The following is a 126,407-nucleotide window of genomic DNA, read 5'->3' as shown; positions in this document are numbered from 1 at the left end:
TGCCTTATTCCCCCTCTCTGAATTCCTCAGTCTGTGAAACTCTCTGCTACACAGTCTATACTGAGTATTGTCATAGAAGAAAATGGGTCTTTGTCATTTTAATATATACAGAATTTATAATCTACTATACTGCAACCTGGTCTCTCATTTCCTCCAAAAGCTCTGTGCTTTGTCAAAAATTCAATACGCTAACCAGGATGTTCACTCCAAACTTTCACATTACCTATATTTCCAAACTGAGGCTTTTCACCAAAGTGAAACATTGCACTGTCATAAACCCAAGGAAACCATTACGACTTCTGATATCTTTCTCATATATTTCTTCACTATTAGAAAATTATAAGAAAAAAATAGTTTTCTTCACTATAAGAAAAGTATAAGAAATTTCTCATATTTTTCTTCACTATAAGAAAAAAAGCTCTGTCGTCCTCACAGTAAAGAACACCATGCGCACACACACAAAATCTTACTGGGCTAAGGTCTGGTCGTCAACATTAGCCACAGAGGTCACTTGCCTTCTCACATCTTAAAGCAAATTTCCCACCTGCACTTACAAGTTTGCTGAAGCAGCCTGTGTTCTTGCTGTGTTTGCACAGGATCAAGCACAGTGAAGGTCTGATCCGTGAGAGGAATCTTAGACTTTAAGAAAATGTTGTGTACAGTGAAGTGTTCACTTAGGGTCATGAGCTTTGAATGATGATGTGTCAGACCCTAATGTCACTCTCCACCATTGAGCAGCATGTCCCTCTCTGAATGACCATCGCAGCATGTGTCAAGCAAGATGAATACAGGGTCCGATTCAGCAAGAAAGCACCTGGTCATCATTCAGTGAGACATCCAGATATGCTCAGAAGCACTGAATGATTCCTTACCTAGTTGAAAATTTCCAAAAGCTCAGAGACAGATTTTGAAGGAAATCAAGGCCTTGCATGCTGCATGCTCAGGAGCTGACTAAGAATTTTGTGCAATAGCAACATGGGCTTAGCAAATCCCCTTGGTCCCAATGAAGCCTGTTGGTGGGCCCTTGTATCTCCTAGAGAGATGTGGTCTAAGATTTGAACACTGCAGAGGCGTGCTGCAAAAACTGGTCATCACTTCCTCATTTTCTGATACAAGTAACACTTTGCTGGTCCTGCACGCAACAAAAATCTGTTGTTTCCACACTTTTCTCCAGTGATTCCAGTACAGGCTTTTCAAGCTACTTCTCATGACTGTCCTAGACCTGTTCTCATGCTTCTTGACTCATGGGGAGTTTTGACATGGTTTTCAGTGAGGGTAAGATTAGATAAAGAATCTAATGTTAGGCTACAAACACAAAAGTCCATTATACCATTATATATGTCACCTATAGAATCCGTACATTAAATATAACAGAGCACTCGAGCCAAGTCTTATAAAATTTGGTGTACGTCTAGTGAATGCCGAGCTCGTACAGAGGTTGATTCCTTGCTGTATCAAGTATTTTTAAATATGTGTAATTAACAATACTTTTATTTATTTATTTATTTTTAACTTTGATGTGTAAATGTGAAAGATTGAGCGTGCCCCAGAGCCACAAAATTGCTGCTGTGATGAGAGACTTATGTGCCTCACCTTATGGCATGTGCCTGTGAATGACTCATTTTGAACATATTGGGATAAGATTCTTCCAAGAAAAGCAATTTAGAAAACACAACTGCACATATTGCTGCAGTTGAGCTGTAAAGCAAAGGTTTGCAGTAACTTCAGAAGATTTTTGGTTACTTGATCTGTTAGTCTTCCTGCCTGGCTAGAAGCTATTTTAGTTTGTTGCTCTGGACATGCACATTTGTAGCACTGAGTGGCAAGAAATATGCTCTACCTCCTTGAAAATGTGTAGAGAAACATGGCAAAAATGTATCCTGGAAACACTTTGTTTCCTTTAATCACCCTGTTTTGAATGACAGAAACAATTTATACCTGTTTTCTCTGTTCAGCGGCCAAAATGCCCTTCATTATAAAACTGCAAGGAAGGAAATAAATGTTATCGTTATCTACAGTATGCTAAGTGCATTGAACTGGGTTTCCCTGACCCACGCTGGTATTTCTGCTTGCACGTGCATGGGTTCTGTGAGTGTTCACTTGCAAATGTGCCCATGCAAAGGCTGGGGCCAAAGCAGAGCCTGATCTGAGTCCTGTCCATGCTGGCGGCCCGGGGCCACCGCCTCGGGCACACAGGGAAGAGCAGCTGGTTGCTGCTGTTTCACCCTGCTGAGGAGCAGGGTTTCTGCTGGGTTCAGAGCTTGGTGGGAGCCGTAAGACCCTAGGCAGGACCCTGGGGCTGCAGGACTTGGACAGACGTAGACAGGAGAGTTTCCTGCTGCCACAAGAGACAACTATGACCAACGTTCCCCAGTGACCTCTCCCATTAGAGCAGCCAGGGCCTTGCTGGAGGAGCAAGCAAGCAAGGGAATATGAGGAATGTGGTCCCAGCTGCCTGTCCACAGATGCTTTTCCAGTGCCCTCTTCTGGAAAGCATCTTTGGCCCGTGCAACTGCATCATGAGAGGTAGGCAAAGCTCAGAGGCGCTTGCAAGGGAGGTTTGGAGCCTGCTCCTTGCCCCTGGGACGTGCGCTAGTGCTATTGCTTCTCCTCCGCCTCCAGCAGGCACCAGGTCTTCGGAGCCCTGGTACTGGCAGGGGGGTATGTGCCTCCATCCGCAAGAACATCTGGGTGGCCCAGGAGAGAGCACCCGTCCATCCAGCCCCACACAGCAAGTCCCCTCCGCTGGCACCCGCATAAAGGCTGGTGGCTCTGCGGGTGACACTCGGCCCTCGCTGAAGCGAGTGGCCCCCCGGCGCTCCCGCCCGCGCAGACACGAGTTTTTGTTTGGAGCTGCCTGTGCTTTCTTTCGGCCGTGTTTTCGAGGAGCCGCGCGGGGCGCTCAGCGAGGGAGCAGAGGCCCGACGCGCTCAGCGCACCCGCGCGGGGCGGGGCGGGGCGGGGCGGGGCCGCCGCTGGGGGGCGGGGCCGCCGCCGGGGGTGGGGGCGGGGCGAGGCGCGTGCCCGCCGCCGACGTCACAATAGCGGCGGCACCGCCCCCCCCGCCCGGCCGCAGCCGATCGGGGCTGGTTTGAGCTGGTGCGTTGCCATGGCGACGCCCGGGCCCTATATGAGGGCGCGCGGCGGCGGTGGCGCCGCTCTGTGAGGCGCGGCGGCCGCTCGCTCCGATCCCGCACCGCGTCGGACCGGACCGGCACCTCCCGCGCCCGGCCCGGAGGAGGAGGAGGAAGCGCCGCCCGAGGTGAGGCGCGCGGCGGGAAGCGGCGCGGCGGAAGCGCGGCCACGTGTGCGCGGCGGCGCTGCCGGCCGGCTCCGGCCCCGGGAGCCCTCGGAGGCGCCTCTGGGAGCGGTGGGGGAAGGGCGGCCCCGCCGTGACCCCGGGCCCTGCCAGGTGTGTAGCGGGAACGTGGCCTCCGGCGCTTCCCTGCGGGAGCCCCGAGCGGAGGCCGCGGCCTCCTGCGGGTGACCCCGGGGGGTCTCTGTGCGGGAAGGACGGGGGCGGCGGGATGCGACGGTCTCTTGTAAAGCGACAGCCCCCGTCCCGTCCCCCGCTTCCATGGGGGTCTGCAAGCCGAGCTGAAGTGGCCCCCGAGGGGCTGGGGGGCTCGTTGCGGCAGAGCGCCCGGGTGGGCCGGGAAGCGGCGTTTCCCAACGGGCCCTCGCGGGGGAAGCAGCCGCAGCGAGCGCAGAGCGGCGGGAGGTTTCCTGGCCCGCCGCAGGGAGCGGGGATCGGCCAGCTCCGGGCCGGGAGAGCCCCGGGCTCCCTTTCTAGGCACCCGCTGTGGAATTTAGTTACAGAGCCGCGGGCGTGACTCAGCTGTGGCTAAATAGGGCTCCTCAATACGGGAATGTTCTGGAGAACAGCCGCTAAGTGAGCACCAAGTGCCGCTTTCTGGGAGGCTGGAGACACTTGGCACACGATCCAGATGGGAATATAAGCTGAAAGGCTGTACTTTGCCTGTACCTGCTGGCGATCTGCCCGTTGTCTGTACACGGGTAGCTGAAGTCATGCAGTAAGATGGAGATGGTCAGCTCGGAAAGGAAGCCCTGTAAGAGCTTCTTAGCAGTTACAGCTAGAGCAGATCTGCTGTAACCAGTAAAAGCACCTCCCCTTTCAGAGGAAAAGAGCGTTTCCTGCAGTCCTGTGCAGCAGGGAAGCAAATGAGGGTGAACTGAAGCCTTCTTGGTGGTGTTCAGTTTCTTTAACCACAGGCAGAAGTGCCTGGACTGCCTCCTGCATGACTGCATCTTGGTGAAATCATTCTGGAGCAAGATGTAGGCTCCTCGTGGGAGCAGCCTGCTGAGGGATGTTAAGATTTGTTGCCTCTCAGGACTCTTTGAAAGAGGCTTTCAAGAGAAGTCTTTAATCCAGCTTCTGGGAGAATTAATACTGCATGTGAATGAGAGCAGGGGGAGAACAAGTCTTGATGGGTTGTTGGGCTTTATTTCATTGGGGCAAAGCTTAATCTTCCTTGAATCTTAAATCTGGTTTGCCTGATAAGGGAGAAATGATCTTGTTCTCATTAGTTCTTGTCATTTGTTCCTGCTCATGTGCCGTGTTTTCTGTCCTCGGTGCCATATGTTTCTGAAGGCTGAGATGAAGTGATGTAGTTACTGTTTTTATTGTTTGTTTTATTTATTTTTAATCCTTCAAATGAGTGCCTGTTTTATACATGGTATGTGAACTGCATGATGCTTTTGATCTTAAAACCTTTTTAACCTGTAAAAGGTATAAAAATTATGAAAGTTAATCAATGTTTTCTTACATAAACAGCCTTTTTCAAAACAGTGACGTAGCTAAAAATGTTAGTGAATAGCTTATGCGTGGCATAATTCTTCAGTCCTAATCTATATGACTCAATTCGTGTTTAAAAAAGCTGAGGGAAGGCAGAGGGCTGCTGGATGGAGTTACATGAAACCCTATCTTCACTGTGAGTCACTTACAGTGCTGATATCTTGAAGCTGTAGCACACACTGAGCTGCCTAAATAAGCATTCTGTATTTGGACTTGCCTATTAAATGAATGACCCATCCACACTGACATGGACTTTGTGGGTTTGGGGTGACAGAGGAGTTTTAGTTCAGGTTCTTGGACTCTTTTATTGGCCAGCAGACTTGTTAAATGTGGAAAATTTAGGAACTACTGTAAGGTGCTGTTATCAGCTGTTAGTTGCAGTCATGGAGAAGGCACTGTCTGCAGACCACAACTGAGAAAGAACCCTTGTCCCAGCCTGTAGCCAAGGTTTTCCCTTTGTGTAGCCAGGGGATTGGTAAGAGCAGAGAGCTCACAGAGGAACTGATCTCTTGGCACATTTATGCTTAATCTTACTGTAGTGATCCAGGTCCTAACATCTGGCCTAGTGGCTGTTACTGTACAGAAGTCTATAACATATCTAAATGTTGTTTGTGACAGGGTGTAAACATCTTTTCCAGGGGCTGGGGCTCTGCTGTGTTAGATTGAGATATCAGAGAAGTGGTAAAGCATTTTGACACCAGCACCAGTTGTAGCATTGGAGGCAAAACTAATATAGGTGTGAAAAGATGGAGAACTTCCAGGGGCTTATGTAAATATCTGAAAATATTTGACTTTTTTCTTTGAGTGGGTTCAGTGCAATATCATATGGTTGCTGAACAGAGCACAACCTGCCTTGATTTTTTTATTCTCTGGTGTGCTTCCTTGGTTATAAATAAGTCTGATCTGTCATCCATAAGAGTTTCCACTCTTTGCTGCTGTCAAAATGATTATTGTAATGGTCACAGTTTATGACTATATAATTACTACATGAATTAGAATGCACTAATGAATACTTTTTGAATCAACAGTTTTTACTTATATTCTTTGACGTAAACCTGAAATAATCAGAAATCATGAGCAGCTTCAGCAATGAAGAGTTTGAGTTCACCTTCCTTGATGAAGGTTTTACAGCCAAGGATATCCTCGACCAGAAAATAAATGAAGTGTCATCTTCTGTAAGTACGAAATGATGCTACAAGTTATGTTAAATGAAACAGTTGCCTTTATAGATTTTCTGCAAGACTCTATTGCTCTATTATTCACTGTTTGTGTATCCGTTTGCTCTAGGATGATAAAGATGCCTTCTATGTTGCTGATCTTGGGGATATAGTAAAGAAGCACATGCGGTGGCATAAAGCTCTTCCTCGGGTAACCCCTTTCTATGCTGTAAAATGCAATGATAGCAAAGCTGTAGTGAAGACACTTGCTGCTCTTGGCGCAGGATTCGATTGTGCCAGTAAGGTGAGGCCTTATGCATTGCAGTGCATACACATATGAAGGCATCTTGTAAAGCTGAACACTTCTGCATAACCAAGCCCTGTCAACTTTGTTCTACTGATGAATTTAATCAACTGTCCCAAAATAAGGAATCTGTTACGAGTGTAGCCTGTTTTCTCTTCAGACAGAAATACAGCTGGTGCAGAGCATTGGTGTTCCTCCTGAGCGGATTATTTATGCAAATCCCTGCAAACAAGTCTCTCAGATCAAGCATGCTGCCAGCAGTGGTGTTCAGATGATGACTTTTGATAGTGAAGTAGAACTAATGAAAGTTGCAAGGGCCCATCCAAAAGCCAAGTAAGTTAATTGCTCTGTACTTTATTATTTGAGTTCCCAAGCTGCTAAAATGTCTGCTGTTCTCTTACTTGAAACTTGTCGCTTATTAGTCAGGACATGATGAAAAACTTAAGAGAAAACAAACCTGCTTTTAGTCTTTGAAGTCTAATCCTATATAGCTTACTGGCACATTAGGAAGGAACAGGCAAGAAAGTTTGCTTCTGAATTAAGATCTAACTTAGAATAAGGTCCTGCCTGGCTCTTAAACGATGCTTTATATACTAGAGCTTACGAATTGCCTTTTTTTCTATTTATAGGTTAGTCCTGCGCATCACAACTGATGATTCAAAAGCAGTTTGTCGCCTGAGCGTTAAATTTGGAGCTACCCTTAAGACCAGCAGGCTGCTTTTGGAGCGTGCAAAAGAACTTGACCTTGCCATTGTTGGAGTTAGGTGAGTCAAGTGTATGAAAGCACACAATCACATTAAATGAGCTTTCTTTAGATGGGCTACCTGGTGGTAGAGATGCATTTTGAGACTTGAGGGGTGTATAAGCTTTGCTCAGGGGTCCTGAATTGCAACTGATGTGGTGTTTCTTTATCTCAGCTTTCATGTTGGGAGTGGATGTACAGACCCAGAGACCTTTGTTCAGGCCATTTCTGATGCTCGCTGTGTGTTTGATATGGGGGTAAGTACAGTCTTACTATTCTGCACTGCTACCAAACTGTTGTGACAGGACTGAAGCAAAAATAGAATAGCTAAGTCACCAGCTTCATGTTGAAATTGTTTAGAAATCTAAGTGGCTTTTCTTTCAGTAGCAGTTCTGCAGAACTCACCTCTAGGTGCATTAAAACCAGCATCTGAAATCCACTTAACTGTTAACTTGAACCTTAACAGTTAGCTTTTGTTCCCAAAGTGTTGATGAAGTGACTTGACTTTTTTAAGCTAAAATCATAGATAAAGATTTCCATTTAACACTCATTCATTTAATCTCATTCTATAATATATACTATTCCATTTAATCTCTTCCAGGCTGAACTTGGCTTCAATATGTATCTGCTTGATATTGGTGGTGGCTTCCCTGGTTCTGAAGATGTCAAGCTTAAATTTGAAGAGGTGCAGCTTTGTTAACTTGTCGTGTTCTGGAATATTTTTGAATTTTTGTATGGATTAAATATAAAATCTTTTTTTGCATATTGGCATACAGGCACATGCTGGAGAGAATCTGTCTGGCCAAACTTAGAGCAGGAGAAAGTATCATAAAACTGAAAGATGAGCCCAATAGGTGCTGAACTAAATGATTAGATAGGTTCTGATCTGTTTTAAATTAGTTCTTGGATTTTTAACTGATGACTTCTCCAGCCTGTCTCACAAATGCTTCCTCTTTTGGAAGAGGAGAGGCTACTGAGGTTTTATAGGACTTCTGCTTACAGCACTGCTGGAACACCTGCAAATATAAAGTAATGCTAAATGACAAAATATATCTGCAAGGAGGCAGCAAGTGGAGTTCTACAAAGTGAGGCTTTTATTAATGTGTGGGCTATTGTTGCCTGCCCTGGTAATACCTCTTAGTAAAGACTGGTTTCTAGTGTTGTGTTAGCTAACACCAAATCAAGAACAAATGGAGCCAAATGCAATAATGCTTCTGTTGGAGCCAGCTTAATAGTTCCTGATAACTTCAGAACTTGAAAATAATTACATCTTCATAAAGTCATAATTTCAAAGAAATTCAAATGGAGAATTTGAAAGGGAATGACAAAACTTTTCGGGTGCTTAGATACTGTGAGGATAGCGTGAACAGGGGAATATTATGTGATAAGCAAAAGTTCAGATGAACCAGGAGGCAGCTGTTGAAGTGTGAGGACTTGCAGGAGGCTAATGCTTGTCTGATGATGCTGGAGGGGTGACTTTAGACTGGGAATGTGAGCTGTTTGGTCACTTAATGTAATCTCTAAGCCTTGTCTGCTGTCAGTGTCTTGTATAAGCTTGATCCCATACCAACAAAACTGAATATTGAAATAAAACAATCAACAGAGATAAGTGACCCTGCATATTGTTATGAGCTTGTAAGTCTCACTTTCTAGACTTTTAAAATACTATATGATTAGTTAGTAATTTACTAATAAATGTAACTTGTTTCTTCCTAGATCACAAGTGTAATCAATCCAGCACTGGATAAATATTTTCCTTTGGATTCTGGAATAAATATTATTGCAGAGCCAGGAAGATACTATGTTGCATCAGCTTTCACGTTGGCGGTCAACATCATTGCAAAAAAAGTTGTATTAAAGGAGCAAACAGCTTCTGATGGTATGTAAATCCAGAGCTAATCTTGCTTGGCTGCAGTATACACTTTCCAAGTATTCTTACTGATGTCCTAACTCTTCCAGATGAAGAGGATGCAAATGACAAAACTCTCATGTACTATGTGAATGATGGAGTGTACGGATCATTCAACTGCATTTTGTATGATCATGCACATGTTAAACCAGTCCTGCAAAAGGTATGTGGATTCAGATTTCAGAAGTGTTGCAAACTAAACATGGATACAATAATCTTTATGCCAGCTGCTGCTTTCTCTGTTCACTGCTTCCTCTAAATAGCCAAGATTTGGCATTTGGCTGATTAAAACATACATTAAAGCTAGTTGAAGGTTTTTCTTGGTTTTCAAGCAGCTTTTCCCTGGTGGGAAGAGGGAGTGCTGTGCTTCTCAGACTAATCAGGATATTACTTTCTGAAGCTCTGTTTTGGTTGTCATCCTAACCATACTCGACCTACTTTTCTTTAGAGACCCAAGCCAGATGACAGTTGCTATTTCTGCAGCATATGGGGACCGACGTGTGATGGCCTGGATCGTATTGTGGAGCGTTTCCATTTGCCAGAACTGCAAGTTGGTGACTGGATTCTGTTTGAAAACATGGGTGCCTATACTGTTGCAGCAGCTTCTACTTTCAATGGATTCCAGAGGCCAGCAATATACTATGTGATGTCGAGACCAGCATGGTTAGTAACTTGAGCTTTTAATTTGGCAATATTTTCATCTGCTGAGACCTTTTGACTTCAGCTATCTGTATGAGTAGCTCATATCAATTGGATGTCCGTTCCCAAAGAACCTGCAGGCAGCTTTTTCCTGTGGCATGAAGAAAGGCAATGCCTCTGTAAAGTAGCACTAAACAATTATGACATTACTAATTGGTTCATGTTGTATTGCTTCTCAGGAAAGGTAACTTAAAGGGCTCATGGGCAATATGGCACCACAACTTCTTGTGTTGCCTGCAGCATAAACTGGCTGGATCTGATCAAATTGTTTGCTTTGAGCTTGTTTCTTTGGTACAACTCATACCTGACTGTGTGAAGGAAGTTGCATGGTTCTCCCTGGTCATCTCCCTTATACTGCTAGTCCCTTATGTTTTTGCTTTATTCAAGTCAGATATGAATGTGGAGAGATAGAGTAAGGGGCAGTCAGTGATGTGATCTGGACTTTTGAGCATTTAATGCATACATAGTACATAGTATGCAACAGCATTTCAAATACATGTAGGTGCTTGAGTAAATGATTGTCCTTTTTTTCCTCTTTCCCCTCCAACTCACTGACATTGACTAAAGCAGTTGGCCTGATTTCTTGATAGCCTGTTGTAGTGAAAAAATTCTGACTTCTATTTTTTTCCTTTTTCTAGGCAATTAATGCAACAGATTAAGGAGCAAGGGTTCCTAGCTGGAGTGGAAGAGCAGGATGTTGCTACTTTGCCACTGTCTTGTGCCTGGGAAAGCGGAATTGAATATCCAGCAACTTGTGCTTCGGCTAGTATTAATGTATAGATAATGTTTAGTAGCTAACTGCAAGTTTAGTCATTGAATTTAGGACATTTGGGGGACCATTAACTTAATTTTTGCTAGAATTTTTACTTTTTTTTAAAGTTTAGGCTTGGCATAAATGGAACAAAAAAGACTAGGAGATGGGGGTCACATTTATCTGTGTTCCTATGGAAACTATTTGAATATTGTTTTATATGGATTTTTATTCACTTTTCACATATGCTACTAAAGACTGACCCTCAACTGTCAAACAAGTATTTGTAGCTTGTGTATGGCAGAATGGGCTAAGCTTAGTGTTTGTGACCTACCTGTTTTAAAATAAAGTATATTGAAATAACTGGTCCTGGGTTCTGTTCATGTGTAGAACAGATTTAGTCATCGTGACTCCTGCTGTCATGTGCTGGAAGCTGCTCTGAGTGACCTGTTAATGCTCGGGTGGTGAGAGCCTTTTAATGGAATAACACAACTTCCCTTAAGTATTTTCTAGTGAGGGATCTTGAGGGGAAGGGGGAATAACTTGTCTTTAACTGTGTGTTACTGGAAAAACTTGACTAAGAGCAAATCTAAGTTTGTACAAATCTTTGCAGGATCACATTAATCTGACTATTAAACAAGAGAGTAATGCAGTTGCATTCTGTAAACAGCTCAGTATAGTGTGTAATGAGCTGCTTATAAACCATGGGCTGTTTGAAAACAACTAGTCTTTAACATAAGAAAGCAACACAGGTGGCCTCTTGGCTACTACCCAAACATAACTTAAACTCTGCAAGATAAAAAATATATAATGGGAAAGACTGAAGCATTGTGGCTGCCTATACTATACTAGTATTTGGTTGCTGCCTGCGGAGAGTAGGATTAAATGACACTTGAAAGGGTAAAAAGGAAACAGCATCCTTTGCATGTATTACAATTAAAAGCTTTTTATTAGACTTTTAGAAATATAGCCAGTTGAGCTCCACTCTCTGGATTAAATGTGATCTTAACTGGCACTAAGCAGTGTGAGCTGAATATTAGCACAGGATCTCTTGATGATGAAATTAGTAAATCTAATGCTAATTCTTAATGCTAATTTGCTGCCAATATTTGTACTAAAATTGTAAAATGTTTTGGATGAACAAAATGTACAGATCCTTGCTCCAGATCAAGTGCCTTTGCCTGGTGATTCTTAACAAATACCTGACCTGTAAATTGTAGGTAAGGGATGAGAGGAAAGCATTGACTTATCCAGTAAGTATGTAAAGCCCTTTTCTATTGTAAATTATCATATACCTAAAAGGCCATCCAAAAGTAATATTGCTCATGGAAGTAGTAGTGTTTGCACTACTACTTTCTCAGGAAACTGAGAGGAAACAAGCAGCTGTGATCTCATTCCTACTTCTTGAAGCAGCTGCATTGATCACTTTTTTACAGGTTTTGATGTTGCTGCACTACTACTTTGAAGGTTGTGATTGAAGTAGCATGTGCCTTTGTTCTCACCCAGACAAGCCTATAGCTTGCCAGGTGTTTGGCACTTCAGTTACACTGGAGCAAACTTTAGGACATGAACATCATGGGCTTGGAGCCTGTGTCTCGTTTCAAGGAAATTCCCTCCAAATAAAGGAGGGTGTGTGGTTGTTTTTTTTTTTTTTTTTTTTTTTTTTTTTTTTTTTCTCTCCTCCAAGTTCATAGGGTTGCTTACACATGACAAGTAACTACAGAGGAAAATTCAACAGCTTTATAGGAAAAAGTCCTGGAAAGTGCAAGAGCTGGGTTGTTCTTGCAGTGTTGGTGTGAGGCCAGGGAGGGCTGAGGCAGAAGGGAAGGGAGCCTGACACACACCTGGCCCTATCAGCCTCCCTTGACCCACAGCAGTGGGGAGGGTGTCCAGGGGGCAGCCTGAACAGGATCCCCTGTAGAGACTGATTTGGAAGCTGCCTGAGAGGAACTTGGCAGGCAGCCAGTTTGGCTTCTTGATTTATAGTTATCTCAGTTCATTTTAGGTATTTGAATGTTTTATCTGAGACAAATACATCGATTTGTCTCAGCAGCAGGCTGGAGCAGTGGCTACTTGCAAAGTCATTTTGATTAACTTCCCTCTCTTCCAGGGAGCCTAATTATCTGCCCACCATTCTTTCCTAACTTTTGTCTTCTGTGTCATAGTCTCAGCCTGGTGCTCTGTAAACCCTCACTAAATGAGGAAAATCCTACTGCTTTAAAAGAACTGTTAACATACAAAAAGTAATTTTTCACTTTCACAGTCTTGAGCTAGGTAGTTGGTTGCTACTGCTGTGGGAGAGAGCTGACTGGCTGCTACTTGTAATAAGTCCTTGCAATAATGCAGTTTTCAAGCATGCTCTAACTTTCTCCTTTGAACTTTGAATAATGGTGAGCAGATGTTCTGAGCTTTAGGGTGTTTGATTATAACGTATATGCATTTTTATACTTTTTACTGAGGTTAAAATACTCCAAGTGCAAGAATGGGTCATACAGTAAAGCCTGGCCTGACTTGGGGGGGCTCCTTAGCTTACTAGTGTGAGCTCGATCACTGTGTAGCCCAGCAGAGATGCAATAAAGCAAGCACCAAACTGCTCACCAAACCCAGTTTGTTTTTGTATCCCTTTCTTTCTCACAGAGGTTGGGCTATCAAAGTCTACACTCTCTTTTGCCACGTTTATTGATCAAATCCAGGTGTTCTAACTGAAAAATCTTAATTATTCCTCTCTGGAGCAAGCTTGTCTGATATGGGATGAGCTCTATAACAGAGAAATTAAGATGGGCTGCATCTTCTGCGCATACTTCAGCAAGTAAGAAAGTTGAGGCTGGAACAGACTGTGTCCTTGGGCTCATTTCTTGATAGAAATGATCTCTGCAGTGTTGAGTGTTGTGGAAAAATGGCCTTTTCCAGCCCCTTTGTAAGGCTGTGTCATTCCTGTGGCTGGTGTCCCCAGAGGAAGCTCCTTGGCACCCCTGAGACTAGTGGCTCGTTACTTGGGATCCCTCTTGGGAAAAAAAAGACAGGAGTGTTTCAGGCGAAAGCCCAGGCATGACTCTGAGAGAAGATGCTTTCCCCCTGCTGAGAGGCGAAGCCACCTGGGGACTGCAGTTAGTCTGGTTGAGGCTCTTTCCCCAAGTCCCTGTCTGGCTCAGCTGGGTCAAGTGCATGTAATGGTACAAAAGTATTTTTATATACATCACAAAAGTTGAGTAATACTAGTCCTCAGAAACCACCTTCCCCTCTGAGCTGCTGGCAAATCACAGGCAGGAGGGTGATAGCAAGAGAGGAGCCTGCAACATTCAAGGGTGCAGACCAGGAGAGCAGGAGAGGGGACGGGGAGTCCCCAGGAGCAGAGCGTGCCCCAGGGCTGCCTTCCCTCCCTCTTCCTGCAGCAGCACGTGCCTCCCAGGCAGCTTCTGTTCGCTCTCCAGACTGCTGGCTCCTAGGCTGCGCGTATTCAAACACACACCCTGCGGGCAGACGGTTTCAGCAAGCAAGTGAATGGGTCCAAGGGAGAAGAGGGGGCTCCAGAGCTGCACACAGAGCAGCAGGGCAGGCTGTCAACGGGCTGATCCTGCGCGTAGCACCAAGCTCCCGGCCGGAGGGAGAGCTCTCCTCGCTGCACCTCGGCCCTCCGAGCCGATCTCCCATAGCTACTTGTGGGCTTCCCTCCCGGATCAAAGGATGATCGCACTGCAAAGGATCCTCATCTAAAAATGTTACATGACAATTTCCCATGATTACCTGTTATTTGATTGTCACCCCCGCCAAAATCAAGAGTTTCCATAATTCACTTTTCTATTTCCTTCTGGAGGAAATTAATGAGTATCAAAACAGGTTTACAAAAATGCTCCCAATTCTGGCTTGCATTACCCAATACTTTTTTAGTCTGAAAGCAGTCAGTGTTTCGGTGGCATGGGCTGGTTTCAATACCCATGTTACAAATGCCCTCAGTTCAAGTTCATCCTTAGCTGGTTAAAAAACACTCTATTTGACTATATTAAAACATATATTTAGATCAGGAGGCATTTGGGGGCTGAGACTTATTTTTGTCGGGTTTTGCTGTTGCTCTCGAGGGGAACATGGGCCTGTCAGTGTGGCACAGGAGGAGCTGACTGCATCCAAGCTGTCAAAGCCATTCTGGAAAAGTGTCTGTGGGCATGAAGAGAGTCGGCCACAAAGAGCATCCTCTGCCCTCTGCAAGGGCTTCGAGCTTCGACACAAGCCTTGATGGCCCCGGGATGGAGACACGAAGCCACCCGCATTGCAGCCAAACACTTGGGTGTCAGCGAGCAAAGGGACCAACCTCAGTCAGACATCTGCAGCCCTGCAAATACCCATATTCTTGCAACACTCGTCTTGAAGGTGTTGCTATGGCCCAACTGGTATTAGACCCTTCCTGCATGACTCCTCATGCCAGGCTGGAAGTTGGTGCAGAGGTGGCCAGGCCAGAGGCAGCAGCTGGGGGAGGGACACGGGGGCAGAGCCGCCCTTGGGGCAGCAATGCAAAGCATGGGTGCTCCCATAGATGCCATAGTAGGGTCAGTCTGTTTACCTTGGGCATGTGAATAGTGCTGGGTGGGAGCTGAGGAAGTGCAACTGAGGCAGCTCTGTGCAAAGGACTCCCAAAGTCCTCACAGTCACAGATATTATTTGAGAGGGTCCAGCATAGGGCCACGAAGATGATTAAGGGACTGGAGCATCTGTCTTATGAGGAAAGACTAAGTGAGCTGGGCCTATTTAGTCTGGAGAAGAGAAGACTGAGAGAGGATCTGATCAACATGTACAAGTACCTGAGGGGTGACTGCAGGGAGGATGGGGTCAAACTCTTCTCAGTGGTGGCCAGTGACAGGACAAAGGGTAATGGGTACAAGTTGAAACACAGGAAGTTCCATCTCCATGTGAGGAAGAACTTCTTTCCTGCGAAGGTGACAGAGCCCAGAGAAGTTGTGGAGCCTCCTTCTCTGGAGATCTTCCAAACCCGCCTGGATGCCACCCTGTGCCACGTGCTCTAGGTGTCCCTGCTGGAGCAGGGGGTTGGACTAGATGATCTCTAGAGGTCCCTTCCAACCCCAGCCATTCTGTGATTCTGTGATTATTTCATCCATCCTTAAAATGCAGCTCCCCTTTCCAGGAACACGACAGGAGATGGGCACTTAAAGCTCGGTGGGTATAAATATCACTCTTACATATTTGGCTACTAACGCTCACAGCTGGGAGAGAGCATTCAGTGCTATTAATGAACCAGGTATTAGCTACAGGAGCTGGGTTGCTGTGCTACAGCATGAAAACACGGATGCGGTGGCCATAAGGTGATGGAGGTGCTGTCACGCTTTCTGGGAAGGCACAAATGAAGACAAGGGATCAATCATATTGCTAGCTAAAAAAATACATGCTTAAAAACTGCACTTACTTACTGTAAAATACAGCTCAATGGCAGCAGCAGCGCTTCACTCGCCCATGTCAATAAATACTTCTCAGGAAGGATGCTCTGTCTTATAAAAAAAAAAAAAAAAACCTTCACAACAGAATAAGGAGCTTGTCCAAAGTGAGGATAGAAAAAAAATCCACTTTGCCCCAGAGACTGCTGATTTCGGGGAGGGAAATTCCAGGTGAATTTCCCTGCCAGAGCCGCTCACCAGACAGTGCCGGCCTCCTCCGGCTGCACCTCTGATCCTGGCAGGGTGACGGAGGCAGCTGTGAGCAGAGCAGGGCAGGGAGATCCTGCCAGCAAGAACTGCATGGTGACTAGTCAGCCTAGCCAAACACCTGCAGGATGGAGCCGGGTTCGAAAAGAAGCAGAAACTTTGTCCAGTGGAGCCAGGGAAGTCGGCAGAAAGGAGAGAAATGGAAACTTTTCAAATGAAACCCATTCTCCCCATGCAAGTCTGCCGCAGTAAGCAAGAGGTTACGAGAGGGAACGGACACAAATAAGAAAGTACAAGGAAAAAGTATGCACAAAGTAAATAGTAAACCATGCACAGCTAAAAAAAATTAAATAAAAAAAAATAAAATAGAAAGAAACCCCACCAAAGCAACTACAAAAAACAACCAAAACACCTTTCCCATCTGCTCTGAAATGGGAGAAAAAGAGAATTTTATAAATTCACCAAATGTTTTTTTTTTTTTACCTCAAATGTTACCTGACTTTCCCGCTTCCTGCCTGGCGTCCTGTCCAAGGCTCTGCTCTTCCAGCAGTTATTTCTGAAGTGTTTTTTTATGCTTCTTCATCGCTTCTAGGGCTAAGTTAGGCAGTTGCTTGATCTGGGGTGCGTCTGTGCTGCTGATACACGGCATTGTGCTTCTAGTTGCTTTTCAAGGCTCGATTTTCATCATCGGAGTGCTGAAATTGGGGGTCTGGAAGGGTTATAACGCAGCGGCAGCGCCGGTGCCTCCCCAAGCATTGGGCCAAGAGGCTGGGTTGAGGGCGCTGCTGCCAGGGAGCCACTGGGTAGGAAGCTCCTGACCCACAAAAACAAGGGAAAAAAAAATAAAGAAGTGGTGGTAAGGGCTGCTGAGTCAACATATAGGGTTGTCGAGAGACCTGAAATTTGGGCCATTGTGCTGGAAGGTGCCTAGACATGCTTGAAGACTTGGGAAGCCACAGCTGAGCAGCACTTTCAGACCCTCCTTCAGGCCCTTTGCGCCTCTGTCCTTGGGTAACTGGGCTCCAGGGAGAATTGGGCCCAGGCATCCAGCTCGTTGATCCTTCCTCTGCAGGGATGAGCGCTCTGCCCTCAGTGGGATCCTGGGATCCCAGATGGACTGGGAGAGCTGCCAGCTGCCAAAGTAGGCCACCCTGCTATGGAGAAAAAGCACCTGTGTACTTAATACCAAGGGGCGTTAACAAGGCTTATCTTCTAACCTGGCGTTAGCTCTCCTTGCCATGTCCCCGCACCAATCCTGCCGCCATCTCAGGAAGGAAGGATGGGCAAAACCCGAGGTCTTGGCAGGTGTTCCCATTTCCTGCCCAGGTCTCGGAGCAGGGGAGGCTCGGGGGACAGCGGGTGCCGTCGCTGGCGGCAGGTGATGCTAGATGGCAGCAGCAGCTCGCGGAAGGGCCGCCTCGGCCTGCTGCTTCTCACCCAAATGCTCTGGAGCTGCAATTTGGTATTTGCTACCACCTGCTCCTCAGCAGGCCTCGGCCCTCAGCTCCAAGGCCCTTCCCAAATCCGGGGTTATCATCTCGCGCACGTGTGAGCGGGGCTGGTTTTGGAGCGAGGGGCAGGTTTGCTTTGTTGCCATCAGACAGAGTGACCATTTACTGGCAGCCCTACAAGTCCCACCTTTCCCTGAAGCCGCTGGTACAGATGTGGCAGAACCTCCTTGGGGTAAGAGCAGCTCCCAAGAGATGGGGCAGAGCTGCCAAGGCTCCCCAAAACCCAGAGGGAGCTCCTGCCTCTGAAGAAGACAAGAATTGTTGGGTGGTCGGTGTCAGTGGTGCCAGCAGGACCAGCACCATCTCTCTAGACTCAGGGAAACTCTGTGCCCCCCATGAGCTTGCCACAAACCCCCATACTCCCTATGAACCTCCCCATGTTGCTCAGGAACTGGTGCTTGTGCACTAGCAGAAAGTGGAAAAGGATTTAAAAAAACAGCTCTGGTCAAGCTGTTTATTACTTAGATTTTTTTTCCAAGTGCTAAATTGCTATTGCGTAATAAGATTTTCTATCCTGAGAAACATCATGAAATAAAGTGCAATTTCTCTTTGGGAGAGATGGATACAGCTGAGCCAGTACCAGACATAAGACAAAAGGGTATTTGCGTCATTATCAGCAGTCCAGCAGCAGATGTTTAGTGCTGTGTCCAGCCTCAGGCCAAAGGTACACACTTGATACACAAATTACCAAGGCAGATCCTCTGGCCCGTGCTCTCCGAAGGGTCAGATGGGCTGGTCAGAGAGTTCTCTGCCAGCATTAGGGAAGCTACTGAGCGTCGTTCTGCGCAAGCAGCACTGACACAGCACCTGATTTAGGTAGGTACCAGCTGCTGCGTCAACAGCCTGGAAGCACAGATCATCACATGAGGAGCTGAAGACACAGGGCATCAGTTCGCAGGCTGCTCGTGAGGGACCTGCTGGGCCTGAGCAGGAGAAGGGAGAACCCTTCTCCTCAGGCCACGGCTTGTTTAGGTTCCATGGTATAAGTTGAGCATAGAGCCCTAACCAAAATGTGATCCCCGTATCCTGCTACTCTGGAGCCCAAAGCTGACAATGATTTGCTATGGGTTTTGGGTGTTTTGTTTGCTTGTTTGTTTTTCTGAGTACCATTTTGCAGTTACTGTTAGGGAACTCAACTAACGTTTTTACTACCCAGTCAATAACCCTGAGTGATATTTGTGCAGTGCACATCTCAGTGACAGCTCTGTGACATTAGCAGGCTTAACCACCTCACTATATCTATCTATCTGTCCCTTTTCAGGCCATTTAAGAATGTGTTACTTCTTCATTCCTGCAAAGACTGCTAATAAATTTATGAGGCAAGGCTTCCATGTGTGAAAGCCCATTTTGTCCCTTCCCTAATATATCACATTTGTTCTAGCATCTGCAATATCTGTTCTTTGCTGGAGTTTCTACCATTTTTTCTGATTCAGATGTCAGGCTTGCTGGTCTGGAGTTGCTCAGACTGTCCCCGGAGCAATTAAAAAAAGAATCTGGTATCATGTTTGCCAAAGGCTGATATAAATGAGAGGTTACACTCATTTTTCTGCTCTTCGAAGGCACTCGAGTAGATGCCATTTGAGCCTAGCAATTTGTTGCTGCTTGTTTTAAGAGGCGATTGTAAAATCTTTCCCATGGCATTTCAGGTTGGTGCAGCTTCTCAGCCTCGTCCCCTGTAATGAGTGGCTCCCACTTTTGGTTAAAGAAATGAACTATTGACACTTGGCTCTTTGGTTTCCTACTAGCAGCATAACAGCAAAACACCAGTATTCTGAGACAACAAAATGTTTGCTACTTTAAGAAAGATACATGAATTAAGCACAAAAATGGGGCTGGATCAGCTCCATTCCTTTTGGGTCTTATTTGTACGAAATCTAGAATACAAAAATGCATCTACGGGCACAGACATCTTCCCTGTCTTTATCTGATGTCATACACACCAATTTTGTGCAGCCTAAGGCCACGACACCTCCTACTTGGGATAGAGATGTTCCTGTCCTGCCAGGACACAGTAGAGGACACCTACCACGAGCACCAACCTATCGCCATCAGTCACTAGTGATTCAAGACACCTGACGGGTCTGTTAGGTCCATGGACATGTTGTAAAGTGCCAAAAATCGTTTGGATCCCATGGGGAAAGTGGCTGAACATGCCTTTGAGCTTGATTTCTGGAGGAAATCTCCAAACGCCACTCACTGCAGCTAGGTCTTATCTCCCCACGGAGTTTCACCTTTTTAAGGGTGGAAGTTCCTTTTTCCATGTTTTAAAGAAAAGGCATGGCCTGGATCACCATGGGCTGGTAGGGAGCTCTCAGTGACAGGGGATGGCTGCCTACCTGGCAGTGGGACACAGGCTCCAGCGTCCTTCAAGCCTCATTGCCAGATGCCTTTCTACTAAGCACTGCCATCTCTGAGTTTCAGAGATCTCTGAGCAATTCAGAAAACACAACAGCACAGGAGCTGTGGCTGTCAGCTTGGGTGAAGGCATGATATAACTGCAGCGCCCTTGTTGGGCTCCAAATGTAGCCCTGAGGATCTTGGAAAATGTTTCCCTATAGAGTTGCACAACACGGGGATGTGCTGCTGCTTTTCCCTATTTACGTCCTCTTCCTTCATAGCCCTGTCATGCAGGAACCAGCTGCCCAAATGTTAGGAAGCTTTCTCAGAAACTCACTAAAAACCAAATCCACTTTCTAGAAGCAGCTTTCTCTAGTTTAAGGTACTAATTTCTCCTTATTGAAATAAGGTCTGGAAATGACTGGTGATTGAAGGATGACTAAAACACGTTATTGAGGAAGGAACCAAACAGGCAGTTTTTAATTAAAAAAAAAAATCTGTAAGACAGAGCTGTAGATCTCTCCAAGGTTAAAACTTCCAACTGACTCATTCTCCAGGACGGAGAAGGGAATTGCACGTCACTGGAATTGCCCCAGAGCAGAGGGGCCATAGGGAGAGGCTATTTCGGCCCTTTAGTTTTATCCTTAGAAAAGTAGTTGCAAGTGGCATAAAGCAAAGCAGCAAGGAACTGCCCTCACTGTGTAGCCAGCTCTGCAGCCCTCCGTGCAGCGCTGGAGGTCTCAGCAAAGGTGGTGAGTTCCAAGTCAGTTGTACTGCTTGGTGGTCGTAAATCCTCCCCAGCTTACATGGCCAGGAGGACCTGGGCATCCAGCTCATAACCTGGCAATTAGAGATGGGTTGCAGAGTGGGTTGTACCTCCAACATGATCCACAGATGGGTTACCGAAAATGAGAAGCTGTGAACATTTAGGGTTTGCTGACTGCAAACCATTTCCATCTGACCATGCATAGCGAGGAGCATCCCCCACCAGACATGCTGCAGCTGCCTTCTGGGTTCCTCTGCCAACACTGATGCAGCAAAGCAGAGAGCCAGTCTGGCACGAGATCAAGCTGTGCCAGCTGATTGATGGCTACTGCCATATCATAGGGGCACCCTGTCACCCACTCCTCTGCTCCGCCTCAAGCTCTGCCACAACCTGTGACCCCTTTCCCCGTGTCTGCTCTCCCCTCTTCACTTCATTTCACAGATCCTCCTTCCAAATCTTCCTGCAGCCTCCCAGTGCCCACTGCAGCCCCTCTTGTTTCTGCTGACAGTGCCATGTCACACATCCGACCTGTACTTCTCACCAGAAACGGGAATCTCTCTGGCACAGGACCTTTCCCTTTCTCCTCTCATCCTGTGTGAGTCCCTTCTCCTTCCTCCCACTCCAATGAACGGCTCCATGCAACATCGGACAAGCTTCCCGGTACCTGGAAAGCATCACCGGGATCCCCAGCATGGGCACCTCAGGCTATAAGGAGGCAGGGGCTGCTGCCTGACATCTCCATCTGTTTTTCCCCACCATTTCCAGCAGCAGTGCTGGCAGTTAGCGAAGAGCCGAGCACCCGTGGGGTTGGCCAGCGCTGCTGATGAAGCCACCCCATTGATGGGGCAGCAGGGGCTGCCCTGACCCTGGGAGATGCCTTCAGCAACCCCAAGAGCTGCAGTTCTGCCGGGGCGCCTGTGTGGGGGAGCGCTGCAGGCGCAGGGCCTGCTGCGGTGGGGGATGTGGGTTGATTTCTGCAACGCCCCCCAGCCCGAGCAGAGCTGCGCAAGGCGGCTCCGAGCCTGGGCCAGGCTGGTCTGCGTGACGAGGAAGGACGTGGTACGGCTGCCGGCCTCGTGTCGTGCCCAGTGCTTCAGCCAGCATCACGCCTGCTCACTGCGAGCCTCGTAAATGTTAATAATTCAGAACGAAAGCAACACCAGGGCCCTGCGACACCTAAACTAGCTGCGTTCATTTTAAGGAAAGCACCTGCTATATCTGTGCTTATGGCTATTAATATTATATTAATGCACATTCTTTGCATATATCTTTCACTGAAGAATGAGCTGCCAGCATTTTGCCTACTTTCCCTGGCAACCCCTGAAAAGAGGAATCAATGGTTTATCCTGAAAAGGACCCAGAAAAGTATTTAAAAAATAAAAAGAAGGAATAAAGAGAAAGTGGGAAAGCTATGAAGAAAATAACAGTAAATACTAACAGACGCTCTCTGGCACTTCTCTGTTTAAAAAGTGTTTGGTCTCCCCCCAGAGGCAGCACCATAGGTAGGAGGTTTCTGCTATTCCTCTTGGGGTGCTATGCGTGCACATGGGGCCCTGCACATTTGGGACAACTTTTCCTAATTGTCTCAAAACTTTAAAAAAAAAATGAAAAGAAATCTTGGTGTTGGACATTTCTCCAGCCATAGAGCAAAGCCAAACTTGGCAGTGGGCAGCTAGCCCAGGACTTGGGATGCAGGGACTAGCTATGATGTTCCTGTATTTTTTTCCAAATGACACAACTGCCAAATATCCTAGTTGCAGTTGGCAGAATCCTCTGAATCTGAGCACCTGATTTCACACCTTTATTCCTGTGTCCCACCTGCAGTCTGCACTGAAGTGGTCACGGGCTGACCCTGCAGCTACCACCACATTAACAGTGCAGGAGAGAAGTTCTCCAAAGAAACACCAGGTGCTGCAGAGGTGAAATCAGGCTCACCTCGGAGATACTGCGTGTCCTTTACCTACTTTGGACATCTCTAGTGTTTAAAAGCACTCAGCATAATATAGGATGCAACCCCACCAGCACCAGTTTTTTCCAGCACCTGGAAAAGAGTACGATTGCTCTTGCACTTACCCGCCCCTAAGACATCAGCTAGAGAAGACAGTTTGGACTTTCTCCTGTGTGAACAAGTTGAAGACTGTAATTAGAGAGGTGCTTTAACATGTGTATGGAAGAAACTCATGGGGTTTTCCCCAGTAAGGCCAGGCCTGAGTGGAGCTGAGCACATCCACACGACTGGGCTTTCAGGAGAGCAAGCCTGGACAACCTCTGCTGCCAGATCCAGCCAGGATAACACTTGGACCGGGTGTCTGAGGCTTCGCAGACCCTCTCCAGCAGCAAGCTTTGGCCTGGGGCCTGCATAGAAATGGGGCTGGCTGATTCTGCACCCAGCGGCACAGCCGGTGCCTCCGAAGAGCTGGACTTTCTGGATTTCTTTTATTTTGAAACCAAAGGGCAAAATGCAAACAGTTACTTGGAAGAGGCCTGAGCACAGCCTTGGGAAAGACAACAGTAGTTTTCTATGCTTCAGGACATGGCAGCACCAGCCAGAGTCATTGGGAAACCCTCACGTAACCCTCAGGAGTGGGACTGTGTGCGGGGCCTGGAGGGACCTTGTGTTCTGCTGTTGGGTGAGTAACTGTTCCCCCTTGCTATAACCCAAATCGTAAGGATTTTGGTTGGAACAAATTATCTTTCTCCCAGGGAAAACACCAGCGGCTGTGGCGGGATCCCAGAGGGAATGACTCCCACGGAGTGTCCAAGGGGGCACCACTGGGGCAAGGGAATTCAGTACCCAGGCACAGCCACCCCTGGGTGGCCAAGGGATCAGCATGGGTCAGGGAAAGACCACAGAGAAGCTGGCACCCCTGCCTGCACCAGCCTGCCAGGATAACCTTGGAAAATGTGTACCACACCTCAGGTCTGGCTGCCAACACACCAGCTACACTGATGCAGCTTTTACACAGAGAGCTGCTCTGCTTTTTTATTTTATTCTTCTCCTTTCTCCAGTGAAATGCCTCCCCTCCTCGAAGTGATAACAGCAGTTACCAGGTTCATCAGTAATATATGAGGCTTCACACAGCCTGGGGACCTCCAAATGCCAGTCTGTCCATTGGACCATTAAAATAGATGCCCACTCCTAACCTTTCAGCATGAATAAAGGGTGTCCTGCGTAATGGATTGAGGGCTCTTTGACAGAGACCATCTGCCCAATAGCTACAGAAACATTCATGTTGCTCTTCGCAAGAGTTCATTACTCAGAGGCTAATGCTATAAAAATGTTGCAAGGGACCTTATTTAAAAATAAATGGCTAATGCAAACCTGACAACAGAGAAACGCGGGACCGAATCCAAGCACCTCTGCCACCCAGGCTGCAGTTACGCTGCAACCAGGCAGACACTAACCTGATTTGAACGGCAATGACATAATTCTGAATTGGCTTAACGGGACCTGCAATTCCAACAGCAAAGCCTGAATTTATGTAGTAATTACCCAGAGCTTTCAGAGTTCAAGATATCACAGTGTGAGAAAATGATTACACAGATCATAAAACAGCAGTAAAAATGAACCTGTTGGTGACTTTTCTTTTTAGTTAAACTCCATTTTGGCTAAGTTGGACTGTTTTTGATTAAGCCTACAGTCTGCCAAAGCAACCAAGCCACAAAAGTTGAAGTTTTCTATTATCCCCTTGGAAGTTATTTTCTAAGTGAAAAGTGGTGTTTAATGCGTTTATACCGAGACCCCAGGCAGCCCCTTGCCAGGACCCCCTGACCATTGCTCTGCCCCTCTGAGCTTCTTGACGACTCCTCCTGTTTGCGACCCTGTTGCGGAACCAACATGTTGAACCAGTATGATGCTGAATCAACTTAGACTAACGCTCAGATTAAATATCCTGGAGGACAAGCCTGTAAATTACCCCCTTGTTCCTCATTATCCATCAGGAAAGCAGACACGTTCTCAAAGGAGATGCTCGATATCAGCCTCCGGAGCAGGTCTGCTTTCCGTATGACAGCGGCTCGCCATATGTGGATGAGCCCCTTTCCAGGACTTTGCTGACTTTTAGTCAAAAGGTTTCCGTGCTGGGAGAGGCTCAGCTGACCTCGCTCGTCCTCAAAGCCCTTTTTGGGAGCCACCCTCTGCCCCAGCCCCAGGCATCCTGCTCAAGGTGATCCAAAGGGAATGCTGGGCTGGAGCCTGGCACGTGCACCCAGTGCAGTGCACTGTGGAAATGGTCCCAGGCCGCTCTGCCCTGTGCATATCACAGCACCATGGAAGGAGTGAGGTCGGAAGGGACATCTGGAGAGCATGAAGACCTGCTCAAGCAGGGTCACCTAAAACATGTTGCCCAAGATCACGTCCAGATTGGTCTTGAACATCTCCAAGGATGGAGATTCCACAACCTCTCTGGGTGCCAGTGCTCTGTCTCCAAGAATGTCCTTCTTGGCTTCAGTCAGATGGCCTATGCTTCCATGTGTACCCGTGGGCTCTCGTCCTAGCACTAGGCACCAGTGAAGAGTCTGGCCCCATCTTCCTTTGTACTCTCCCCTCAGATACTTGCACACAGCACTAAGATCCCTTCAGCCTGCTCTTCCCCAGGCTTCACAGGCCCAGCTCCCTCAGCCTCTCCTCACATGAGGAGCTGCCTCTGGTCCCTTCTCACGTGAGGAGCCCTTGGCTGCTCTCACATCGGGAGCTACCAGGCGCTCCTGTCCCAGGCACCCCAACACGGGACGCAGCCGCTGTGGCCTCCCCAGGACCGAGGACAAGGATCACTGCCCTCGGCCTGCTGGCAACGCTCTTCCCAATGCAGCTCAGGCTACTGCCGGCTGCCTTTGCCACAAGGGCAAAACTGGGAGACAGGGAGTTGCAGTCCAAAATGCCAAACCAGGAGTGGGAAGTCTGAGGAGACATTGAGGAAGCAGACGGGTGACTAGGCGGTCAGGACCAGCCCCAGTCTGGTGCCACCAGCTGGTTACTTGCCAGCTGGCAGCACTACCCCATGGAAGACAGCCAGCTTTCCACCCAGGAACTCCGGCACACTTCAAAGCAAACGTATGAAGTCAAAGAAATGGGAATTTTTGGCCTAGAAAATGCAAATATTATCATTTTGATTTCTTGAAAACAAAGCTGTAATGAGCTTTATATATATAGATATACACACACACACACATATATATAAATACAAAGAGTTTTGGCTTTTTGAACAGTTATTCCAACTTGCCATTCACCTAGGACAGAAGCTTAGAAAGCAGCGCAGGCGAAGCAGCAGGAAAAAGTTAAAAAAGGACAGCTTTTGTAAAAGTACACAAATGATGAGGGAAGAACCGATGGCATTTTAGAATGCAAAAGCAAAGAAGTTTTCAGATACTTGGTACCTAAAAAAGGATATTGCGCAACGTTTGACTAAAAATATAACTGCCTCATTTTCAGACCCCACAAACAAGCCGTGTGTTTGAGCGCTGCGGTCCCTTGTGGAGGCACAGTCCTGCCTCAAGGTCAGAGACATTTTTGCACATTCCTTGAACTATAGACACGCATCTAAGTCCATGGAAGCAAATTTACTGTTGCTGTGGGACCAGCAACCTCATACAGCTAAATAACCAACCACCTAGTCCATGCAAAATGTATCACTAGTGTAAGAGCATCTGCAGTAAGTTAAATACTGCAGACAGAATGAACACAAATAGGCTAGAGAGAAACAGGTATGGAATCTTGTCTTTATATTACTTTGGGGCTGTTTTGCTTGGCTTGCTCAGGGAAAGCAAACACATTTCTGATTAGCTTCACTTTCAGGGTTTTGCAGGATGTTCTGGTTGAAAGCAACGTTGGTTCAAATTTGAATTTCTAGGAAAAAAAAAAGAATGAAAACACTTTTCTGCTTGGCAGCACTGACGTGAGTCTGTATTTTAGCCTAAATTTGAACTAATAGTGCACCTGCATTTGGATTCTGCATGCATCTTCTATTTTTTTTTAAGCAGAAGTACTGACACCTAACTAGTGCTGTGATATAGCAGGTTATGGCTACAAAGCAAAAATCCTTTAATTTCCCGTTTAAAAATTAAGTTAGAATCTAAGCATTTGTGTAATATTTCAGTATTTTGCAAAAAGGACAGATTTCAGCAGCTACTCGCAAGCTTGATGCACGGAGGGGAAACTGCTTTCCATGCCATGGGGATGAAACATTATTTTTGTAACATTCACCAGGTGCATGGGACAAAATGTCTATTGGTGCAGGCAGGAACAAGGTGCATTTCTCTTTGGATAAAAAGGCTGCAGTACTCAAGAGCTGTTGGGGAGAGGTGGAAGATGTGGCATGAGCCAAAGGAGAGCGAGGAGGATCACAGAAGGACCCAACTGCTATGAAGAAGGGCTCCTGGTACAACACATTCTGATACCTCTATAGACAGGAAAGAACATTTCTCTTATTTGATTTTTGCCTTGTGTTATTCCTGCATTATGTTTAATACTCACCTGCTGAACCATCTCTCCTGGGTTCTGCGCAGTGGGATCCTCAGGGTGAAGCAAACTTACAAGGAAACATGTCTTGGCCAAAAGGAGAACACAGAAGCTGGTCTCATCCTTCTGCCCCATACAGGATAATACAAATTTGTTGCATGGGTTAAAACAAGACAGGTATTGACAAGAAAAGTAGTCTTTTATTTCAATTATTATTTCTTGGCATTAGGCAGATATTAAATAACACTGGAATGCACAAGACTATTAACATATTGACAGCAAAAGGTAGGAGGTGTAGCAAAGTTGAGGACAGCAGTGCGAGTCACGTCACCTCATTTCACTCAAAAGCCATTTAATGCAGCAACCACCAGAAAGTAGGACTCCACTGAGAAATACAAAATTAAGATTACTTCTTTCAGGTCTTTTGTTAATACAGTAACGCTGAAACGATCAACAGTAAAAATGAACAAATATTTGCATTCAGTAATTAAACAGAGTGAAATATCCACAAACTGCTAGTCATGCATTTCTTTTTGAACAGCAATTTGCTAATGCATAAATATCACAAAAAACAATCTGCAAGATTTGAATAAATCACAGACAACTAGAAGAAACGAAGCTTGGATTCTATTTTATGCCTTAAATAGATGACCTAAATATTTAAAATTTTACTTCACCATATATATATAATTTATATATATATTAAAAGAAAGTAAAGACCATTAGATAAGTGCAAGCAATTTTCCTCAAAAAGAAAATTGGAACCATGCCCAGGAAAGCTGCTTTTTTTTTTCTTTTTTTTTTTGAACTTTCTACTCCATTCAGTCCACATTTTTTTACATAGTCATTTCTGAAGCAAAATAAATTATCTATCTACCATCTGCTATGTTGGATGAAAGTCCTACCTAACATCTCCTCAGGACTACCAGAACATTACCTTTCTCACAGACTAAGCAAAGAAGTGGTATCTCACCAGCAGTTTGAACTCTTTGTATCTGCATGTAAACATACCTTTCATTTAACGTAACATGTGCAGAGTGAATCATAACATTACGGGGAAGCAGAAATGGAGCTGCCAAAGGAGAGCTGCACTGGTGTTAGTGAGAGGAGCGAGGGCCGTTTCACTCAGACACACACAACCTGGCAAAGGGGTCTTATCCACTAACTGTTGAGGAATGATTGAGAAGGCATCCATTTGCGAGCAAAGCTTGAACGACAAGCCGGTTTTCTCTTTGCAAACTGTCCAGTTTAATCAGAATTGACTCGCGCTGCTCGGGTCACATTGTAACAATCGCACGATGGAGGGATCACTCTTGGCACCTTTAATAAACTCTTCCAGGGACAGCTTACCTGGAAGGGAGGAAAAACAAACAGAGAGAAAGAGAAAAAAAGAAGTCATTTGTGCTGCCACCATCTCTGTAGCTTATAAAAAAACCCTACTCACAGAAGATTTAGCAATATAGGTATATTTAATTTATTGCAAGTGCATCTAGGGAGAACTTATAGTGCAAAGCAGCGCAGCTAAATCCTTCTCCAGCCCTTAAGGCCAGGTGCTTTATTTTTTGGCACAACAACCTAGCATAATACATGATACTTTTTATTCTAAAAGACATTACCAAATAAAAAAGAAGATAATTGCTCTAATATCACCTGTCAGTTTTTGCCTTGAACCACACACTACACAGATTGCAGCAAAACATCAACATGAGGTATCACACCCGAATACATGCATGCTCTGAGTATGATGTTCATATTATGTGACGTTTTACACCTAAACACTCCAAATCTCTTCACTTGGCACTGTGGCAGGCACGGTTGAGCAGGGACAGTTTCTCCTCCCCTCACAGACCCCTTGCAGGACCTGCTGGTAGGTTGCACAGTGTGTGCAGTGAGACTACACAAGCTGAAGGGCGACCAAGGCTTGGGCAGGCTGGGAACAGTTGCCACCAGAGCTTGCTAGGGACCTGCTCACACCATTTAATCCTAGAAATGCAGGTCCTCACTGCGAAAATGTCCCCTGATGAAATGCAGGAGACACATACTTGCTGCCCAGGCCGCTCGTACTCCCTGCCGCTTTTGGCCAGGTGCCCTAGGATGCAAGGAGGCACACATTCATCACACTGTTTTTAAAGTTTCTACACTGAGATGGTCTCAGCCACCCAGAGGATCAGGAGAAAGGACCGCACTCAGTGTCCAGCACCCAAGTTGGGTCAAATGTGGACAAATGAGTAAATGTCCATCTCGTAGAAACACACAGAGAAGCTCAGATGGCACACGTCTATCCTAATGCCAGGTCTTTCAGTTAACGCTTCCAAATAAAATGTTTCCTTAAGTTTTGGTTAGTCTGGAAGGACTACGTGTAATGCTTAGGAAGTTGGGGTTTTTTTCCCCTTTCTCTCAAGCCCAGCTTGCAGGGGAGGGTACCCAAGCCTCAGGGCGGGTATCGCACGGCTCAGCTGCGCTCTGCAGTACTCAGCAGTAGTGGTGCTTTACTGGGAACGGGATAACACTGTTTCAGTGACAAAGTGCAACAGATGGAGGGTGTATATGGCAGGATTTGCAAGATTAAATCACTTTATGTTATGGTTGCTCACATACCTAGTCACAGGATGAAGTGTCGGTCTTGCTGAAGTCAAAGGTAAAACGCACAAGGACACCAGCAAGCCCAGGAATTTACCCAATGGCTGCAGTTCTGGATGCCAAAATGCAGCCATAAAAATTCCTTAATTGAAAAACGTAAGGCCATATTTTTACGAGCCTGCATATCTCAGCATAGATTAGATAGACTCAACTAAATCCTCACTCTCACCAAAAATATCTCCTTTCTCAGTAGGAAAGAAGCTCCACATTTCTAGCCTGGTTGCTCCCTGCATTATCAAACATTGAGCCAGAGGAACAAAGTCCCCCAGGACTGTCACGGGCTGGCAGGGATGCTCCCACCCTGGGACCTCAAAATACTGTCAGCAGCTTCTGCTCATATCCAGGCTGAAAAAAACTCAATTTCGAAGGCCTATGGGGTGGAGGTGCTGGTGGGGTCATACCGTCATTGTTTGTGTCCATCTGTCTGAAGATCTTGTCTGTTCGCTTCTCTGGAGTGGATTCATCTTCTGGCATTTTCATCACTGATGAAACCATTTTGTAGATTGCCTGAGTATTAAAAAAAAAAAAAAGGAGAGAGAGATAGCAGAAACAGAATCCAAGCTTTAAAGCACCAGGACTCAGGAAAGGAATTTAAGCCTGCAGCAATAAAAAGGGCAGCTGACCCTGGCAAGCAGCTGTAGGACTTTATAAACCAAAACAAATAGGGATTTTAGGCTCCAGCTTTTTTCAGTTTTCTGCATTCATCTGAACATCAGAAAAACACCCCCATTGCTGGGTCCGTTTAACAGAAAGTCAGGGTTTAGAGTGGTGTACAAGGGCACAGGGCCGGGACCCCTGGGACAAGCGTCTTGCTCTGGTGCATCTCCTGTGGTCCTCGATGCAGCAGCTCCAGAGACAGGAGCCCCAGGAGCGTCCCTGGGCACCTGCGGGCCCAGGGACCACCTTTCATTTCTGGTGTTCTGAGTTCCTGTTGAGTCACATTTGAAATGTCAGAGCCTGTGGTATTAAGTTTGAGATTAATCAGGTCGGTAAAATTTGCATGCAAGTGTTTTTGAGACTGTCAAAACCACATGAAAAAAAAATACCCAAGGAGAGCCCTAAGATTTTGGCTCAGGTCTACGTCTATAGAGACGCACTTGGCTCTCAGACCATTTATTCATTAAACCCTGTGGGTCAAGTCACCTTTCTGAACCGACTTACTGGGATGGTGCCCTCAGCATACCCTGGGGAACCCATTGCTTCTGCCTGGCCACAGCAGCTGTTCTGCAGCTCCAGCTGTTGGCAGGAGGCACCCCCATATCCCTAACCGGCCCGTGTCTCCCACTCCAGATGTCTGGGGGAAGACGGATTTGGCAGCAAGGAGCTCACCTGCACTATCTCCAGCATTTCACCGCGGCTGATGTAGCCGTTGCCGTCCAGGTCGTACATGCTGAAGGCCCATTTGAGCTTCTGCTCCAGCTTGCCCCGCGAGGTGACGCTCAGGGCGATGATAAATTCCCTGAAGTCAATGGTGCCGTCGCCGTTGGTGTCAAACGTGCGGAACACGTGCTCTGCGAACTTGGAGGCGTCGCCATAGGGGAAGAAGTTGGCGTAGATTTTTTTGAACTCTTCCACAGTCAAATGCCCCGTGGGGCAATCTTTGAGGAAGCCCTTGTACCACTCCTGCAGCTCGTGGTCCGTGAACTCGGTGTTCTCGCGCAGGTCCTGCAGTACCTCAGGGCGCAGCTTGCTGTTCTGCTTGCCCATCCTCCCGGTGCCTCAGGACTCGCTGCTGGGGAGCAAGAGAGCGAGGACGTGAGCCCAGCAGCTGTGATGTCCGAACGCAGCGCTACAGCCTTGGGGCAGAGCGGCTGGAGAGCTGTGCGGCAGAGAAGGATCTGGGGGTGCTGGACATGAGCCAGCAGCGGGCCCAGGTGGCCAAGGAGGCCAATGGCCTCCTGCCTTCTGTCAGGAACAGTGTGGCCAGCAGAACCAGGGAAGTGATCGGCCCCCTGTAGTCGACGCCGGTGAGGCCGCACCTCAAACGCTGTGTTCAGCTTTGGGCCCCTCACTACAACAAGGACATTGAGGTGCTGGCGCGTGTCCAAAGAAGGACAACGAAGCTGGTGAAGGGGCTGGAGCACAGACCTTATCAGGAGCGGCTGAGGGAGCTGGGGTTACTTAGTCTGGAGAAGAGGAGGCTCCAGGGAGACTTTATAGCTCTCTACAGCTGCCTGAAAGGAGGTTGCAGTGAGGCAGGGGTTGATCTCTTCTCCAGAATAACTGCCAATAGGACAAGAGGAAATGGCCTTGTACCAGGGGAGGTTCAGACTGGATATTAGGAAGAATGTCTACATGGAAAGAGTAGTCAAGCATTGGAACAGGCTGCCCAGAGAAGTGTTGGAGTCACCGTCCCTGACAGCGCCCAAGGAACCGGTAGATGAGGCACTGAGTGACGTGGTTTAACAGGCATGGTGCTGAAGAGCTTACATTTGGACTCAATGATGTTGAAAGTCTTTTCCAACCATAATGATTCTATGACCAAGCAGGAGCTGGTGATGGAGAGTGTAACCCCTATGCAAAGTGACAGTGTCACTGGGAGCTCAACGCCAACCCTCACTAACAGGAGTCAGATGCTCTTGGAAACCTTATTTCCACCCTGCTCACACTGCTTCCCTACATGTCTGGCCAAATCACACCAGCATCCAAAATCCTCTCCTGTCCAAGCGCACGTGTGAAGTTTCTGCTCCCCTAGCTAAGTAAAAAAACAAGCTTGTTTAAAGCAAGCAAAATGTTCGGCAAAGCAGCCAGCGAAGCAAATGTGTAGCCCTCACACAGGTATTTATCAGGAAAAACAAAAAGGATCGGCTTCTGTCCAGGCTTACCAGGCTGTGTGTTTTAATATAAACCTATTCCGCAGCGGTTCAGTATTCCCCGCCATGGCAAAGGCACTGCAGCCTGATGCTTTTTCAGGATTTCAGGTGACAGACACAGTCACTGCGCAGGGCCCTGGAAGGGGCACACAGCGCAGAGGGGTTTGTGCTCTCGCAGGGCAGCACGCACAGGACAGTCCTGCAGCTTCGCAGCCTTTGGCAAAATGAAGGATGAAAAACGAAAGATGGGCAACGTATACTTAAAATTGAAAAGGATACGATGATGTGTTTTGGGTGAGTGAGAGCAGGGGCACAGCGATGTGGGCCCACGAAGCAGCGCGGAGCTCCCACCCCGACTTGAAAGGTTCTTTGTGTGCAGCTGCATTTCCTCTTCCAGACGGGAGAGGTCCGACGTCACACAGAATTGCAGCCTGCAAGAACCTCACTAGAGGCTCTCACAGTGCCAACATGGGGTTTACTGGTGAGGTTTGCACAAAGTTGGGCCCAAGTCGCCATGGTTGGAAGGTGACATCGGTGACAGTGCTTTGCACGGTGCTTTATGGCCCGGTTACGGCAGCTCAAAGCCCGTGCAGAAGGGCACAGCGGGCACAGACCCAAGCACACAGGCAGCTACAGCCCCATCCCTTTACACTAGGCAGCGGGAAGAACCTAGTGACAAAACGTGCAGACATGAATGCAGCGGAAAGATAATGCAACTAAGCACTTCCCAGACAGCAACCATCCCCCTCAGGCATCAAAAGCTAAAAGATGTTAAAGGTCAGCAAAAAATAAGTTGCTGTACAGCAAAGAGATTAGCAATAGCTGAATTTAACCTCATTTTATTTTTATTCCAGCTATTCCCTGCATGGCCTCAGCCATGTGAAAAATACACATCCTGTTCTGTGGCTTAATGCTCAAAAAGAAACAAAAAACCCCAAACCAGCCAGTCGCTCTTTAATACAACGCATCAGGCTTAACGCAAAGCTGTGTTATCATTAGCACTTCTGCTTTCTATAAAAGCTGCAAATATTTCACCTCAAAGCTTTACTTCTGTCCACTTCCCTGCACAGTTTTTCCAGGCCCCTGGAAAAATTCTTGTTCCTAACATGCAGGGAAACTAGAGCTCCCCGTCCAGCCAGTGTCAGTCCTTAGGGGCACACAGGGCAGCCCTCCAGTTAACCAGCAGCTCCCATCTGCGCCTGCCTCCTTTCCGCCTTTGAATCATCCCTGCTCCAGATACTGATCCTTGCTGTGCTGAGAGTAGAAAATACAATATTCTACTCTGTTGCAGTCAATTTGCAGAAAACGGTGCCTCGGAGCAAATAACTGATCAACCATGGCTCTGTTTTAAAAGCAAAAATTGTAACGTTATGTTTCCGCCCCTGAGGGAAGAGGTTCCTTTGGTTGGTGTCCTTTGGTGAACCTCCTTGCTTTAAGCTGCTTGGTGCCCCGCTCTGGAGCAGTCTGCCTGGCTGGCAGCTCCTTCCCAGGCTCCACCGGGATCCCAGCAAGGGGACGGCGGGACCGGCACGAGCGGCAGCAGCGGAGCCCCCTTAGAGCAGCAGCAGGACTTTCAGCAGACATAAACCCAGCTGTAGGCGTGGGGCACACAGGTTTGGGGAGTGCACAACAGACCTGAAAACTGGTAGTTGAAAAGAAATCTGAAAAGAAAGCAATAGCGTTTCTCCCTTTTCTTGCAATATCTCTATTTATGCTACTAAAGATGCTAGACAACACACCCCTATAGATGTGAGATGACAGCAAAAGGGAAAACATGTTAACTTCATTTACTTGAGTTCACTACTACTAACAGCAAAAATCCTGTTATTAGGATGGATACTCATTTAGTATCAACTTCAAAAGCTTTACATTTGAGTAGTCTCTGCATTCAACAAATTACAAGTTATTTCAACTCTTCCTCCTCTTTTAAATCAGAATATCAGTATATCAGTATATCAGAATGCAATGTGCAAAGCTCTAAACACAATCCTTTTCAGCCTAGGAGCTTTTCAAAAGGCTTCATGATGTGCTCAACCCAAATATAACCCTGCAGTAGTTGTATCCAATTTGCTGAGAATAATTAAATAACCACCATTAACATTAATTTATTAAAGCACATCTGAAAAAAGCAGCTCTTAGATGTAAATTGCGTTTCAGGTAGCTCCTACAAAGCGAAACACCTAAATACCTCATTAATCATGACAGAAACCCCCGCTGCTGCCATCCAAGTGGTGCCTCATTTGATTGCTCCTCGACGCTCCCATCAAACCTGCTGCCAGGGGCTCCGGATGGGACTCCCGTGCAGCCCCCGCTCCACCGCAGCCAGCAGGACTGGGCACCTCAGGTGCTCCTGGCACTGCCATCAGGGCTGAATCCCCTGCAGCAGCACAGAAATAACCGCAGGGCCTTCCTCGACCTGCTGTGTGCAGTGCTGGGCCCCACAGTACAAGAGGGATGTGGAGCAAAATCTTAGCAATAAGCAAAAAGTCTTTTTACTTGCAAGTTGTTACTCATGCAGCACAACAGTGAATAACCACAGATAACTCCAAAATAGCTAAACTGGCAATTCTGTAATTTTTACAGTAAACGGTCTGGTTTTCAGCATCTGTATTCAAGTACTTATGACAAAGTTAATCTTACCTCTTAAATCAACTCTTGGCTGACCACTAGCTACGGCAAGAAGTATCCTTCTTGCACATACCCCAGAAAGTCAGAAGAGCAAATCTGCTTTAATTCAAACCTTCTGAAGGCAAAAGCTCTTTGAACAGAACTCCTGATGGGATTCTATTAGTGAATCAGTTAAGGCTGCAAAAGTAGAAACATCTCCTTAGAGATGCACTTCAGTGTGCAAAGCTCCTTGGATACTGATTCAGTGTTAATAAAAAGAGGAAAATTTATGAAATGTCTGTCTGCAGGACTGTGGTGCTCTTCAGCAGAGAAAGAGAGCACATAGAGAAATGCAATAAATAATTTTTATATGATCTGAGCTACTTGCTTTGCAGGGGAGAATCCGGCACCATTCATCTCACAGGGCTGAGTTACAAAACATGAAGAGCATGTCCAAGATCCGTGACGGCCCCGAAGCTGCAGCACAGCTGCAATCCTACAGCTCAGGGACTGCAGGAGCCCAGAGCAAATGGAGCACATAAGCCAGGCATCAAACATCACCCTGAGCCGCTCTGAAACATGAGAGCTGTTCCCACGTTGATGGAAAATTCCTTACGAAAACAGCTGGAGCATCAGCTCCACCTCTGTTCCCAATCTCTTTGGGAAAAGAGAGGAGGGGACTCAGTCTGCTGTGGCCATGTGGACATCATGTTAAGAAAGACTTTACTTGGAAATAGCCCCAAGACTCCTTTTCCTATGGCCAGGCAAAGATGAGAGCCATGGAGGGCTCCTGCATAAACTTAAACTTCTTTAAGGTGTCTGAGGCTCCCGTGGAGGAAGCCACAAGAGGGAGACAGGTTCTCACGCTGGTGCATCCCTCTGGGTACTCCATGGGGCCAGTCCCAAACACCTAATCGTATCGCAGGCCAAACTGAGTCCTCGCCAGGAGCCACCGCTCGTTGCTCACGACTTTATGATATAAACTTTATTTTTGTGGCAAAAGGAATAGAGGGAAGTGGCTCTGCGCCTGCTCCGCGTGGGCACCCTCCCTTTGGAGCTCTCAGCACGCTGGGGCGGCCTCGCTGTGTCCTGGGAGCGAGAGCAGCAACGACCAAACTGTGTCAGTAAATCCCTCCTGCTAACACCACAAACACGCTGCACATTGAGATACAAAGACATTTTCTAGCCCCCTTTTGCACAAGGCCAGTCAACAAGCCTACCCTAAACAGTGAGGGAAATGTCCCATTACGCAGGCCTGGGACAGACAACAAACTCACAAGGAAAAAGCAGATTTTGTTACACATTTGAATGCCAGTATCCTAAGCAACGAGGGCTGCAACAGACAGCTACAGGATATACAGATACGTTGCTATAGATATGTGGTCCTTCCTGGTGAATTCACGTGAACCTCTTTCCTGCCCCGCGGCGAAAGCGGCACAAAAGCCGTTACGTAACCGCCCGCGGCGCCGCTGCTCATTCACCAGCTACCCGCTCGGGGCCAAAAGCAGCACTCTGCGTAAAGCCGAACGTTTCCACGTCTTCAGAAGTCAACAATGGAAACAGTTAGACAAAAGAAACACCACCATCCAAAATAACACCGAAAATTCCCCCGCAGGCTTCAGGGCTAAAAACCCAAGTCAGCTGCTTCAGCAAGAGGCAGAGGTGCTTCCTCTGCTGCCTCTCTTGAAACAGAAAGAAAAACAGCGCTGATGAGAAAGCAAAGAGCAAACAATACTAACACAAAATGGGAATTCCAACTTCCTTGCTCTTAATGTTTTTATTAAATTGAAAGTGCAGCCCCTTTGCAACTTAGTTGGATCTTCTTCCAAACCTTGATAAGGAAGAGGGTAATGGGGCAAGGCCACCATCTGCACTCCCCACACTTGCACACTCAGAAAACTCAGCAGCAACCTGGGCATCGAAGTCGAGCAGCCTGCAGAAAGGCATCACAAAGTGGTCACATCCCCAGCCCCGTGTCAGTCCAAAGGCCTAACCACAAGCACGTCCACTGGAGCTCTGAAGTGATCTTGAAAAGCTGATCCCGTGTCGGGGAGCACAGATGCAAAGCGAGTAGGGGCAAATCCCCAAGGGGGGCTGCAGACGCAGCGGCGCCGGCCCCGCGCGCGGCTGGGGAGCGGGGTGCTTTCAGGAAGGCTCATTGATTTCACGGCGTCAGCTGCAACCTCGGGGACCGAAGAAATTCAATTACGACGCTCTGGATTCCTCATGCACATTTAAATGGCTATACTCAGGATTATATTCCTCATTCACACAGAAAACCCATTACTCTACGGCACGAAGCACTGGTGCATTAGCCCGAGAACCCTTTTACCTTCCTATCCCCAAGACCAAGCACTTGCACGTTACAGCCGCAGCATTTCCCCGGCTGTGCGGTCCCTACAGCGAGCTCGTGGGTGCAGGTAGCTGCTGTAGGCTCCTACTGACACCTCCTGTGCTACAAAGCACCACTGTGTCCAAGAACTGCGCCTCAAAACACACCTGATTTGGTGAACTCTGGCTCACAAAGAAAGCCAGGCCGCGCGGTGGCGGAAAATTGGATGTTCCTCAGCGAGCTCTCTAAAACACTCCGCAGCTCGGAGAGGACGGGCTCACCAGTGTAAAGGGCAATAGTCCCAAAGCAACAAAAAACAAACAAACAAAACAAAGCACAGAAATATTTTGAGCAAATTAGGGAAACGGGTTAATCTGGGTGGGGCAGACCAGGCAGTGATGCAGCTTGTTATTTGAGAAAGGAAAAGAAAATCAAGAGTGGATTTTCCTCACTTCCTCTCTCAGCTTTTTTTTTTTTTTTTCTTTTTAATGAAGCTGAGGGAGAAGCAGTCAACCTTGTTCTGTCTCTGGATGCTGTGTGAAATTGGCAAGGCTTTAGAAAAAAAAAAAGTTTGTTTACACAGTGTTACACAGCAAGGAAAACATGTCAGCACAATGCCTTAATACACAAAGTCTTTTTCTTTCTGAGAAGGTTGGGCTGCATGAGGAAAAATCCACGTCATGTTAATTTAAGATACTAGGGTGATATATGATATACAATAAACCTCCATGATTGCAGGCTGCCTGCAGGACAGGGAAAGGTGCCCAGTATGGACCGGGAAGCAGATTCCAACCTCAGAGTCTGCAAAGGTCAAAGCAAAGTGAGAAATCAGCACAGGGCAGGGCCGATGATAGAAGGATAAAATCAAATACACAGAAATACCAGGCATGAGCTGTCTCATCCTTCGATTTCAAAAGTTTCATATGACAAATTTAGGTGATTAAAGTTATCTTTCACTTGCTAGGAATCCCTCAAAAGCTTCTATAATGCTTTTGCTTTATAGAAGCTAAATTCATTTTGCATCTATAATGCATTTGTGTAATGCAAATACAGTAATATATTAGTACATTAATATATTAATTAGGTAACATATGCAAATATATTTTGAATATACATCAAATACCCTATCTGGTGACAGGAGATACTCACAGAATCACAGTACAGTTGGGGTTGGAGGTGACCCCTGGAGATTTTGAGGTGTCAAGGGGATTTGGGGGCAGCTAATGGAGCTGTTCTTTAAATTGTGGAAGAAGGGGAGGTGGTTGCTTTCAAGGAGTGGAAAGAAACCTTTTTAGAAAGTAAAGACATTGTTTAACAGAGGAACACGTAGTAAATAAGGTGATGAAAGCTCTGGTTTTTGAGATATTTTCATTAACTACCTTTAAGAAAAACAAACAAACAAAACCAAACCAAACAATAGGCATTTATTTAGATACTAATTAAAAATAATGAAATATCAGAAAAAAAATCAAAGAGAAAGATCATTTGTCACAAAGTTTTCACCCACCATCCAGAGACATCTTGGTTTGGACAGCATCAATGAGACATATCCTCTCTCTGGCCGTGCACAAGGCAGGGTGATGTATATAATCTCCGCTTCTCACCTTTCACTTAAGATCCCGTTATTAAAAACAGGATAAGTTCTGCAGAAGACAGAGATACTGGATTACTTTGTGACTACTTCCTGCAAAAGCTGTACAAAAACGGGCCATATCCCTTTGCTGCCAGGACTGGTACTTGAGGGACTCTCTGAGTAGCCAAGTCCTCGGCAGCAGAAGCTGCTGCAACAGCACAACCCGCTCCCATGGGCCAACGCATCTGCATCCCAGCTCGTGCACTAAGCAGTTACAGCAGCTTCCAATAATCCTGAATACTCAACAGCGTGACTCGTTCCTGAGAGCCCTCACTATAAATTATGCACAAGAGCAGCAGGGCAGCGTCTATCTAGGAGAGGGGGAGAGTTCCAAATGCGAGGAGACAGCTAAAGGCTCCCTCAGCCAGGCACACACAGACATTTCTAGTGGGACCAAAAGCACCCCTATGAAAATACTTTCTCTTCTCTGGCATTTGTGTGTGGCTTCCAACATTTGAATGCAAATCATTTTGGAAGCAAATCATGCAATCAGCAGTCGAGATATCACTTTTTCCCATTAACCTTCACCACTGGGCTCCATCCCTGGCAATATTCCCATCAAAGCCCTGAACGTGCTTTGCGGAGCGCTGCAGGTGAGGGCTGCCTGGAGCTGGCTCTTTGTCTCAAGCTGAGCAAGGCAGCGGGTGAAAATCAATCAAACTGAATTCTACTTTGTGATATCAGTAGTTGCCAAATGGTTGCATTTTCCCTCCTAAATGGGTAAGGTAACAGGAAGAACACGGAACAGGTTTGAAGCAGGAAGGGTCCCAAGAGGCATGAAATTAGAAGGAATAACCTCCACCTGAGACCACGCGTTCAGCACATCCTGCCCAGAATGACACTGGGTGTCACATCAGTGAAGATCTCTACTGGAAAACAGGAAATGAGTGTCTTCTCTGAATGTCTTCGCTGAGGGTGCACAAGCTGCCTCGTCCTCCTCCCCCCATGAAAAACACACTTCTGATGCCACCTCAAGGTCTCTCAGAATGAACAATGCCCATGCACTTGATCTCAGCAAAGAGAAAAAATAATACGTTGTTTGTAACATTCGCACATATCAGACCATGAGATAAGCTATTCTTGGTCTAGCCATGCCTGTGGAAGGGCTACTGCCCTCAGCGGTTCTTCATTTTCGTCATTAATTCCTCTGGTCTGCGAAGAAACCACAATACTTAATATCAACTGAGTTTCAGTTCCAAAAGACAACAGAAAATCATACTAAGCCTAGTATTTTTTAGCAACTTCTACATCTTTCAACATCCAAGATCCATGCTAGCCATTCATGTGTGTTTTTTTTTAACACCCCTTTCCCCAGTGATGGCATATCTATTTGCTTGTACCCTGAAATTTTCTGCAACTTTTCTGCATGGGGAAGGTATCCCAAGCGAGAAGACATGTCAACAAAAGCTTTCCAAATGCACAACATTTGCATAACACCAACACCACAATTTACCATGTGTTTTTTCATCTCTAGAGGACCAGGAAATAAGTGCTTAAAGGACGTGGTCCTGGTGGTTAAAAAAGAGGGTAAATTCAAGGATGCGGTTAAGAGTTTGTGAGATGATGTGTTTTTCCATGGTGCAAATGTCTTCTTGCAGCACGCAAGAGCAAGACTGCTCCCCTTAGCCTTGAAACCCGTTAACAGTATTTTGTTTGCAGAACGTATGTTAAAATGGGAGGGCCGGAGGACATGCAACCTTCGGTGTCAAGGGAGCCAGATCTGACACTGATGTAAATATTTGGAATTACACTGGCATCAAGGAAAAGGCTTGAAGCTCCGGTTCCTGCAAGGGGAAGGAAACGAAGCTTCACACGCTCAGTTCAAAGTGGTCAGGCCTACAGAGAGACCAGGTAGATCCTCCAGCAGATACTTGTCCCTGGCTGAAGCTGCCCGTTCAAACTTTCCTTTCCCACCTCTGGCTTACAAAGTCAGACTCCTGCTGCTGGTCTTTCCTGTGGCATATTCAAAACAATCGAAATACTCCCACATTTTCCTTCCATGCTCTCGAGACAATATGTAGTACCTTAAAAACATTTCAGATTCTCCAATCCTGGTGCTAAGCACCTTTTTTGAGCTTCGTGATTCAATAACTCAGAGAAAACAGACCACGATTTGAAGTTCATTTTGATATCTCCCTGTCCCCCACAAAGCTTCACAAATAAAACAAATGCAATCAGATTTTCAAAGGAAGGCCAATCCCCATATTTGCTCTTTGCAACACCAACTTTTCCAACTGCCCGAGCGGGGGTGAGGCAGGGCAGGCAGTCGGAACATTTATTCCGATATCACATTCCCAGACACTGCTCATGGGCTGGCGTTTTGGTTCAGAAATGTCACTTGAGAAAAGGAAAGGAGGCACATCTAAGGATGACCCTTTCAAACAATAGCACAAATGCCCCTGGCGAGCTCGAGTTTGGAGCAACTCCAAGCAGGGTGGGGATTGCAAGGAAGCAGACAAAAGAGTCGATGGGATTTGGACAGGGATCTACAGGGAGGAAACACTTCCTACTTCCTAGAGCCCACAAAAAGGACAAGAGCTTTAAATAAACCTCCTCCAGGAGGTTACTGATGACCAGAAGTGTTGCTGCTGGAAGCAATGCTGACCTGTCTGCCCCTGGCCGCGGTACGAGCAGCCGCTTGCTGACCACAAAGCCTCTGTGCCACATGGAAAAGGCAAGGACCATCCACTCAGCTCCCACTCCAAAGGTGCAGACCCAGGCTTGACTCCAGAAAAAAAACAAAACAAAAACAAAAACCCACAATAAGCAGAAAAATCTTCACACTGCACTACCACCTGTGCATCACGCTCAACACATTTCTCGCCACGTTTACCTTTGAGCCCTTTCTCGTAGGATCTCTTTGGCTGCAACAGCCTGTTTACTTTGATCTGTCAGGATGCTAACCTTGCTCTATCCATAGCTCTCAAAACCTCCCTTCCTTCTGGCTATTATTCTGTTCTTTTACATTTATATTGTGTCTTTCCCCTCTTTGGGCTCCCACAGTGAGAGCAGCCCCCTCACAAAGACAACCCATGTGCTGGGCAGCATGGGCTATAATACTGATAAGCAAGTACTAGGGTTGACCTCAAAACCACCCTAAGAAGCACTGGTAGGGCATTTACTTTGCCTGGACATAACAGAATCCAACCCTAAATACAACTGCCCATATTTGATGTGGACGCCCCAGACCTTTTATCTGTGCAGGGCTACATCAGACTGAGTCATTTTTAATGCACATCCCACGCAGCTGCTGCACCTTTCACCTGCCCTATTCGCTGTACTTGGAGTGGGCACATGGGAAGGAAGCCTGTTCAGTCATTTTTCCAACACATATAGTTAGTGTGCTGGAGCACACATTGCCTATTAACCCAATAGAGGAAGGCTCAGGCTGTGCCTAAGTTATTTAAATCTACATCTCAGATGTTTTCAGTAGGCTGGAAGATTTAATAATGGAAAATAAGGGAGAGCAGTAAAGGAAACTACAGGTTTGAAAAACATCAGGCTAGACCGATTAAGAAGCAATGTGGAAAAAATATATTCTAAATTATATTCTAAAAGCAAAAACAAAGACATAAGCAGGTCAGAAAGAACTGAGTTGTGAGCACATTTATGCTATGCTCATTGGCAAGAAAGGGCACTGCTTTGAAATGCTATTGAAAAAACAAACCCAGCTTCCTGGAGGAAAAAATTAGTTCATGAATGGCTTTGCACAGCACAATTATCCCCCAGGCTGGAGCAGCCGCCCGCTGTTTTGACCTGCAGAGATAGCCATCGAAACTGTACCCGTTCCAAAACTGGAAGAGATAAAGTTTCCAACTCCTTCCCACTTTTACAAGGGAATAAAAGAGTCAAACTGATTTGTCATAACAGCTATCAGCCGGGTTCTGGGTTCACTGGCCAACAAAACGCTCTTAATAAACGCACTATTGTTACAGGACTCCCCTGTTATCTCTGCTAATGCATATCGCAGTAATGCTTTGAGCACTCAGCCGGGAAGGCAACTTCCTCGGGCTGAAATTACACGGGCAGGACGAAGAAACAGCCCTGGGCACCACTGAATTTGCAGCCATGGGCACAAGATGCAGAAGCACCAGGGCCAGCGCCGAGCCTGGGGCCACCCTGAAGAAGGGGTCTGCAGCGTGAGCGTCGCACGCGCAGAGCTGAGGGCTACCAAGACCTAATGCTCATGATGTGTGTGTGCTGGCACAGAGCAGCTAAGCACTGCAGACCAGGAAATTCAGCTGGGAGAACTATTAGGGATTATTGCTCTCTTTTCCCTGGCTGGTTTCGAGCTGTCTCAGTGTCCCACAGGTTCCCCTGCCTCCCTTGACTCCAATGCAGAGCTACGTCTGGGTGAACGCACCTCAGGATGCTCACACGTTCGTGCAGCCGGCGCTCCGTATCCTCGGTATTCCAGAAGACGAGCTGTTTGTCTTAAGAACACCGTCACACTGAGGACCCTAAAGCAGCACGTAGAGATGGCACCAGCATGTAGAGGAAAATAAAATGTATTAGGGTTGCTCATGTCAAGTGTGGGCTTCACTGTGATGCTTTTCTGCCTCGCTGGGGCAGAAGCAACATGGGGGTGTCCCTTCGCAGCATGGCCAGGATGCAGCAATAGCGAAACCCCATGACAATTTTCCTGCCTCTTGCTGAGACACAACAGCTCAAGTTGCTCTTACCAGACCCGATCAATAGCTCAATGGCATCTTTTATCTTCCAGCCCAAATGTACTCAGTGCTGGTTATATTTGATTGGTCCCCAAACTGTCTTGACACAACTTCCTGCCTCCTGTATGTGTATTTGTGTATACACAGAGCAAAAGAGATCAACCTTCCCCCCTGCCATCAGCCTTTGCTTTCCTGGCTCTTCTCATGTCCTCTCAAACGTGACTCTCTGCTTCCCGTGCCCCAGAAATCCTCCTTGGCACCGATGCGGCCCCTCGCTCTCACCCCAGGCTGGATGTGCACCCTAGGTGCACGACCCGCAGAGCAGCACTGCTTTCTGCTGAATTTCACACCTTTTCTGTTACCTGCTTTCCTGGGCTTAACCAGCTCCTTCAGAACAGTCTCCTCATTCTGCTTTCATGTTAACGACAAATTGCAATTTTATGGCGTCAGACATTTAATCTGTACACTCCTAAACGTGGAGCTTCAAAAAGTGATCTGCTGATAAAGCTTAATGGAAGAGATGGGAAATACAGTGGAAAAACAATGTAAGAAATAAGTGCTCCAACATGTTTTTGGACCATTTCCACAAGAAAAATCTCATTTTTTCATTGCAACTCACACACGGATTTTCCAGTTTCTTCTCCTGCTCTAAGTGCCCCGTTAACGGAGGAGGATCTCTTCTCCAGCTTATCCAGCAGCAGCGCAGGCAATAAGGGTATATTTATTTTATATACAAAACACGCAGGCTCGTATAAGCAATAAACAAAGCAATGCAACCACAACCTTAACTATGGGAGACCACAATCACGCTCTATTTGTTATTCAATAAGGTTTGTGTATGAGAAAATATATGCAGCAAGTGCTGCTTCTCACATATCTGTATTTTATACATAACCCAGCTATTGTATTGTTGTTGTTTTTTTTCTCTCTTTTAAAGGGAGGGAGTCAGCTTTGGCAGCATCTGAGGAACAGCTGTAACAAACAGAAAGGTCATTAGGCAGTTTGCTGTGGAAATAAAAAATCCCTTCTAACAGAGCAGTGAAAAGAAAAAAAAAGCCTACAGAAAATGTCACTGAATGCTACTTGCTGTTTGTAGCCCCTCGAAGTGCGATGGGCCGCAGACTTTGCATTTACCGACACGGGAAGCAGACTCTGCAGCCTGACGGACAGGCTGCGCCACCAAGAAAAGAGCAATTTTTTTCCCTTTTTCCCTTTTTGACAGTCACCACCAAGTATTTCCTCTGCTGCTCACAGGCTGGCTCTGCCCCACGAATGAAACCACAGGGGCCCCCAGCGGTACTGCAGGCAGCGAGTACGGAGCTCGCTGGCAACGCAGTGGATGCTGCTCAGAAACAACCACGACGAAATGCATCCCTTCGCTTCACACCACCATCCTAGCAGGTGTTTCCAGGTCTGTAACTTCTCCTAGGAAGGCGATGATGGCACGGGCAGGCATGCTGCTAGCACCTCATTTAAAGCAAGTAGAGCAATACGTGTCTGTGCAGCTGGAGTTATCGCTTCTGTGCTATAGAGCACATGTGAGACGGCGATACATAAACTTAACAAGCTGTCGGCTTTGCTGTTCCAGCGTCGGGCTGGGAATTGCATCTGCCGGCAGCTGCCGAGGCCCACGCTCTGCGAAGAGCAGCGTCAGCGCTGCAGTGTGGCCTCCACTGTGCCAAGCACTGGGCACTGGGCTAGGAGGAGCCTGTGGCTGTGCCAGAAAAGCTTGTAATTTCAGCAGAAAGGCAGATAAAGGGACATCCCTGCTTTATAAGGTGGTGGAGCGCGGTGGCACTGAGCCCGGCGGGTGACCCGCAAATCCCCAGCCGTGGGAAAGCCCATGGAAATGCTGCATATCATTGCATGGAGCATAAGGAAACGTCAGCTAGCATTGAGGAGACAGAGCGGTCTTACAAATCCACACTGGGCAAGGGCAAGGACAGGAGCCAAGGATATAAGGGAGATGCCTGACAAATGGCAACACTTGGCAAGTCTAAATAAAATATCTGCTTCCCCCTAACGTTAAAGGTTATGCACCTCTTTCACAATGGTGCTTCCCAGCCCATAAAACACCAGGGAATTTATCCTGACTGAAACTATTAGATGTCTCCTGTCTTAAACTTGAAGAGCATTTTTTCCCCATTAGACACAGGAATTTTCCTACCTGTATCTAGCAGCAGTGCCAAAAGCTGTCCAAGCACAGGATAAATATCAGCTAAGAGGCATCACAGCTTTTGGCAGTAAGGAAAGGCAGATTTTGGCACAGGAATAAGTTAAAATACATGACAGCACCTCCTCACAAAAGAAAGACCAATCTGGCGGGTACTTGTCCTAACAGCATTAGTGAATGAATTAGAGAACGAAGAGGGTCATGAGCACAGTAGACAGCGAAGACAGCTAATCCGCACCACTTTCTCTTCTTCCTTTTTTTTTTTGAGACTTTATTAACTTTTTTTTTCATAATAACCAACTAAATGCCCAAATGCCAAATTTAAGGATCAGCCACAATCCTAATTCCAAACAGATTTGCTGCTCAGATCCCTGAAACACCTGAAAGCTACTTCACTTTCCCCTGCTTATGCTTGACTAATCTCTACATTTCTCTCAGTTTGATAAATTAAAACTAAAACTAAAAGCCATTTTACTTTCAGTTTCTAATTGCAGCAGGAGTTCAAAAGCTACCTTTTCATTATTATTATTATATAGAAACACTCTTTCTCATACGTTTTGGTCACTGCATGGCTTGACGGCACCATGTGGCTCTGCAGAGCGCGCACCAGTGCGGACTCACGGCCTTCGCTTCTCCCTGAACCCAGGCGGCAGTTTTCCCAGGCAGTTGCTGTTGGAAAAGGAGAGGCTGTGCTCGTCAGCAGCGCTCGGGACATGCTGGGGAGAGGGCAAGGCGTCGCGTAAGCCGGTTACGCAAGGCGGGCGGCAGCGGCCTCGCAAAGCTCATTAAGAGCTTGCGCCAGGGCCGGCGGCGTCCCGCCAGGCCGAGTGGCGCCTGAGGTGAGACGGCGCAACCCTGCGCTCCCCGGCAGCGTGCGGGGCTTCGCACCTCCTCTGCCGTCGCTGTGCTCCTCAGTGAGACCTGCTCTTGAGCTGACTGCTTTTCTTGCTTTCTCAGTTTGCTGTTGAAAGCGCCCACGGACAACATGACCCCTAAGCATTTTCCAGTGTGAGAGTAGACGGGGGCTGGATTTCTGCTGAGCCAGCTCATTTCCTCCAATGCTCTCTCATGACCGGTTGATGAAATATGAACTGAAAAGAGGAGATCCTTCACACAACGGCAAAACCAAAACTATTCCAGCCAGAACCACTCCATACATCGCTTCTCAGTCTAAGCACAATGCATCAAAGAGGCAAAGAGCTGCTACTGAGTCATCCTGAAAAAAGACCCAACCTTCCCCTTCCATCCCCCCAGTAAAAAACCCACCTTCCTAATAAAACACCACCAAACGGGCCAGATGAAAACAAGTCATTGGAGAAGCTAAATTAGAAGATCAGCCAGTTTCAGTCACACTATTTGGCTTTCATAAGCCAAAATTGATTGCTGAAGCAATTAGTCACGAAGTTCAACACATGTGGTAACCACTAGGTACCTAGAACAAGATTCTGATGCCACAGCCTGTACTTTGGCACAGAGAAAGAAACCTAAGGGATTAATAACTTGCTTTTAATAAGTGGTTAGCTGCATCTTGGCTGAGACATCACCTCACCTCTGGAGATGATGTCCCTGAAGAATTGTCTCTCCCCATGTGCCCTCAAGTACCCACCAGGCTTAAAGCAGAGCATCTCCATAGCCAGCTGACGTGCCTCTGTGGAGCCTGGCAGCACACACACTGGCACTATTTTGGGGGGAAATAAAAGGAACCCAGACCATTTGTGAGCACTAAGGGTGCTCCCATGCAGGGAGATGATTTTCAAGCACATAGGTGCAGGACTCCAAAACCTGCAGTCACTGTAAAGCACTTCTACTCCTTTCACGTGGTTAAGGATGAATTCTCTTGCTGACCACACAGTGTATGCATTTGACCCAGAACTACAGTAATTTCAGTGTCATAAAAAACAGCTCGCAGTAAATAAAAGCTGCCCAATTCTTCGTGATAATGCTCAGTCACTGGCTTGCAAACAAGGGACCTCAAAATCTGGGCAAGAAGCTGTCATGACACCTCGCAGTTTCCCTACCTTCTTGTGCCCCTTCTTGCATGAATTAATGAATGAATAAGCACAGGACTGGAGCTAAAGGATTGAAAGACCTTATCTATTAACCCTTTGCTATGATAAAAACAGACTTTCACCGAACACTAGCTCTGCTCCATGAGAGCAGACAAGTTTTCCTTTACACCCATGATTATTTACTCAAAACAGTCTCTTGTGCAAAACTGTCTGCAGTTTTCCAGAAATTCAATTATATCCATCAACTTTACTCCTCACTTGGCTGCCATGCTTGAGGCCACCACAGATAGAGAAGGACATGATTGCTGCTTTTCTCCCGCATACACAGGTTTTCTCAAGCTTTGCTATTCCACTTTTTGACTCGACACTACACCGGGCTGTTTGATAACACTGCACTCAAGAGTTAGTCCTTTGCCCCATCAGCCTTTTACACCACCGTAGTCCTCCTGCTCCACAAACCCACAGCTGAAACACAGCAAAAATCTCTTCCGTGCTGGGGAAACAAATAATTGCAGCTGAGAAAACTGAGGTGGCGAATAAGCAAACCAAGGCCCTCATTCATCTCTTAGGTACTTTCCTTCAGCAGTGTAAATTTTACATAATGAAATGGACTAGGGGCAAACCCAACAGGAGGTAGCTAACCTCAAAGAGCTAATATAATCTGTGAAGTATAAATACGCAACATAAGTACACAGATGATATATATGCTAGCAGGAATCAGATTATTATGAGAAATCACGCATAAAACTTAGAAGGGCTTTCAAAGAGATCCGTATCACTGGCTTCTGGATTTGAAAAAAGCAAGCCAAAGCAATTCCTGAAGTAAAACAATTCTAGTTCACATAGGTAGGAGAGAAATGGTCCCTGCTGGCAGCTTAGGCTAGAACTACATGCTACATGAATTTTCCTGAAATATTTGTTGCTCACCACAGGTAGCTAACACACCAGAGGAGTTCCAGTCCTGTATGTACAGAACAGACAAAACTATGCAACCTCCTATCCCGTTTGACAACTTATTTGTAAACACCTCATTACTGTGAACGTTCTCATCATCTATACGCACACAGTGCATTTAAGTTTTCTTGATAAAAATAAGCAGAGGCAACATCATTAACGAAAAAAGATCCCAATTCCCCCTTTCTAATAACGCAAAGGCCTTAGCTGTCCTCCAGCTGTATCGTGCAATTGCTTTCAGCTTGCCTTCGATTTCCCTTAAAGTTTCAATTAGGCACCGCATTTCTCACTTCCTGTCTGAAACAGCCCTGTAGCATCTGCATCACACAGCACACTCACAAAACCACACTGGAGTAGCACTGCTCCTGCGAGAAGCTGCGTTAACCACAAGAGCAGAGTTACTCATGTGCCTGAATGCTTGCAATTTAAAACGATGCCTTTGCAAATGTAGAGCGGTAATTGAATTTCAGCTCTGACTGAACCACCATTGCCCTACATTGTTGCATTTGCACAACAGACGCATGGGTGCGTTTGCATTTGTTTATATATTTTTGTTCACTTCACCAGTGCTCTCTCTACTGTCCCTCTACTGTCATCCAGAGTGGCTTCTTCCCTTCTGAATCTCTAAACCTCCCACCCTGTTACACGGTTTAAAGACAACCATCTAACTAACACTTCCTTCCATGCACAAATTTGTACGCTTGCGCTGCTGCGGGACCTACGTGCATAGCACCAAGGCGAGCAGTGTCTTTACGTTACTGAAAACGCTCACACCACCAAAGCGCATTTATGAGTGCACTCCCCATTTTACATGGCCATTGCATGTCTGACAGACACACCGCACCTGTGCACTAAGCAGCGGAAACACGGCGCCCAGAAAAGGCACCGGAAAGCCCAGGGAGGGTGGTGGTGCAAGCTGGAGATGATCCGGATGGGTTGTGGAGGGTGCGAGCACCCCGTGTCCTGCACACGCTCTGCCTTGGTTTCCTGACACCGGCGGGCAGAGGCCAAAGGCACTGCGGGGGGGACACCGGGGCTTCACTCGTGCAGGACACCCCTTCCCCTTCCTCCCCCTCCTCCTATTCCTCCTCCGCCCTGTTCGGAGCACCAGGGCTGAGGGTGCTGTGGGAAATAGACAACCCTCCACCACAAAACCCTCGCCGCCATTGCCGGCCCGACAAGGAGAGGGAAGCTCTTCCCTCGGCTGATCCTGACTGCCTGAGGAGCCCCCCTGCTCACCTCCACCAGCGCGGGCCCTTCGAGTCAGGAGGGAGCTCTGTGGAGCCGGGACAGTCTCATTACGGCTCCAGCTGCTCCATTCGCCGCCACAGCCCCTGAGCTAACCAGGAAGTGGAGACCAGCGAGGAGTTTATTTTTAGATATTTTCTTAAATACAAAGCAAAAACACATGCATGGGCTACTCATTCACTCTCCCTCCGCCCTGCAGCGGGTTTTGCATTTAATGTGTTTCCAGTATGCGGAAATTCTTGGGAAGACGGAGAAGTGGAGAACAGATGTCACTGTGCCATTTTGCGTGTTTACATTACATCCTTCAGCATCCTGATTCCTAGAGTGGCAAAATAAGAGTCTCCCAAATGCTGAAGTAAGTCTCCTGAGTAATTAAAAAAAAAAAAAGGCACAAAGAATTACATGCTGTAGTGCTGTGAAAACACGTCATCTGGATCCCACTGAGGAGGAAAAAAAACAAGGGGGGAAGAAAAAAGGCAATTTTGCCACGCCGAAAAAGGAAAAGCAGCTCCATCCCTTTGGCTAAGCCATTCCCTTTGGTCCAGCAGAAATAGCACAGAAGAAAGGGACAAAACCCAAAGAGCGGGCATGAGAATCATAGAATCCTAGAATCATTATGGTTGGAAAAGACCCTCAAGATCACTGAGCCCAACCCTTCAGCACCACGCCTGCTAAACCGTGTCCCTCAGCGCCTCATCTACATGTTTCTTGAACACTGCCAGAGACGGTGACTCCACCACTTCCCTGAGCAGCCTGTTCCAAGGCTTTACCACTCTTTCCATGTAGACATTTTTCCTAATTTCTAACCTGAACCTTCCCTTACAGGCCTAGTGGGAGCACAGCAGAGGTGCGCATGGCATCACACATGTGCCACCACTCTGCTGAGACCCACGCTGGTCACGTAGTGCCCAGAAAGAGAGAATTCAGGGAAAGGACAGCAGATTATTAGTCCCTCCCTACCCTTTTAAATACAATTTGGACACCTAGCAGCTGGAAGTTAGTTGAGCCCATGAAGGCTTTACTTTCACAATTCTTTCAACACAGATCCTTGGGCTAAGCAGATGCTGGACTTCGGGAGCAGCCAAAGAAAAGCCCCAGGCTTCAGTCTGAGAGGCTGTCCATGACGCTGACACCTTGGCAGTCGACTGCTCTCAAGGCCGTATTTAAGAGCAACTCACACACTTACCATAGAAATTTCTGGAATAACATTTAGTTTCTCTCAAAGGTAAATTAAAGGCGAAAAGCTAAGATTCCCTAGGATTAAAAATCAGGCCAATTGGACATTCACAGATCTTTCTTTTAAGAAAAAAGAAAAGATAAGGGAGAAAGGGCACTCATTAGCACACACATATCATGTCTAAAGCAGTACTAAGGAGAACAAAACCTAGAACTTTCAAGGGGCAAATAAATCCACAGAAATACTCAAAACGTGTCAACAGATTGATATGGCTATGCCAGCTAGAGAATTTCCTGTCAGCCACTTGTTGCGATACACACAAGGAAAACATATTTCTCCATTTTACAAACTGTTTCAGTTTCAGTACAAAGAGAAAAGCCAAGCCAGAACAGGGTCACTTAAGACGTGGACATCACAGAAATGCCTGTTTCAGAAATTTGAAAACTGTAATTAATCACAGTACTGTTTTTACAACTCATCAATAGCAAATACTATACCAACTCTTTAGCAGTCAGGCAAGCAGCAGACACTGCTCCGATGGGAACCGAAGCCTAATTCTAAGCAGGGAACTGCATGCGTTACTCTCTGCGCAACATACTACTTTTTCACAACCAGTGCAAACTGTCATTTGGATGAAAATAAACTTAAAATGTAAAACTAAGCTACTTGAAACCGTAAGAAAGCGTCTGTCTTGTGTTCAGTGTCTCACTACTGATTTTTGCTTCCAAGAAAAGAAAAATTCACTTAGATATGCCATTACACAGTTGCTCAAGAAAGGACTGTACAGCTTCAAATATCACAAGCAGGCTGTCAAACACATAATTTTCACTTCCAGAGTCTTGACAATAATAGAAAGATGAATATGAACATAAGAACAGGAAACCAAGGTGGTTGCGCCACTCCAACTAAAGGCCCTCAGTACATTCATGAAACTCAGGGGACCCTTTCTGGGTATCTTAAATAAGTAATTTTGCAAAGGCAAAATATTTATGTGGAAAAAGCTTTATGTCATTAGATTACATTAGCTAGCAAAAACCCTTTGCATTAGTCTAAGCAGACCGCCTTGGCCAGTCTATACCGCAGGCCTGGGCTTTCTAAACAGCTCAGCACCAAGATGGACATGGGGCAGGCTGTGCTCTGACACGCTAAACCTTGAACAAGTAGCCAAATGTTTCCTGTCAAAACAGTGGTTAAAAGTAAACCTTTACCCTGCCTGGAGAGGGCTACACTTTCTTGTGCCAAAGCCAGGACGGGCAGTCAAAGGCGCAGTCCTGCTGTCCTCTCCATCAGTGCTTCGCTGTGTTGCACCAACAGCCAAGCATTGAGCTGCCATGGAGCACAAAGCTTGCCAGAACCACTGCTTATTTCCAAAGGTTGTTCCTAATTATTAACAAAAAAATAAATCTTCAATTGTAATCAAAAAAAGAAAAAAGAGAAGGGGAGGGGAGGGGAGCGGAGCGAGCAGAGCAGAGAAGAGAGGATACTGGCTAGCACAGCCCTGGGCTTTTGCTCTACTAGAGGCATTTATGAAACTATCACTTTCAGGCTGTAGTTCTCATTTGTCACCTTATCTGCATTTTATCAGTCCGACACCCTCTGGAAAGGCATCAAGGTGTTCGCACTGAGGTCAGCTGCAAGCCAAATACTACCCACCCTACCTTGCCGTCCCGTAAGGCAAGGCCTTGCAGACCCGCAACAGGAGAGCACTTCAGTGCCAAGACCTCTGCTTTCCCATCTCCAAAAAAGCCCACAGACTGCCTGCCTTAGTAGCCTAGTGGACTGCGTTTACTGCCACGTCCTTCACTTTATGGGTCAGCATATACCAGAGAGCGAGCAATTCTCAGCTAATCAGATTTCCATGCAGCCTGACAAACGGCTTCCAATAAGAATACTAAAAAAAAAATCAAAAACATAAAATAAACAGTCGCTATAATCAAGTAGCTCACATAATGCAGTAAGTGTGCAGAAAGCTCGTATGTTTTATTAACATGTTTGTGCTCGCAATCTGTAGCAGCATCCCGACAGGGCTGGCCACACTGTTGAGGACTGGGCTCTTTCCAGGGAGGAGAGCACTCTGCTCAAGCTGTCTCCTCAGATCAGGTGTTTGATGCACACGCATGGGCCCTGTTTTCTGCAGCACTGCGAGTTTCTGCTCCAATAAGACTGTGCTGTTTTTAAATAAAATTCATGGAAATTCCTTAACATGTCATTAGTGTGGTCACAAAATGCAGCAGCATGAGCTAAAAGTGCACTATGGGTGTGTGCTCACAAAGGAGGTCCTTGGTCTGTGGCTCGATTTCCAAGGCTTGAAACTATTTGTAGGTGGGTCCTTCCTCACTGCCCACCAGCAAAGACCCCAAAACTGGCACTTGCATCCCACGGGGTGGCTGCAAATGGGTGCATGAATCTACCTTCCCACGAAGGCCAAGCACCTCTCCTTGCTTCAGCTTCTCTTTGCTACCCTGCAGATCTGGCGCATTTGGTCGCTCTGAACTCCCTTCTATACACACACTTTGAATCAAAGTATTTAGAAAACTTGCTCAGTACAAAGAGTGAAGAGCTCGAGAAGTTTAATGAAATGAGAGGCTGTCCCATCACTCTACTGCTCTCCCTGATGCACTAGAAGCAACTCCAGTGCAAGGGAAGCAGGAGGGTGCTATAAAAAGGCTAGCAGAAAATCCTGAACCCCCACTGCGCTGGTCCTCAGGTTGCTTTAAGAGACAGCAAGGATTTCCTGCCTCCAAGCCGTGCATTAGCCACGCAGTGCTCCGAGGCCCGAGCTGCCGAGCAGGTAGAGGGGACTGCAAATCTGCCAAGGTCCTAGATTAGGTGTGAAAGAAAAGCCATGTGTATACAATACTCTTAATGCAGCTATAAATAGGCTCCTCTGAACCTAGGTTTCATACATTGTATTGACACTCCTGTCTTAATAGGATTTGCTGGGTGGCCCGAACGAGTGGCAGCGGCTGCAGCAGGGGGAAGGGAAGCCTGGAGCCACACGGACACATCCTTGCAACAGGCACATGCAAGGTGGAGAAGCACCAACAGGTTTTGCAGCCTTTCAGTGGCCTCTTCAATCTAAGACGAGGACATAGAGAAAACCCTAGGAGGTCTTAGGAGCTGCATACAAGTGCAACATGATGGGGAGAAAATTTCAAGGTTGCCACTTTCTAAGCAAGTTCAACTCGGAGCAGAATTTCAGAAATTCTGAAATTTCCCAGGAAACCTGCAGGCTCGGTTGCTTCCCTGAAATGACTGTACACCAATGCACGAAGCATGGGGAATAAGCAGGATGAACTGGAGATGTGTGTGCGGTCCCAGCCTCATGATCCCATTGGAATCACAGAGACATGGTGGGATAACTCACACAACTGGAGCGCTGCCATGGAAGGCTATGTGCTCTTTAGGAAGGACAGGCTGCGAAGGCGAGGTGGTGGAGTAACTCTTTATGTGAGAGAGCAACTGGAATGCATGGAGCTCAACCTGGAAGTGGAGGATGAGTGAGTTGAGAGCTTGTGGGTAAGGGTTAAAGGGCAGGCTAATGTGGGAGACACTGTGGTGGGTGTCTGCTACAGGCCACCTGACCAGGATGAGGAGGTTGATGAGGCCCTCTATAGTCAGCTGGATGTTGCCTCTCAGTCACAGGCCCTGGTTCTCATGGGGGACTTCAACTACCATGACATCAACTGGAAGGATAACACAGCCAGGCACAAACAGTCCTGGAGGTTCCTGCAGGACGTCCATGATAACTTTTTGACCCAGGTTGTGGAGAAGCCGACGAGGAGAGGTGGGCTACTGGACCTCATGCTATCAAATAGAGAGGGACTTTTAGGAGATGTGAAGGTGGGGGGTAGCCTCGGCTGCAGTGACCATGAGTTTGTGGAGTTCAGAATCCAACGAGGAGGAGGCAGGGCTGTAAGTAGCCTTGCAACCATGGACTTCAGGAGGGCCAACTTTAGCCTCTTCAGAGACCTCCTCGGAAGAATCCCATGGGCTAGAGCTCTAGAAGGAAGGGGGGCCCAAGAGAGCTGGTTAGTTTTCAAGCGGCACTTCCTCCACGTCCAGCAACAGTGCATCCCTGTGTGTAAGAAGTCAGGCAGAGGGGGCAGGAGACCTGCATGGATGAGCAGGGAGCTTGTGGCAATGCTCAAGCAGAAGGCAGCGGTATACAGAATGTGGAAAAAAGGACAGGCCCCCTGGGAGAAATACAGGAACGTAGTCAGGAAATGCAGAGATGCAACAAGGAAAGCTAAGGCACATTTGGAACGCAATCTGGCAAGGGACATTAAAAATAACAAGAAAAACTTCTTCAAATATATTAACAGCAAAAGGAAGATCAGGGAAAACGTGGGTCTGCTGAACCACAGGATGGGCACCCTGGTTACGAATAACACAGAAAAAGCAGAGTTGCTGAATGCCTTCTTTGCTTCGGTGTTTACCAAGGGCAGCCCTTTAGAGCCCCAGGCCCTAGGGACAAGAGAAGAAGCCTGGAGAGAGGAAGACTTGCCCTGGGTAGAGGAAGATTGGGTCAGAGAGAACCTAAGGAAACTCGATACCCACAATCCATGGGCCCTGATGGGATGCACCCCAGAGTGCTGTGGGAGCTGGCGGTTGTCATAGCTAAGCCGCTCTCCATCATCTTTGAAAGATCCTGGAGAATGGGGGAGGTGCTGGAAGACTGGAAGAAGGCCAATGTCACACCAGTCTTCAAAAAAGGCAAGAAGGAGGACCCAGGCAACTACAGGCCAGTGAGCTTCACCTCCGTCCCCGGAAAAGTGATGGAACGGCTCATACTGGCCGTTGTCTCCGGGCACATGGAGGACAAGAAGGTGCTCAAGAGTAGTCAGCAGGGATTCACCAAGGAGAAATTTTGCTTGACTAACCTGATAGCCTTCTATGATGGAATGACCAGCTGGATAGATGAGGGGAGAGCAGTGGATGTTGTCTATCTCGACTTCACCAAGGCTTTTGACAGCGTCCCTCACAACATCCTCCTGGGCAAGCTCTGGAAGCGTGGGATAGATGAGTACACAGTGAGGTGGATTAGGAACTGGCTGGATGGCAGAGCTCAGAGGGTGGTGATCAGTGGTGCAGAGTCTAGTTGGAGGCCTGTAGCTAGCGGGTCCCTCAGGGGTCAGTCCTTGGTCCAGTCCTGTTCAATTTATTCATCAATGACCTGGATGAAGGCACAGAGTGCTCCCTCAGCAAGTTTGCTGATGATACCAAACTGGGAGGAGTAGCCGATACCCCAGAGGGCTGCACTGCCATCCAGAGGGACCTGGACAGACTGGACAACTGGGCCGTGAAAAACCTCATGCAATTCAACAAGGCCAAGTGCAAGGTTCTGCAGCTGGGGAGGAATAACCGCAGACACCAGTACAGGCTGGGGACCGACCTTCTGGAGAGCAGCTCTGCAGAGAAAGACCTGGGTGTCATGGTGGATGACAAGTTGACCATGAGGCAGCAGTGTGCCCTCGTGGCCAAGAAGGCCAATGGGATCTTGGGGTGCATTAAGAAGAGCATCTCCAGCAGGTCGAGGGAGGTGATCCTGCCCCTCTACTCAGCCCTGGTGAGGCCGCATCTGGAGTATTGCGTCCAGTTCTGGGCCCCACAGTACAAGAGGGATGTGGAGCTGCTGGAGAGAGTCCAGCACAGGGCTACAAGGATGATCAGGGGCCTGGAACATCTGCCCTATGAGGAGAGGCTGAGGGAGCTGGGCCTGTTCAGCCTGGAGAAGAGAAGGCTGAGAGGGGACCTGATCAGTGTCTATAAGTACCTCAAGGGAGGCAGTGAGGAGGATGGTGTTGCATCTTTTCACTGGTCGCCACTGACAGAACTAGAGGAAATGGCCAGAAACTAAAGCATCAAAAGTTCCATAGGAACTTAACAAAAAATTTCTTAACAGTGAGGGTGACAAAACACTAGAACAGGCTGCTCAGAGAGGTTGTGGAGTCTCCTTCTCTGGAGATCTTCACAACCCGCTTGGATGCAGTCCTGTGCCACATGCTCTAGGTGACCCTGTGTGTGCAGGGGGGTTGGACTAGATGACCTCTAGAGGTCCCTTCTAACCTTAAGCATTCTATGATTCTATGAAATGAGAACTTCATGTTCCTTCACCAATGCTTATGCTATTTCTTTCTCTTTTTCATTCACCTTTTTCTACACTTAGAGAGGAAGGAAGAAAACAATGCTCTAGGAAAATACGTATTACAGCACTATTTACATAATTTAAATAATTTAAAGTATTAGATTGTTTTCCTATTCAAGTTTATTATGTCATTCCCCCTTCTGGAAGGAAACAAAATTAATTCTCTCACTAGTGAGTCAGTATGTTATTCAAACAAATGAGTAAGATGCAAATTTACGCATCTCTTGCGTTACTTGGGTATTATTAAAGAAATTGTGCCCCTACTGTTCGGGTCACTGTCTGTTAACCTGAGGTATCAGGCCTGAGCACCAAATAACAGAATCACAGAATGCTTAAGGTTGGAAGGGACCCACAGAGATCATTTAGTCCAACCCCCCTGCTCCAGCAGGGACACCTAGAGCATGTGGCACAGGGTGGCATCCAGGCAGGTTTGGAAGATCTCCAGAGAAGGAGACTCCACAACCTCTCTGGGCAGCCTGTTCCAGGGTTCTGTCACCCTCACAGGAAAGAAGTTCTTCCTCACATGGAGATGGAACTTCCTGTGTTTCAACTTGCACCCATTACCCTTTGTCCTCTCACTGGCCACCACCGAAAACAGTTTGGCCCCATCCTCTGTACATTCTCCCCTGAGGTACTTGAAGATATTGATCAGATCCCCTTTCCATCTTCTCTTCTCTAGGCTAAACAGGCCCAGCTCACTTCGTCTTTCCTCCTAAGATAGCTGCTCCAGTCCCTTAACCATCTTCGTGGCCCTACGCTGGACCCTCTGTAGAAGCTCCATATCTTTCTTGTACTGGGGAGCCCAGAACTGCACACAATACTCCAGGTGCAGCCTCACCAGAGCTGAGTAGGGGGCAGGATCCCCTCCCTTGACCTGCTGGCAACGCTCCTCCTGATGCAGGCCAGGATCCCATTGGCCTTCTTGGCCACGAAGGCACACTGCTGACTCATGGGTTAACTGTTGTCAAGCAGGACTCCCAAATCCCTCTCCATGGAGCTGCTTTCTAGCAGGTCAACCCCTAGTCTGTACTAGTGCCTGCCCAGGTGCAGGACCCTGCACTTGTCCTTGTTGAACCTCAGGAGGTTCCTCTCTGCGCAACTCTCCATTCTGTCTAGGTCTCTCTGAATGGCAGCACAGCCCTTGGGAGTGTTGGCCACTCCTCCCAGTTTGGTGTCATCTGCAAACTTGCTCAGGGTGCACTCTGTGCCCTCGTCCAAGTCGTTGATGAACAAGTTGAACAGCACTGGGCCCAGTACTGACTCCTGTGGGACAGCACAGGCCACAGACCTCCAACCAGACTTGGCATAACCAAATACTGTTACCTCTGCCTTAGTGGGCACCAGCCTCATGAGTGTTTTGCAGTTCTTAAAACGTTGCATGACAATAAGAGATACAGGAACTATGGAGGACCAGGACTACCAGGTCTCTGCTTGGCGCTGCTCTGCATAATGTCCCGTGTGTCCCTGGCACTGGGCACACCTGCCTCCCAGCTGCAGGGGCTCCAGTCTCCCGCAGCCCAAGGCATGTGTTTTCTGGGATGAGATTTGGCTGTTGAGAGCGTTGAGAATTCCTAACATGGAAGAAGCAATAACGCTGACCTCGAGCTGGTTCAACACGCTCATTCTGAAACCAAAGTAGCAAGAAAATGTGATGCGTCATTTTTTCCTACCACAATGAAAAAAAGAAAAAAAGGATTTGTTTGTGAACTAACCCTACCTTTCTGCTCTGCCTCTCCTTATTCACTGCTCACTGCATGCAACGGAAATTACATTCATGCAGTGTTTGCACAGATATCTAAGAACCCCAGGCAGAAGTGATTGTAAAGAGGCATGTAGTTTAAAATTTCATTAAAGAAATGGCTATAACACAATCACAAGTCACTCAATTCACCGGCAGCTCAATGTTGCTAGGGAAAATTATGAGGCTTCCCCTGCAAATATCCTTATCTTCCTGCAACAGAGCAAAAGCCTGTACTTTAACAACACCTTTATTCAGCACATGTGCTAGACTAGAATAAAAACATATTTGTTAAATAGTTCAAAACAAAGGACCTGGCATAATTTATTCAGCCTCAATAAACCAAGTGAAAGAGTGCTAGGAGGCTACCAGCTACACCTTGAGCTTAGTCCTTTCTTAGAAAACTCTTTCTAAAAGATGCAAAGGCGTCAGTTGCTTAAGAGTTCCAGTCAGACAGACAGGTGGTTCCTTCTGCAAAACTCATTTTCTTTTATGCCACACAAGGAGATAATTCAGCTCAGGAAAAAAAAATACAAAAAGCAGAAGAGGAAGTTAGGAGAAAAATGCTTGAATGTTAGAACAGGTCAACTACTGAGCTAGAAAATCTAGATTAAATTAAGCATTCCTGCGAACTTGTAATAGAGAAATGAATGGCTTCCATCTGGAAGCTCAGCAAATTAACTTGAATTCTGGTTAAGATGACTGCACCAGAGCCTGCCTCCAGAAATGTAAATATCCAGTGTGCATCTGCAATCCAATCACAGGCTAAAAATATAGAAGAACTCAGAGTGGAAATCTGATTTTGTGCTTACCCTCTTAATGGGAAATAAAACAATCATTCTCTGTAAGCACAGCAATCTGGCCTCATTCTTCCTCCTCTGAGAGATGCTGCAAGCCCTTTCCATACCAGGAAAGTCTTTCAGTTGCCTTTGTAAGGCCACAGCACACACACTGGGCTCCTCACTTTTCTCCCTCATTCTCTGCCTCTCTATCTCCTTTTCCATCCTGTACCTCAGTCTTCTCCTCTGTGCTGCTCTCAGCTTTTTGCTTCCTTACTCCACTTTATTTGGTCTTTTTTATTATTACAGTCCCCAAGTTTCCTGATAGGTTATGTTTAGCCTTCTGGTAAGACAGGAAGGGCCACAGCTCTCAGTTTGCAAAGAGAGAACTCAACCACATGCATGGATAAGGCCTGTGAATAGGACTAAATTTAGCCCAGAAGAGGATCCTCTCACGACCAACGGGAAGAAGGAGACTAGGAAAGCAATTCAGAGCAGGAGCCTATTTTAGATGCTCTCCTAGATGCCCACCTCTCTCTGAGCTATAGAAAGAGCCTCGGGAGACCAGGCCTAGCCTCGGAGCCTGGTCTCCGGGGATGTTCTGTTGACCCTAAAAAAAGAAGGAAAAGTCATTATAAGGTAATGTCCTCCATATGGTTCAAGAACTGACACTGCAAGGAGAGTTTCAGGACGTGCAGCCACTAGAAGGCATTTTGGAAATAGGATGTTTCTCAGCCGATGAGGTAGACCTGCTCAGTGCAGGCATGGCTGACTAGAGTTTTAAACAAAAACAACAACAAAAAAACCTCCTGGGGACTTTTCAGGAAAATCAGCTAATTCCCATGTCTGGTTTTAATAAACAGAGAGGGGGATTGGTAAATGTGGACAACAAAAGCACAAGGCATCATCTAAATCTGGGAGAACAAAGAGTGTATTAGCATTGATATAAGCAGTCAGATAGGATGGTGTCTAATTAGCTAGAAATTCACAGATGATTAGAAAGAAATAAGATCAAGCGTTAATGCATTACTACTGGGAACCAGGGCAAGCCTGTGGAAAAGTCGGACATGGAAGTCAGGGAACAGAGAAGGATATGAGAAGGATAAGAAATTTGGGAGCAGGGCACAGATGGGTCCAGGATGCTGGGGACATGGGCGCAGTGCCAGCAGCCACAGTGCAGTCCTGTGGAGTCCCTGTGCAGCACGTTTTGGGTCGGAAGGTCCCCAGACCAAGAAACTTAGTCTTTCTATATTACTGCAACTCCCCAATATACTAAACTGAAGAGCTGACTACACTCTTAAAAAATAAAAAAAGATTTTAAAAAATGCCTTTTTTTTTAAGTAAAGGAACTTATCACCCCAAGGAACACGGTGAGAGTCCAGGGGAATTATTCCCACACCTCCAACGGACATTAGGACAGAGCAGATCACCCACAAGAAAGGGAAAGGAAGGGTTGCTCAGCAAAGACAGTTGTGTCACGGAGGTCAGCAAACAAAGTGGAATTGCTGAAGTCAAGCAGGATTAGATCATGCACATAAAAATAAAGAATAAAGATTAGAATGTTTTTCAGTCATACAAATAACAAAAAAAAAGGAGAGTAAGGAAAGTGGCAGATCAGCAGGACTTGGCTGATTCAGCTTAACAAAATTAAGGGGCAAGGAGGGAAAGGAGTGTTTGCTATAAACGTGTCAGGGCAGTGACACTGCAGAGGCGCAGGGGGTGGGGGTAGGAAACACACAGTGCTGACCCAAAAGCAAATATTAAACTGCCTGTGAGTAAGTTGAAACTAAAAGTGGAGCAGTTTCTCATCAGGGAGGGAGATGAACAGCCTCCAACACCCGAGAGGGGATTTCAAGTTGGAAGTGGACCAGACCCTCTCTGCGACAGCAACAGACTGGACTTCCCAATCACCGCAGCCTCTTAAAATCTATTATTCTGACCACCATCACCTCAAAGAAAAACTTAAATGACAGGTCTTAAATTTAAGATTAAATGAGGTTAATTGCCTCCTGTCGCTTCATCCCTTAGCACCCGCAGACAAAATTGTTCTTGGTCCTCCCCTTCAGTATGTTCAAATCCACTTTCTGATTTCATTGCAGCATCACTGCTGTTTTATCTCACTTGATAGGAGCTGCAGCACAGGCTCCCACAGCTGGAGGTTTGGAAAAAGAAAGGAAGGGTGGTTATTTTTAAACAGTGGTAATCTGATCCATTTTAGAACAGGCACCAAAGTGATACCAAAAGATTGTATCTGCTGCTGGGTGGGAGTATCTGCCTCACATTTCTCTGTTAAAATTTGGTTGCAAATACATTAAGACTAGAAAGACTCTTTGCTCTGCAAACCCGTAATGCTCGAGTTCATTCCTGAACTTTAGCATCCTGAGTGAACACAACCTGCATCATTTATAAGGACTGTCATGACTGTTCCTTCTACCACACACAATTAAAAAAGGTGATTCATTTAGCTGAGAGAAATGCCCTTTGTTAAGATTTAAAAAAATAGTACAAGCCAGCTTAAGAACTCTTTTTTTTTCCACCAAAAATGTCACTAACAGATCACAGGGTTGTCTTTGAGGGAGAGAAAATATTCCCTATAAAGAGAAATAGTTCTTTCACAGACCCACACCAATTCATATTTAATGAGCCCTACCACTTCAGACAGTATGGGTGTGATGAGGTTTGTAGGTGCATCACTCAGCTATACCCACAGCAACTGGCTTTGCATCTGCAGCTTATGGAGAGTCAAAACCAGCAACAGAATTCCTGTCATGTAAGTCTGCACGACTGTCCGGCTTACCAAGGAAAAGGAGGATGTTGCTGGAATAACTGCGACTGCAGTAACTTCGGTGTAAGAAATTACGCTAGTAATGCCCTGATACGTGTCCAGTTCCACTTCTGTTCCCGAGCAGAACAGGCAGCTGGGCAACCTCCTGTATTGCTGCTATCCAAAATAATAAAACCAGCTTAGCTTCTAACCTGAGGAAATACTCTGAGGATGTCTCCTCAAGAGGAAGACAACTAAAACGAGAAGTAGCTCATACAGAAGTCCAACACACTCCAGGTCCAAAAGCACCATCAGACACCAGAGGATTTTTTTCTGAATCGGTTGCGTCAGTGCAATGTTGTACATAGCACTATGACTTAGAGCTGCAATAATGTTAAAAATGTTCAAAATGCGTAAGAAAACAAAGTGAAGTCTTTTATGCAGTCTTTCAGTTCCATCTTGCTTTTTCGCTCACAAATCATTGCATTTTTAAGTGCTTAGTCATCTTCCTAATTTCGCCTTCAAATCAGACAGCTGCTTAACTAAGCGCTGGCAAGTTCCCCCTCTGCAGCATGTAGGCAAAAACTAGAGGCAGCTTCTGAAAATCAAGTCAGGGCTTAAGCAGGTATGCCCATTATGGGGACTACTCCAGGCAGTCTAAAGATGATTGATTAATATTTTCACATGCTCTGCATGATGTTATCAGCTAACAGAGAACAGCACTTGCGACCTCAGATCAACAACAGCTCTCAAACATCTTTATTCTCCCAGATTTAGCATGCATCTAAAGGCATGGAAAAATCCAGTTGACCTGATGATAATCTAACCATACACATAAAATGAAATACAAGATTGTGAGTTCTTCTGGCTCAGGGCACACTTCATATCCAAGGTCTAGGACTTCCCTTTTATTATGCTCTTTCAGTGTAAGACACAATCACAAGACCAAAGAAAAGGAGTCAACTAAAAGAAGGTCAGGCAACAAATCACAATTAATTTTATTGTCAGTATTTTAACTTTAAAACATTCTTGTAGGGAAGAAATAGAGGGGAGTTTTCTACTCAAAATTATTTCAAAGACTCTACTGTACCGACTGCCTTCTAGTAGGTTAATCATTTATTACTTAGCAATGAATGTAATTGTTTTGGAATATATTCATTTTGCAAAATTATGAGACAAGTATTAGAGTGAGTCAAGCTGAATTTTACTCTCATTTTACATTTGCTTTGGACATGTTATCTTGACTGCCAACTTCAAGGGAAAAAAGTAATGTAGATTAAAGTTTATTGATTACACAGACAGCAACTCTAGCCTAGCAATTTGAGATCTCTCCAAGGGAAAGAAAAGAGATGGTATTTACAGAAACTGCTCCTAATGAGAAAACCTTAAGGCACAGAAGGGAAACCTGAAGGCAATGAGTAGCATTTTTATAGATTATAAACAACTGTTTGTTCTTTTTCTTTTATAATTACATTTCCTTTTATATCTACAGTCCCAATGCTCCTCATTCCCCCATAAAAATCCATTATTAGGCTATGGTAGCTGGTGTTATTTCATATCGCAGTAAATATGTGCAGAGCAGGCTAGCTTTGCCAATGTTCACTTCAGCAAGGGCAGTCTTAAATTTATCAGTTTAAAAGAAACCCTGTAGCAATCCATGTCCTTAAGGACTCTTCCTTATTCCCCCATGGTTTGAGAAGGATGAGCAGAACAACTCTGCACAGAGCTCCGTTATGAAGGAGTATTTAATTTACTATGGAAAAGAAACATTCTGCCAAGAGCATAAAACAAAACAAATCATATGGCACCACAGAGGTAAATTTGCTTCAGAGAAGTCACCCTAGCAAAACTAGCCTAAGGAAATCACTTTTCTTCCAAAAAAGCTAAGTCTACCAAGTGCTCTTGGTAAACAAATCTTGTCAAAAGTAATTACAAAGAAGTTTCTCTCGTTGGCTCAGCATCTGTGCCAGGGATCCAACGTGGGTCACTGCTCCTTAGTATTTCTGCAGATATGATAAACTTACCCTGCAAATCTAATCCCCGTTCTACTCTCTTTGTTATAGCTAGGTAATGCTAAGAGTGTGGAAAGCTCAAACTCCTGGGATAAACAGGGAAGCTTGACCGTGCAGCTGTTCCAGCTGCTGAGAGCTGCTGGCTTTTTACCTACTGGAGTTGCTTTCTTCAGATATGAAGCATTTGCAGTTCCTCCATTATGGGGAAAAAAGGAGCTAAAAAAACAGTAGAAAGCAAGTATGATTTAAGGAATTCTGTGGTCTGTGCTACAACTAAACTTGCATGCAAACAGATTTGCATTTCGTGGACAAGTAACAGTGATAAGGGAAGAATGAAGTAAACAACTACTTGCCAAATATATCTTTCTAAAACAGTTTGTCAGAAAATGGCAAGTTTGGCGCAGGGAAGCAATAGAAAAGAACAGACATTCTCACAGTGTCAAGTTGTTATTTACAGAAGATGAACAAGGAAAAAGCTCTCGCGGATGGCCTGTCTCGGAGAGGCTCCGACAGAAGCCTCTTCGCTGACTCGGAGCCAGCAACCGCACAGCCCGCAGGGCTGCAGACAGCAGCAACACAAGCCAATGGTAGCCACGATCTGGGATACCACCAACAAATAGTGCTGCATGGAGGCTCATTTTTCCCTTTCATTCCCTTTTTGACTGACTAGTGTGGGCTGCACCTTGTGCAGGCAATTTTGAAGCATTTCATGAACATCCCCCCTCCTGGCAGATGCCACCAGCTCCCAAAATCATTCCTCCTAGCGGTTCTCTCGGATGGCACCGAGGACGTCGCATGAGGTCACCACGCAGAAACCCGCTCTTCCAAGTCACCATCCAGCTGGCATTAAGTGCAACCCTGGGAACTGGTTGTGATCTCACATACAGACACAGAAAAAGTTAATTTGAGAATAAGCAGCCTAGTCCAATGCCTCACAACTCAAAGAGTTTCTACAAGAGTATCTCCACCAGTAGTCCTGTTTGGCCTACTACATATATTTTTAAGAGACATGTAACCTTTATTTAAAAGCCTCCAGATGACGGAGAATCTGCCACAGCTTGAAATGATTTGCTCCAAAAAGTAATTTTCCTTTACCATTAATCAGGCACACGCAGTATATAGCTTTTTGGAGAAAGGTGGACTAGGGGGATGTGAGTGTTTTGTGTCAGCTCTCCCTTCATACCACACAGGGCTCAGAACACACTTGTGCAGCTCCCTTGAAGATTAGTTGGCTCATTCAGGCAGACAAGGGTAGACCCTTAAGACGGTTAAGTGATTTGGGGCAAGATGATCATCTGTCTCCTCTCTGTACACAGTTAACTCTTCCCTATCCCTTATCTTATCCCTCAGCTATGGCTGAGCTCTCTCGGGATCAAAAGAAACCGAGGAACAGGATCTTCTGAAAAAGCAGAAGCGACCCTGCTTTCTGCAAGACCAGCCTCCTTCCAGCACAGCTGGGAGCAACCCTCAACCTGTTCCCTCAGCTTCCAAGTGTTTTAAGACAGTTTACAAAAATGGAGTTCCTACCGCATGAACATGTAGTGGGGTTTGTTTGTTTGTTTGTTTTCTCCATTTTGCATTTTCCACCTAAAGCTCAGCAATTCAAAGAGCAGGGAAATCAACTAACAAAGCCTTGTGGTAAGCTGATAAATCGTATTGTGTGTCTGCACTCAGAATGGTTGTAGAGAACATGACAAACTTAAACACGCCTGGAAATTTCTAAAATGAAATGGTTCTTGGTGCTACAAAGGTCAGCCATCTGTTCAAATGTTCATGTTATATTTAACCCAACCTCTCGTCTTGCATTTCCTCTCCAGACTCAAATGTACTCCCCAGGAATGAGAAAATACTGTGTAAACCGCTGTAGTTAGACAGCTCTTCTTCCACAGAAAACAGGAAAGCCATTTTTGGTTGTGATAGACGAAGGAAGCAGAGGACAATCCCAAAGTGATGGAGCTAATCATACATTATCCAGGTCACACAAGAGGGCCAAAACCTGCACAGAGCTACGATTTCATATGAAATTAAAGACAACAACTCGTCAGATTGTGAAACCTGAATTCAATGCCCCAGATCTCATAGAAAGTCCCCAGTGTGCTTGCTACCTATCCTTTCTAACTTTTCCAACTCTTTTTTTCCAGTTTTCTTTATCCTTTCCAGCTTTGAAGGATTCTGTCAAAAACTAGAGGGCATTACAACAGTCAACTTAGAACTTTCATTTCATGACACGGAGGGCTCCAAAACTGGCGGTAATGGAATTCGCCTACACTTCAATGCAATTATCTGTTTAAAGTCAAACTGAAATTATTCAGCAAGCCAGACCAAGGTGAGGAGGCTATAAACCTAGGCTTAGAGAAGACCAAGGCTGAATTAAGACAGTAGTTTCCCCGCTGTTAAAGGTTTCATTACTTTCTTCTTCATACCATCTGACATTATTATTTCCATGGTAAACTCTTGTTATCTCCACTTCCACTTTCCAGAATAACAAAGTCCAATCTCAGTTGAGCATATCTAGACATGAAGGCATCATAAATTACACCTACAGTGATACCACAAGAAAATCATAGTTCACTTCAGGAAGTCTATGGGAGACCTCCTGCCCGTTCCCAGACAGTGTCATGCAAAAAGTATTGAAGGCAGCAGGACCTGTCCTGAGCTTTAGGCATCCAGCAGAGACAAGCAGGCTTTGTTTGTTTGGTTTTGTTTCTGTTTTCCCCTCTCTCCTTAAGCAACATCCCAAAGACAGGCTGCACAGGATACATCTGCCATATCTGGGAGGCCTTCACTTGGCCAACTCAAAGGCAATTTCCACTGAAGTGCTCTGTGTCTTCTTTTGATGGACGATATCCTGGGGGCTAGAAGGCATCAGATACCATTCCAGCGCTCCAGCTGCTTCCCTATGGGAACAGACCACGTGCTCATCCTGTTTTGCGTATGCCAGGAATCCCAGCAGAGCCATTATAATGGCAGGACCACCAAAACACCTAATGATACAGAGTTACTATCATGACAAATTTAACTCAAGTTCACGAAAAAAGAAAATGATTTCTTCTGTTCAGCATCCTTTCACACTCGGGGTTATTCTCTCCTCTCCTTTGTACCTTGCAATAAAAGGGAGAAAATAAAAGGATGACGTGTTCTGATAAGGTTAAGCAGTGAGGGACAGAAGGAGAGGTGGAGAGATGGAGGCAAAACACTATTTTCAAGACAATCCCAAGCCTGGACAAGGAAAAAGAACAAGTTTGTACAAGATGTGAAAGTGGGCAAGCTGATGAAGGGGTGTGCAAATGAGCAGCCTTCTGCAACCTGCAAATTGTCCTGAAATGCCTCTTCAAGGGGCTGGGCAAGGCACTTCAGAGCACAGGTAGCCCATGTCCACCAGGGTCTCTCTGGCACTAAGGAGGATGCAGCTCATTCCTCGTCAACACCTCCTGTTTTAGGTTGTGAATGATGGCTTCAAAGGAGACAAGGCAACACACTGTTTTACTGTGTATCATTTAAAACAGCAGGAGTTGGAACATCCAAGAGATTTTGATGGAGGTGTTTGGACACAGTTCTGCATAACAGAGACATTGCACACAACTCCCTAATGGTTTAAGCACATCCAAGCTTGGATAGAGAAAAGTGCACCCACACTGGCTTGAAAACCTATTTAGGAACAACAGGTCAATACTTGGTATTGCAGGTGGCGTGTTTCAGGGGAATTATGATAAAGAAATTATCTAGAAATGTTGTCATCCACCATTTTCCAACACCTCCAACTTAAAACCCAGCAAAAGTGTAGTATCCTGACCTTTGGAATGAAAATAGGGGCATGGCTACAGCACCAAAACAAAATATTTCCATTTTTAAAGTCAATACAACCTGTATAATTTGAAGAATTGTAGCCTAAGGGCAAACTGTTGCACTGCAAAACTGTCTAGGCAGCTGCCATTAGTTTTAAAGCCCATTTTTGTTTAATGACTGCAGTTTCACATTCTCCCAGTGCCATGCATCATAACTGTCATCCCTAACACTTAGATTTATGGAAGCATCCAGTTGCATCACTGTACTCAAGGGTGGGTTAGCATTTCTGTTGTTAAACTCCTTCTGGCAGGTTTTGACTTGTGCATATGCAAAACAAAGCCTGGATCCCACCGCGGCGCAGAGGGATGGATCCTTCGTAGGTGAATCCCGGGAAGAGCCACCGTGGCCACCAACTGAGGGTCACACAGAAATAACAGAAGAACCCGGCAGCTTAGAAAATTCTTCTCCTTAGAGATCAAACATAACGGTCTTTGAAAGCACCCTGATGCAAGAGGGGCAATCTGAAGAAATTTCTCAGGTACCTGACAAAATTTAACATTTGGTAACTACCCATTTTGAGGCATCTTCTGTATTTTCCATCATCTCTCAGTCCTCAATTCAGGTACCATTTTGTAGGTAAATTTTCTTCAAAATATAGTGGTGAGGAGGGAAAATTCAATCCTGTTACCTAAGAATTTCAGCAAGGAGCAGAGCTTCTGAAATATATTTGGTCAAAAACAAACAAACAAACAAAATCCCAGACCAAAATCCAAGAAAAACTAATGAAAAAAAGAACATATTTTCCTCAAACTCAATATATTTAAAAAACATATGCAAGCCTCAATGAAGGCAATCACAGGATCTCCTGAAACTAATCTGTTCAAGATTTCAAATCCTGAAGTTCCACATTTTCACTCTCTTTATATAAACATATTAATGGCACTGCTTGTTGCTGAGTTAGAATATTTCATTATGAATTTGAATTAGAATATTTCATTATAAATTGGAGAAAATATTTTTTTGTCCCAGAAAAAGACTTAAAAACAAATTAGCGTAATGATTCCAGTGTAGATAATTAAAACACAATAATTCAATCTTTCTGACCTGTAGGTAGTAATGGTACATAACAAAAAAGAAAAGAAAGAAACATGACACACACTCCTTAATACTAACATGTAATGAAGTAATCTGTCGATGGCCAGCCCCCCATTATAAAAATCCTCATTTTTCTAAATGTTTTTTTCTGATATCCCATTGAACAAAATATCAAGTTATTTTGTTCCCCCCAATTAGATAAAGATCAATCTCAAATCTTCTCATGAAATGAAAATTCCACATTTTAATCCACCTCAGATTCAAGTGCATTTTGTGACATGCTCCATTTGCTTGGGAAATCAGGATAAAGGCAATTGATTCTCGGCTTCCGGGTGTAAGACAGTCACCCAGTAAGCATCTAGAAATGAAAACGTCTCCCACGTCTTTAGTAACGAAGCCAAAACACAGATCTGTGTAGGAACTACATTTTAGTTCTCTTCCAGCTCTCTAATCCTAATATTTCACCCTTGACAACAACAAAATCCAGAAGAGACAACACCATTTGTTCTTCCCGTCAATCTAGAGTGGTTTCCAGAAACGCAGCAAGCCTAAGGTATTGACTCACTGGTGCAGCCACATCCGCAGTGGGAATTGTATCAGCGCCGACAGCTAACTTGGAAAAAGGCAAAGCCAAAATCCCTCAAATGAGGCAGTTACAGCCAGGAAAACTTTCTAAAGTATGTTAGGGCTTTGACTGCTGAGAAACAAGATTTCTTGGTAACCCATTGACAGTATTTTTAAATCCCAAATGCCTAGGGGTAAGGAAACAAAGCTGCTCAGCTTAACCCACACACCGCGTTTTCTCATGCAGAGAAATGAGCCTGTGTGAGCATAACCAAATTGTGCCTGAGGAACAACAACGTGGATTTCACCAGAACCTCCTGCAGGAGAAGGGAGATGTGTGGATCCAACTGCAAATGCAGACGAGACACCTAGTGTTCCAAAAATAAGCCAAATCCAAAGCAAACTGGTTACAAGGCAAGTGAGCCCAAGCCCGGGGATGGAGCAGGAATGCAGCGAGGAGGCAGCAACAAAACACCGAGACCTCTAGGTCTTTTCCCAGGCAGCTTTGCTATTGAAACACTTAAAAGCAGTTAAAAAACACATTAAACTCAAGTATAAAAAAGGGAGTGCAATGAAGGGGGTTTTGTTGTTTGTGAGGACGCAAAGGCATTAGATTAAAACCTCAAAATATCGCTTTTTTTTTTTTTTAATCCTTTCCTTCAAAAAGGCTTTCAATTAATGTTTATTACTGGGGGACTTATTTTTCCTTGCCTGGCACTTCTGAAAGCCAGAACGCATGCCAGGTCAAAATCATTCATGGGTTTTATTACAGCAAAGTTGACAATTTATGCTCACCTATTTCAAATCACCTAATGTAGACCAGATTTTATCAAATGATTTCTGCATCTATTTCAAAAAGTTATGGTTAGCAGGGAACAAGACCAAAAGGCTTTATTAAAAAGCCAGATTCAGAGCTCTACTGGGAACCCTATAGCACCTTCACAAGTTGCTACTACTAAACCCACTGCATATGGAAATGCCGCATGGCCCACGCTTATCTTTGGAGTCCCACAGACCCTGGAGTTAATTTTTTTTTTCTTTTCTTCTTGCACACTGCAAGAAGTAAATGAAAATACAGACACTTCCGTATACCTGGTAATACAGAGAAAGCTGTAAAGTTCATTATTAAATGGAGGGTGGAAGGAACTGGAATTGCTAATTTTGATTTTTTTATGGGCTGAGGTCCCATATGTGTGTGTTTATTCTCACAATGGGTGGACCAGACTTGAGACGGCCCCATTCAGGAGCACGGCAGCTTTAGGTGCTACAGCACAAGCAGCTTGACTTTCAGTGGTGACTTCTCACGGCTTCTCCAAGCTCCGAGACTCTTGGCAAAGCAGACTAATTTTAATCCACTTCAACATGGAAGTACAGCCCCATTTCAGGAAAATCCTGTCAGATATGCTGCCTTCTCCTTATAGCAAAAGCATTGCCTTTTCCTGCCATCCGAAAAGGCGTCGCTCCCCACCTTTTGAGCGCGATGTGCGGGGTGTCCTGCAGCCTCACCCACCGCGGTGCCACTCGCCGGCACCAACGCGCGGTCTCAGGTAGCTTCTCAGTCTGACCTCAGCACCGCGGCACACACCTGATTTACCAGGGCCACGGGATGTTGTAGGGGGAGCAACAGGAGAGGAGCAAATCCTTGAAAAATCCTGGTGTTTCTCACCAAGAGGAGCAGGGCCAGGGAAAAACTTAACCCAAAGCATTTCCCAAGCTCCTGGCTGTAAAGCAAAGCACATTTGTATTTTATTCCAAGCCTGGCCAGTATCACCGAGGTGATTATTAAAATCAGAAATTAAAAGAAAAGAAGCATGGAGCTCACAACTAATCTTTGCAGCTCTTGGTATGGATGGGATTTGTACAGCCATGTTGATTTTTTTATAAAAATAGTAAATCGTATTACCCCCATGCTGCAAGACCAAAGATTCGCAATGATACCTTAATACAGATTAAATAAAAATAGCACTACCTGAGTCAATCTGAGGATGATAATGCTTTGTAATCCCACACTATTAAAGGATGAACATTTGTATAGCAGTGAATCAACATGAGATACTTGCACTAGCTTGCACTTGTTTTTTATGCTGTATAACAACGTTTACACAAGATGCAGGAACCACGTGGTGTTTGCAGGAGGTGTAGAACACAAAAGGAAAAACAACACCGTGTTATAGAATAAGCCAAACCCTGGTGTCCACTATCCTCCACTTCGGTAACCCTGGCTAATAACTGGTATTTCTGAGAGCAAGACTACGTTTAAATTTTTCCAAATAAGCTGAAGTACTGGCTGTAAAGACCCTGAAATTTTAGAAGCCCTTGCAGATCTGGCACTCCCAATGCCTGTGTGCATCCAGGCAGAGGAGTCATTCATGAAAACAAAAGCAGATGAATGGCAGTGCACACACCCATTTGGCTTTTTCCTAAAAATCCCTGAATGAGCAGAGAGGATATGCAGCAAATAAATCAACGATGCAGCACAAAAAGCCTTTGACAGTGAAAATCCTAGTAGAAACCTATTTCTAACAGTAATTAAGAACAAAAGAATGAGTCAAATATAAATTGGCAAAGCTGGGTATAGGAAAAGAAGATAAAAGGTAAGCTTTGATTAGCGATATGTGGTCTCAGATATAATAAACAGACCATAATTTCTTTGTTATACGAGGAAGCTGGCAGGGATGCGGCAAGGCGAGACGTGCCGCCGGCCGCAGCGACAGCGCAAGGAGGTACCAACACAGCTCACGACAGCACCGCCCGCGCACGAGTGTTTCCAAAAGCCTCCAAGCACCAAGTACAACAGTATTTTCTAGTTTCTGTTACAAGGCACAGGTAGCACTGAGGCATCTTTACGAGTTATTAAAAAATAGCCCCAACCCTCCAGTACTTCATATGGCTGCCTCCTTACAGCTTAAAAATAAAGGTTGAACAAGTTTCAGCTCAGTTTTCAGTCTAGAAAAAAATGTCTGTCGGATTAAGTTTGATAGGACAAGTCTTTCAGTCTTAGGGTGCCAACCTGCTCACTCTCAGCTATGCTATACAGCCACCTCCCCATATACTTATCCCCACGTGCACCTTGTGGAAACCTCCTCCAAAGCCACTTTCTTCAGTGTTCCAGAGCTGAACAAGAACTCCCAAGCCCAACAGTACAGTTGAGCTGCACTCGAGGCAGCGGAAAGAGTACAGGGATGAGGAACAGGAGATCCCAACACTGATGCTGGTTTGGATCTCCTGTTCCCAGAGCAAACACGTGGTTGGTGCCTGGTCCTTCAGCCCGTACTGCCAGTGGAGTGACAAGCATGCCTGTGCCAGAGCGATTTCCCTGCTTGTAGGCAGAACTATAGCTAAGCTGTTTGCTCAGTCAGAGCCTGTGGCAGCCCACTAGAAATGCCCTTAATGTGTGTTCCCACAGTCCCCGGGCAGGGACCGCTGGCTTTCCCATTTGAGCCTGCAGCTGAACACGATGATGCACTTCAGGCTTGATAAAGCACACCAGTGCGTGCGGGGAGCCGCGCTGCTGCTGTCAGGCACCATCAATTCCTTCCATGCTCAATTTGGGTAAGATTCAACATACTTTCAAGAGCTACCACATTTTTTCTGATGCCGTGCTTTGTTCTGAAGCTAGCCTGTGTGCCATCAGCCACACACTGCATTTTGATAAATGCTCAGACAAGCTGGTCTGCTTTCAGGTCTCTCTTTTACAATATGCCAAGCAGGAACGGGCACAGCAAGACCACCATAAGCCTCTCTATGCAAACCGTATGCATTAGACATAGACCTTGATACTAATAGGGACCATTTAAATTCTCAAATTGGAATAAGCCATCTGTATTTGAAAGACAAGGAGAAATAGGGAACATCAAAGTAGCAAAAACATGATGCACAAACACCTCTAAATCCTGTTTGTAAAAGTACCTCAGGAGCCCAAGTCCTGCTGAAAGACCTCAAGACTTCTGTCGTTTTGCAAATGCCACCTGATGGCACTATGCAAGAGAAAACAAAACCAAAACCAACCCTGTAACTATAGCAAGTGCATAAATTTTGGGGTATTAACAGGTTCTCCACTTATAGCCTATTCAGATGCTATCTGAAACAATAAGAAAATCTGACTGTGCATACAATTTAAACTGACAGTTTTAAATTGCCTGGCCTTTAAACATACAACATTACAGTCACCAATCCTATACTCCACTCTGCCCTGAGGAAGAGAGTTCGATTCATCTTTTAACATCTCAAAAAGATCAACTGATGATTCAAGCCCTGGTACAGCAATTATCAGCACAAATAGCGTTCAGGTTTATTACAAAGATTCATGGTATCTGTACGGGTGGGGGAAGAGGAGAGGTTCATAAGCTCTTACTCACAGGAACAGCTGCAAAAGGAACGAGGGATTCGTAACTTGGCCCTGTGAGATGCACATTTTATGAATTCAGTCCTCAATCTGAAGGACCATCTGCCTACATCTACTGCAACTAGCAGCGCAAAAGGTAAGGAAATTTTATGGATGGAAAAATGCAATTGACAACAAATACTTTTAAGAGGTATTAAATAAGAGAAACCTTTCATTGTCCAAGATGAACCCGTACTTTAAGTTGACACAAGCAGAGTACCAGATGCCATCCCCTCAAACTTCTCTGTGCCAAGAAGGAAGTGAACGTGGTTACATTTTAGTGCACTGTATGGATATTTTGCATTAACCTAGAATCAAAAGGCACTTTATCTATGGAAAATACATTATTTGAAGATGGAAAAGTCCATTAAAGGCTTTGGTCATTCAACTGTAGTTCATTAGTCAGTCTGAACACACAAGAGCTCTAATAGCTTGTATCCTACGCACTAGGGAAATGCAACTAAAGAATAAACTTCCTGAACAATTAATGTGTAATGATATAATTTTGTTAATCTCATTGGAAAAAATCTAGAATGAGGAAACGGAGTACATATTTATCTAGAAACGGCACAAACAAACCACAAAAGGTACCACAGAGCAGATTCTTAGTTCATGCACCCTGGAAGACAGCAACTCCATCAGAGGAAGAGAAACTAGACTGATTTACATCAGTTCAAGAGGTAAGTTTCTGGCTATAATGCAATAACACTAGCATTTCTGTATGAATCTTATTTTTCTGCAACTCTTCACTGCTTCAACATTTAGTCTACTTACAAGTAAGAAACCAGTAAAGCACATACAAATGAAATAAATGAAAGTTTGCGGTATAGGCAGCAGACAAATTAGCCACGCACATCAGATTAGAGGGAGTTATCTAGGTTATTTAAACCTCTAGAAGTTCCATTCCATTAGATTAAAAGAGAAGGTCAGGTTTTTCCATAGAAGAGTGCTGTCTGAAATGGAAAAAAGCTTTGCGCCACTGGACAGTGTAGGCTTCTAGTACAAAATACAGTCTGATTTTCCCTACTGAAGTGAAATGTTTAAAAATATTTATGTAATTTTTATTTAACTAATCCAGTCTCAGGAACTTAATTCTGATTCAAAAGTAAAACCTTACATTTTGGTGCCAAACCCCTACTCAGAGATGTAGCTAGCTCTAAAATTAAAATGTACCATAAGCTCAGCAAATGGTGAACTTCTGCACCAGCTGCAAAATAAATGTTGACATTTATATTTTCTATTATACTAATTTAAAGAGCACCATGAATGGAATATGATTTGGAAAGTACTCACCACCTATCTTGGAACCTCTTCAGAGAAAGTCCACAGGACTCAATTACCTAAAGAGAAAACACAAAACAAACATGCTTTACAGTACAGTTTTCTTTGAAGTGACAACCATCCCACTACTCAGCCTCCCCTCTACAAAACCAATTTTCCCATTTGGAAAATAAATTAGAATTTGTATCAACATGCAAAAACTCTGGATCTGGTTTTTACTCTAAACTTAGCAGCAACTGCAACTTGGTTGCCTATTTTTGCTTGTTATTCTTTAGCCTGAAATAGAAAACCACTAACATGTTGAAAAATGCACAGATTGCTCGAGGTTGGATGGCAAATTCTTATGGCATTCAAAAAAAAATTACCCAAACAATTCTTCCTGCTTAACAACTTCCTTTGAAACTCATCTTTCAAAAAAATAGGCAAGAAGCAACTTCAGATTACATCAGAATGCCACAGTGGAGAGGTTTGCTTGGCTCATATTTCAAGTTATTAATATGTCAAGATCAAAAAACAGGATAAAAGAAAGGAATTGAAATAGGAGGAAACCAATTTGAAGATTGCAGGAGCCATTAAACCCTCTTCTGAAAGGATAGATATCACTTTTCTTTCAGATTGAGTAGTATTCTTCAATAAGCAGAGTGTAATAATTTGCGTCTCTTTGGCATCTGCCAGCTACAAATCCTGACGGTTCATCAACACTTACAGAATCAGAGACAAAAGCACTACAAGCAGTTCACCTGCTCCTGAAATTCATAATCTCTGAGAGTCTATGGATTAGAAAATCGAAAACAAATGACTTGCTCCTGTTCCTGATGCCCACAGGGCCCCACAGAAGACAGATCTATATGTAATTTCTCCAGCCTTTGTAGAACATCACAGATACAGAAGGCTGGGGACATCAGTCCTGCCCATCCCATTGCCTGTGAATGAGCTTCATGCAAATCCCTTCTGACAACTCTGTCTGATCCAGGAACTCCACAACTTCTACAAGCAAAACCCCAGTGGGCCTGTGACCCAACTCACAAGTGCCTATAGTCCACCACAGGATGCTGCCCTGGACATGGGAACCATTTGGTCTGTCCCACATAAGGCCTCAACCACATGGACACTAGACACCACCAAAGTGCCCCAGCAATCTCCTCAATGGTTAACCATCCTCAACAAGCAGGAACTTCCTCTAGATCCCTCTTCTAGATTGCTTCAATCATCTAGGATTTTCTCCATCTTCCTTCACATGCAATGTCCCAAGACGGATTCGATACTCCAGCAAAAGCCTTGCAATGCCACAGCACAAAGAGAGCTAGCGTGAGCCACGTTAAGTCAAAATTCAGCTTGTTTTCAGGGCAGGAAGATACTAAGCCATGTGTGATCCACCACAACCCCAAGGCATGTTTTTCAGTGGATCTACTCCCTAACTAGTTTATACAGCCAACTCACCCAATAGGAATTACACTAACATATCATTAGCACCTGCAGGTTTAACTGCTTGGGCCTCCAAGTTCATTTTCCTGTTTGCCAGAAGTTATTTAAGATGCTAAACCCTCCTTCCAAGTGCTTATAAAGTACACTAATTTGGTGCCACCCATTGAGTGTGAACACCTCTTTTAATAAAAGCATGAATTACAATACAGAAAATAAAATAACAAACCCAAGCCATGAGGTCCTTTTCTGCAAATCCCACTGAAAACCTGTTTTGAGTTTGATCACTTACTAGAACCAATCCTGGAGTATGATTAACAAAACTATACTGCACCATGCATAGCACTGGGGTTTCATTGAGATTTCATTTCTCTAGCTTCCCTTTGAGAATATCAGAACTGTGCTAAAAGCCTAGGACTGGAATATATCATATCATCTGCTCTTTGGCTATCCACAGGATCAGTTATCCTGACATTGAAGGAAATTAGTAAATTTGCTATGATTTGTTCCAGACTAATCCATCCTGACTGTAACTTATTAATACCCAAACAAGGAAAATAATTTATTAGTTTTCAGGAAAATACTGTGGAAAAAAAAAAGAAAAAGAAAAAGTCAGACCAACTATACTACAATTCCACCTCCTCCCCTTGGAGGGAAAAAAATAACAAATCAGTACTATATTATCGCTTACAAATTCTCCACTGGTTTTCAAATGTAATCACCAAGAAGAAAATAAAATATCCGAAGTTAAGCTCCTTGCTCACTATGCTCCTTGCATAAATAACACAGAGGAGACAAAAGAGGGGAGTATTGCACTAGTGAGGTCTGAAGTGGGACCACTGTGCACCCTTCACCTGCCCAGAGGTGCCCACACGCAGTCCTAGGCCACCAGCTTTTACTAAGGACCTAGTCCTGCAGTGCCCACCCTCCCAAAAGCTGTGGGGTAAGTTCAAACAGCTCTTTATGGCCCAGAGAAGGGAGCTGATTTAAGTGAGTGCTCCCTAAATTGTTTTTTTCCTATTTTATCCTGATGTCTTTCCCCTTCAGCACGTCTTCCACGCACAGGAAGGAAAGGTGAGACTTCATGAAATCCCCTATTACTCTCACTGCACAGGCATTCACAGAAGTCACAAACTGGCAGCAATGCAAACATTTAAACGAACAATTCTATTTTTTTTTTAAGGAAGAAAACCTGCTATCTTCATTTTACAAGGAATAGAATGCTAATCTGTCAAAGTTTCCAACCCAATGTCATCCATCTCGAATGATGGCTCGGCAAGAGCTGAGTCGAGTCAATGGCTGAATAGGAAACAACCCAGAAGCGATTCTGATTCCTCCTGCATGTTGAGGGTGCAGAGAAGAGGTTGAACTGGACACACACAAAGAAGGCACAAGCTTTACAGTACAGCCCATCAAGATTATTCGGCCACTATTTAAAAACTAAATGCCATTTCCCCAAGCCTTGACTAAATTTGGGAGTTCCAAAAACTCAAATTTAAATTCTTATAATCATACAAAACCTTTGCTCCAGTCCTACAGAGGAGAGGGTGACTGGACCGCAGAAGTTAATCTCTCTGCTAACAGAGCATGAAGAACTTAAATCCACTGTCAATTAAAAGTAAGGTATAATTGAATTAGCAGAAGCAACTTATGGCAGAAATTCAATTACAAGGCAGAATTAAAGGAAGGTATGTCGGTAACTTTTGGAAGCTGGGCAGGAAGAGGTGTGTACATTGGCCTACTATTTTCTGGGCTGTCAGCAAAAAGCTTGACGAGACCAATCCAAAAATGGCTTGCAAAGCTCATCCTGGCCAAAGGAGCTTCTTGGACAGACCAGAGGAACCAAAGGGACAAATGCTTGTAACCATTCCTGCTCCCTCCTACACGGTCAATTGACAACTATCAGCCCCAAATCACACCAATTTCTTTTCCAGGCATAACTGATTTTTTTTTTTTTTTTTGACCAAACAGGCCTCTAAGTCATACTCGGAGCCATTTGCCTCCTCTCCAGGCAATTCAATTCAGTGAGGAGCATCTGCCTTCATTCCAGGCCCACAGTGCAGCCTGTGCCCACAGCACACGCACAATAGCTGTCTCCCGTGGCACAGGCAATTGCCCAATAACAATTATACATTTGCTACCTGCAAACACAGGTTCTCACTTCACACCATTGTTTAGGCAATTTGGAGGTGCAAAACCGCTGCACGATGATCACAGATGATACCCACCTCACCCACAAACTTCTGGGGTTCATAGCCATGCAGTTGTCTGCAGTAAGCTTGGACCCACCTTAGCTTGCACCAAGGTGTTGGAGGCACCTTTTGGTTTTGTTTTGCTCTCCAATGTTGATTTTAACCCTTTTCCTTTGCTTTGTGCCACAGATATTAAGTAGACCTCTTTCTACTTCATGGAAAAGCCCAAAGTGTTGTAGACACTTTTTTTTTCTCTTAATAGCCACTAATTCACACTGTCTTGTTCTAGCCTCCATTTGTTTTCCTTCAGCTTACACTTAATCAATCTCAGTGCTGACTGCCGATAAGGCCCTCCCACACCTCCAAAGTTCAGCTTTCATAACTGCATTAAGACAAATCGATACTGCTATTAACGCTGCTACCTTTGTGAACCCTGTGTCTTGCCTGTGAGCAGTGTGGGCAGCAGCAACCTTTCTCCTTGCACAGAGATGACCTCCAGCATTATATGAAATCTATGGTCTCAATTAGTGAAAGCTCCCTCATTTACAATTTCTTTTGCAACTCGAACTTGCTGTTCTTTAAAAAGCTCTTTTTTTTTTGAAGTGCAAACTGGTGAGGATTTGTCGGACTAAATATTCTGCAGTCCCCTTTACATGTGGCTAGCAGTATTCAAAGTCAGCCAGGAAACTGTGCAACCACTACTTGCTAGTGACTTCCTCTACTCACCTAAAGCTATAGGCTCATTGCCACCACACTCCACCTTTGACTCTCACTCTGCTGCAGGTGCTTGTGATGCACCAAGACTGCACGTGAGCCCCTGCCAGAAGACATGCCAGGTGTTGGACTATTCAAGAGCGTCCCCCACCCACCCCTTCCTTCTCCCTTGGGCACCTTCTCCTCACACCTCCCTCTCTGCACCTGAGCTTTCAAAATGTTTGAAAATGTTTTCAGTATGTTTGAAAGATAGTGATTAGAGACCCCAGCAGGTCTGAGTGGTTCACCCTGGCCAGGTAACTCAAACCACAGCACAAAAACTCATGTTACTCCTTGCAACCAGAAGACTATATTCTCCTTCACATGCCAGTCCTACAGTTGCTCAAAAAATCAAACCTATGACAGGTTTCTTTATTTTCCTTAATGCCTCCCAAACTACAAAAGAGGCATCAGCCTGTTCAGCCTCACCATCACAGGATTTTCATTACCCAGGCTCATTTCCAGCCTAACTAAATTCTCAGGATCGCTTATTTACACAGTTTGACGTGGCTGAGTGAGATCCAAGCTAGCTGTCTACTGCCACAGTTCAGCTAATTTACTTTGGTTCCTGGGAAGGTTTTGCACCCATATAGAGCTCCAAGGTGCCACAAGTAAGGATTTCAACACTGAATAATTTAAAGGCTAATTCAAGTATTCTCTGCAATACCCTGTGATGTCTATAGTGTAGATATTCCTCAGGTCGTATGTCCCCTGAAGGACTGGTACTGCTGAGGTTTTTGCTGCAGACTGAACTGCTGTCCTTCCTTCCTCTGCTTTGGATAGTGCTAGTAATAGCACAGTCCCTTTCCTATTACCATTTCACCTAAGAAACATCCTTGCAACACCCTCAGAATGGGCTTGTAATCCAACTGCTCCAGTGGGAAACTCATGTACAGAGCTCCTGCAACTCCCCCAGGAATACTGCAGGAAGCATATGGTTAAGGTGGAAATTGAATGCAGCCCCCCTGAGATGCAGGATAACCACAGATCTATCTGCTCTGTGGCCCTGTATCTGCTCCCAGCTGCCCACATGATTTTCTTATGACCACAGCAGCGATGCACCTCAACATGAATACACTGGTTACATTAGGTACCAGTGATGGGGAGGCAGTCGAATCGTTCCTCAGAGACTATATTTGCCTATTTGGAGCACCGCTTGCACCTACTGATTGAACAGGCTTGGATTCCCAGGCTACTTTGATGCCCTAAAGCAGTCTGTGCTTCCAGAAGACTGTCCTTCTCCTGCCAGTTCTTCATCTTCAGGCTCTCCCCCTCTGCCGTTCATTTAAAGATGTTCCCAAAACAGTTTTTTTGCAACAGGAGGCATGCTGCAGCATCACAGGTGTCACAGGCAAAGGAAGCCCCATGTCCACCTCTCAGGCAGAGCAGACGCAGAGCAGACCACGGGGAGCAGCAGTACATCATTTAAAGTGGGGGTAGAGGCTAAGGTTGGTCTGCATGTTGCTTCTCTGATAGGAGGACTATATTCGAGATTTGCTCTCCTACACAAGGCAGAAACATCACTCTTTAGCTCTGAAATCTCACAGCTCAGATCACAATAGTCAGAGAAATCCTTAAAGTCTATCCTCTTCATTTTTATTGTGAAATTTTAAAGAAATACTCCAAGCAACACTGCCACAGTCCATTATATCTTTGCTGCATGTTGAAGCTCTCTCTACAGTCTAGAAAACACAATTTAGCTTGGACCTAAATTGGTATAAGATTAGGTCCAGAGACAGTAACTGCAGTTGTAGCTCCAAACCCCCCATACTCTCAGCATCCCTGAAGGCATTTTTATTGAACACAGCTGTAACACAGCAGTTAAACCACCGACTGAAGAGCGGCCTGAAGTGTGCTGTAGGAGAAACTTATCTCTGACTGATGCTGTCATAACACAAGCAATTATCTGTGCCAGATCCAGCAGAAAAACAGGGCAACTAATAGAAACAGAAAGATGTTTGTGTAAAGACGAAAAAAAAATGCAAGCCAAGAAGGTCTATCATGAAATACATCGCAGGTGATACCAAGATAGATTAATCTTGGTGGAGACAGAGGCGATTCCACTGGCTTCAGAGGAGCTTTGCTTGTTTCAACCAAAAGCTGCGTTTTCATGTTACATGACGTGTCTGGCTGGAGCACTTCCCACTACTGGGCTCTGTCCCAAGTTGGTCGATAATGTTTGGCCACTGAGGATAGCTGCACTGTGACACCCCAGCACACAGCGGCAAGGAAGCCCTGCAGGTACCTCCTCTGCCCAAGACAGCAAATAATCAACATTTGCAATTCTTAGACTCACGTAACACCACTATTTGGCATATTAAACATCCCAGGCTTGAGTTCCACAAACAACTAATAGGGAATCACAGTGGCATAAGGAGGCCTTTCAAATTTACGTTAAGCGAACTTTGGCTAGGAGACCTTCTGCAGGACAGTACCAGCAGTAAGATAAGAAGCCAAGTTCATTTTACTTGGTTTTACCACATAACAACTCCAAATGCAAGCCATAGAAGATCATATACTGCACGAAACTCCTCTAGAACCTGTGTTCAAAGACAGACAGAAAGGCACAGCAATTCCAGCATTCTACTGTGATTTCATTTTATTAAAATCTAATTTGAAGTATCAGAACAAGATGAATTATTTTCACTTAAACATTTTTCCCTTACTGAATTGCAAGGTGGTTTGTGTGTTTGTTTGTCTGTTTGTTTTAAACAGGCAATTGACAAGTGCAGCAAACTGCCTCATCAGACTTGGACACAATTGATTAGCCTGCAATTAAATGCAAACTGGCAGTTGGGGATGGAGCCATGCCAGTTATTTGGTCTATTTCCTCCTGCAAACTTTTTTCCCCATCCGATTAATGAAACTGTGTCATTATGCATTCATTGCTCAGGAAGTTTATCTCTCCCTTCCCCTTTTCAGTTGCATTTCCCTGCTTCACAGGATGCTCTAAACTAAACATTGCATTCAAGTTATATGATAAAACTTTGGGAAGAATGGCGTGAATAAGGAAGGTCATGGGAAGGGGGGTATCTGCTAAAATAAGGTTTGGTAAGTAGATGCAGGGGAGGGGAAACAATGTCCGCTGCCTTTAATAAAAGGAGATTATAAATTTGCATGAGCTAAGATACCAGGTAGAGAGATATCACACAGCAGTATTCCAAAGTGCTCAAAGACTTCCTAGAGCTACTAGAATTTGATCAAAAAAGCAAATTACAGTGATAAATTGCAGCATAGATAAGGTGTCTCAGATAACCTTAACTGTGTCTGCATATTCAAGCCCTTCTATGTTAAATAAAAAGCAGTTCCCTGTACTTTCCAGCTATTTGCAGCTGGAAGGAATTTGCAACCGAGTTAAACAGCTGTCAAACTCCTGCTCCTGCATGGGTCACTCATTCATTTAAAGAAGTATACATTCTCACCCCTATAATCATAGGAGGGTAGAAACATCCCTTGAAAACAAAAGAGAGGGAAAGGTGATGCAGCAGCCTGGCTGCTGGCAGCAAAGCACATGCGCAACCGAGCAGAGATGCTCTGCTGCTTGTAATATTTAAAAGCTGCCACCAGATTGCCTTTTGATACAATAGCTATTATACCAGGACACGCACTTGTGATAAGCCCCTAGGTGGCTATTAATATTAAATAGTCAGTCCAGCCTTTCGCATGTTCATAGCTTGATCAGCAGGGAAAAAAAAAAAAAGGAAATTAAGTTTTCTCAAAAAATGTTTTCTTTCATGAAACTCCCCTGAGCAAGCAACATGGAACATGCCTCCCCACCAAGTGTAAAAAGCCAAAAGGGCCTTCACACGATGCAGACAAGACCCCCAAGGTGGCCAAGGGCACCAGTCCAGCAAACAAAGCTTGGCAACAAGAGGGGCCTAACTCTAAATCTCCCAACACAGCTGGGCCTAATGTCTGGTTATAAGGGTCCCAGCCTCAGAAAGGTGACAACTAAGCCACTTGCCAAGGAAGAAGACCCTTTAGTAGAACAAGCCAGAGTTGTAGAAACAACAAGCAAGGACATGGTCACGTCTCAGGTAACATATTGAAATTATTCCTCTTGAATTATGCCCATGAAAACAAGCATTTGGTAAGTTCACTTGTTTCTGGTGCTATCCATTCACAACAGCTTGCCTCATTTAAAGCGCTGGACTCGTGGCCACCTGCAGAATGAACCTTGCTAACAACTCGGGTCAGAAGTGATGAGAGTCACAGGCAAACACCAGGAGATGTGAGAGAGGAGAAATCACAGTCAGTGTTGCTGAGAAACTCCAATCCAGCAAAGCCTGTACGCAGCAAACCATTTTGTCAGAAGACAGACACCCCTCTGCGACTGGCACAGCAATTTCTTCCATTCCCTATTCTCGAGAATCCAACAGTAACTTGGCAGGCTTGAGTGATGGGCAATTTTCCTCAGGAAAGACTCCACTTCTCCTGGCTGGGCTCTTCAGAAATCATTTGGGCCACAGAATCCTCTTTCCATAGCAGACAAAGTGCTCTGCAACCAGAGACTACTCTGCAGATGCCTCTGTTGCGGTTTCCAATCTGAGGAGGGCAAAAACGCACCCTTTGCTCTTTTGCAAAGTCTCACACAGGCCAAGAGGACTTCACAAGGGCTGGCTGTGCAATTCAGTTCGCAGGTCCAGGAGAAGATTATAGAGATTGGAGAGGAAGCCTAGAGAATGCATTTAAAATTAAGAATGGCCTTCCTCCACTTTTTGCATTGCCTGAAAAAAATACAGCATTCAGTAACGGACTTTTAGAGCCAGATTTAGGAAAGAATGGTATTTTAAGATGTACAATGTGAGCAGCTGCATCTGGAGTCTAAAAAACTTATTTGCTTTCAGAACGTTACCACAACTCCAATTATCCACAGCTGGAATGAAATCCAATTTTCATAAAATAATAAAATAAAATCTTCTGATGCATCTTTTGACAATCACAGAAGGGCCCTTTACTTCCTTAGGCAGAACGGCTGCTATGAAATGAGCCTGGCTCTGAGCACACAGCACTCCTGCAGATTGCGCTGTATTTCTCAGGGGGGACAGACAGGCATGAAGTGACCAAATTCGTTCCACGGCGACCTGAAAAGAGCCCAGAGCCGCCACTGAAGTCACCGAGCAAACTCCCACGAGCTCCACTGCCGAGGGAGTAACAGCAATGCACCTTTTAAATTAATTCATTAAAGACCTTCCTCAACCAATTTCAATGTGTTTATTCCACGTTAAATGCAAGCCCAGGGGAACCGGACTCCTTGTATTTGCTATGAGATTTTCAACCCCCCCAGTGACAGATTTGCTGCCTTTCCTCGCTGCACTTCAACGCTGCACATCAGCCTCAAAGCTTCACTGCACCAAGAAAAGAGAGAGTTTTGACAGAAGCACCTACTCTTCTTCATTTAAGTGATTCTGGCTTTCAGAAACTGGTCACAAAAAAGTGACTGCAAAGTATATGTATTTATATGCATCTCAAATACCTTTTTTTTTAAAGATTTTTTTTTTAAAAAAGGTGTTTTTTTTAATAATCTTTTAAGTAAAAGATCATCCATTTTCTGAAAAGAACCCCCAGAATCTCTCTGAAGCAAAACTGACATTTATTATCTCAAGTGCAGTAAAACTCAGCCCAATAAAAACTCAAGTAATGTCTAATAACGGAGTGTCTTTTACACTAATTTTGCCTTCTTCCCTTACTTTTACATAAAACTGTGGCTTTCTCTTTTTAAGAGCATTAATAGGGCAAACATCAATGACAAGAAAGGTACTGAGGACACAAAAACACAGGGATACTAGTGGTTTTAAAAGAAAACTTGGACTGAAAACAGGAATATATCTAATAGCCACAAAAGCAAGGATGGTGACAACACTGCCAGCAGTGAAAGTGGTGAGAGGCAGGGAAAAAATAAACAAACAAAAATTTTGATCCAAGATGGTTTTTTGACCAGTCTGCAGGGAAGTTGCAGCATCCAGTTGCCTGCAGTACTCCTTGGCAAGGAAGCTCCCTCCAGTTATATTCCCAAGACACAGTTTTAAGCTGCTGAGTTCCTCTCAACTCTGGTGAAAAGGGTTTTCCAGTGTCTTCTAATACATTCAACAGATGCTGCTTGTAGGCCCTTTCCAAGTACTTAAAAGCAGGCTTGCTTTTTGCTTCTTTTCTTTGGAATGTGCATTTAATAATTAAACCCTGTGCTAATGGTCATGTGTACACAGCGTCCTGCCATGCCATCCCCTCACACACGCAGCTCTCAGCAACACTCCCCAAACCGCTCCCCGTCCTTCAGGAGGCAAGTTCGGGCCACCATCCCTGGGAAACTTTTGTTCCAGGAAACACCAAGTGACACCTTTTGAGAAACACCATTCAGCTATTAAAAAAAGGCCCAACAGGGAGAAAAAAGCAAAGGAGACCCCTCAACCGCTAATTCGCTTTGATGTTACTTGCCATGCAACCCGAAGCAGCGAGTTCTCCCCCTCCGCGCCACAGGAGACTGCCAAGAATAGAGAACTCCTGTTCACAATGTCCTTTATTAAAAAAAGTAAGGAAAGGACAAAATCCCGCTCCCTCAGAGCAGCGAAAAGCATCTTCTCTGCACGGACATGCAAGGCCGTGTGCAGCAGAGGGGAATTAAACATGCACAAGGCAGGCAGGACACCCACACGCTGCGCTCCCAGCCCTGGGGTTTCTTTTCCTCGTGTCTCCCACCTCCGCCTGTGCTGAACGACACTGCAGCAACCACGTGCTGACTTCCAAGCATCGGCAAGATGCGCTTCCTCATCCTATGCCCAAGCCATGCCGTCAATCACAGTCAACAAGGATGCTCGTGTTTTCAAGAAATTCCAGGAGTTTGGCATTTGCATGTCCTTCTGCACTCACGGACAAACACTTCTTGTACTTCTGTCTCTGGAAAGTACGTGTCTGATGGCTGGGGAAACAGAAGCAAACACCTCTGTCCACCGGAGGTCTTTCCTTACCATAAATTACAGGGAGAACCAAAACAAAAATGTAATAGGGTGGCTTGGCCACCAAATTTACCCTTGGTCCTGGCAAACCTGTCAGGACTTCAGGATGCCCACTTGTCACTGGGCATCACCACACACTCAAGCTGTGTTTTTGCTATTCAACTTCCCATTCCTAGAGCGTTCCTCGGGATGCATCCCTACGGCACCACCCCGGAGAGGGGAAGGTTGCATCAAGTGCAACACAAACACGCGTTCTTTTTTCCCTTGTTGTTGAACATGGGTTTATCCAGCTGCACCATCTCCCATTGACTCAGCCTGGTCTGATGTTCACAGAAAAGGAAAGAAGCCTCCTAAAAAACACATCTGTAGAAATCACCCCCAAGTTGGCAGAGGTCTCCAAGGCTGGTGGTGCACAAACTGTGTGTAACTATAGCTACGTACAGCAAGTTTTGCCACTGTTTTTTCCCCAGACACATTTCAAGTGGAATGTGTTGCCTCATATAGGTAGTTCAATCATCAGAGAAAAATGTGGCATGCAAGAAAAGGGAAAAACTGATCAGTTTGCAGCTGGCATCCTTTGCACAGAACATTGCCAATGTAGAAGCAGGATTTCAGCTAACATAAATCACGAGGCGGAATTTGTTAAAACAGCGTGGTTCTTTGACTTATAAAGAAACAAAAATACACACATACAGGACAAGAAACACTTGAACAGGCATGAAGTATCGTCTGGGATCTCTTCCACGCTGTCTAGGCACAAGTGCCCATGAACCCCTCCATGCTGTTCATGAGCTATAAGCAGCATTTCCTAAAAATAATAGCATATTTCATGCAATGCAGTCCCGAAGAACCACCGTATTTCTTGGATCAAGAGATGGATGTGCCCTCCAAACTCCTGTCTCGCAACAATCTGCGATCAATTGCTGCAGAACATGTAGTTCAGGGTGTAGCTGGTCCCATAGGTCTCCCAGCCATTAAGCAAAAAAAGGACACTGAATTTCCAGAAAGGTAACAGAGTTTCCAGAAGATTCAGTCTGAGAACCTACTCTTTTGCTAGAGGGAGCACAGAGTGAAAAGCTCCTTCATCACTGGACCCCAGTGTTTTGTCTGAGGATTCACAAGTACTCACGATTACTTTGCAGTTGGACCAGCAGAAGGTATCTATCTGCAAGAAGACAGCAGTGCAGAAATCAGTGTGTTAATTATCAGCTTAGCAAAACACTATGGCCATGTGAAAGCTTTTATTCAGCAAGAGGCTGATAAGGTGATGATAACTGTTTGCATTTGTTATTATTTCATGATGGTAGAGCATTATTGGAACCCCCAAATTTCAGGCATTTATTTAAAACATTTCTTGCTCTTTAAAGCTAAAACCCAGTGATTTTGCAAAAAGTCCATGGTATGCATTCCCATACAGTTGAATAATACAGTCAATATGAACTGAAGATAAATCAACTTTTACCAATAGAAATTAATTTAAAAATGAGTTAAGCTTCTTCTATAGAAGTTGGGCACTGAAATTATTTTCTAATGCAGACAACGAGGCCAAGAAACTGATCCCATATGCAAACATTATGTGGAACATCCTAGGAGCAAGAGGAAAAGCACATAAAACGTTTTACTTCCATTCCCTGAAAAACATACTGTATTTGTTATTGAATCTGACCTAAAAGTCAAGCTTGAAATAAAGAACAGTAGCTCTCTGCAAAAGCTACAGAGCCTCTTCCCACGAGTATCAATGCATTTTACACGCACTCAGAGCACAGTCTCATTCCTCAAAGTCATCATACTCATGTCACTAACAGCAAGAACACATCTATGGTATAGAATTTTAATCAGAGTGGCCCACTTGTTCTACGAGCATCGCAGTGCCACTCAAGTCACAGTAATCAACACTCAGGAGAAGACTGTCCTGTTGTAGAAACAATACATCATGCTGCATAAGTGTTTTTAATTGCAACCATTTCTATTCATAGATCTTTTTTGCCCCCCCTCCCTTTTTCTTTTTTGCAGAGTCATAATCCAAGTTTAATGTTGCTCAGGCTACCGAGTAATCTCTCTCATTAGCTCCCAACACGCGAGCCATGTTTAGCAGGGGCCATGTCACTGCAGTGCCCATGATCGCGGTGCCGGGGGAGCCCGAGCGTGCCGGGTGCTGCACGGGCAGCGCTGCCGGCACCTGAACCATTTCACGCTAATTTTGAATGTTTGTCCACATGTAAAAGTAGCTGTCAGCACAGCCACCCAGCTGTAACGGCAAATCCAAGGCTGGCAGAGCGCTCCCCAGCATCCCTTCCCTGCGCAGACTGAGCCTTGCCAACAAAAACCACCTCTTTTGCCAGCGTAGCTGACTCCACCACAGAGATCCTGCCAGCATTGCGACACCCAGGCTAAAGTAGTGATTTTTTCCATAGTTTCCTACCCTCCAACTTCTTCGCAGAGGCAAACCCTAAATTAAGGCGAGAAGCAAGGAACAGAATAGGTGGTACGAAGCAGCAGTGTGTGCCACGCTGGTCAGTGCTTCTCCGTGCAACGTAGGCAAAGATGTGGGCAGATTATCTGCCCTTTCCTGCGTCCCACCACACTGCAGGAAATCAAACTCACACAGCTATTGCAAGAGCATTTTGCACCAACAAAGGGCACCAAGACAAGAGCAAGGCCGAGCGTGCGGGGTGATGAGCACGGGGCAATGCTGGCACGCGCGCCACACGAACGGGCTGCCGAAACACTCCCCGGTTTCATGTCGGGCAAGAGGAGCATTGGCACCCACCACCACGACACACGGCTCCGACCAGGAAAGCTGCAAAGTGCTTTGCAGGGGGAATAATTCATTCCTGCATCCTCTTCCCTACAGAGGGGGCTCAGTCTCTCCACCAGCTTGGCGCTCACAAATGGGACTACAACGTAATGCTAAGCTCCCGCGCTTGCCTATAAGTACTCCCGTGACGAGAAAATTAAAAAAAAAAAAAAAAGAAAGAAAATCAGGGGTTTGCCATAAAGTTACAAATACCTTGCTGCACGGAAGACCTGCTGCAGACCCAGCTGCTTTTTCTAACAAGCCTCTCATTCCAGATAACGCATTACGCGACCTTTTCCCAAACGGAGCAGAAACTTGTTTGCATGGAAACAGAGTTGCAAACACTCCAGTTCTCTTTTAGCCACTACATTTTTGCGTAAGGATTGCGGCAGTTCCTCGGTGCCGGAGCGCGCGGAGCAGCCGCCGCCGCCGCCGCCGGGTGCCCCACGCAGCGAGGTGCCCGCGTCCCGGGGACCCGCGCGCCGGAGCCTCCCGGGAGGCCCAGGGCGGGAAGCGGCGCTGGCTCCGCGCGGGAACTTCGGCGGGTGAGCGATGAACGTGCGGAGCTGCCGCCGCCTCCCGCACCCCGCGTGCACTCGTACACATGCACATACACACAAACACGCACCTGTGCGTGTGCATACACAGATAAATGTACATACGTGTGTGTATATATATATTCCCCCCAAGCCGGAGCAGCCGGGCACGGGAAGCCGCCGTCGCCCGCCGCGCGTCCCCCGACGGCCCCGCTGCGCTGCCGCCGCCCGGCCGCGCTCGCCCCGCCGCTCCGGAGCCACCCGGGCGCCCCTCGCTGCGGCCGCGAGCCCCGTACCCGAGCGGCGCCCCTCGGTGCGGCCCCGAGCCCCGTACCGGAGCGGCGTCCCGCGCTGCGGCCCCGAGCCCCGTACCCGCGCGGCGTCCCGCGCTGCCGGCCGCGAGCCCCGTACCGGAGCGGCGTCCCGCGCTGGCGGCCCCGAGCCCCGTACCCGAGCGGCGTCCCGCGCTGGCGGCCCCGAGCCCCGTACCCGAGCGGCGTCCCGCGCTGCCGGCCCCGAGCCCCGTACCGAAGCGGCGTCCCGCGCTGCCGGCCCCGAGCCCCGTACCGAAGCGGCGTCCCTCGGTGCGGCCCCGAGTCCCGTACCGGAGCGGCGTCCCGCGCTGCGCGGCGGCGCGGGCGCTTCCTGCGGCGCTCACGCGGAGCCGCGGGCGAGCGGAGCCGCGGCGCGCGGGGCGGGAAAGAGGAAATGAGCTGGAGGCGGGAGGCGGGAGGGAGGGAGGCAGGGCGGGCGCGGAGGGAGGAAGGCGCCGTCGCAGCGCGGCGGGGACGCGGCCCCGGTGCCCCGCGCGCGGGTCGCGCTCCGCGCTTGGTGTCGCCCGGCGGCCCCGCGGGGATGCTGCGAGACGGGGGAGCTTTTACTTTTTTACACACTTTTTTATATTTGTTTTGCACCCAGGGAAACTCAAATCCCTGAGCAGCGCTCTCGGGGTCGCTGCGCGGCTGCGCGGTGGGGGGTGATGAGTTTTCCCATGCACTCGCTCGGCTGCTGGTCCTGGGAGCACGATCTGCTCCCTGCTCCCACCTTCAAGGAGGGGACACACAAGTATCTATGTGTGCACAGCCATGCACCCACGCTGCATCCATGCATGCACATCCATGCATGCAGCCACCTGCATGTGCATGCACACATGCATCCATGTGCGCACACCCAAGCATACACATCGATGCATGCACACACCTGCACGCACACACACTTCATCCATGCACAAACATCCACACACGCCTGCACATCCATGTATGCACATCCGTGTACAAACACACACGAGTACACCTGCAAATTCACGCACAGGTATACATGCACATCCACGCGCACACGCACATCCATGCACACACCCACACACATACACACACTTCACTGCCAGTTGTGCTCATAGTCCTGCAGGGAGACCTGCTGTTGTCCCCTCCGGAGCAGCCTGAGCCCCTGCAGGGCTCGTCCTGCCGCGCCGCACTCGGCCTCGGCCACAGGGTGCCGTGCACTGGGCTGCCCGCCCGGCCGTGCGTCCCTCGCCAAAGGGAGCGGATTTAGGGATTGGTCACTAATCTGCTTGCCTGGGGAGGCCGGGGGAAACGTTGCTCAGCAGTAAGGCCTGCAGCACCAGCCAAGAAAAAGATCATCACAACAGGGGAAAAAAGTCCTTTCCCAGCTCTGTCCCAGAACATTTGCAAGTGGGAAAATGTACGGAGAATTTAATGCTGTCGCCGCTGTGCTTTATCGTCAGCTTTCACTCTGCCTCCCTGCGAAGGAGACTACGTGAGCACAGGCGGTGCAGTTGCGAGATAAGAACTCAGCAGCGCTGAAATCAAGGCCACGCTAGGCAAAAGGTATTTACAGATTTTAGCGACAAACCTTGGGAGACAAGGGGGGAAACGAACAAAAATGTCTGCAGACACCAACGAAATGACAGTTTTCCAAAGCTTATCTCTGTCCTAAGTCCAACAGATTTTTATGAGGACAGCAAAAAAAAAATCCACCAACTTTGCACATATACTCCAAAGCTTGAATACACTGAAACTATTGATGCAAAGAGCTGAAATGTTACACAACGGTGACTGTTTTCTGCAGCCTCTTTCAGAAATAGTTCAACCATTTTGCTAGCAAGAGAAGAGAAGGGAAGGGAGGGGAAGGGAAGGGAAGGGAAGGGAAGGGAAGGGAAGGGAAGGGAAGGGAAGGGAAGGGAAGGGAAGGGAAGGGAAGGGAAGGGAAGGGAAGGGAAGAGAAGAGAAAAGAGAAGAGAAGAGAAGAGAAGAGAAGAGAAGAGAAGAGAAGAGAAGAGAAGAGAAGAGAAGAGAAGAGAAGAGAAGAGAAGAGAAGAGAAGAGAAGAGAAGAGAAGAGGAGAAAAGAGAAGAGGAGAAAAGAGAAGAGGAGAAAAGAGAAGAGAGAAGAGAAGAGAGAAGAGAAGAGAAGAGAAGAGAAGAGAAGAGAAGAGAAGAGAAGAGAAGAGAAGAGAAGAGAAGAGAAGAGAAGAGAAGAGAAGAGAAGAGAAAAAAAAAAGAGCCCAAGGCAAAGAATGAGCATGGTGGAAACAGCAGAACATGAACAGTTAAAACTAGAAGCAACTCGAACAGGATTGTATAATGGAAAACTGTATTTAAGCGCCGCCGCTGCCAACTCTGCATACTCAAAACCTGGTTCTCCTCATGAAATCTCATTATATGTGAGTAATTCCCGTGTTTTCACTGCAGACACTCACGTGAGGACTGTGCAGGTGTGTGCAGGCCTTAGGTCTGTGCTGGCCTCTCCCCGGCATCCACATTTATGCCCAACCCCTTTTCTTTTCTTTTCTTTTCTTTTCTTTTCTTTTCTTTTCTTTTCTTTTCTTTTCTTTTCTTTTCTTTTCTTTTCTTTTCTTTTCTTTTCTTTTCTTTTCTTTTCTTTTCTTTTCTTTTCTTTTCTTTTCTTTTTCTTTTTAAGAATTGCACCCTTCCAGTTACAACTAGAAACAAAATAGTGCCATCCAATAAATGCAACCAAAATTTCAGGTGATTTTAAGTATTAGCTCTTGATAACGATCGTGTCTAGAGTTGCAGAAAACACGTAGGAGACAACTCTGAATGAAGGCAGCCTTAGAAAGCTGTTGGCTGTTTGCGATCCGTGATATGCAAAGAGGCTATGGATTAATTTTTGAAATGATCTTGCGACCATTGCATCTTTCTTCAGCACCGCTGCTTGCTCTACAACACACAAATAAAGGAGGCTCATGTTCCGAAAGGTACCACAACCAAACCCCGCATTTGGAAGTTAGAATCAATATGTAGGTGGTTACTTCCTCATATTCGGCACCTAAGTGCGTATTAATTCAAGATCTTAATGTCCTGTTAAAGTACCTGCATTTGCAAAATTGGGTCTACTGGGTGTATTTGGCTTATCCAAAGATCTTTTCTAATGGTATATGCTCATTAAGGCTATCTGTAATATTCCTGCGATGATATAGTGTGGGCCCTCACGAATTTAAGTACCATAAATGCTTTGGTATCAAACCTTTTGCTTGGTGTCTTTTGGCTCTTTGTTCTCTTTCTATAGTCAGAAGAAGGAAACATGGATTAAATTAGATTAACCTGGATCGTTCTAAATATGTTGAATTTGAAAAAGCTGTGTGAAATTTCTTCCACTGTCTAGTTTGGTTTAATTGCCAAAGGATTGAACAGAAACTAAAGTATCTGAGATGCGTGGCACACTGCTATGCTTTAAACATCTGCCACAGCTGTGAGAGCCTGTTATGTCAATGGTGGCAGTATTGAAGCTGTTGCTAATGCTGCATTGTTGCCTGCCTTGCCATGGTTTGACATGATTAACTATGTAAAGATTATGGTGATATTTGCCTTTCTGAGCAGTTCATTGAACCTGCACATGTGCTGCAGATTCACCTGGGCCGTGCAGCACTAGGAGCTCCCAGAGACACCAGCTCCTGTTTGTGCCATTGAAAAGCTTGGGGAGTGACTGTGAGCGAGGGCTCGGGACTTGGGCCTTATTTTCTGATACCAGTCGTTGGGATGGAAAGAGCTGGCGGGTGGGCAGGGGTGGTGAGCAGCAGCTTCCCTGAATCCGAGCAGCACCTTCTCCGGTCACTCAGCTTGATCACAGCTTACGCTCCATGGAACAAAGCAACATTTCAAAAGACATTGTAATCATTTTTTTCCATCCTGTTGTAATCTTGCTTTCAGAAATCTCTCAGTGAAGAATCATGCTAGAGAAATCCAAATGAAAGCAGCAGCGGAGAAAGGCAGCTGGCATTATTTTGCTGTGATAACTAAGCTGGATGGCAGCTGTTTGGAGAAATATGAGGCAAATTTCCTTATCAGAACTATTTTATTCAGCAAATTTTGTCTTCCAGTCCTAAAAACCTGGATGCTCATCTGTATTGCCCAACATTTTTGGCTACCAGATGCTGAAGTTTGCAGTCTGATTGACTGTACCGGTGTACCTTCTTTCCTTTGTGTTTCCACCTTGGACTATGTGCAAACAAACAGGCTTGGGAAATGCCAGCTGCACATATTGCTCTCAGCCACTGTATGGGCAAGCAGCATCGCTTTAATGGCAGACACAGTATTTAATGTACTATCAAAGCAAATACATAAAGGACTTTTGCCAGTTGTCTGGATTGCAGAAACAGAAAAAAACATTTTAGGTCTTTGTGGTGTGCTTTCCTGCTAAAGCAGGTTTGGTCCCTGTGGTATTTTGTAGAGTGCTTCCCTGCCCTGCTTTACTCGACCTTGCAGGGTGGGGAGAGCTGAGTGGGTGGACTCTGCTCGTACCCTTGAGAGTCTCTGTCTAGTTTGGAAAACATAACATGGAGCAAGGAAAAATGGGAGTACAGAGAATTCAATTACCAGCACAATATTTAAGGTGTTTTTTGCATGCTCTTTCTTCTCCAGCCTACTTGCTATGCTTTCAGTGTGTCACTAACATCAGATAGATGTAAAAGGTAAAAAAAAAAAAAATAGGGGCAATACTCTGTCATTGCATGATTGCTCTTCTTTCTCTTAGCAGGAGATTGTCTTCGGTGCTTTCTTCCCCTGCAAGGAGAAATGAATAGTAAGACCTGCAGTGATTGGCAGTAAGCCTGAGAACAGCAGATGTGAGTCTGCACAGCTGGACAAAGAAAAAAATGCACTTTGCTACCTACATTTGTATTAAGGTTGCCCCAGGGATACCACTGTGCCTACGTGTGACTTAGCATATGAACAGCAAAAGCCATCAGGCGCATTTACATATATAAGAACGCTTGGTGTCCTTTTCAAAGTTAAAGAGAGCAATGATTAAAGCAACATAAAGCAAATTTGGCTGACTGGTTGTTCCCTCAGATAATAGAATGACTGAATGAGGGAGAAAAAAAAAAGGAGTAAGATTGACAGAGATGAAGAATTTATGAATTAAACCAGCACATTTTCATTTCATTTACTGTTGTCTACTAGTTTATTACATGGGAATCTAAAAGGGACTTGATTTTGCCCCCTAGGCTGTAGTTGCTATGCTAGGCACTATGGTTAGATGTTTTAGATAAGATTTTAATACTAAAGCTTCTTACACAAAAAGAGAAAAAACCTTGCTAGAAAGGGAAGATTAAAAAGCCTCCTTTTCCTCCTGGGTGCTTTACTGCAGTTTGTCTGTTTTGCCATACGGTGTGCCGGAATTTGTCCTAACAAAACAAAGTGGGGGTGTGCATGGGGGCTGGTTTAATTATACTTATTAAGAAAAAAAAAAAAAAAGAAGAAGTGGTGTCGTCTGCCTGTGTTTATTTTAAATTGCTTGTAGCAGGAATCCAGTTCTCCAGTGGGATCTGTGCCCAAGACTTCCCCGACCGGTGCAGAGCAGCAGGTGCCTCCCCAAGCCCCACGGCCAGCGCAAAGCGGGACGCTTGGGGGTCCTGTCCTGCCCACCCTGCTCTTTCCCCACACTGGCAGCAGCAGCAGGTATTTTAAATGCAGCAGTGATGTGTCACACCAGAAATTACAGGGAGCCTTTGAAATGGAAGAGGTCCCACCGAGCTTAATAGCCATGTAAAGACAACTGTTGGGTCTGTGGATGCAACAGACCTAACTGTTTTTGTATCCCAAAATTGCAGATTTTTTTTTTTCTGCTGAGAAAGGTGGGGTGGAAGAAGAAAAAGCAAATGTTTCTGCACAGCAGAAAATGTCAGCGCTGTTGCTTGTTCCTATTCTGAACCACAACAGAAAATGAAAAAGCCAGAAATTAAGTGTGAAAAAATATAGGTGTCTCCAAGTGAAAAGCAGTGTTTCAGCCTGGGATTACAAAAGCCTTTAAAACAAACACACACACACACACAAAGCAGTTTGGTTCGATTAGGGCAATAAAAAATAACATAGGAAAGCTGATGTTTCCTGATGACTTTGTTTTGGTTTATTTCCCCATATGTGTGCCCCCCACCAAAAAAAAAATGGAAAAAAAAATTGGATAGCTCTTGCTCAGACATCCGCTCTGACAAGATGCTAATTCCACGCTCTGCAAGCCTATGAGCTCCAGGACACCTTGTAGAGCCCTGTGAGGGCCAGGGGCAGCTGCCTCAGTAGGTGACACGATCCACATTCCAGAGAACCTGGAAAAGCGAGATTTCTCCCAATAATAAGGTTTTCTGCTCAGTTCTACATTTTGATACCCAAAGGCAAAGCCATGTGGGTGTAACTTTGAGGAAGTCAGATTAATCTTGGCACAGGCAATAGAGCACCCTTGTAGCGCTCCTGTTAGTAATTAAGAGAAAGAAGACCACAGGGGAGGGCAATAAAAATATTAATTAACAACATTTTAAATAAGAAAAATGGTAGCAATTTTTAAAAGGGAAGTTTTTGCCTGGAGAAAATGCTTAAATAGAACAATTACATGGGTCATTTGACAAATGCACACGAATAATTAAATAGTGCTATTGATTACACATTCAGATAATCACCAGATCCTCCGTGCCATGGCATGAATGTCCCAGTTCAGCCAGGTCTCAATCTTTTCTGCCCTAATCGAAGCTAGTGAAAAATATGCTTAATTTCAAGCACGCAGGCAAACACATTTCGCTCACTAATCTTTGCTTGAAAAATTCGTGCATGTTCACGATCTTCCTGGACAGGCCCCCATAAATTCCTGCAAGGCGACGGCGCTGTACAGGGTGAGCAAAAGGCTGCGTGGAGGAGCTGAGGAGCCTGGTGACGGTGTCTTAGCTGCACTGGAGAGAAACACATGCTCAGGGCTTGGTTTGGCGGGCGCAGGTTGAGGAAAGGGGAACAGAAAGACCCATGATCCCAAGGCATGCACAGAGATGAAATGAGATGTTTCATATTATCACAGTGCCAAGTGCCCTACTTTGGCACCTGGCCATTTATTCTGAGTCACCTTTGTAGGAAATTGCCAGTTCTAGCCAGGCTTTCTTTTCTGCAAAACAGTTCTATACTCTGTCTGGAGCAGCCATGCCAGTGGTAAACCCAATCTCTTTTGTGGTAGTGTTGAAAGAAAAATATAGACATCCTATTAATATCCAAATTGTAGAGCATTCCAGATGTGGAATCTGGTTTCTTTAAATATGCAAACCCAAACAAATAAGGCTTGAAACAGTAAAATTCTGTTATTTCTTCTGACTCATAACTTTTTTTTTTTTTTCAAAGCGGTTTTCAGGGAAATTTCTTCAGCAATTCCTGTGTTTTTGCCTGACTCATACTGAAACACCAAATTCATTATTAAAGCAAAATTGTAGCAAAGGGTATCTGAATACTTGGTATTTACCAGATTAAAATGCATTCTAAACCATATTCTATAATGGAGCATGCATTACTCAATAATTAAATATTATATTATTTATAAAAGCAAACAAAAAATCTGTCATGTAGGGAAAAGAGAAAGTCAACTACTTCAGAAACGACAATTCTGAAGTGCAAGATTCTTGTAGCACAGCATCAAAGCATGGCTGAGGTTGGAAGGGACCTCTGGAGATCATCTAGTCCAACTCCGCTGTTCAAGCAGGGTCACCATGCATGTTGCATGGGATCATGACTAGATGGCTTTTGATGGCTTCCCCAACGAAGGAGACTTCACAGCCTCTGTGGGCAACCTGTGCTGGTGCTCACAATCAAGAAGCTTTTTCTCATGTTCAGATGGAACTGCCTGTGTTTCTGTTTGGGCTTGTTGCCTCTTCTGCTTCAGGACAGCCTGTACCGGTTCCTGGGGTTATTCCTCCTTTGGTGCAGGAGCCTGCACTTGCTTTTACTGAGCTTCATGAAGTTCTCTGCCCATCTCTCCAGCCCATGCTGGTCCCTCTGAATGGCAGCACAGCCACCTTTCCCAAGCTTGCTGAGGGTGCTCTCTGTCCCTTGGTGAGTAGGTTGAACAATATCGGACCCAGTATTTATTCAAGGTATACTATTAGCTACAGGTCTCCAGCTAGACTTTGGGCTGCTGATCACCAACCACCCTCTAAGCACTGCCGTTCAACCAGTTCAGTTCTCAGTCCAGCTCTGTCTGCTCATCTAGCCCACACCCCTGAGGATGTGACAGAGACTGTGTCAAAAGCCTTTCTCAAGTCAAGGGAGACAATATCCACTGCTCTCCTCCCCTCATCTGCCCAGTCAGCCATCCTATCATAGAAGGCTCTCAGACAGTTAATCAGGATCTCCCCTTTGTGAATCCATGCTGATCACTTATCATCACATTCTTATCCTTCCAACACTTGAAGGTGGCATCCTGGATGAGCTGCTCCGCCAATAATAAATGCTCTTTTATTCTTTTGGTGCTTGTCAAATATTTGCGTTCGGCATTCTTGGTTTTGTTCAGAATAAGGGAGGTGTGTGTGGTGTTCAGACACTGCGGGGATGGGTGGCAGAGCCAAGTGCAAGGGTGTGCAGCAGGATTATCCTCACGCCAAAGCCCGGCGGCATTTTCACCTCAGTAGAATACCTGAGATCTGTTGGACTCTCCATTTGAGGAAAAAAAACCCAACCCTATTCTGTTTGCCATGCAGGCATCAGACTACGAGCCCTTACGTCCCTTTAGATTTCAGCAGCAACCTTTTGCTAGACACACCAGTGCCCAGAACATCTGAGCCAAGGTGCACCGGGTGCAAATAGGCCCCAAGTCACCACAGGAGCTGAGTCAGGCCCAAATTAATGCTGCCCCGGCTTTATAACAGTATATAGTGGTGTGTGCTATTTTGCATGGTGCTCTGATGGAAGACAGACCTCAAAAGCAACAGGTTTGGAAAAGGATGCTGCAATTATGATTTCTTCACTTTTTTAATTAAAAAACTTTGCTGAAGAAAAGGGGAATGAAAGAAAAATCCCCCACCTCTAAGATCTGATATTTACCTTCTCACCAGCTTTACAGTTACTTATTTTGAACATTGCTTCATCTCCTGTCTCCCTCCCGCATCATCCCTAATTAAAGTACACACTCTCTGCACTTACCCAAATGAGGATGTGGGAGGCAGAATAGGATCAATCTCATTTTCCACGGCTGTATTGCCTCTCCAGAGCCGATGTGTGTCCTGCTCTCCACAACACCTACGCAGGGCCTGGAGGCCCTGATACGACCCTGGCTTCACCACAGCCCCATGCCGCAGGAGCTCGAGCTTTTGAGTGGCAACCTTCAAAAAAAAAAAAATGAAAAGAAAAGAAAAATGGCAATGAAACAAGCTGCCATGACTCACCAGGCACACAGAGCAAGCATGTTTTGAAAGGAGTGAAAGTCTTTACAGAAGTATTGCTCTCAGCACAGTGGCATTGGAAAATATGTTCGTTCCTCACCAAGGAGGCTGAAGGAGCAGAGAGGACTTCTAGGTCCATGGCATGGTGACTTGGTGCCCTTCAGACATATCTTGTAGCTTCAAACCAAAGTGAAATTCAAATAAAGCCTTAGGACTGCAAGGACAGGTCTTCTGCAGCCTGTACTGAGGCATCTCAGATAACATCCCCTTCTCCTCACTCTTCTTCGCCTCCTCCCCAGCCGAGCCAGCAAAGTCAAGTTTCTCCCTGTCCCCAGGTTTCCAGCCTGCACACTGGAAGTGGAGTATGTCCTCCCCAGCCTCCCCACCACATCCTTGTCCCAATACCTCCCCTGTTCCAGCTGGAACAACGATGTGTTCCTGTGTTTCTAGCGGTCACCAGCTCTGCATACCACACTGCTGTTGGAGGAAGGCAGAGGACAGCAAGCCCAGCTGGGAATTGCCATTCTGCAAAGACACCACGCGTTGTGACCCTGCTGATGCAGAAAAACTCTTTGCCATGGGGCCAGCTGGGATGCCAGGTAAGTTGGCTGGTGCAGAGCTCCCCGCTGCATTGCTCTGGGGAGAGCTAGCTCGGGTCTCCCTATGCTATACCATTGCCTACAGGACGACGCCTGGAAAATTAAAAAGACATACATAGACAGCAGCATAAAAATGTCTCTCTAACCTAATTGATGCTTCTGTGGCTCAGATCTACAGAATAAACCTCTCCCTGCAAACATCATGCTTGAAAAGCAGCTCTGGTGCATGCAGAGCTGGTGCCCTGCAGTCACCACAGCCCCTCCTGCCCCTGACCCAGCACGAGGGCAGCCGTTAGCACAGGAAGAGCATACGAGAAAGGAGGGAATATCGAAATTAGCAGCCTCAGAGAATATCGATGCCTCACAGAGATTTTCAAAGACATGGTCAGAGAAGAAAATGCTGCACGTCGGTGCGTTGAATATTTGGCAATAGCCTTTTCCCTGTCTGAAATGCCAATGCACACTCCATTCTGTGTTAGACTAATGCATCAGTGTCCATAAAAGCTGAAAAGAGCTGCTGAGAACTTCCATAGCTCTGAATAATTAATTCCCAGAACTATAAAAAGCTACAAGGGAATGAAACTTAGAAAAATCTAGTTTTAGGATAATTATAGTACAAATCAGGAGAACACTTGGACCCCAGACAGATATATTAGTAGGACAGCTGAGCACAGTGGGTCAAATCCATACTCAACAGAACTGCAGTCTTGTACAGAGCTCCTCTGGGATGGATTTAACCCAGGGAGAGACAGCAGACCCTGTGGTTACATTGAAGAAGTGAGTAGAAATCTAAAATAGCACTTCTTAATATGAAAACCATAAAAGAAATGAGTGAAATTATTCCAGGCTAGCATTCATGCCTCAGGTGTAAACAGGGAGTGCTATTTTCTGAAATACTTTGTTGTAATACTAGTTGAACTCTCTCCCAGTCTTTATATATCACATCTACAATATTACTATTAGTCCTATAAAATCGCAGTTTGTTTGCAGGCCTTATCACATTTGGAGGTTTCTTAAAGCTCCAGATACTGCAATTGAGGTGTTGTTTGAGGAAGCAGACCTTCACTGTTCAAAGCAGCTACATGTTTCATCCATAATTTTCATGGAGAGTTTGAAAACACTAACCCTGAGCATTTTGTCACCAGCAGGCAGATGGCAGATGTTTTCTTTCAGTTTCCCAGTTTTTAAGCCACTCATATGGTGCAGAGTGTCCAATCCTTTTTTTATCCTTTTTTTTTTTCCCCATCCTTGGGCCACATACACTACTAGTTTGTGCTTGTTTAACTGAAACTCACTCTCAGGTACGGGATGGAAGATGTTTACAGTTTGCAGAACAACACATACAGTCAAGTTGCATACTGGGCATGTGCTACATATGTATGTGCTATACAACATGCAAACACACAGGGAGCTTGGACTAGCAGAAAGAAAAAAAAAGTTTATTATAATTGAGTGCTGGAGGAGCCAATATTTGGTCATTGTTTCATGGTTAGCACCATGCACTCCTGCTTCCTCAGGGTCTCAGTGGGCTCCCTGAGGCTCTGTACAGGCTTCCCCAGGACAGATCCACTTGAATTTTGTCTGCTGCTCTCTGAAGGAAGACCATACCAACAGAGAGGCAGCATTTTTTTTTCTTAATAACAGCAGCAGATCATCTGACAATTGAGTTTTACGCAAGCCAGAAGTCCCAGGCTGTTCACAGACCAATGTTCAGGGAGGGGATTGCTGCCTCAGAAGAGTCATGTTGGTGACTCCCCAAACGCGCTCTGGGCTATGATTCAGCACAACTCCCTGTGTCAAGGAAGCAACCCACAAACCTGCTCCTGCTCCATAAAGGTCATTTCTGTGCTTCCACCAAAGATAAATAATTCCTTATATAAAAAGTTCCTTGCTTTCCTACCTCTCAAGCGGCAGGAGAGGATATGTCCAAGGACAGGCAGGCAGCAGCAAGAGTCCCAGCACCAGTCCTCTCCAGGTTGTATCATCCACTGATCTTTTTTAGGTTTCATGGATTGACAGTTCCAAGGCAAGCTGGAACTCCTAATCTCCTGTGCTCATTAAAGCTTTGACAATTTTATGAGTGCCAGTGTTCATTAACCCTGCTCTCCTGGTAAAAATCCATATCAGCTCATGTTTCCATGAACTCCCCTTTATGGCATTACTTATTCCTGGTATTAAGTTACTGATACACTCACAGCGTGCTATTAAACAGATACTATTTTCTTAGTCGTGAGCAATGATTTTCCTATATACTCCATTTATTAAGAGCATGTACATCTTTTAAGGTGAAAGGCTTTCCTATAAGCCTGTGTCATTCCTTGAACCCCCACATGCTTAAAAAGAGACATACTTTGTAAAGAGGCATCCTTTCAGTCATTCATAACTGCAGCAGCTGTTTGACACTACACAAAAAAAAAGTGATGGAAGGAAGCAAGGATTACTGTATCAGTCAAAACCGCATCCACCTCCTCCACGGCATTCTTGCTGCAAGAGGAACAAAAATCTATTTCGACAAGACTTAACTCTCCAGGCTGGCATTACAGATAGGTGGAAGGTGAAATATCACATTTTTTTCCTATGTGTCCTAAATGTGTTCCTAAAACATTAAGGTCAATTCAAGATGCACAATAAGGGCACAGATGATGGAAAGAGTATGCTTATTAGCTTATAGGCAGGCCAGAGCAAGCAGGAGCTGCAGGCACAGAGGAGGGCAGAATGACAATTCAAAGCAATGCTGACAAGTTGAGGAAATGGCCTGAAAAGCAAAAAGGATGCAATTCAGTAGAAGCACAAGTAAGGTAGACAGGAACAATCAGCTGTGCAAACACAGACCTGGTTCAGCAGCAGCCATTCTGCCAAATGAAGGTCTGAGAGGGTGGTTGTGGATTGCACCCTGAACATGAATCAACAGAGTCATGTTGCTGTGGAAAAAACAGATGTTCTCAGGTAGATAAGCAGGAGCAGAGGCCATAAAATGTGAAATTGCCCTGCAAGAGCACTGCAGCCCAGCTCGGAGAGTGGCATCGCCAGAGCCCGGCTGCACAGGCAGAAGAGCAGAGATGTCAAAGGCAGAGAGGCTGGGTGAACCAGGGTTTAGCCTAAATATGTGAAGCCTGAGGGGAAACACAATCCTTCAGCTATGCAAAATGTTGTCTTACAGTGGAGGGGGGTGTCCATGGTGAAGACAAGCAATGAGATTAAGCTAAAGAAAGTAAGATTCAGAGTGTGCATGGGGGAAAAAAAACAACAGGTAAGGGCAGCAAACCACTGCACTGGATTGCTGTGGGGATTGAAATTTCCATCACACTAAGAACAGGTCAGACAAGTGGTGGTTAGAGATGATAAAGTGGTAGAACCTGCCTTTAGGCAGAAGGGAAGATTAAATGAGCCCTTGTGAATCTTTTTAGCACAGTTTCTCTATGATTTATCAGAGGCCTCGTAGCTGCAGTTTTCCACATTTCCAGGGTTTAAAATGCAGCTCTTCTCAGCAACACAGCTGTGGAGGTGTTGGGATAAAGTGGAGGCACTCTTATCTGAGCGCAGAGGCACCAAGTCACTTTTGGAGCAAGACCCGCAGAAGCCACCTACAGTCACCAGCAAGCTGTGCTTGGATTTCCTCATGAGATGAGAAAATAGCACTCAAACCTTTTCCCTCTAGTTTGTGCAGAATCGAAATATCAATAAATTCTTGGGCAGATCAAAAAAAAAGGTAATATTTCAGTTTACCTTTCAGGTTGCTTAACCCTTTCTTCTCCCAATATCCCTTGTCAATATCTAAGCCTCTTCAAAGTCAAAGTGAAATAAAAACCTCAACTCCCTGTCTTGGAAGTGCCCATGCCAAGAAGTTGATATTTCTGAATTCCTTCTGATTTTACAACACAGATAATCCACAAATTGAGATTCACATAGACTTTCAGTCTCCTAAAAGCTATTGCAAATATATTGACTCAGCTCTACTTCAGTTCTTCTAATTCTAAACACTCACAAGTTTCATCAAGGGAAAGTCTGACTAGAAATGAGGAAAAAAAAAAATCATTGTGAGGGTGGGTGATCAAGCACTGAAGCAAGTTGCCTAGAGGAGCTATGGCATCTCCATCCTGCTGTTTCAAAACTCGATTGGATAAGGACTTGGGAAACCTCATCAGACTGAAGTTGGTCCTGCTCAGAGCAGGGCTGGGACTAGAGATCTCCAGAGTGCCAACAGAGGTAAAGCAGAAGTTCCCCAAGTCACGGCAGAATGTACCCTATGTCTTAATATGTAGGCCATGTTTTTTTCTCTGCAGTTAAGTTGTCAGCAAATGCCACGGGACCCCAGGCTACCCTACTCCTACCCAGTGCCCCCAAGCACCAGAGCCAGGACTTGTTGCTGGTCCTTCACACAGCGCTTCCCACTCCTCAGCTCTCCACAGCTTATCGCTCCTGCAGGCTCTGGAAACTCGCTGATAAGGATGGATATTTACCTGCCTTGATTCATTAGGTCAGAATACAAATGAGGTACAAAGACAATACAATCTTTTTTAGAAAAATAAATAAATAAATAAATAAATAAACAAGCTCAATTTTGTTGCTATCCCACTGCTGTGTGGGAGAAAATTTATTCTAACTCCTCATCCTTTCCCATAATATTTGTTGATTTTTAAGGCCTCAATAAATCCTTGAAATGGCATCCACTGAAGACATTTGACTGCAGTAATGGGTTTAATCACTAGAGTCTCAAAAAGCACTTTATAAAGTTTGCAAAGCATTATCCCTGTCTGGGAAAGAAAAAAAAAAACACACAGACAAAATAAAGGAAAAAAAAACACAGAAAAGTAAACAGAAAAATATATATATAAAAAGGAAGAATATCAAGAAAAGGCTAATAATACTTCAAATCACAGTGAGAAGCTTAAACCCCTGGACACAATCCAGCCCTCCCAACTCTCACATATACATTAAACAGGCTTTACTCACAGCTGCACCAAGAAATATCTGCCTTTGCTTTGCTGGCTGAATGTTCAGTGGAAGTTATAGGTGACTAAGCAGGGCAGAAGGCGTTTAGCTTTTCAGAGCCAGGATGACATGGCAAAGCAGGGCTGTTAGAAGATGATTGTCTTACTTGTAACCAGGCCAATTTGGTATAACTCAGAGAGCCCTGTGCTGATGCAACCATGGTATCACATGTAAGGAAACTGCTAGGTCTTCTTTCAATACTTTTCTGACTAATAGCTAGACAACAAGTTTGTAGGAGTACCTTATTTCTTTGAGTTGAGCTCAGATAATGTTTAAATACAACATGGAGACTGTTTGCTTAAAATATTTAAAAGCTGAACATACCTTTATATTTCTCATGAAAGGATGCACAGGACTGGGAAGCTTTTCATTACCTCCACAGCATGGCTCTCCAGCTAAGCATGGTGCTTAGTAGGTGGTGCAAAAAGACTCTTTCCAGGTGCTCGCATAGCTGAAGCATGGGCAAGGCAATTGATTTGCTTGAATTTAAAAGGGCAGATTTATGGAGAATAACCGCCCTCTAACCTGGCAGCAAACATGTACTGCCTTTAAGGGATTCACAACTGCGTCTTGTTCTCATGGAGGTAACTGAGTTTACAAAAAGCATTTGATCTCTTCTTCCTTCCTTAGTTCAACATTGTTGAGAATCGCCCAAGTTATTCCTATTAGAATTGCAACAGGCTTTCCATTTCAATGCCAGTGAGTATCTGTCACACTGATGCATTTTGTACATGGAAAGTGTCACCAACACTTACAGTAGACAACAGCATATACATCACCAAATGGCTGACTGCCTGTTGTAAGAGAAGTAAGATGGGCTACCTTTTCCTGTGATTACGAAAGCAGGTTGCCTTGAGCAACGTGAATTCAGCGGCCAGATTCACAGATTTTGTACCATTTCTGTGCTAAATTGACAGTTCTGGCATTTAGCTTCATTTAAAGATAAAACAAAATTAAATACAAAAAAATTCACTGGGCGTCAGGATCACTCATATGTTCATTACAAGATTCCAAACTTTATCCATCATTTCCTGCAACTCTGTGTGAAGATGCTTGCCTGTCATCTTTTCAAAGAGATGATTTTTTAAAAGTTCATATTTGCACAGGACTCAAATACAGCTGGAAACCCCCTATATAACCTTTTTGCCAATGAAGAAAAGACAGAAACACCCTGCAGGAGATCCTGAACAGTATACACAGAATTAAATGAGTGATTCAAAAAAATATGAGCCTAAAGGACAGAGAAAAATTCAGTTATATCTCCAAGAAGATGCTTTTATTTATTTATTTAATGAAATGCACAGAGCCTTTACAACAGGCTTATACAATGTTGGGGTTACCAGCATTGAAAGTAGCTTTCATAGAAATGTGGCACAGCCACTATCAGAGGTGGTTTGGGATCCTTCTCAGATATTACCTACTTGCACTGACACAGATGTTGAAGCTCCTAATTTATTGTCTTTTATTCAAATTACAAACTTGAGTAGAGTTTTAGAATTACATTTCCAAAGTAAATCATTAACAGTGACAGAAAAAGCTGTCCCATTAAAACTGTGTTTCCATGAAAGCTCTATGCATGAACCTAATTTCTCTGTCTACATTAAGTACGTAATTTCTCTGCTGAAAGTATGTGTCAAGGATAATTTATTTTATCTGAAACTTTGCAAGGCAAGAAGAGCCTTCTGTGATACGTGCACATATCATCTGCTGGGTTCTGTTTGATGCAGAGGGTCCAGACACTGCTGAAGTCCAAGATAGGAGCCAGGTACGTGCCAATTACTCCCTTCAGCCTGCAAAAAGGAAACCCTGAGCTTGGTCCCAAGCTTTGGGGACTGGGAAACCAAGGCTGCATGTGACAGTGCCATAGACCTGGGTAGCATTTTAGATTCAGTCTAAGTATGGCTGGGACAGCCCTCACCGTATATGTTGTGGTATTATCTGCAGTGAATTAAATCACATTTTTTATGTTAGATACAGTATTTGACAGTATCGTGTCCCGTACTGTTTTAAAAATGACTGAAACACTTTTTTATGTTGATATATGTTGTATGATCAAGCTGGCCATTTATGCCTTCTCTCTGCCAGCAAAGTGTTGCCCTAGAGGAAATTTGTTTTTCTGGCTTGTTCTAAATGTTTTGTCATTTTTCTGAGAGGCCATCCAAAGGGCTTTTTAATGACCATGCAGAATTTCTCCTGGTGCTTACAGGACATGCACGTGCCAAAGGCATGCAGAAGTCCAACTAGGCTTCAGAAGAAATTTCCAAATGAGTAAATTCAGTTATTCAAGTTCACTCTTGCAAATTCGTTATTATTTTCTGGTAGCTCTACAAATGGTCACTCAGTGACTGTGAACGAATACTCGTTTGTATTGCCCCCCATCGAGATGGTCAAACCTGAGACCAGCACGTGCAGAGGATGCTCCCTTACCTTGCCCCATGTCCCCCAGCAGACTCCCTGCAAGACAAGCCACAAAGCCACATTCCCACTTCCTCGGAGTCCCAGTGCTCCCCCTCCATACTCCTGGCCAAGCCACTTCACCAGTCTGTGTCCAAGCTGCAGATCTGCTGCTTGCAGACAACCAGCCCACCCAAGCTACCCTCAAAGGTTAATGCCTGCCTGGGCTTTTCTTTGCATCTCCACATTGGCTCTGTTCAAACACTGATAGCTTTTTGCAGCCCTTTCATTGCATCCAAAATCGGGCCTCCTGGCCGGGATAAGCATGCCCCTCTCCCAGATGTCAGTGCTAGAGTTCACATGCAAAGGTAAATGGACTGCCTCTTGTTTTGCATAAAAACATGCAGCACTGTTTTCTGCACCCTACGCTGATCCAAAAGATATCAAGTTGAATATCTCTTCTCCCCATCCCCGTTCTTCCTTTAAGGATCATGTTTCCTGCAGTATGATATTCTCTGCCAGTCTGTCCCAGTTGTGCTGATGAAGCTTGGCAAAGCAATCAGTAGGTTGATATTATATAAGATATTAGAGTGCTCTGAAACATGTCTGCCAGCATTTTGGTGGTATTACTCAAATCCTATCACTAGAGACTCATCGGCTTAATTTCATAGCCATGTGCCTTCAGAGGTGGCCGTGCTCCAAAGCAATGCCTGCTGAACGCTTGCCTTTCTACCCGGTCAACTGCTCCTTCATTTGCTTTCTGAAGTTAGCAGACTGCTAGTTACCTTTTTTATATGAATTAAGTCTGTGTTAAATGGCATGAGGATCACGAAGTCTGGTACCTGAAAGACAGAAAAAAAAAAAAAAAAACAGAATTCCATCTCCATACATATTCATCAGAAGCTTTTCATGCTTCTGATGTATAGGACACAGGTGTAGCCTGTGTCTCTCAGTGTGTAGGAAGAATACGGTTCAAAAGACAAACCAACATCTTAGGTCCTCCATATGATACATGCAAGTCACTAAATATTCTTGCAGTTGTCTGTGATGTCTGACGGCTCCACAACAACACTAGATTTCTAGCCTCCCTGTGCTGCAAGGTGGGCTGGCCAGACAGTCACAGAATGTGCTTTTCCAGAGAGGAAGCTGAGGGAGAGCGAATGATAAAATAGTTGCCCCCAAACAACTCAGCATGGGGAGCAGCATGTGGCCTTGTTTGGACTCATGGGTCATTCAGTCCAAGCTAGTGGGGCAGAGACGGCAGGATGTTACCTTCTGCTCAGGAAGAGACTCACATGTTTCTTGGTATTGTTTCTAGCCCGTTTGCTAGGAAGGATGCTGAGTAAACCCATTCATCTTTCATTCAGTTTTAGGAAAATCGTACACTTCATTGGTTACAGACCCTCCCACCTCCCCCGCGTCTTCCCTTGCCTCATATCCCAGCTCCTTCCTGTGTTTTTTTTCACCTTGCTCCTATTCCTACTCTTGTCTATCCTTGCATCTGTTCCATGCTCACTAGTCTGTCTCATCTTCATCTCCTCTTCACAGCTCAGCTTTACAAACCCATATGCTTCTGTTACAGCTGTAACACTTCTTTGCTCTTGACTCCAATGCCCAATTACAAAGGAAGAGCTCAAAAGACTATGCTGGGCTGCAGCCTAGGATTTGGAGATGACATTTTTCAAGAACTTACCCAAACTAGCAGGTATCTCAAAAGTATGTGAAATGGTGATTTTTATTTCAGAAGTTTGCTTCTTGACAAGATTTGAGCAAGAGGGAAAACTGATCCTCTTCCAAACCAAACCCTGCTACTGAATTTCAATTCCTGCTCAAGCATGAGGCACTGCAGTTTTGACTGAAGAGCTCTATAAATTCTGGCTTTGAGAAATTAAACTTTTTTGTGTGAGACTTTTTTTTCCAAATTTGCTGGATCAGATATGCTGAAGCTTTGCAAAGATACCTAAGACTGAGACAGGCAATATCATATGTAATCCACTTGGATTCCATCTTGTCAGACAAATACATCAGCAACTGAATACAAGACTTGAGAATGGAAATGATTTAGTAACTGTAAGACATATACCCATGCAACATCTTCTAGTTTTTTAAATGTGCTTCTCATCCAAGAATCTGGAGGCACAGAAAAAAAAATAAGCCTTGTGGAAATACAAGTTCTCTCTCATGTTCTTCAGGTTGGTAGCATTAAATATTAGAGACTAACTTCATTATGTTCAAAAAAAGATCAACTTTCTGTTGCCAGTGGCTGTTCTGAATCTCTTCCTAAAAACACAATTCAAACTCCTGCAGGACAGAAAATGCAGGATTGAATCACCAAGTGAAAGAAGACCTTTCCTGGTCAAGAGATAGCACAGGAATCCCTTGTGTAATTACCCCCAGAGTATGTCTCTATATTACCCTGCATCATACTGCAGAACATGACATTTCCAAGTAATTCGGGCCTGTCATGGGTTTTAGTTTACCCTTAACTAAAAAGAGGTTCTCACCTCATAGCAAAGCTGACATTTGCTACCATTTACTCACGGATGTTGTGTGTTTACACAGCAGTCAAGGCAGCGGTGCCAAAATCTTTGCCCTCTGACTGTTAAAACAACATCAGTACTATTCAACACTATTATGTCTCCATCAAGTGCACAGCTCTCCCTCATCTTGCCTGCTGTCTCCATGCTCCCAGAAGAAGACATGTTATCCCACTCTGCAAACAGCAGCAGGTTGTCCAGCCCATGAGCAGCTCTGGCTCTTCTCTATGAAGACCAGGACGGCCTACCAGACCATGCCCAGACTGAACCCACCTAGGTGCAGCACAGCACAGCTCTCCCAGGCCACCTCTGCACTCCTCCCTCGTCCTCAACCACACGCATCTGCTCCAGTTGATGTTGCAGCCCTAAGGTGCTCCATGCAGAGGTCTCTTTCAGCTCCACCTTTTTAGCTTTGTAGCTCTCACTGCCATAAGCTCAAGTGTTGCTCTGTGCAACAGCAAATTCCTACAAACACCCAAGAGCTTTAGCACTGCTTTCCAAATTCCATTCACAGACCCTCATGGAATTATAAAACTTGCACAGAGTGATTATAATAACTGTTCTTCAGATCTAGACAGATCTTCCATTGCACAGAAAGTTAACACATACAGCAGGATAAACTCATTAGTCATTTATCATGAAGAATGACACAAATTTCAAAAAGAAAATAGAGCTACTCTTACTCAATAACTTAGAAGAAGATATGCTGTTTCAAGACTCCATATATATGTCTTTTCCCGTTATGTAAAATTAATTTCCGTTATCAGACTGAGCTAAAGAATTATTACGAATTTTAGAACAAGATGAAAGGTTGTTTAAAGTGGTCTATGATACTGATTTTATCAGTTACTACTTTCAGCTTTAAAAAAGTCAGTGCCATCTAATAGTGCCCATATTTTATCTGTTGTGAAATCTAATGCTCTCAGAAAAGAAGCAATATCAGACTGCATGGTCAGTCTTATTTGCAAAAGAAAATATGATTCTAAGAAATTTAATCTTCAACAACAAGAGAAAGAAAATGGTGAAATCCAACTGATATGTTGCATATGCACATGGGAAGAGAGAAGAAATGAAATTATTGTAATGAATAAGGACAACATTTTACAAATAATGCAGATATCAGCATAAAGTATTCTTTTTTTTTTTTTTTTTCTGGCATTTGAAATGAAAGATAAGAAGATCAGTGCAATATCACACCACCACTCCAAGTACATCGTATTTAACATATAAATTAAAATTCTGACAATAATCTTGGGTATGGAGAAGCAGGCATATGTGGAAGGCATTAATTTCTGAAATCCAAGAGTGCCATGATGAATGTATCATAAGCATATTAATATGTCTTTCTCCTATAGTTTATGTAACATGCTACCACCCATATGCCGTTGCCTACAGTAGCACCCAGAGGTCCCCCTAACCTGGGGTCCCACTGTGAGAGAAGCTGCAACTTTAGCTGACAAGGTCTGTGGCTCCTCACATGGGATACCTCTAGGGGATGAAAGGCAGGGAAGGGGAAGCATTGAATAGGTAGCAAATCTCCAAAAAGGAGTGTGTTTTATTTCATTTGAACACACTCACAACCCCCCCTGACAGAAGCAAGCCTAACTAGCTTAATGCAGTAGCAGTGAAAAACTCTCTCCAAGGGATAATCTTCCTCCCCATTACACAGTAATTGTGCCAGAGCTTGCTTACTCGCTCAGCTTGTCCTAGCAAGCCCATGCACACCTCCATCTACAACGTCAAGTTGCATTAAAAATTACAGAGGCTGCATTTTATCCTTTCGGAATGAGGCAAGTATAACACCTGGGTGTTTTACAGAGGGAGAAGCAAAACCTGTTTTTGCACTTAAATGGGCGAGCTCATTACCAGATGCCAAGTCCTGTTAGCTAGTGGCTCCAAGCTGCTGGTCCAAACCACATCCTCCTCTGTGTGGACGGGGATGTTGGAGGTCCCCATACACCTCTACCTTAAATCAACAATGGGGACACAATCTCCCTAATCAGGTGGTCTCTTATAGTTAACTTTAAAAAGCTACATATGATAAAAGCAAGTTAGCTGCTTCCCGGAAGCTGAAATGTCATTATCTGCATAAGCATCTTAGTATTTAGATAGCACAGATTTAGATTCAATCATAACTGCAGCACTTTGTTCTAAATATGTACTGCAGTTCTTTGTTATCCTAGCTTAAATCTAGTTAGGAATGTTATTCACAGTTGTTATTTCAATAGTAGCCCACTCCCAAATTGCTCTTGTGATCAGGCCTCCTGTTCAGGGAGTGAATTTTTTGGTCTTGCAGAATTAGGCCTTGCATTACAACAATTAGGTGCAGAAATTACATGACCTTGTTTTGTATTTCCCTGACACAAAATTGTGTGTTTCCTATTAATTCCTGATATTTTGTCTGATAGCACAGTGATAATTTTTCCCTGAACACTGAGTCTAATGTACTCAGCAATTACAGCCTGAGAAAAGAAGCAATTATTTTGCTTACAGTGCTTGGTGAATTAAGTTCATGAAGGTCTAGACAGAGGTGTCAGCGTTCTCTATACAATCAGATATTTGCATGTTAATTGAACACATGTCTGAGAAGGCCACCTTGTTTAGCTCATCAAAGAAGGAGCAAGAAAGCTAATTCATACCTCTATGGGGGGAGGTGAAGGTGGGGGGCCATTATCGACATGAACCACTTCTACATTTCTTTTATTTTAGAACTAGAACACACACCTGCACAAACAACCCTAGGTCCACGGCTCCTGTTGCTTGGTCTCCTTTGCAGACAAGGCAGCTACACAGATTTTTGGTGGCTGAGCATCAGCTCAGGCATCAAGGACAAATTCCATCCAAGTTCCTGAGGTTTGCAGGATGAGAGCAATGCATCCACCTACCGCACTTGGGAGGCTGAAGAGTTGGGTCACCATGAGTGCATGGCTTTGGGGAGGAGGGGAAAGGCTCCAAATCCAAATGCTGCAGAACTTTCTGCACCCACAGTGGCAGGCACCAAGCACTCGCCAAGGGCTTCTGAGCTCCCGAAAGTGAAAACTGGCATAAACTTCAGCTACCAGAGACTTTTTCAAGAAAGGAAAGCCCATTTTCTCTCGACTCAGGAAATCTCTATTATGAACGATAAGATTTGCCTAGAATAGCTGCTAAATTTCATTAAGGCTTTAGCCGGAATATATGACTTGCATCTCCCAACTGTAAGTGTTTCCCAAAGACAAATGTCATGTGTGACTATCTAATTGTGATAGCCTGCATACAAGTTTGGAAGGAAGATGATGAGATTATTTTTATTGCATTGACCAGGCAGAAGGGTGCACTGAGCTGCCAGCTGACCAGAGGATCCTGGAGTAGAAAGTACCTTTCCAGAGTACATATTCAGCAGATAGCTCGCTCCTACAGAGCTGTCTCTGATCACCTAAAATTTCCATCAGTTTCAATAAGTTCTGCAAACTGTGAACAGAAGAAAAAATTAATCATATTTTGAATTTATTATTTAAATAAAAAATACTGTTTGGCATTCACTAGAATAAGACATTTTGCAAATAACTAAAAGATAAAGGCACACATTACCTTCTGCTGAGAAAGGAATCTATGGCGTTTATAGACCTTCAACCAGGCTGTCAACTTTTATTGTAGTTCACAATTTTCTATTATAAAACTGAAGGCACAGTTTTGATAATCTTTATTTAAATATGATTGACATTGAAAAGGTTTCTTATTTATTAGCATATACATTTTTATGGCTAGTCAATTGACTTGGTTGAGACAAATCACCATTCCTTTAAGAGATTTAAACTAATAGAGTTAGCATTCTCACACTTCACTTCTCTGCTAGTGCAGAAAAAAAAATCACACTTTGCTTTTCCTATTTCAAAACAGTTTTTCTGCTTTCAAATAACTCATCGTTGAGCTGAACTGGTTGAACATGCTGAAACAAAACATCCTACTGTACTCCTGCTGAGATGAAATAACTGTAAAACTGTCTTATTATTTCAATAGAAATATTGTTTAAGATGTTTCTCTGGTGACTTTTATAATCTTAATGCTTTTTCTTTTTCAAACTTTGAAAATAAGCATGTTCTTTCTGAATACTACATTTCATTTACATCTACTTAAGTTCGTGGTTATTACAACAACTTCTGGGTTTAATATCCTTGTAATGATTTCATGTCCTAAAATAAATCATCAGTTTTATTACTATAGTCCAATTTTAGACTTCTTTTTTAAAAGAAATCTGTTTTAAATGATTATCTGCTTTTTTTCCCCCCCTCAAGGCAGCAAAATCATCTACAATTGCACAATTCACTGAGGATAGATATATATGAGAATAACAGTTCTTGCTTTCCTTTCATGACAATGGTGCCTGAACAACCCACTCTCATTCATGAAAAAGATCCTGAAGTGATAATAGATGTAATGAGGTGGAAAGAATTTAAGTAAGGACATCTGAGACAAAGTAAGAGGGGAGGTGGGACAGATAAGGAGAAGGGCAACAAGGTGTGAGGGATGACCCAACAGAGGAGTCATCTTCAGGCTGGCAGGGATAAGGGAGTAGAGGTGCAGCAGCAAGACAGGAAAGCTCAATGGAAGAGCCAAGGCAGGCAGGGAACAACTCCTTCCAATCTTGGCACATACTGGGATTGTTTAATTCTCCACAATCGTGGTATTTGGCAAAACAGAGAACATGCAGTTTATATTCTGTTATGCAATATCTCACTTAGCTCTGGAATTCCTTGGCTCTGAATGCCATGGATAGTATAAGCATGTGGATCTGCAAAATAGAGCTGGACAGGATGATGGACAGGGAGAGGATGGGAACACACTGATGAGTATCAACGTGGAGAAAAACCACCTCTGGCTCACCAAGGCTTGGAGCTGCAGGTAGGTGAAGGTGTGAACATGCTGCTACATGCTCTTCACCCTTCTACGATTGTTATCTCTGCAAATATTTTTGTGAAGGGCTGCATCATCACCCAGGCAGGAATATACAGTTGAACAATTTCTTGTGCCTAAATGCATAACCTGTAACAAGCTGGCAGCTGTTGTCATGCTGTCTGAGGTAGAGCTATCCGGAAAAAACACATGCTCTAAGCAGTTGCCTTCTAGATATTCGAAACATCTCAGGTATTATACCAGATATTAATCAGGATAATTATTTCAGATATTAATCATATCTCCTAGAGATGCAAGCAAGACTTACACGCATGTCTATTGAACAGGTTTAATTCTGATATTGCAAGCAGCAGGACTTGTGACGGTGATCAGGCATGCAGAATAGCTAAATGATAGCTATTTCAGAAAGCAATCAGAATATTTAATCTATTATTCTAACTGCTAAAACAGCAATGAAAGATTAATTCATCAAATAAGTCATGAAAAATTCAAGCATCCTTGACCACCAACTGACTCAATTTTACAAAAGGCATTGCAGCATCTCTGAAGATCATAATATAACCCTGACATGTGGCATCAGAAGGGAATCTCTGCAGCTTGACTAGGAATCTACAAACATACACCATTTGCCAATTTAATTTGTCAGAAACTTAGAAGAAATGCAAAACAGCAGATAGTCAAACATTGTCTTTCACCAACAGACATTCATATTAACTGAATGGGCAACTGTACATGAGAAGAACATTCATTGTTATTAACAAGCAAGCTTATCACTCTTTTGCATCTACTATTTTGCAGGTGTGCTATTTGTCTACATTTTAGCACAGCAAAAGCTAGGACACTTGTGAATACTCCTCCTGGCCCCATCATTTCTAAACAATGTCATAACCTTGTCCCAAGTTGAAAAACCTGCTATGCAACGACACTGTGGCCATCAATAGGGCCTGCTGTACCAGCTGTGACAGCAGGACTGGGAGGAGGCCTGGGACCTGAGCAAGGGAACTTGCCCTGTCCCCCTCTTCCCTCTCTGTCATCGAAGGTGATCCAGCTTGCCATGTTTATTATGAGGAATGAGGCTACGTCACAAAGTCAGTTTTCACCACTGGCCCCTTGGAAATTATGTGCTTCAGTAGCCACGAAAGGAAGGCATACAAGGAGAGGACAGGGCACACACAGGAATGCCTCTCCATTTTTCTGTTTTAACAGCTCATCTATAACATTAACATCAGGCTTATATATATCCCTCTGCTTCATTATTTCTCAAAAACTTTGCAGAGAAGGATAGAATCTTCTCCCCTCAAATCCATTTTACACTGAGGAAACTCCAGACCAGAAGGCAGGATGTTGCCCTGCACACTCGGTGCCTACCCCAATAGCCAATTCAGGCAGGACGGACATCACCAGGCCTGCCAGTTTGGCAGGTATTTATGAATTCTTCATTGCCTGGACTTCACCTGTCAGGCTCCTGAAATGCATATGCACATGCCTGTCTTTGTTTCCTCATCTTCAAAATTATACAAGAAGAAAATCTGCCAAAGTCATCAACAATGGAATTAAAGCCTTACTGCAGCCATCACACAAACTTCAGGAGATGGATGAGCTCTATAAAAGAAATATTTCTAGTAAATCCACACTTGCCAGAGAGAAATCAGGGAGCATTTAAGGGGTCTAAAGCACCGCTGACAACCACTTAGACTTTTTCAGCTGGTTCAATCTATATTATGATGGTGGACTTATTTAGGAATGACAAAATGCCTTCTGTTTTCTGTCTTTTACACTATTTGCTATCTGGAGAATTAAGGATGGGTTGCATTAGACCAACTAGTGACACTGGGCCATCAGTATGACCATAAGATTATTCATCATGCAAGATTCCTTCTGGGATTCAAGATGACAGGAAGCCACTGGGTTTTTACATATCTATTGTGTAGGAGGGTGACACACACTTAGAGATCAAAAGTGTATCCTATATCAGAGAAAAACAGGGACAGATTGATAGTTTTGCAGGACCACTGGTGAAATACCTATGAAAAGAACCGAGGCTGTACATAAAGAAATGTGTGTTCTCCTAGGGAAATCTGTGGGAGACAGCTATTAAGCGTAGGCTGTATGAGCCAGAAAAGTCAGGATGTAAAAGTGAAGGTTAAACATTAAGTGCTGTATCATGCCTTGCACAATATTCCCTGGGAGTCTCCATAGTTAGGAAAACGCACAGAGGCCTCAGAGCAGCAAGGAAAGCACATGCTGGTGGACGGATAAGACAAACCTCCTTCAGAGACCCTGTTGACCACAGCCTGTGTAAGGGAGGTCAATACACCCAGGCTAAGGCTTTCCCTGGAGCATCCCATGGATGGAGGGGGGTCATCACTGCTACCCACCCCGCTCAGCGCAGGCTGAGCCAGCGCCCAGCACTGTGCACTGCTGGCCCAAACGCTGGTGGCAAAGTCAGGGGCTGCTGCAGCTGCTCGTGTGCTATTCACAGCTTTATCAGTAAGGGAGTTTATGCTTTTTCATAAATCAAGGGATTCTAAAAGAACCAGCAAAACTGTCCAGAGCAGGTCACAACCTAACTTCACATCTTACTTTCTTTAGGGGAATTGCTAAGAACATCTGCCAAGAGCAAAACAAGTGTTCATCCACCAGGATTCAGCAGCCAAAAGGTTCGCAATTTTAATCTGTCCTAGTGCTCCCCTCCCCACAAAATTAGTGTTTTGCTGTCATGGAGACCGACCGCGGAGCGCTGATCTCTGGGCTTTGATCTGAAAAACACGAAATGCTTGCCTGAAACCAATTCGGATGAACCCGCCTGCCCACCATCGGAAATAGTTCAGCTGTTAATAATTTGGTGGTTGAGAGAATGGAGTCATAAGAAGAGAAAACATTTCCACCCTCTGTTTTGCTCTGGCCTTGCTTTCCTGGTGGTTTGAGTGCTTTTTCTTTTCTTTTTTTTTTTTTTCTCCAATGCAGAGCCTAAATCTTTTTGCAAAGTTCAACTCCCCATGGCTTCCCTATTCTCCAAGGGCACAAAGAACCCTAATATGGTTAAAAATCTGCTATGCCTCTCCTCGCTGCTCTGCCACAAGCCTCTTTCCCCTGCTCCCTGTCATCCCCTGCTGTCATGCTAAGGACATCCATTCCCTCGAATGGTTTTCATGCTTTCCAGACTCCCTGGCTGTGCCAACCACCCTCTGTGGCTGCTTTGCAGCTTGGGAAGCACTCTGTACTGCTCACCTTCTGCCTCGTTCCATGCTGAAGCCAACCATTACTGCACTTCATACGCTGCTATCATCTGCCTTCATATCCAGCTGGTGAGTCCCTGGCCGACGTGTCATTTCTATGGACCAGTTAGAGCCTCAGCACGATGTTTCTGATACCTGTTTCTCCTCAAGCACACTGACTGCTACCTAATGGGCAGGTATATGGGAACTGTTAAAAACACACGCTATTCAGTGCTACTTGTCTTATGTTGCCCTTCCAGGTGCTTTCCAGCAGTTTATCATTGCATTTTCTTTTGGGGTGGAAGGTGGCTTTTCTATAAATAAGATATTAAAATTCTATAAATAAGATGGCTCTTCTATAAATCTTTGAATTTTTTTCTCACTTTCTCTTCATTGCATTTGCGTACTCCTAGACTTCTGAGCATCTCACCCAGCCACAGTTCTCAGACTGCCATATCCTAAATCTGAAGGTACCAGCTAAGTTTCATCACTCCTAGATGATGCAAATAACTTTTAAGTTAAAAAAAAAAAGTCCTTTATTTTTTTGCTATTATAGGCTGAAAGCATTACCTTTAGTTATGGTGGATGCCAATTGTACTTGCAATGAAAGCAGGATCAAAAGGCAGGGAGCCCTGGGATAGGGATTATGTTGTTGTGAGCTGGAGCCCATTGTGCATGAGGAGGACAGGGAGAGGATGGTCGTGGCCTGTCTGACACCAGAAGAGAAGCCAATGTCCGAAGGACTTCTCTGCAAGCTGTAGATTATCTGAAACGAGAAGGAAGCTCTCAGGCAACCCAAGGTGGAGCAACCAGCACTTCCAGGCACCCACATCACACACGACACCAGAACTGTGGCTGTCACGGCTGCTTTGCTGGGATGTCCGTCAGGAGTGTCCCCTGCCAGCAGGGCCGTGCCAAGGCAGCAGAAGCAGACGTGCTGCACATAATCACACCCATCCCAGCCCTGAGAAACTGCTGCCCAGCTGCACACCACACCAGTGCATCCCCTTCATTTTTTAACCTGGTAAAAGCAAACCTAACAGCAATATTTCTCTCCCCAAAACACTGCAAATATATGAAAATCAAAAACATAACAGATAAAGGCAACACTTCTGTGAGGATCTACTTGATCAAAATGCTGATGAATTTACAGCAAGGCCCTGGTCCAGAGGCTTCAGGGTCTACTACTCTGCTGGGGAAACGCTCCCACCTTCTAGAGAATTTCAGGCAGCCCTGACGAACCCAGCCACCAGCTGTGGCTGCGAATGGGTGTTTAGTAGCCCATCTTTCGGGCATAGCTGGAAACCAGCCTGGGGTGCCGCAGGGTCATTGGGTTCAACGGCCCTTCATCTTGCCAAGTCGGACACCCAGTGGCAGCATATTTGATAGACTGCCAACAGGAGTGGAATCATGCTCCCCGTGAATGATGCTCTCTGCATCTCATTTGAATTCCAAAAGGTCTGCTTTTTCCCTGTAATGACATCCAGGAATAGCAGGGTATCTTTGACGTACTGAATGATTACAAATAACATTCACAAAATACCTTTCATTTGAAGGGACTTTTATAAACAAAATTATCTGGAGATTGCAGTCTAGCCTGTACACCATATTCTCACTCAGCTTCCCACTTGAAAGTCCCAAATGAAGTGATATTAGCACATAGTGATTCTCAGCTCCCATTTACTACCTCTTATGCCAGAACTTCACTATAAATTAATTCTGTTACTGCTGCTCCTAGCAATATCCTTCCTATATTGCACAAAGTACTTAACATGCCCAGAGTGGCTCTTTGGGGGAAAAGACCAGATTTGGCAAATAAGAGGTAAAAGGAAACATTCTTACGTGCATTTCAGAAGCAGAGAATAGCTAGACAAAGGCACCCAGGTCACACCAAAAACCAATTAGATCTGAATAGCATTCTCAATGGAGTTAGGCTCCTAGAAAATATCTTTATTGACATGCAGTTGGGGAAAAAATACAGCACACTAAAGTGACCATGCTAATGCACACAGGTGTCCTCATTCTAACACAGATTGACAGCACCTGTCAGTCCCAGGGACTCCTGCAGACAGCAAAGGCTTCAGTGACTCTCACCAGTAGCTGAGGCACTACATGGATGAGATATGGTGATATAATCACACAGTAGATTTAAAATAACATAAAACAATTACCAGGTGCTGTCGATACAAGGAAATCTCAATAACTAGTTTGGTGCATGGGCCCATTATTCACTACCACATAGGAGCCTGAAGGTGCCTATTCTCATGGATAATTCCCTGGTCATGGATACAGAGCCATCAACTCCCTCCTAGAGAGTAAAAAAAATTCTCACAGTTTGGTTTTACAGCAGAAACACAGTCAGTAACAAAATGTCATCACTTCCTAAAGTGAGAAAAGCTGAAGGAAGTTAAAAACTGTAATCAATACAGTCAAAAATGTTAGTTTAAATTAATATACATGACAACTGATTTCGGGTTAATCCATTTGAGCACTTCTCTAATCCATAAAACAGTGTATTTGCTTGCATTATTTAAAAGAACAAAAAAATCCTTTTAAATGTCTGTCATCAGACCCATTAAATTTCAGCTACAATCTTCTTCCCTCTGTTCTGTCATTTTATTATTCATGTTCCTATCAACTTTGTTTTGATAAGTGTGTTTAACGTTCATGAAAAAGGGCTGCATTGCAAATACGAGGATGCTCTTGCACATACCTGGTACACAAAAACCATGTCCTGCCATTCTCTGATACTATTCCTGCAGCCAAAGTTTGGCCTGAAGATAAACTCTCTTATAAGGACACAAAGTCAGCAGCAGTGCAGGGGAACAGCTGCGCGCAACATCACTGAGGAAGAAGATGGATGAAGGCATGAAGAGAAATGGTCCTGGGTTCAAACTGGGAGGGAAGCTGCTGTGGGAAGGAGAGGGCAACAGCTGCCTGATGCAGCCTTACAAAACCGTGGCCTTCCCCACAGAAACAACCTCGTGCAACCCAGCCTAGGAAGATGTTGTCCTTCAGCAGGAGAACTGTATGTATGATGTGCCCCATTAACTGTAATGGGAAGAACTGAGGTAGAATCTGGGTTATTCCCATTAGTTTAAGGATCTTGTGTCTTTATATAAATTCACATGGTATTAAACTGTTCACTGCAAAGGAAACTATTTCATCCAAATGAAAAAGAGAAAAATGTTGAAAACTCTCCACAGTCTGCTCTATGGGAGCTTGCCTGTTTTGTGATCCAGGCGTTATTTTGCCAAGTGCTGAAACCAACAATTATGCTGACATAAAAACCATAACCAGTTTAATCTTCCTGTCAGTCCAAAGATGTTTGATACAGCATGTCTACATTAAATATACTGTTATTATATTTCCCCTCTCAAATTAATTAAAGTCTCTTTTATAAGATGCTGTATTGGTAACTACTTCCACCTTCCTAAAATGAACCATCTTGTCTGGTACAGTAATTATAACAACATCATTCAATCTGTATTCATAGCCTGTTTTTAAATACTTCCCATTTCTAAGCATAGACTAAAGATATTTGTGGGCAGAAATACTAATAAGACATGTCTCTGGCTTTATTAAGTCAGAAATGCATGGATCACACAGCACACCCCTTAACAGAAAAACTATTTTAGCTTACCAATAAAAACAGCCACCAAACCCTACATTAAAGCAACATCACCAAGTTGTCACCATCTCAAGATGAGTGCCAGGACACACATGACCCTTTCTGTATTAGGCTGGTTTTTGTTTTGTTGCTTTTTTTTCAGACGGAAAACTCAGTTAAAGGCAATTAAAGCTAGGAGTAGGATTGAGTTAACTTGACTGGACCTGCAAGACCTGTGTGCCTGCCCCAGCTCTGCAACTGACACTGCACCGTCTCAGCCAAGTCACTTCATTCATTGCATGGCACAAGAATTTGCTCTCTGCTATTCGTCCTATGTATCATTGCATTAGGAAATTGAAGCAAACCATCACCTTTTTAGTAGATGTTTGCAAAATGCTTAACCCAAGATAGAACTGAATCCCTAAGTATTTTTTGAAGTACTGCTAGATGATGAAGAGTGGCAGTCCTCTAAAATGTCAACAGCTGCACAGCTTCTATGCTATATCCAAACAATCTGACCTTCCTCTGGCCGAATGACCAGCAAATTAGAATTCCTGTTTCTTCACAGGACCTCTACCTTCACTCTACTCCTTTGTTGTGGTTGTTAGTTTACTGAGAGGAGGAGGAAGGGGACATAACACTAGACCAAAGGGACTGTTTGGCTTATCAGCTTCTGCTCTGGCAATCCCAGTCTGCCATGTGCTATGTATTTAGTTTGGAACTGTTTGCTGGATATTTATTCCCTCTCACCCCAGCAGCTCCTGTCAGCTGCTCACACCACAGGCCAAGAAACCCTTTTCTATAATTAAACAACTTGAGATACAAAAGGCAAAAAGCTACAGAAAATTCAATAAAAACAGGAAAAAGAATAGATGAAAGTTCATTGCCTATGCTTAACATCTCAGAACAGCAGGAACTTCATTAGGTAAAAGTGCTGAGGAAGCAGGCTTTGCTTCTTCACAGTAGCTGTCTTCTTGCTTTGTAGCAACTGAAGTCCATGTGTTTTCTAGACCTTACATATTTCAGTCCATCTTGCTCTCTTGCAGTCATTCTAATATCACCAGTGCCCGACCATTACCATGATGCTGGATTCTAATACAGGCTTTTTGCTGTACTCCAAGGTACAGCAGTTTCTTGATAAATAACCGTGTTTATATTACTTTAATTCACTCCTCTGCTTCTTGTTCCCATTGTCCCCAGCCTCTTCACTTATGTTCACTACTTTAATAACCAAAGATTTATTTCACACGAGAAATGGAAGACAGATGAAGGTGCAATAACGCCACCGTAATCACAAGAGATTAATTATCTAGGATTCATATACCTGCTCCTAACAGATGAGTCATGATAACAGCTCCAGAGAAAGGATAAAAAGTTCAAATCCTGGGCAATCTAGTGTGCTGAGAGATTTCTTTTGTTCAGTGAGTGTTTGGTGGTAAAATTTTACCACGCTTACATGAAATAAAATTCATAAATCTCCCATTCCATAGGCTACCACATGTGATTTCAACAGACAATAAATTCAGCCTTTATCCTCTCTTCTTTTCCCTCTCCTTGCACCCAATTCCTTGTAAACTGAAAATTTTTGCAAAGTCTCTCTTAATTCCAGTTACTTATGGGAAAAAAAACAAACAAACAAGATAACCCAGATACCCCAAGTACAAAGACCAGCAAGATTATGCTTAGGTCAAAAAAAAAATATGCTGCTTGCTTTCTTTTTCTTTTCTTCTCTCTTTTGATTTGCCGTAGCTGTGTTACCACCATGTCTTCCTGCTCTTGATTGTCCCAGGCAGCTGTGATCAGAGTCTTATTAATCGTTCTGCAGTAACCAGCTAGGGGCAGATGAGGATGTTTCTGGCTTGAGAGCTGCTACAGTCCCATCCTTCATCCTACATATTGTGCCCTGCTCTCTTCATCACTGACGCACTTAGGGAAGAATTTCCATTAAACACAAAACAAAACAAAAGAAAACCAGAAAACCTTGACACTGTGATAGAAATGAACTAAAATTAGAACTTTATATTTGGGTCTTTGTTAGTTTTCAACAGTGAGGAGGCGTCCAAATTAAATCCCTGATGTATAGGAAAAGATGAGATTGCTTTTCTGGCACTGTATGAAATAAAAGTAAAATAAGAACTGCTGATTGGGTAAGATCTCCTTTTTGTTAAAAATTCAGCAAAATCCCAAATCTCTCTCTTTTTTTTTTTTTTTTTACAGTGTAACAATACTGTCTGAATTCCTGCCAGTCATTCCGGGGATACTTTATGGACTGGAAACTGAGGGCAGAAACCAATGAATTTGCCAAAGTTTAAAACAATCTGTGGCAGAGCCAAGAACAGACTTGAGATGGGAATCTCCACCCACTGCCTAATTGCAGGCCTATCTTACCCCCCCCAGCCCCTTCCTTCTCCACCCTTCTGCCATACTGCTCCTCACTAACCCACCTCCAGGATGCTTTTCTTCCTTTATCTCCAACAGATTATTTATGATGCTTTCCAAGTTTTACTGCTAGAAGGCAGGGAACACTATCCCTGGAACTCACAAATTCAATGTCTGAATTTGTTGCTGTAATAATAATAACACAATGTTATATGCATCCGCTGAACTAAGATATTTCTGCCATCTATTTCTCTGAAGCTTTTATTGCTCTTTTCTGTTGAATTTATTCACTGTGGCAGCAATGGGGGAAAGTGTGTTCCCTTTTATTCCACTTAATGCAAGAAAGTGAGAAACTGAGCAATTACAGTGCATGAAGCAGACCCTGAGATATACTGGTCAAGTACCTACAAACATAGGGGCTAATTAAAGCAGGCTCAGTTTTCTGAGTCTGTTCTGCACTTCTAGAAATGTGTCACTTGTTATGAAGGCAGAAAAGAAAATGGGTATGGAAAAGAATAAGAAAGCTTGTTCCTAAAGCAAGCTAAAATTTCTTCTAACAAAAACAGAAATAATTATGGCTTTTACACTCTATTCTTATTTTTACGGAAGTAAAATTTTGAAGTTAAATGAGCATACGACTTCTGCAATGATACCTTGACACTTTCCAGTGGTCAAAAAGTGCTTGGTAAAATGAGGATTTTCTGTTACAACTGAAGCTGGAGGTCTTTGAAGAGAGATTTATTTCTCATAAGCTCTTTAAGGAAACAAAAGTATTTAAAACCTCTTTGCAGTGACCTTGCTTTAAAAATCAATATATTTAAGCCTTCATTTCTTTTCTATAGAAGATGTATCATCAGTTTTTTCAAGTTTCCATTGCCGACCTCCTATAGCCCAAGATTTCACTTGCTAACCTATGGCCCAGTTCTCCGAAGTCTGATGTGGAAGCTGCGTGATTTCCCTGAAATTCTGATGTTGTGGGGCTGAGAACATTTTGTCCATGTCTGATTTTAGCATGGATGACATTTTCAGCATTAACATGGTCTTTGTGGATGGGAGGATAGTTGCTTACAAAGGTTTGCACATTATTTAATTACTATTTATAGACAATTCCAATGTGCAAACGTAAACAGAGTGTAAGGAGGTCTTACGTCACGTCCTTCTTTTCTTGCTATTGAATGTTTATTAAATGAGTTGTGCCTGAGTCCAGAATAGAGGAGGGGCACACAGAGGAATTCAGTACTAAAACCATAGCTTAATAGGCACAGCTAGGGGAAACCTAGGTCCATATTCTCTGCAACATGAAGTCCAGCCTCTAGCATAAGGACCAACCAATGGCCAGAAGCTGTTGGATTTCTGTAGCAAAGGTGGCCTCACCCCTCATTTTGCAAGCAAAATAAGCCTACAAGCCCTTCTCCTTTGGCAGTTGCCTTGAGTCCCTGCTTTCAGAGCAGTGCAAACTGTCCAGCAGCATTGCACTGCTCTGGGTGCCCGCAGCACCCCACTTCGATCCCTTGGGCAGAAACAAAAACCCACCGAGCAAGAGATGGGTCACATTAGCCTATGTTATCT

At 45.0% G+C, this 126,407-nt stretch overlaps 2 protein-coding genes across 3 annotated transcripts; one reads left to right on the top strand and one right to left on the bottom strand.

Annotated features, from left to right (window-relative positions):
- The first annotated feature begins 5,830 nt into the window (after positions 1 to 5,830).
- ODC1 (ornithine decarboxylase 1) lies at positions 5,831 to 10,741 on the top strand. The gene is made up of 10 exons (XM_010218541.2): positions 5,831 to 5,991; positions 6,104 to 6,277; positions 6,438 to 6,610; positions 6,907 to 7,041; positions 7,195 to 7,276; positions 7,621 to 7,704; positions 8,736 to 8,898; positions 8,979 to 9,091; positions 9,377 to 9,591; positions 10,266 to 10,741. Exons 1-10 carry the CDS (start codon positions 5,890 to 5,892, stop codon positions 10,405 to 10,407), a joined length of 1,383 nt encoding a protein of 460 aa, XP_010216843.1. The 5' UTR covers positions 5,831 to 5,889; the 3' UTR covers positions 10,408 to 10,741.
- Positions 10,742 to 27,277: 16,536 nt separating this feature from the next.
- On the bottom strand, positions 27,278 to 75,979 carry HPCAL1 (hippocalcin like 1). 2 transcript variants are annotated; one of them, XM_088536239.1, is made up of 4 exons: positions 75,917 to 75,979; positions 31,067 to 31,469; positions 30,139 to 30,244; positions 27,278 to 28,447 (listed from the first exon to the last, which is right to left on the bottom strand). In XM_088536239.1, exons 2-4 carry the CDS (start codon positions 31,442 to 31,444, stop codon positions 28,350 to 28,352), a joined length of 582 nt encoding a protein of 193 aa, XP_088392365.1. In that variant the 5' UTR covers positions 31,445 to 31,469; positions 75,917 to 75,979; the 3' UTR covers positions 27,278 to 28,349. The 2 variants fall into 2 exon arrangements, with proteins under 2 accessions (XP_088392365.1, XP_088392366.1); XM_088536240.1 differs by having other exon boundaries at positions 31,067 to 31,466; positions 75,917 to 75,965.
- Positions 75,980 to 126,407: the final 50,428 nt, after the last annotated feature.

The sequence above is a fragment of the Tinamus guttatus genome, unplaced genomic scaffold (genome assembly GCF_059628265.1).
Source record: "Tinamus guttatus ecotype Peru unplaced genomic scaffold, ASM5962826v1 Tinamus_guttatus_pri_ptg000653l, whole genome shotgun sequence".
In the NCBI taxonomy this organism is placed as follows: Eukaryota; Metazoa; Chordata; class Aves; order Tinamiformes; family Tinamidae; genus Tinamus; species Tinamus guttatus.
Note: the sequence above shows the minus strand (reverse complement) of the source record. Positions and strands in the feature narration are given on the sequence as shown.

What these genes read in the sequence shown, in the direction of transcription:
- ODC1 (XM_010218541.2), top strand. Translation starts at nt 5,890, where the DNA reads ATGAGCAGCTTCAGCAATGAAGAGTTTGAGTTCACCTTCCTTGATGAA. An exon ending in AGGGCCCATCCAAAAGCCAA is followed by an intron (nt 6,611 to 6,906) that starts GTAAGTTAATTG and finishes TTCTATTTATAG; the next exon opens with GTTAGTCCTGCGCATCACAA. An exon ending in CTTGCCATTGTTGGAGTTAG is followed by an intron (nt 7,042 to 7,194) that starts GTGAGTCAAGTG and finishes TCTTTATCTCAG; the next exon opens with CTTTCATGTTGGGAGTGGAT.
- HPCAL1 (XM_088536239.1), bottom strand. Translation starts at nt 31,444, where the DNA reads ATGGGCAAGCAGAACAGCAAGCTGCGCCCTGAGGTACTGCAGGACCTG. An exon ending in AAATGCTGGAGATAGTGCAG is followed by an intron (nt 30,245 to 31,066) that starts GTGAGCTCCTTG and finishes TTTAATACTCAG; the next exon opens with GCAATCTACAAAATGGTTTC. An exon ending in GATGGACACAAACAATGACG is followed by an intron (nt 28,448 to 30,138) that starts GTATGACCCCAC and finishes CCTCCCTTCCAG; the next exon opens with GTAAGCTGTCCCTGGAAGAG.